Source organism: Ascaphus truei, chromosome 17 (genome assembly GCF_040206685.1).
Source record: "Ascaphus truei isolate aAscTru1 chromosome 17, aAscTru1.hap1, whole genome shotgun sequence".
Taxonomy (NCBI): domain Eukaryota; kingdom Metazoa; phylum Chordata; class Amphibia; order Anura; family Ascaphidae; genus Ascaphus; species Ascaphus truei.
Genome location: NC_134499.1, coordinates 42006523 through 42140664, shown reverse-complemented (window position 1 = coordinate 42140664; position 134142 = coordinate 42006523). Strand labels below are relative to the sequence as shown.

The window sequence follows — 134142 nt, the reverse complement described above, 5'->3', positions numbered from 1 at the left end:
TGTAGTTTTTAATTTAAATCGGTACCCTAGCGGTCTCAATCTTTGTTTGACCTACTTTGGAAATATTTAACTTTGATCATTTGTAGTACAGTATTTAGTTTAAAACTGTTTTAGGACCAGCGTGGCCTGCGGGATTAGCTGCGGTGCATTGCGGGATTAGCTGCGGTGCATTGCGGGATTAGCTGCGGCATATTGCGGGATTAGCTGCGGTACATTGCGGGAATCCCGCTGTGGCACATTGCGGGAATCCCGCTGTGGCACATTGCGGGATTAGCTGTGGCACACTGCGGGATTGGCTGCGGCACACTGCGGGATTAGCTGCGGCACACTGCGGGATTAGCTGCGGCACACTGCGGGATTAGCTGCGGCACACTGCGGGATTAGCTGCGGCACACTGCGGGATTAGCTGCGGCACACTGCGGGATTAGCTGCAACACATTGCGGGATTAGCTGCGGCACACTACGGGATTAGCTGCGGCATATTGCGGGATTAGCTGCGGCATATTGCGGGATTAGCTGCGGCACATCGCGGGATTAGCTGCGGCACATTGCGGGATTGCCTGAGGCACACTGCGGGATTAGCTGCGGCACACTGCGGGATTGCCTGCGGGGCACTGTGGGATTAGCTGCGGCGCACTGCGGGATTAGCTGCGGCACACTGCGGGATTGCCTGCGGCACATTGGTTTGCGGGATTAGCTGCGGCACACTGCGGGATTGCCTGCGGCACATTGGTTTGCGGGATTGCCTGCGGCACATTGGTTTGCGGGATTGCCTGCAACCATGTAATTATTTGCTGAAATAAATACTGACCTAGTTACTAGACAGGAAAATTCCAATCCTTTTTGGGGGTGACTAATGTCACGGTTACAACCCAAGCAAGTTAACAAGTTGCAGCAAGGACGGGAAGGCAAGTGGCATACATCGCTAATAGCAATGCTGCTTTAGTTTGATCTGTAAGCTCACGTTGGGCTCTGAGCTACTTTTCATGTGAGGACTTGTCATCCTTCAGAATTAGGCTGCAGGCTTGGAAAAAGTATTCGGTAAGTAGTCTTGGTTCTGGGTAATGTCTTTACAAGCTAATGGGGCAATTTCTGAAGCCCTAAGTAACATCCGCCATCAAAGAGAGCATGTCCATCAGAAAGACTTTCCCGTCACATTCTGCGTACATTACTAGCGTACATTAGGAATTCGGAGACACCATATGAGTCTCGCACAACAACTGCTGGCATCGTACAAGTTTAACTGCATCATGGCCCTGGGCTGTCATGGCTCTTCTGATCAATAGTTGGAATTGGGAAATATATATAATCCATGTGAATGCTATGAACCTACACACCTCATTATATTGCTCTGTTGCATTTTGTCAAAAACAGTAAGAGACCTGACCATATATGATGCAACACTTCCATTAAATGTGCAAAAATAGTTGTTCTATTGATGTTTTTGTGATAGTTTTATGTTTTTGTTATACATTTAATTGCAAAATCTCTACGTGGCATTCTAACAGGAAGGCTGGCAATAACGATATTTCCTCACTCCGCCCCTCAGTACAGTAAGCACCTGTATTACAGGTACCGAAGCCAGAAATGAAACCCAGCTCATATTCTAAACCCACAAAAGATCAAGACTGGATTTTTAACATGAATGAACAAGATTGGCAAGTGTTTGTGAATTTACATGCATGTCCCCCAAGTTCAAACAACCTTTTATTGTAATACTCAAGATGGTAATAAAATATACACATACCTGCGTAGTGCATATATACACATACCTGCGTAGTGCATATGGTAATAAAATATACACATACCTGCGTAGTGCATATATATGCTTAGTGCATATATATGCGTAGTGCATATATACACATACCTGCGTAGTGCATATGGTAATAAAATATACACATACCTGCGTAGTGCATATATATGCGTAGTGCATATATACACATACCTGCGTAGTGCATATGGTAATAAAATATACACATACCTGCGTAGTGCATATATATGCTTAGTGCATATATATGCGTAGTGCATATATACACATACCTGCGTAGTGCATATATATGCTTAGTGCATATATATGCGTAGTGCATATATACACATACCTGCGTAGTGCATATGGTAATAAAATATACACATACCTGCGTAGTGCATATGGTAATAAAATATACACATACCTGCGTAGTGCATATAAAGTGAATGGGATTGCAACTTAAAATATCATACTTGGGACTGGCCATTAGGAAATGGGAGTGTATGAACAGATATATACTGTAGGGCTGTATTTATTCAGCAGTAAATATGCCATGATGAGCGACCAGCTGGTGCCAGAAGACCTCGTACACCCTCTTCACTTGAACGGCCGTAAGGCGTCTCATGGAATAGCACCGGTTAGTAAATATGGGCCATCATCTGGAGAACAAGAACTACTGAAGCTAAAGCTGCAGGGATGAGCAAGTCATGCAGAACAAGGTGTCCATGACGAGTTAAGTAGCGTTGCCGATGGCAGGTGCTGTCATCTTTAAGTCTAGTGACAGCTGATGGGTATAATTAAACAAGACCGCTTCACTCAATGGAGATTATTCACTAAACCGTGATAGTGCCGGTTGGGGTACTATCCCACAGAAACGCAGCACCACTGCAGTTTAAGGACTAACCCCCAAAGGATTAAACTGAGCCGGTACCTTCTATTTTATTCCACTTTGTGACAGTTTGCGCTTGCTGCGTATTCACACGCCAGATCTTGGCACAGAAACCCGACTTGGCGAGGGAAAGGTGGTAGTTGAAAGTAAATATCTGCGTGTATGTCCCGGAGCAGACGCTAATGAACCTCTCATGTGTAACAGATGTTCAGCACACTGCCAGATTCTGCCAGTGCCCGAGTCTTTCTGTATAAAATTACAGGTGCCATTTTATTCTACTTCTTGCCTGTAACTTGAGAACATTTTATTTGTCCTACAGGACTATGGTAAGCAATGAACATATTGGTTGTGCTATTGAAAGCTTTCTTTGTGTATAGCAATGCAAAAGGTCATGTATTATTCCTGAGGGAACAGGTTAAACCCCTAACCTTAATTATGGCTTCTATATTCCATCTGGTGACAGACTTGGTATGCTGTAATCTGGGAGCTCAGTGCTTGGACGGTTTGAGAGAGTTCTGTTTGGTTGTGTGTGTTTTCTTCTTGGTAAATCATAGATTATTTATAAAGTGCCCTGCCTTTCCCCTGGAGGCCACAGGTCTTGCGTTTGTTTCTTTTCTTTGGAATGAGGCCAGAAATCATTGCAATATGACTCATACCCTAGAGTAGGGCTGGCCAACTCCAGTCCTTAAGAGCTAGCAACAGGTGAGGTTTTCAGGATATTCCTGCTTCAGCACATGTGGCTCAGTCAAAGACTGACTTCCCTGTGCTGAAGCAGGGATATCTTGAAAACCTCACCTGTTGGTAGCTCTTCGGGGCTGGAGTTGGCTGCCCCAGAACTATAAAAATACACTCGCAACTGCTTTTGGTTACTCTCAACGATTTCCTGTGTACTCGATTCCCATTTCATACTCAATGTGTCACTTCAATGTTTTTTCCCCAAAATGTATCCCATGTGTAATCCCAATCTCAGTGGCCATGTGTGAAGATGCAGGAGAGCCATTTAACAACCATTGCAAATTCCATTTCCAGCATTCCAGACATTTGACACTTTCTAAAGGTAAGGCTGAAAAGTACAGAAAGATGCATCGGTTCAGGGGCCTGTTTTTTTGTTGTAAAATATACTCAGCAGAACGACATTACTTCTTATAAAAACCAAGCAGTAACATTGTACACCCCCACCATGGCGTGCAACAGGAGAAAGCAGATTATCTTTAACTGACGCTCAAACTGAGAAAGTATGCAAAATTAGAAAGATTACTATATTTTCCTGTGTCAAGTATCATAGAAACTTGCCCCCTTATTAGAATTGATGATGCCTCATGAATGGGGGGTCTTTGGGGCTCTCAGTTCAACTCTGGGGGACCCTAGAGACAAATTATAGTTTTGGGAGAAAGGTTGCTTCTTAATCCAATTTTAATTATTTCTAGGTAATAAAAGGTCTCTGTACAATACAACATCCAGCTGCCAAAATGTGCGTCCTGCCGATAGAGAAATTACTTTAATCAAAAATGATGGTGTAAAATGTAGTACATTTGCTGATGATGCTTCATGCATTTGATACCCTAGCACCCCACATGCTTAAGAAATGAGTAAGGCTGTAGGTTACAAACAAAGCATTTTTAAGGACTAACGCAAGAAAAATTAATTTAACATATGATTGCCGTTTTGTCCCATTTGGTGGGCAGAACTCACAAGATATCTCCTTGTATTTATTTCAGCTTCCTTTTCCCTCTTATGGGCGGTAATAGTTTTAATAACTATTATATACCACTGAAAATCCTTTCCCTGCATCAGAATATGGGGAATTGTATGTTAAATGTTCCCTCTAAACTTTAGTAACAACAATGGGGAATTCCTAATCCCAGATGGGATTCCTCAGAGAGAATAAGAGCGGGTGATGTATAAGGCCTTGGCCATGTTTAGCGCTTGCTTGCTGAAGCGTGCTGACGCGCGCTCCCGCTCAGCACTGAGCCCCTACAGTCGCAATTAGAGCGGCTTTAGTAGGGGCTCGCCTGCGCTACCGCAAGCGCGCGGAAGCGCAGGTCTTAGGGGAATTTAAAATTCCCCCGCTTGCCGGCGCGACAGGACGGTCACGTGAGCGGTTCGCCCAATGAGGGCAAACCAGCTCCGTGACGTCACTGGCCCGCCCCCGGCCAGTGACGTGCTCGCCCCCGGCCCGCCCTCTGACGGCCCGCTGACAGCGCGTGCGGTAAGCAACCGCAAGGCCAGGGAAAGCACCCGCTTTCCCTGCGCCTCAGCACGCCAGCAGGGAGCCTGGCCGAAGCCTAATGATGGGAGTGCCCTCGTGTTACAAAGTAACTAAAAATGTAAAACAGGGCACCCCCAGATGTAACCCCATAAACATGCATTACCATCAGTGCACTTTGGTCCCAGGAAGTGAGCTATGCTTTTGGTTTCCTAGCAAGTATTGGGGGTCAAGATAGCAATTTTGCAGAAAGAGTTTTGGGGCATGTGAGAGTATTTATTTTTAGTAACTTTTTAATGAATGTTACTGTGATGCTTCAGGAAGCATGACTAATGTATCAGATTGGTGCGCTACATAGGCTAATTCGTTATCCATGGAGCCCCAATAAAATAAGTGAGTACAGCTGGAAAACAAACCCAGTTGCGAGACTGTAGAACCCCCCCGAGACCTCGGCAGCAGGTAGGGCTCATTACACCGTGTGTAATTAATAGTAGCATAGTAACTCGGAGAGAGATGGGGCTGCCATTAAGCTTTCCCCCAGAATAGTTCCGTTCTGCAGTTAATACATAAACACTATGTATATCATTCGGAGTAAGAGAAAATGGCATCTTAATGAGTGAAGTCAAACACTGATTTACAAGCATTGAGTTAGTACTGTAACCGGGTCTGCCAGGGGTCCGGCATTGAACCGGACTGTCCTGTATTTGGACACTACAATAAAAGATTAATGTAATACTGGACATGCATGTGTCCTCTGGACATAGTGACCTGACCGGCTTGGGGGGGGGGAGGGCGTGGTATTTCCCGGAGCGGGGAGAGAGCAGGGCTGTTGCCAGGGGCTGGGCAGCTTCCTCCATTCTGTTATTTATATATTTACGTGGTCAAAATAATCTAAAGCAGGGGGCTCAACTCCAGTCATCCATCCCCACCCCCACCCCCTTTTCTAAACAGGTAAGGATTTCCCAGCTTCAGCATAGAAGGGCTCAGTTAAAGACTGATTGGGCCACCTGTGCAGAAGTAGGGATATCCTGAAAACCTGACCTGTTTGTGGGGTGGGGGAGGTAAGGACTGGCGTGCCCCTGGCCTGTGTGTAGGTGTCTGAAGCTCGTGTAATACTTCCCAGAGGCTCACGTGTAGGAGGGGACTTTTAGGCACACTTGGGTGTGCAGCGGAGCGTTCCTATCGGAGTGGCTGGAAAGTGCATTCTGTAGGGCCCACAGCAAGGAATCTTAATCCTTTCATTGCTAAGGGGCCTGGAACGCAGAGTGTAAAACTAACCGAAAACCGGTCTCTGAGCTGCAAGAATGCAAACCTTTCATGCATGAGCACTGGTCATTATTTGGATTATGACCCCATAAATGGCATGAATGTTGACCACATTATGTCAGGTCAAACAGGTTCAATGAGAATATAATATAGGCACCTTTTTATTTGTCCTTTAATCCACAGGTAAATTGTTCTTGTTTGCAAAGTAATTATAAAGCTGTCATTGGTCAAACAGATAAACAGAAGTAGGTAACTGCTCAATATTCTAGGCTGATATCATGAATTTTATTACATGATCGCCTGGGACTATTGCAGCAGCTTTGCATGTACAATATCATCAATAAAGCATTCTTTATCATTATTTTATGTGCAAAGACATTTTACTGCGGTGAAATGTACCAATGTTTGCCCTGCTGTCCATAGAAGGAAATCTGAGTCAGTGACGCTGTTTCTGGTACGGAAAGTTCCAGGCACAACAAATATCTTCCATGTATTTGACATAACTTTCAGCGCTGGGTGAAAATAATCGAGCTGCATAGCTGTGTCTAACACGTAATACATCGCTGCGGAAGAAATGCGGTCAGATTCAAGTTTTATATTAAAATCATTTAGGTGACCAGCTCTGCACTTCTGTAACCCCGGCTGTGCTGGAAAGCTGTGTAACACGGCAGGCGTAAGCATGGGGGTCCATGTTAAAATGGATAAGAAGTAAAAAGTTACACACTGTGCTCAGTTGCATGTCATTACCCAGAATCCCTGGCTGCAGATAATGGGGAAAGACAGGGTTGCAGACCTGTCTGACACATGAAAATGCACCACAAGTGGGATTTTTATTTGCTATACTGTATTAAAATCAGAAACTTTTAACACCGCCCTACCTGTTGTAATCAAATTGTACTTCTCACAGGGTAAAGGACATCACAGGCTGACACACACAGGTACAGAGCAGCACTTGGTATCATTTTCTGTAAAGGAACACTCCCCTGTACCCTCCATTTTTGCTCAGAAGGCGCCTTGGTTCCCGTCTTATTTATAAAAATAAATAACGTGTTGGAGGAAGTGCTCCTTAAATTATTTTGATTATTGGAACACACCTTTTTTTTTTTACCTTCAAATTCCACTATTTCCAAATTGTGGTGTAGCTGCCTTTAAGCATATCACTGTTTAATTCAGTCCCATGGGAGACTTCACACAGCCATGCTGCGGCCTAGCAGAGACACGTCAGAAAGAGAAGCCTGACCTTTTATTGCTCATAACTGGGATATCAGCATATGAATAAGTACAATATGTCACCACCAACCACTCAATGTTAGAAACACACTGTCATGCATTGTTTCAGGCGCCCCAGCAGTGACAGGGTTAAATGCAAGTCGGTCATTGGGACTTTCTGCTAATCCAGGTGACAAGTAGGGAAAATGCAAGTGTCCCCTCGCTTGTAACAAAAACCAAGAAATAAGTGACATCTCTGCCCCCCCCCCCCCCCTCCCCGAGGCCCAGCTGGGGCTTTATTGAACCCTACGGTAGCTATACAAAGGCTGCCATTGTTATAAGGAAGCTGGTGCAGCAAATATAAATGTGTTGCAAATGAGGCTCGGGCTGGGAGCCAGGGTTTCCTAATAACTTTACACGGAAGATGTCAATAGCTGACTCAAATGTTACACGTTAACCAGTCTAGAAGTGACGCTCACAGCCCCATGTAGGACCAAGAGGAACTAATGGCATGGACGTGCTCAGTTTGTTAAGTCTTGGTGACTAATTCCATTAAAACATCAGTGATCCCCCAATCTTTAAGCTGTACACCTCGCCTTCGCGCGCGGCACCCCCCCCCCCCCCCCCCCCAAAGAAAAGTGTGCCCCATTGTGAATGTGCTGCAAAAGCAAGATGACTAAGGTTTGGAGACAGGGGACTTCAAAAAATAAATATTATAATTTCAACATATATGGAATATATTAATTGGGTTAGTAAAGTCAAATTGCCCTCTTTCTCTGTGATATTCTAATTCTGAACCCGCTATGTTTGTGTGTATGTATATTATTATTAATACCATCCCTGCCTGTCACTCTCCGCTCCCCTTGTAACGCCTCATGTTCCCCAAGCTGGGAAACACTATTGTACATTAAAAACTGAAGAGTTGATTTAGACCCTCCCTTGTACCCCTTTTTCAAAGTGCAGCTCTGACAAAGAGGGGACGTGTATAAATTTATTGTGTTCTCATAGGTGTCAGGAGCACAAGATGACCAGAACTCCCCCTTCCAGTGTAGACAGAATCTTCCAGTGTAGACGGAATCTACCAGTGTAGACGGAATCTTTCACAAAAGTAATTTGAACTACTTACACTTCTGCATTTATAATAACATCCAGATTTATTTTAACCCATCAAATCTATCATTACCATTATTTAACTATGATCCTAAATGAGACGCTAATATTAAGGATGGTTACGCTGTTATTAACTTGTCTCCTTTCAGGAGACTATTCCAGTTGCGGTGCTTATTTTTTGTTACGTGGGTTGGGCTGTTGGAAATGACAGAGGGGAACAAGCTTTGACTTGCGCTGTGCTAATACGTCTGCCAGATGTAAAGATCATGCCGCCTTTGGAGTAACTTGTATAGCTGGAAAAACTATACTTTTCAGTGTTATGAAAATAGGGTTAATGAAATATGTCCCTGCAAATCTGACCTTCCCATCAGCACTGTTTGCTAATAAACAACGTTCATGATACTTAGTCTTAAATCTGAGGATACTCATTACTCCATGTGACCGGAATATGCTGCAATGCTTTGTTATATAAAGCTGTAGATCCTTTTCCAGCAATATTATGTATTTAGGTATTTAATTGAACATATTTTTTCCTGAAACAGGATCTCTCCTGCGTTGTTTTTACCCATGTAAGGCCACGGATTAGCTGGTGCGACCTTCTGCTTTCTTGGCACACTCTAAAAATAAAAAATATCTGCTAGCATCGTCTCGCAAATTAGGGCCACGCGAATCTTGTGCAGTTCAGTGAGATTTTCTTTTGCATTTTCACAAAAGATTACTTTGCTCTGGCGTTTGCAAAACGCAGTGATTTTTCTCACGCATAATGAGATGCCAACGCTTGAGCTAATGTTTTTGATTTTGCGAATGCTGAGCCGCAAAAGTACAAAATTTACCAGTATTCGCGAATTTGCGCAAATGTTTTGAACATCTCTAAGGCCGCGGCCAGGGTGAGGAGACGCGCGCTCACGTGGCATGATGTCAGCGTCTGCCCAAGCAGGAGTGATTGGCTGTCGTGCTCACGCGGGGGCGTGCCACAGACGGGAGTATTGTGATGTCACATCCCCCTCTGCCACCTCCTTACTACTCATTCCAATGCCGTAACCACAAAAAAGGCTGCAAAGAATGTCATTCAAAGTTCTATCATTAGGGGTTCGCTTTACACGTGTCCATTCATATGCATATGACCATTGCTCTGTATATGGTCTTTAGCATCTAAAGTTACTATGCGTAGAATGTCTTGATTATTATAATTTAATACTGTATATGTACTAATTTAGTGATGGCTGCTATAACTGCCATTACACTATATACCGGACAGTTATAGTCTTCATATTGTTAAGTGCTACAAACCACAGACGTTTATTGTATACGAAACCCCAAACAAACCTAAAACACAGAAACGGCTTTGTGGGAGAAAGAACTACACCGAGATTGGCTGTGTCCTAATGTGGGGATTCTCTTATCTCCTTTCTTTACATTCGCAACCTGTTGATATTTGGTGTCTTAATTACTGTGACTGAAACCATGCAAATTAGCTGCATACCTTTCCTACCACTGATCAGAGCATGAAGACGAGCTATTATACGTTGATTGGCTCTTCCTTTGCCATGTGATCAGCCATCGCGCCGGAAAAACTAATTCTACTGTCTCCCCAAGCACAGCTCCGGTACAAGCGCACGTGCACGCACGCACAACAGGATTTAGGACGCGTCCATCAGGAACAACGTATTTAAACACGCCGAGCGCGCATCTACACCCTGCCGCGGCCTAATGCCAATGAATGAGGGCAAAGTCACGATAATGTGCAGCGTTGATTGGCTGCGGGGAGGGACACCTATTTTTATTGGCAGGTTCGCTGGCATTGCAGGCCTTCTTCCAGAGAACAGGATAAACAAATGCAGTTGCTAAATCCAATGATTGAACCAACGTTATCCAAACAACACGAGACATCCCTACTGCGGGGAATTCTCTATTGTTGCAGCCCGTCCTAGGAACAAACTAAAATCAATGGGCTACTGGTACCTTAAATAGAGCCAGCATGATGCAGTATTCCAGCAGTCATTACTGCCAATTATCTCCAGGTCCGGAGACCGATCCAGGCGGTCTTTCCATAGATATTCCTTTACCCATGTTGCGGTTAGGCCAGCAAATTTCAATACAAAAAACAGGACTGGTTTATTATGCTGGATTTAGGGATTGTTATAAAAAGAATGTCTGCCAGCGATAATGACCCAGATTTACTAAAAGACACCTTCCTGCACCGAATGATACCTTTGGCCCATTCCCGTGCATGAGATGGAAGGTGTCTTCCAGCGCTGGAATGTGTATCGTGGTTTATTACCGCTTCGCAACTATGGGTCATTATCTGTTAAGGAAATACACGCGGTGTCGCAATAGAGTCAAATAACTCAACCTTATAACATCGGCTCTGATGTCATTTTACGGCTTTGTGAATTCAAGCGCAGTGCTCTAACTGTGAGAAGCACAACACAAGTAATTACGTGTACAATAGAAACAAACATGGGCCCTACCTGCCGGGCGGGAGGGGAGGGGCGATAACGGCCCTGTGCTTCAGCGTAGATTCGCTGCAGACCGGTGTACTCACTCCGTGTATGCACTGATGTTAATCCCTTAAACAGTATCACAACCTCCAATGGCCTTCTGCATAACGTGCGATAGAACCAGCCGCAGCGCGGGATCCGTGGATCAGCATATTGCACTTTACACAAAAAGGCCCCAGGACTAATCCAATTCATAAAACGTTGGATTAGAACTTCCTGCGCACAACCCGTCGCTTGCGCGGAATAGATGAGATGCAGTTACACGGACGCAATACAACGTGCACGGAAGCAATTAGCTTGTTTGTTTCATAGTCTACCCCAAGCGTGACCAACTCCAGTGCTCAATGGCCACCAACAGGTCAGGTTTTCAGGATATCCCTGCTTCAGCACCCATGACTCAATCAGTGACTTAATTAATGAAACAATGAAGCAGGGATTTAAAGCTGAGACTGAAACAAGAAGTTCTGGCCTCCTAAACGCCGCGCTCCATTTTAAACCCTCTAAGACTTTTTCCCTGCCCCTGAACCCATGGGGCCAGAGGAAGGGAGGGCGGGGGGGCTCGGCGCCGCCCCCCCCCCCCCGCAGCCCGTCCGGCCATCGCACTGCTCATGGCGGCGACGGACCATTCTGGGCCTCTGACTTCCCTTAGCGCTTCTCGCTGTGTGAGTTAGAGTAAGTCAAATGTGTCCCAAGTTTCAAATGACTGCGGAACCAACCAACATTTAACCCATTAAGCCCATCAATGCCATATATGTACGCTTTTAGGAGGAACAGCACCTTATTAAATGTGGTTTTTTTTTACTTTAAAAATGTCGTTTGAATTTCATGCCTTTTCCAATTTTATTATCAATCTATTCCAGATATTTTGCACACAGAATTTTAGTAGTAATAATTACATATAAATTTTTGCTGAGACCTATCGTTCGTAACCTTTGATCGGCAAATACAGACACAGAAAAATGCGCACAAATCCTAGCGTGGTACAAACCCGTTATTAATGTCGCTTTTTCATTATTCTGGTATTTTTTCTTATAATCCATTTACCTTTCATTTTTCTCTTACATGTCAATCCAAAATGTTGTGTTTTCTTTAAAGTTTAACTCACATCCTAATCTTTCACCCGTATGTTTAATCCTGTGAGTGTCAGATAGCTACTGACGCTTTGCTTCGCAGGAACTACAGCTCCCTGGCACTGAAGTGGTTAAAAAAATAATTACCTGGTTATTTTTGCCCCATTACGATTTAAAGTTCTATGTATTATTGTTACATTTATTTTGACTTAATTTAAATGTCACGGTGTTATTGTTAAGGATGCTGTCTTGCTTACTGTCATAATAAATATACAGTATGTGTACATGTATATACATATATAGAAATATATAATGATCATCATCTTGTCAAACCACTGGTCGTGTGTGTGTGTGTGTGTGTGTGTGTGTGTGTGTGTGTGTGTGTGTGTGTGTGTGTGTGTGTGTGTGTGTGTGTGTGTGTGTGTGTGTGTGTGTGTGTGTGTGTGTCTTGGGCCGGGGTATGCTAGAATATTTTAGGGAGTCCTGGTAACTACAGGGAGTTAAGGGGTTAAATCCTTTACAGGCCTTAGTACATGTAGCTAATATGAAGTCACTTATTTCCTCTTGCTTGTCACCTGTGATTGGCCAGTCTCTGCTCTTCCAGAATGTGCTGGAAAGGTTAACCCTTTTGGGGATGACTCGGTAGTCCTTCTCCTTTCCTGCCCAGCTACAGGGGCAGGAGAAAGCTTATAAACATAAGGGACTTGGATCCTTTTCCTCAGATCCCAGTAGGAACCAGAGGTGGGATCTCACCTGTAACCATGTTTATAGCCCAGTAATAGAGGTAAGCAACAGTTTCTTGTTTTCTCAGTGAGGGCCAGTCTCCCTGCAGGCGCTCCCCTGAACCTGCCACAGTGGGACGTGGGTTCCTCACACAGGGGCTCAGTGACGAGACCTGGGACAGCGGCTGGGGAATTGTTGGAGACATTTCCAGTTCTGTTTCCAGCAACAGGGGAAAGGCTTCAAAAAGAGCTACTTTGCCTACCGGCCTCATGGCTGAGAAAGCCTGTGTGTATGTGTCTATCCTGTAACAAGAAGTGATCGTATGACCAAAAACCAGTCCTGTTGCTGCCCTAAGATGCCTGGTTAATAAAGTTGAAAGTTCCTGGCGCCCTCTGTTCTCTTATTTGCTCAACACCCCAGCCCCGAAGTCCAGCACCCTAAGGCTATGGCCTTGGCCATGTTTAGCGCTTGCTTGCTGAAGCGTGCTGACGCGCGCTCCCGCTCAGCACTGAGCACCTACAGCCGCAATTAGAGCGGCTTTAGTAGGGGCTCACCTACGCTTACGCAAGCGTGTGGAAGCGCGGGTCTTAGGGGAATTAAAAATTCCCCCGCTTGCCGGCGCGACAGGCCGGTCACGTGAGCGGTTCGCCCAATGAGGGCGAACCAGCTAAGTGACGTCACTGGCCCGCCCCCGGCCAGTGACGTGCCCGCCCCCTGAGGGCCCGCTGACAGCGCGTGCGGTAAAAAACCGCGAGGCCAGGGAAAGCACCCGCTTTCCCTGCTCAGCACGCCAGCAGGGAGCATGGCCGAGGCCTTAGTCCTCGCTAGCGCTGATCGGCTGAGCGGGTGGCGTTTGCGGAGGAGACTTACATATATAGATATATGTAAGATACATTATATATATATATATGTCCCCGCTCACACGGTGCGCGTGGCGCACATGCACACACGCTCAGCCATGATCGACGCTTAGCAAAACAAAAAATCCCCCCCCCCCCCTCGCGCGTACAAGTCGGACACCCGGCGCTGATGCTTGGAGTGCTCTCCAAGCATGAGCGCGCTCAGCGCCAGCGGGGACTTAGCCTAAGGCTGCGTCCATAGAAGGACAAGCAGCGCTGAGGCGTGCGGACGCTCCGCGCTGAGCCCCTGCATCCTCAATGAGGGTGCCTTGAGTGGGGGCTCATGCGAGCGTCCGCAGGCGTGCTCAGGCTTTGGAGTTTTCAGCCGAGCGCCAAGCTGTTTTTCAGCGCGCTGTCGGCTGAAAACATCCAATCAGCCTTAAGCAGCGTCAACGTCACGGCGCCGTGACGTCGGCGCCGTGACATTGACATCAGTGCGTCGCGGGCGATTGGCCCAGCGACGTCACTGCCCCGCCTCCAACCACCTCCCCCCGGCTCCCTTCGCGCACGCTGGCTCGCCTGCAAGTCCGTGCAATCGCGCTGACTGAAGCAGGCGAGCCTCAGCGTTAGTGCGCCTCCGCTCTCCCCACCCCTCTATGGCCCGGGCCTAAGGCTGCGGCCACGCTGCCGCTTAGCGCGCTCATGCTTGAGAGTGGTGACGTCACCAAACCTCCAAGCATGAGCGCAGGCTGTCCTGCAATTATTTGATAGCGGGGGGAGGGGGGACGGCGGCGTGTAATTGGCTGGATTGGGCGGGTGACCATGCTCAGCAATTGGAAATCACATTTTCAAGTCTCCCAGCGCTGAGCTTTGGAGCGTATGGGCGTGCGGCGCGCGAGTGTAGGCCGTATTGATTGGATGTAATTGAACTGAGTGCGCCAAGCGCGCTCAGTGGCAGCATGGCCGCAGCCTAAGACATAAGGTGACCTAACCACGGAGCATCACCAACACACAGTGAAAACCGTTGGTGTGGCCCCTTTTCTATTGGCCGGGGGTAGAGGGGATATAGATATATAGAAAAAGATGAACAGCCGGCTCTCCAATATAGCACATTAGGTAGGTGCATGTCCCATAATAAGCAGATAACACATACAATACCGTTCGCACCGGAAACTGCAGACAGCAGAAAAATAAATATATATTGTAGAAAAAATGACACAAATCACCACCGTTTCGGACCCACAAACGGGCCTATACACACACACACACACTATATAATAATTGTATTGTTATACAGTAAAGAACGCTGCTCCTAAATAAGTGCCGACTCATTGGGGTCTTGCAAAGATTTAATTCCATTGTTCAAACAAAGGCCCACAATTGTATATTCCATGCACAGTATGTATAAAGTCTTCTCCTTGGCTGGTTTCTGGGTTTCATGTCATTTCAATTCTTTTTCTCGGCTAGACGGAGCTCAGCATGTGGTCTTTTTTGTGTGTAAACCGTGGTAACAAATACACGCTCTCATAAATATTTAGGTTAGAGGATCGTCCAGTTTACATTTAGCCTGATTAGATACCATTACAGGCAGTCCTCGTTTTACAACGCTTCGCTTTACAACGAATGGCTTATCCAGCGCTATGCAATGCATACCTATGTTCATTTTTACAACGCCAAAACGGCTTTTCCAACGCTCTTACGACGCTTTGCAACGTTGTTTATGTGTATATAATATATATATCATATAATATAATATTATATTATACTATATAATATATTATATTATTAAATTACATGATATATTATGTTATATTATATATAATACAGTATATACACTATATAATGTGTGTGTGCTGCATATCTTATTGCCTAAAGTAAAATATTTTGTGTATTTTAGCATTAAAAATGCCTTCAGGAACGGAACCTTTCATTTAAACAGTGTTCCTATGGGAAAACGTGTTTCGCTTTAAGACGTTTCGCTATCCAACGCCATTTTGAGTAACGCATTGTGTTGGATAACCGAGGACTGCCTGTACCTTTCTTTAAGCTGCAGTTCCACGCACTTGAAGTGCTTTTCCGTTAGGGGGTGATTATTTGCAGTACTTTGTAGGAGGGCACAAACAGGGACACAAGTGAACTTCCCCCCCCCCCCCCCACCCCCCTTGTGCTTCTGCATTTTAAAAAATGCATTCAGGCTGAGAGCGAGCGCTGTGACGTCAGGCGCATGAGAAGCAGGAGCGATTTGTGTCCTGTTCAAAAATTGTAGTTGCGCGCACATGGGGGGCGCGGCCGTGACGTCACGGAGCTGGTTCGCCCTCATTGGGCGACCGGCTCACGTGACGCGCCAGCGAGTGGCAGAATCAAAATACATTTGTCTCTCCAAGCAGCTGAGCACTCACGGGCACGTGTGCACGCTGGACAGTCTCATGGCGATCATGTGTTTGATCGCGTGTCACATGAGCGTTCAAGAGCGCTCAGCTTTACCCTGGACGAGGCCTAAGGCTTGGTCCCCACTGGAAATTTGAGATGGACACGGGCGACAGAGTGCTAGGCCACGCCCCCGGCGGTTCAGCCAATGAGGGCCAACCTGCCGGGTGATGTCATGGCTGCGCCCCCGTAAATCCCCCCCTGTATTTCCCCCTGAAGCTCACTGCAGACCGGGGAATTCGGCTGCACGCCTTTCGACTAAAGTCACAAAAAGTAAAGTTTGCCCCATTTTCGGTGCGAAAAAAAAAATCACAACCTTGTCAGCGTCTGCAAGCGGTTCGCCGCAGCGCCAACACGCCGTGTAATTCCGCCTAACCTTCACAGTGCACCAAGTTCATCAGAGGTTAGGTGCTCATTTTCTGGGGGCAAATTGGACTGACCGCGCCGGTGATGTCCCGTCCACTTCGGTTTCCAACATCCAGGGCCTAAGCACGTCCTGTGATCAGTCCATGAAGTGGACGCAGACGTGCCCGAGACCTGGTGACCCTTTGGTTCCTCCAGCACTTAAAAGGATAATATGCTAATTTGCTAAATTGTCTAAAATCACTGGATTCGCTAGCAAAATTCTTTACATTTGCTAGATTTGCATTATGCTGAGACTAACGCACCATGTTTCGCTCACTGTCTGCAGATACGTCGCTGACAGTGTATTAAGAATTACATTTTGAGGGAAAATAATTGCAAAAAGGTCACATTCTGCACAGATTTGCCCAACTCTAGTACTTTTCTATCAAAGTGACTTTTTGGGGGCCTGAAAATATCCAATTCTCACTAATTTGTGTCCTTGGAGGTCAGACCTGGTCACATATCACTTGAAGCTGGAAATAAAAGAGATCACTTTGCAGAATAATCCTCTGCTCCTACCTGCTGCCCAGGCCGTGACGTCACCGGGCTCATTATGCTAATTTATGCTGATCTCATGGATCTCTCTCCACCAATGGGCTGGCTCTGCGCTCCCCACCTGCTAGGAAGAGAATTCCATCATTCTTCACATTCCTGGTGCAGCGAGCAGCGCTCTCCCAGCAGCGGCAGCGGCACAGCCTGGGATCCCCCCCTCCAGCACAGCCTGGGATCCCCCCTACACTGCCCGTGCTCCCCCAGCACAGCCTGGGATCCCCCCCCTCCAGCACAGCCTGGGATCCCCCCCCTCCAGCACAGCCTGGGATCCCCCCCCTCCAGCACAGCCTGGGATCCCCCCCCCTCCAGCACAGCCTGGGATCCCCCCTACACTGCCCGTGCTCCCCCAGCACAGCCTGGGATCCCCCCTACACTGCCCGTGTTCCCCCAGCACAGCCTGGGATCCCCCCCCTCCAGCACAGCCTGGGATCCCCCCCCTCCAGCACAGCCTGGGATCCCCCCCCTCCAGCACAGCCTGGGATCCCCCCCCCTCCAGCACAGCCTGGGATCCCCCCTACACTGCCCGTGCTCCCCCAGCACAGCCTGGGATCCCCCCTACACTGCCCGTGTTCCCCCAGCACAGCCTGGGATCCCCCCCCTCCAGCACAGTCTGGGATCCCCCCTACACTGCCCGTGCTCCCCCAGCACAGCCTGGGATCCCCCCCTCCAGCACAGCCTGGAATCCCCCCTACACTGCCCGTGCTCCCCCAGCACAGCCTGGGATCCCCCCAACACTGCCCGTGACCCCCCCCCCCAGCACAGCCTGGGATCCCCCCAACACTGCCCGTGACCCCCCCCCCCTCCAGCACAGCTGGGATCCCCCCAACACTGCCCGTGCTCCCCCCCCCCCAGCATAGCCTGGGATCCCCCCAACACTGCCCGTGCTCCCCCAGCACAGCCTGGGATCCCCCCTACACTGCCCGTGCTCCCCCCCCCCCCCCAAACACTGCCTGGGATCCCCCACCCAAAACAGCCTGTGCTCCCCCCCCCTCCCCAACACTGCCTGTACTCCCCGCTCCCCCCCGGTCAGACTGCCTGTGCTCCCCCCCTCACCCCGGCTGGATGTCACTTGGATTGGCTCCGTTGCTCTGACTCCTCGGTTCTCCCGGGGATCGCCCCACAGCTGCTGGGTGTAAACTGGTAAGTTGGTGATTGCAAAGTGTGTTCTCTGTGTGGGAATTAATATTAATAATAATAATAATAATGCTTGTGCCACCATCTGGCTGCAGATCTTGTTATTTTACTTCATGCTGCAGAGTTGTGCAATATGATGACACATACTGTATATACATACACACATACACACACACATACACACACACACACACACATACACACACACACACACACACACACATAAAGAACACACTTATTTTCTATACGGAATTAACATAGGATTATTTACTTGCATGTATGATGCCTTATTTATACTTTGGATCCAGCCTACAAGGGGTTTAACATGTGATTATTATTTATTTGAACTCATGATGCCTTCTTTAGAGTTTGAATCCTGAACATTGAGATCTCTCAGATCCCCTCTGTATTGTAAGACTTGTATACAGGATCAGGATAGTGGACGCTTTACCTGGTGTGTGTGTGTGTGTGTGTGTGTGTGTCTGTGTGTGTGTGTGTCTGTGTATATATATGTAGAGGTATCAGTACCGTGTTAGCCGAGCTTCAATAATCAAAAAAATAAATAGATGATACCGTTCTGTGGCTAACGAAATGCTATATATATATATATATATTAGTGTGTTTTCTATCACAGTATGATGTTTTCCCTGACTGATATAGTGCCTATTTATGTTCTATCCCATACTGCGATATTATATTTCTTCTGTCTGTGCGATCATTCTTTTTAATGATTACATAGTAATTACAACTGATTTCTTGTCTAATCCATATCATGTTACTGCATTATATAATTCATATAGTGTTATTCACCTCTGTTGCTGCTCTGTGTGCTCTTGGCTGTATTTCTGTAGTATGCTGGGCATGTCACTGGTACCAGTCTTGTTTCTGTAAGGCCTCGGGCATTGTCAGCGCTTATGCGCTGACCCGTGCTGAGGCGCGCTTACGCTTCCGCAAGCGCGCGGAAGCGTAGGTCTTAGAAAATTTTTACATCGGAGCGCAGGGCCGGTCACGTCAGCGGTTTGCCCAATGAGGGCGAACCAGCTCCGTGACGTCACTGGCCCGCCCCCGGATGGCGCGCGGTCTAAGGCCAGGGAAAGCACCGCTTTCCCTCAGCCTCAGCGCGCCTCCGCCCGGCATCACTTACTATGGACGCGGCCTAACATGTTATCATTTTTTCTATATTACAAAGCTCCTTTTTGAACATGATATAGTTCAGCGGTCTCTTCTGTATGATCGTGTGATCACCGTCTGTACTATATAATGCATGTTCTGCATATTATGATGCCTCTTACAATATAACAGTGTATATATTTGATATTTATAAAAATAGGTATGTGTTACCAGGAAGTAATACATTGAGCGTTACCTCTCGTTTTCATGTATGTCCTGGGCACAGAGTTATAATGACAAATACAGGGCTACAAATACATAGTTACATTAAGTGAACAGGGTTATACATTATATACAAGACATTGCATGCACAGTTAAAGATATAGTTAACTTTCTGTGTAAAATATACTTTCTGTGTAATATACAGCATGTTGATGTGTAATAGTGTGCTCACGTATCTGTAACATCTAGTATTTTAATGAGTGTCTCTTGTCTGATTCACAAAAGGACCATCCCTTGTTCAATACCTGCAGGCAGGGAGAACTTTTTACTAGTGTGTGGAAAGCTCAAAACACAGCTGCACATGCAAAGCAGGGGGGGGGGGGACTGCACATGTGCTGCTGCTGAGTCTCCTATTTGTCTAGACAAGGGGTCATCTGGGCAGGAGGGGGTTACAGCCAGGAATCCAAAGTGAAAGGAGGCCTGAGATTTCACGTGTCACTGGAGAAGCAGCAGCAGCAGCAGCAGGAGGAGGGGAGAGGGAGGGAAGGGAACATGCTGCCCCTGATGTGGGGGAGGGCTGGGATCTTTGGCTCTAAATGAAGGAAGCTGGAAATCTTGTTTGTTGTTGCTCTGCTGCTGTATATCCTGGTAAGTGTCGGGTGCGTGTGGGGGTTATTTGCCAAGACCATGTTTAGGGGAGGAGACCTGGAGGTTTGGATTGGGGACATAACGCTGACCAGAGGCAGATCCAAAAGGTGAGGATGTGAACTTAGTGTGAGGCTTAAACCCCTTCCCCAGGGCCTGGCATGTCCCTTCCATAGTAACATGTTGGGCTACGGGACATGGTACCAAGTCCTGACTTCTTACCCTTTGCAGGTTTGGATTCTCAGTAACAACAGAGGAAACCTCGTGTGAATAATGTGACTCGTATGAATTACTTCCCAAAGTTAGCTAAATGTTTTCGATTTGAGCATTTCTGATGGAAATACAACCTGTTCAGAATATTGTGACTACGCAGACAATCTAAATATTAGCTGCTGTTTTATTTTCAGGCTGGTGTAATATGCAGTGGATAAAACGCCAGTAATGAGATTAAAACAGTAGATCTATTTTACCCTACGCATACATTTTTATTTATTGGTCTGCTAGATAGCGCTGATAGTGTGTACATCGCTGTGCATAGGCCTTTTCAGGCACAACCAGTTCTTCCCTAGGGGGCTTACAATCTAATTTTGGTGCATGAGCCATAAAGAGATAAATTGACTTGCCCAAGGTCACACGGATTCGATCCAGGCTGCCCCACCCTCCCCCAGTTTAACCTTTTGAGTGCCACGAGACATGGCTTCTACGTCATGGGGTCTGAGCGTCTGACACCCGGGGGTGACGTGATGTTGTAGCCACGTAAAATAATGAAAATGCTAGTTTTTTGCTAGGGGAGATCACGTGTTGCGTTCCAGGGGAGCCCAGAACGCAATCTACCCTGATGAGGAACAGAAGAGGGATGACTACGCGGTCATGTGGTCGCGAGCATCGGAGGGTCGTGGCATTCTGCGCCTGTGGCCCTCAAGGCTTGTTATGAGATATGAAGAAATGCTGGTTGCATCTTCAATAGCAATTATTTATTGCAAAGTGTGTGTACGTAGAAATTACAGGCAGTGAGTCTCCAGACAAATGACTGGGTTACATATACAAAGGTATAATGAATTGACATGTACAATGGAGTCCTTGCCACAAAGCTCACAATCTAAGGTTCATTGTTTGTTGTTGTAAATATCCTTTTGGATTCTGCACCCTTTTTGTTGTGCACCAGTAGATATGGTGCCCTGGTCACACTGTGCTGGCACTGGGTATTCCGTGTACGTGAATGGCCAGTGATTTCACATTATTCATGTTTGCTTTTCAAAATATTAAAAGTTAATTTACTTGGTAATCTTGCCAAATAAGTGGTACAAACTAGTGTCGCTTGTTGAAAATCTTGAAGTATTTTGAAACCGGTTGAGTGTAATTTGTGGTTTATTCACTAGTGCAGCAGTCATCACCTTTGAATGCCCCACTCCCTTGCATCGCTGTTATAAGCCCCTATTTTCTTGACTCTGAAACTGACAGGTGAGCATGGACAGATGCTTCTTGGTGAGGTCTCACAGAGTTGCATTGCATACACTTTAAATCTTTTTTGACATCCTTCAGAGATGACACACACATTGAGTGAAAGCGTACATGCATAGAAACCTTTGTCTAACATACTTAATGTCTGATTCATGGGGCTTTTCAACTTTAGGCCAAAAAGTATAGTGCTAAATATTGCAGTTTCATTAAAGCATCACATGGAAATGAAATGTTGCTGTGATACCCTGTGGGGTGTTGTTTTATTGTGTGTGTGTGTGTGTGTGTGTGTGTGTGTGTTTTTCTAAAGTAGCGCCAACAAGGAATGAAGTGTTGCACGTTGAGTCCGCGCACTAAAGAGCTTGCAGCCAAATGATGGTGCCTGATGCACAGGGCGATGCAGTAACTTACCCGTGTTCATAGGATGGGAGCCAGGTTCCCCCATTTCAAGGGCAGTGTATTTATCATTAAGTGGCACGAGCAGGACTGTGTGTTTCTTAGAAATTCCCAATGGCGACAATATTTGCAGTCAGTGTCCTATATCAGTATTTTCTTTTCTTGAAGTGCTGGAGGATTTAGCACTGACGGTTTTTATTTGGATGAAGAGAAAAATATCAAACTGATTTTTTTTAAATTAAAAGAATTTGAATCAACTTGCCTATATACTGTTAATTTATTATCTTGCTGCTATTCGGTACTGAAGTGGTAGATCAATCTCAGTGTCTTCAAAGTGAGTGAAACCAGTTTGAATTCCAAGGTCAACTCACCTTGTGACCTTTGGCAAGTCACTTTTTATCTCCCTGTGCACCAAATTAGATTGTAAGATCTTTTGGTGTAGGAACTCATAGTGCCTGTAAAATTCTATGCATATGCTGTCAGCACAATATAAGAACAAATATTTGTATTTGTCAAATAGTTATGGAAGTGTCTATATACCCAACAACCTCCGCTTCTTTTTATTTGTACCCTCCTACTTTAAGCCGGCATTGATTTTCTAGCAGATTATTTCGGTTCTGGGTAGGAGTTAGGTTGGTATATTACTGTATGTAGGGTAAAAGTTATGCTGAACAAAGTATTTTGTAATTATTCTACTGCCGGTTAAGTAAAGCTGAACAAGTGCCTTCTGTACCTGACTTATGGGGTAAATAGCCTCTATCAATAGTTATTTACATAGTACTTGTGCAGATATGTATTAAAGGTTCAGAGCTATTCCATATAGAGTAGTTTAGTAAAAGGATCTGTCTTAGATGTGCTCATATATCATTGATACGCTTGCTCTTCTTGTGACATGGTTATTCCAATGAATACTATTCTCCTGGCATACATTTTACACTGTTTGTTTTGAATCCTACATAGCACATTTTCCAGAAGCTTCGTCATAGAGAGAGTTGTTACAGTAACAGATTAATAGCCGGCTTTCTGCGTCACATGCGTCTCTGGAATTCCAAATGTGGGAAGTGAAGCAATAATTAGCTGTGGCATCCTCGAGTTTCTCTGTTTATTATTTGGAAACGAGAGGCTGAGGTTTTCCTGCAGTATTTCACCGGCTGCAGACTTTGTGTATACTGGGATGTTTTGACAGTCTAATTTTATAAATGATCCATATCTGGACATTGTTCAAGGCTCCAGTGTGTTATTTATATTTGTCTTTTATGTTTTTATTCCTCACAATGCCACGTGGGTGTGTATATGTGTAGTAAAGCACTACTAAAAAGTAGAAACCAAGGTGCCACAGAAGGGAAGTGTAGTATAGGAACAAAGTAGAAGTCCGGCATACTTGTGGTTTTTTTTCTTTTCTTTTTTTTCCTTCTAAATGTGAATTTAATAGATGGGACCTTTTGTCAAGATGGACATTGTTCAGGAGTTCCAGGATGTTGTTTAGATTTGTGTAAGGATCCCTAGAGATCCAATATACCGGCACAAGACATAATCTCACAGAAGTGGTTTATTGGGTCCAATAAATATATATTGTGTGTGTGTGTGTGTGTGTGTGTGTGTGTGTACACTGTGGCACGGAAATAGAACGTTACTGCCTGGGGGCAAAATGAATGATAACACATGTTGGTAAGAAAAGGCACAACAGGTCTTCAGAAAAACATACAAAAAGTTTAGTTCAAAATGATCAACGGTTCTGTTCACTGTGGGGCCTTTCTCAAGACAAATGCACATAGACAATTCAGAACCTTAGACCCTCTTCCCCTCACCCCCCCCCCCCCCTGGTTTAAATAAAAAGCGTGGGCAGAACAGCTGCCACTCACCCCTACTGTGGTTGCCAAGCAACAAAAGTAAACCACCAGCGTGCATGAGCTGCAGAAGCACCCCCCGACACACACACACACACACATACACACACACATACACACACACACACATACACACACACATACACAGACACATGGGTATGTGAGGAAATCCGGTGCAACCCAACATCATAGTAACAACATTTATAAACTCATTAAAAAAAAGTTTCTGTTACTTAAACGTTGTGGACCGAGCATTCTGGGAAAAGGGACAGGGTTTCTAACACAAGCTGTGTGTGTATATATCAACATGAGCTGCAGTGATATTCTGTAGCAACACAGTTAGCAAACTGAAAAACCATAATATGTAGCATACAATCTTGCAACAAAGGAGCATAATAAGGGCAAACGAACCTTATCAATAGCGTAGTGTCCATATGTACATTGATGATTGCGCGATAACCTAGTCATAACCAAACCTCCTGAAGTGTTCTTCTCAAGGATGTCTTCTCTCTACCCCCTTTGTATCTAAAGCCCTCTCCCGCCTTAAACCTTTTGTCACTGACTGCCCCACACCTCAGGAATGCCCTTCCCCTCAGTACCTGACTAGCACCCTCTCTATCCACCTTTAAGACCCACCTTAAGACACACTTGCTTAAAGAAGCATATGAATAGCACTGTGGATAATACTGGACACATGATATAAAGCTTGGCCCCCTGCAGACACACTTACCAGGACTCCCTCCTACTGTCTCTGTACATTCTCCCTATCTACCAATTAGACTGTAAGCTCCTCGGAGCAGGGACTCCTCTTCCTTAATGTTACTTTTATGTCTGAAGCACTTATTCTCATGACCTGTTATTTATATTATCTGTTATTTATTTGTTTACCACGTGTATTACTACTGTGAAGCGCTATGAACATTAATGGCGCTATATAAATAAAGACATACAATAAGTGCACGTCACCCGTTGCCATTGCCGCTTTCGAAAGTTGTATTTCGATTTCCGGCGACGTCGCGGGCAACCAGGTGTTTGATTGGTTCAGAGGCTGTCACGTGGCGACAGCCTCTGAAAAATCAAATTTGACCGGCTTCAAGAATTCGCGCCGCCACATCACTCCCGCCGCGTCACGCTTACTGTAAGCGCACGCGACGGTGGCAATACATCTGTTTTGCTGCGAAGTCGCGTCGCCGACACTATAAGCGCAGCCTTAGAGATCCACTTAGATACAAAATCTCAGAGCATATCAATCACCATTAGTAAGCATTATCATACATAGTGTATATACTCTCTGGAATATGGACAAGACGGGCGAGGTAAATACAAAATCTAACCATAGTTAAGGAGTATCCGTATACACCTTGAGAGCGGGTGCAGTGACGTATGCACAGGGTACGGAGCTCCTATTCTAAACCTCCTGGTAATACGGTGACGGAATCCTCCTGGGGAAAAACGGGCTTCCCCATCGTAACCAGATACCATGGCAGGGGGTATGCAGAGGGCAGTTTGGGACTATTGATAAATTGTAGCAATGGATCAGACACTAGCCCCCCACCTTGCACACCCAACTTTTGCTAAGCTACAGAGCGCTTTTTTCCTGTCCGCAGTATTGGGGGGGGGGGGGGGGAAGGGGTATATAAGGTTCTCAATTGTCTATGTTCATTTATCATGAGAAAGGTAGGGAGACACACCGGTCTGTTCTAAATACATTTTTTGTATGTTTTTCTAAAGACTTTGAGTGCCTATTTTTACCCCCCCCCCCCCAAAAAAAAATTAATATATATATATATATTATACAGACACAGACACACACGCTTTTTTTTGTCAACTTTTAAGGTAACCCACTTATTTTGTCTGAGATTATCAGAATTGGCCCCTTTTTATGGGCCAGTTGGTGACATGATTAATGGTACCATATATGAAACGTATTGCTACTTATGCACATTTGGCGGGTATATGGCTCATTTGGATATATTATTTCCCACTATTCACCTATTCTACTTTATCTTGGCCAAACAACTCTATGCTTTCTCTCTAAGAAACACTCGCCAGCCTCACCCACGGCACCTATCCTGTTTTTGCCTCTCTCCCTCTGCCACACGCCTCCTCGGTCTCATTCCCTCCCATCTCATCAAACCTTTCACACCTGCCCTGGCTTCTAGACTCTCACCTTCTTCAAGTCCTACCTCTGCTCGAGCAGATTTTGTGCACCATTCAAACCTGCCTATTCTAAAGAATAAGGCTAAGGCCCCGGTAACTCAGCTGTAACGCGCGCCCGCGAGATTGGCGGCGCGTGCAGCCGATTACCTGGTCTGCAGGGAGCTGCAGGAAGAGAGACCGGGGGGGCGTGGCGGGGGAGTGCCGGGGGCGCGGCCATGACGTCACCCGGCAGGTTCGCCCTCATTGGCTGAACCGCGGGGGGGGGGGGGGGCGTGCCGTATCGCTCGACGCGAGTCCTGCTCTCAATTCTATTGAGAGCAGGAGCACCTCGCGCCTCAGCGCTGCGGCCCCCCCTCGCAGCGGGCCCGGCGCCATTGAGGGGAGGGCTCTCGTGCGTGCAGCGTCCGCTGTGGCGGACGCTGTAGTAGGCAGCGGGGTCAAGCCCTAAGTCTTGAGCCTACTTGTCTTTCAAAGTACTTGAAGACATTGTTTTCTCATGCATGCTCCATTTCATTATCTCACACAATCTTAGATCTTCTGCTGTCTTTCTTGGCTAACCTAGTAAGAGCAGTTTCAATGACCTCCAGTCTGCTGAAACTCATTACTCCTGTATCATTCTGGCTGACACCTCTGCTGCTTTTCTCACTGTTGATGTCAATGGCTGAGCATTGTGTGAAGAATAACCATAATACAGGGGAACATTAGTCTCTCTTGCTAGCACTCCTTCCTGTGGTATCTCGCCCCTGAACTGATGGTAACCATCATTTATGGCCATTAGTCAGATTGGGCGCCATACCCTGCATCGCGGTTGGATGACTCCCAGCCTCGGTGGGAGATTAATACAATTCAGATGAAAGTTATTCCAATCCCATATTAATGGCTCTTCAAATTACCAGTGCAATTCCCTTCATTCGCTCTAGGTGTTAGGAGGATATTCGTTTAACTCCATTAGGGCATTGTTGCAAGGAAACCCATTGACTTCAACTAAAAAAAAAATTATTATAGAATAAACTACACTTGGGTTAGTTCGGATTGTGCTCTCCTCCCATTTATACCACTGCTATAATTAACAGGATTATAATCCCCCTACCTTGTATGTATATCTTTATATAGCATCATCCATGTCCATAGCGCGTCACAGCAGTAACACACAATGGGAATAAACGCTTCAGACATTAGAGTAACATTAAGAAAAGGACTCCCTGCCCCGAAGAGCTCACAATCTGTCGTCCTCTGTTTTGCCTACAGGTGTTTCAAATAACATATATATACCCACACGGCAGAAAGTATTAACTAAGAATTAACCCGTTCATTGTACGTAGTATTGAAAGAATCCTGTACTGTTGCCACCATGGGCTGCAAAATTGGGTCAAGAGGAACCGGATCCATATGCCGTTTTTAGGCCCTTTTTTCATAGTTTCCAAACTGCTTTGTGCTGAAGCAGCAGTACTAATCCCCAAGCTCGTAATGTTCATACAAATACAGCACCAGTGAAGTCTGTGTATGCTGGTTTGCCATGTAAGATGATTCAGAGTATCCGTTCTTGTATACGACTTTTCATTGGGGTTCACTGTAATTCCGCGTGGAGATTGATATAACTTGGAAGCCACTCAGCCACATAACGCCTTCTGTGACATTCGTGGCAGTTCTTTCAGAACCTGATTTGTTTATTCACTTTGAACCCGAAGGTCTGAAAGTCCACTTGCAAATACATGTGTATCAATGTATGAATAGTACATAGAGCTCTAGAGAATAATTTAAGGGTCCACAAAGTGTTTATAGCCATATTTCTCCATATAGACTGCTGAAAGATGTCACTGTGAACTGGGTGATCGGTATTTAAGAAGGCCAATGTAGTACTGTATATATTACTTTAGTAGTGAAATGTTGGCAAAAACTATGCAACATAACTTAGAATAATCAGATTGTTTTTTTTCCATTTGGGGTTTACAAATAATTCTTTGTTGCTACCACAGAATAAATGCTAAACTAAAAATCCATTGTTTAATGGAATGAGCATGAATCCATTAAATGTGATTATGTAATGCAAAACAGAGACAATTAAGCAATACACTGCCAGTGACAATGCAAGCACTGCACAACTAACTCCTTGTCTACCAAAGTGGCGTTGCCGACGCTGTTGGCAATTAAGGGGTTAGCAAAAGCTTCAAGTAGGCTTGTTTGGTTGAGAGAATCTGTGCCCAGTGGTGGTTAATCTTGGAACAATACCTGTTTTGGTCCTTCTGTGCTATGACAATGAAGCAGTTAAAGCTCGGTCTTAATCCTGTTCACACAACTTTACAGGTGCAGTTCATGGTCCGTTGCAGAAATGGCGCTGCAATTCTTACATTTGAATGTTATCGATTTTCTTTCATCCCCATGCAGTTCAAAGATTTCTACTTCTATCTCTTTCTTTCCCCGTAATATCACTTTTAGGCTTTGCAATGACAATTGGAAATGTAAAATATGTGTTATGGTTTTAGGAGTTTGATTTTTTTTTGGTTTAGCCAAAAATAATTTTTGCGGTGACTGGACCATTTTTGAAAAGGGCACACAAGCTCACAATGTTCTCCACCGATCATCGCCAGGGCCAGTGCTTCCGACATCGCAAGGAAAGGGGAGTTCTTCTAAAGAGCTCTCGCAGAAACCTCTGCAGTCTCCAATAGGACTCAACGCGTTTCCCCTGAGGAAGTCGTTTGCACGATTAAACATATCATTTTTCTCTTATTAAAACAATATTTTTACAATAATTTAGGAACAATTTGGTATGTATAATTTTTCTTGAATTTTTTTTTTCACCCAAAGACAAATTATGAAGAACGACTCGGCTCTCCAGTATAAATGGTCAAAATGTAAATAGTTGTATTGAAGATACACAACTATTTACATTTTGAACATTTATACTGGAGTGCTGAGTCGTTCGTTATATATGGTCCTTGGGAAGTATTTCTATACATATTTTTTATGACCCGTGCACATCATTATATGGACAAGGTGTCTCTGCTCTATACAGTAATAACTGACCTGACAATCACTGCTGCACTGGCAGCAGTGCTCCGCAGCCACATCAAAGCTGGGAATGGCAGCAGCGGTGATTGACAGGTCAAGTCACGGCCACGCCGCTCAGTGGCGAGATCGGCGAGTAGAAGGCAGAGACGCGTGAAAGCTGAGAGCGGAGCTAGTCAGAGCCCTCCTGTACTCAGCCCGCCCCGGCACTCAATGCACAGTGTGGGAGGGATGTGTGTGTGTGTGTCAGATTACACACACTCACACACTCACACACTCACTGGGGGCACGGGGGTAACCGATACGCAAGCCTAACAAGACGCTGGCTCCTAAGTACTTCATATTTTTGTCCACCCGTGTGTATACAAAGACATTTATTATGATTATTATCTTTTATTTGTATAGCGTCAACATATTCTATGGCACAGTAGTGTGGGAGGGCGGACAAGAACATATACAATTTCTTGAAATATATAGTGTGTGTGTGTGTGTGTGTGTGATGTATATTTGTATATAATCTTCTCTTGTGAACTATTGTCATTTATTTGTCCTTTCTTCTTTGTAGGGTCTTTAAATGGAGACTCCATTGGATGTGTTGTCAAGGGCGGCTTCCTTAGTGCACGCAGACGATGAAAAACGTAAGTAACTTGACATTATTGTTTTTCTACTGTTTTCTAGTTTCTTGCTCATATTGTGTGAGTTTCTGCTTAAATTGACCTTGTTTCGCTGCGTTTCACTTGTCTCTGTCCCCCGCTGCTGGTTGCATGCTTTGCGCTACAAACAATTAGAATAATATTTTCGGGCGGACCACTGAAGACGCCAGTTGGAACATTCAATCCCACTTGTGTCCTTGGCACCAGCTTTAAATCGGCACGGTGCTGAATTATTATATTTCTTTAACATTAATTGGTTCAGGAGGCCGCACGGTTGAACTGTGATGACTGAAACATTTGAGTTTTAAATCTCCCAAACACCCTCATTCTGGCACCGGCTGGCGTCACTGGAAGAAATGAGAGCAGGGATGAGCAGTCAGGAGATGCTACCCCCCCCCCCCCCGCTCTCACCCCTCCCCCCCGCCCCCCTTATCTCTGCCAGACTTGGGTCAGTCAGCACTGCGCCACGACCGGCAACAGCGCAATCTGTCCTGCTTGAAGCTGGACATGGCAGGTTAGTCGGAACCACAATGCAGGAGCCGGGGGGTATTTTTAGGCAACCAGGTGCCCGGAATTTTTCCGCCCCTGACACAACCTCCAGGGGGTGATTGCTGCTAGAAACGGTTCTTCAGTATAGCTCTTGGTTTGGGTACAGGTATTGTGTTTCCCACGGCAGCCATGTCGTTTTCCTGCGAGACAGGACATATTACACGTCTTGTGTTTGGTACGAGCTCTTTTAAACGTTTCCCCTGCGGATACAATATATTGTATCTGTGCCTCGCTGAGACATTTGTGACAGGCTCTTTTACCTATTTATTTTGAGTTATTATGAAGGCTTTTCTTCTTAAAGTTGAAAGCAGCTTAAAACTACTCGGCTTTAAGACGAGAATGTAAATAGAGACATCATTACTTTTTGTTTCAAATGACTGCATCTTAAAAAGAAATAAAAATATATTTTCCTTTTAATATATACAGTCTGATTACCTTTATTGAAAACTAATTACCTACGCTGCCAATCGATTTGGTTCTCCCGTGATCGATCAGCAAAATCGTGCTTCCTCGGGTTCACTAAATGGCTGCCTTTCAGTTTCAAATCAATCCTTCAGTCAGTGTAACTCAGCAGCTACAATGTATTCTTACATTACTACGGTAACCTTATCTTACGCAGAAATGTGGACCCCTCTGTATGTTACATGATCTACTAGGCACAGGGGTCAGGAAAAGAGGTCAGGGCAGTAAACCCTTCCCTAAACCTAGCTTTGCAAACGCTGTCCGGATACACTTTCCTATAACTTCTTATTCTAAAGCCACTTGTGTGGAGTTGTCCAGAAGTCCTCAGGCATGGTCATTAGGCCAGTTTGGTCTTATCTGCCTCAATGTGAGCTGGCAGAGCCGCAGACCCAAACATCATAGAATATATCATCATTTCCGTGAGATGATCGAAGGGGTCGCAGGATTCCCCCGTCTCCCAGGGCAGTTTCCTCGTCCTGATTGGCTGCTGCTGGGTAATGCAGCCAATCAGGACGAGGTATCAGGAGCCACCAGGGTATAGCCAAGCAGAGGAGAAAGCGGCATGTACTGGTGAAAGCTGTCTGTCCTGTGTATTTGTCCTATTGATGTGTGTGTGTGTGCGTGCGCATGTGTGTAGTTGTCTGGTTGGGTGTGTAGTTGTGTGTGTGTGTGGGATTTCTCTGGCTCCTGTGACTCTGTCCTGTGTATTTGTCCTATGGGTGTGTGTGTGTGTGCGTGCGCATGTGTGTAGTTGTCTGGTTGGTGTGCGTAGTTAGTTGTGTGTGTGTGTGTGTGTGGGGGGGATTTCTCTGGCTCCTGTGACTCTCTGTCCTGTGTATTTGTCCTATTAGTGTGTGTGCGTGCGCATGTGTGTAGTTGTCTGGTTGGGTGTGTAGTTGGTTGTGTGTGTGTGTGTGTGTGTGTGTGTGTGGGATTTCTCTGGCTCCTGTGACTCTCTGTCCTGTGTTTTCTGTGACCCGGTCCTGTTGTTGTAGGGGTGCCTCAGCAACTGAGCACTGTGATTAGGGGTGCCCAGAGACACACAAAAGATTGGGAACGACTGACCTCTGGCTCCTGTGAGGGCGCAGGGTCACGGTGATCTGTTGCAGCAAATCCAATGTTGCAGAATATTTTCTGCTGTTTTTAGCTTTATTTGCCCCTGTGCCATTCCAATAACGTCAAAAGAACCTGGCACCCTTGGGTCCCATGCGCTGTTGCGTTAGTCCGTGCGCTGTTGCGTTAGTCCGTGCGCTGATCTGGCGTTCTTCTGATAATGTCCATAGCTCCCAATGAGCCGCAGATGTAATGTGAATGGTGATTGGGGATTCCTCTCACATTCATGGTGTGGATGAATTCTGACCCATGTGACCGCTGAAATGTTGTGCCACAAGATGTCCTGGCAATCAAGGGGTTAACTCTTCAAAAATGTTTTGCCATTTAATATTTATCTCAAATAATAAATATATTTCAAATAATTATTTTATGCAAATGATCTTAACTAAGCAAGTGCTGTATTTGAAAACCAATGTAAAAAAAGGTCCAAGCTAATGATCAAAAATAAGAGTGCTTTGTTGTGTTGAAACAGTTGTATTACGGCTGTGTTGTGTGTGTTTGTGCACGTGTATATATTCACACTTGCACACATGTATCTGTTACACACACTTGACACACACAGCCGCTGATTGGGGGGGGGGCATGGCATTTCACACCGAATTAATAAAAATATACATTTTAAAAAATAGTGCAAAAATGTCCGTCGCTACAAGAGTTGCCCACAGAGTGTAAAGCGCCCACACAGTATATAGCATGTCAGACCCCTCTCACAACACAGGGGTTAATGTCAGACCCCTCTCACAACACAGGGGTTAATGTCAGACCCCTCTCACAACACAGGGGTTAATGTCAGACCCCTCTCACAACACAGGGGTTAATGTCAGACCCCTCTCACAACACAGGGGTTAATGTCAGACCCCTCTCACAACACAGGGGTTAATGTCAGACCCCTCTCACAACACAGGGGTTAATGTCAGACCCCTCTCACAACACAGGGGTTAATGTCAGACCCCTCTCACAACACAGGGGTTAATGTCTTTGCGCTCATATTTATATTTCCCAAGGCCGTTACCAGCGCAGTTAAACAAACCCATGACTGTGGGGTTTTTTGTCCCCTGCACCTATGTCAATAACACCTGAACCTTAACGAGGCCTGTTTACTCTGCTCATTTTTTTGCAATCCTTTGACGTGAGAACATCCATCTTTCTTCGGACTCAATATTCAAACAGTTGCTATGTTGTCGTAGCTGCTGCTTTTAAATCGTTGTGACATGCAAATCGCCTCCCATTATAAACTTTCTGCTTATCACATTAAATATAACCTTTAGTTTTACCCAACGCTGACATTTACAGAATATGCGGTTATTTGTAAATACAGATGGGACTGTTGATCATACATCTTTTATTTGACTTATTGCATTGTTCCAGGTCCGATCCATCAAAGTGTGTGGGTGTGTGTGTGTCTAGTAAGACCTGCTGTATCGCTTGAACATAAGTTTTTTGTGTGGTTAGCTGCATAGGTTAAGGCAGGGTTCTCAACTCCAGTCCTCAAGACCCCCCACCCCCAATAGGTCAGGTTTTAAGGATATCCCTGCGTCGGCACAAGTGGCTCCCTGCTTCAGCACAGGTTTGAGCCACCCATGCTGAAGCAGGGATATCCTTAAAACCTGACCCGTTGGTGACTGGAGTTACAGTACGAACCTCTGGGTTAAGGGACTTCCGTAGGACTTGCTTAGAAGTGGCTCCATCAGGTACAGTAACTACTATGGTAATCAAGATAATTATCCATCGCACACACACACACACACACACACACACACACACACACACACACACACACACACACACACACACACACACACACACACACACACACACACACACACACACACACACACACACACACACACACACACACACACACACACACACGTGGCTAAAAAAGACTCTGACTTGTCATGGTGTCTTTTTTCAGAGAAAAATAGTAGCATCAGTTTATATTAGCCCATTGAGTTCTGCGCATGGAATGGCGACTCCCCAATAGTATTATGCAGAAAATATACAAAATGTATTAAAAAAGATGAATGTTTCGGTCCAACCTCGTACCTTAAGAGCACTGCCATTCATTTCCCTGATGTCTACACGTTTTCCTGGCTGGAGGACTTGATATGCCCCCGGGGCAGTACATCTACCTATATCCGTATCGGGGGTGCTCTTTTCTCTGGACACCGATGCCAAATATCATTACATTCCGGGCATTATTGAAATCCCTGCTCTCTGATTGGTTAAAATTCCGGGCATTATCCAATCTGTAATGGCCCAGAATATTTGGCAGCTTGCCAAGTTTTTCAGTCAATCAGCTTTGAGTTTTCATTCACAAAGTGAAATTTGTTCTTAGACAGGGGAGGTGATTATACAGAAGGCAGCAGCCAGGCACTGACTCCTCCCCCCACCCTACAGCCAGGCACTGACTCCTCCCCCACCCTACAGCCAGGCACTGACTCCTCCCCCTCCCTGCCTGTAGCCAGGCACTGACTCCTCCCCCTCCCTGCCTGCAGCCAGGCACTGACTCCTCCCCCTCCCTGCCTGCAGCCAGGCACTGACTCCTCCCCCTCCCTGCCTGTAGCCAGACACTGACTCCTCCCCCTCCCTGCCTGTAGCCAGGCACTGACTCCTCCCCCTCCCACCCTACAGCCAGGCACTGACTCCTCCCCCTCCCTGCCTGTAGCCAGGCACTGACTCCTCCCCCTCCCTGCCTGCAGCCAGGCACTGACTCCTCCCCCTCCCTGCCTGCAGCCAGGCACTGACTCCTCCCCCTCCCTGCCTGTAGCCAGGCACTGACTCCTCCCCCTCCCACCCTGCAGCCAGGCACTGACTCCTCCCCCTCCCACCCTACAGCCAGGCACTGACTCCTCCCCCTCCCACCCTACAGCCAGGCACTGACTCCTCCCCCTCCCTGCCTGCAGCCAGGCACTGACTCCTCCCCCTCCCTGCCTGCAGCCAGGCACTGACTCCTCCCCCTCCCTGCCTGCAGCCAGGCACTGACTCCTCCCCCTCCCTGCCTGTAGCCAGACACTGACTCCTCCCCCTCCCTGCCTGTAGCCAGGCACTGACTCCTCCCCCTCCCACCCTACAGCCAGGCACTGACTCCTCCCCCTCCCTGCCTGTAGCCAGGCACTGACTCCTCCCCCTCCCTGCCTGCAGCCAGGCACTGACTCCTCCCCCTCCCTGCCTGCAGCCAGGCACTGACTCCTCCCCCTCCCTGCCTGTAGCCAGGCACTGACTCCTCCCCCTCCCACCCTGCAGCCAGGCACTGACTCCTCCCCCTCCCTGCCTGCAGCCAGGCACTGACTCCTCCCCCTCCCTGCCTGTAGCCAGACACTGACTCCTCCCCCTCCCTGCCTGTAGCCAGGCACTGACTCCTCCCCCTCCCACCCTACAGCCAGGCACTGACTCCTCCCCCTCCCTGCCTGTAGCCAGGCACTGACTCCTCCCCCTCCCTGCCTGCAGCCAGGCACTGACTCCTCCCCCTCCCTGCCTGCAGCCAGGCACTGACTCCTCCCCCTCCCTGCCTGTAGCCAGGCACTGACTCCTCCCCCTCCCACCCTGCAGCCAGGCACTGACTCCTCCCCCTCCCACCCTACAGCCAGGCACTGACTCCTCCCCCTCCCACCCTGCAGCCAGGCACTGACTCCTCCCCCTCCCTGCCTGTAGCCAGGCACTGACTCCTCCCCCTCCCACCCTACAGCCAGGCACTGACTCCTCCCCCTCCCTGCCTGTAGCCAGGCACTGACTCCTCCCCCTCCCTGCCTGCAGCCAGGCACTGACTCCTCCCCCTCCCTGCCTGCAGCCAGGCACTGACTCCTCCCCCTCCCTGCCTGTAGCCAGGCACTGACTCCTCCCCCTCCCACCCTGCAGCCAGGCACTGACTCCTCCCCCTCCCACCCTGCAGCCAGGCACTGACTCCTCCCCCTCCCTGCCTGTAGCCAGACACTGACTCCTCCCCCTCCCTGCCTGTAGCCAGGCACTGACTCCTCCCCCTCCCACCCTACAGCCAGGCACTGACTCCTCCCCCTCCCTGCCTGCAGCCAGGCACTGACTCCTCCCCCTCCCTGCCTGCAGCCAGGCACTGACTCCTCTCCCTGCCTGCAGCCAGGCACTGACTCCTCCCCCTCCCACCCTGCAGCCAGGCACTGACTCCTCCCCCTCCCACCCTACAGCCAGGCACTGACTCCTCCCCCTCCCTGCCTGTAGCCAGGCACTGACTCCTCCCCCTCCCTGCCTGCAGCCAGGCACTGACTCCTCCCCCTCCCTGCCTGCAGCCAGGCACTGACTCCTCCCCCTCCCTGCCTGCAGCCAGGCACTGACTCCTCCCCCTCCCTGCCTGTAGCCAGGCACTGACTCCTCCCCCTCCCACCCTGCAGCCAGGCACTGACTCCTCCCCCTCCCACCCTACAGCCAGGCACTGACTCCTCCCCCTCCCACCCTACAGCCAGGCACTGACTCCTCCCCCTGCCTGCAGCCAGGCACTGACTCCTCCCCCTCCCACCCTGCAGCCAGGCACTGACTCCTCCCCCTCCCTGCCTGTAGCCAGACACTGACTCCTCCCCCTCCCTGCCTGTAGCCAGGCACTGACTCCTCCCCCTCCCACCCTACAGCCAGGCACTGACTCCTCCCCCTCCCTGCCTGTAGCCAGGCACTGACTCCTCCCCCTCCCTGCCTGCAGCCAGGCACTGACTCCTCCCCCTCCCTGCCTGCAGCCAGGCACTGACTCCTCTCCCTGCCTGCAGCCAGGCACTGACTCCTCCCCCTCCCACCCTGCAGCCAGGCACTGACTCCTCCCCCTCCCACCCTACAGCCAGGCACTGACTCCTCCCCCTCCCTGCCTGTAGCCAGGCACTGACTCCTCCCCCTCCCTGCCTGCAGCCAGGCACTGACTCCTCCCCCTCCCTGCCTGTAGCCAGGCACTGACTCCTCCCCCTCCCTGCCTGTAGCCAGGCACTGACTCCTCCCCCTCCCACCCTACAGCCAGGCACTGACTCCTCCCCCTCCCTGCCTGTAGCCAGGCACTGACTCCTCCCCCTCCCTGCCTGCAGCCAGGCACTGACTCCTCCCCCTCCCTGCCTGCAGCCAGGCACTGACTCCTCTCCCTGCCTGCAGCCAGGCACTGACTCCTCCCCCTCCCACCCTGCAGCCAGGCACCGACTCCTCCCCCCCCCCCCACCCTGCAGCCAGGCACTGAATCCTCCCCCCACCCTACAGCCAGGCACTGACTCCTCCCCCTCCCTGCCTACAGCCAGGCACTGACTCCTCCCCCTCCCACCCTGCAGCCAGGCACTGACTCCTCCCCCCACCCTGCAGCCAGGCACTGACTCCTCCCCCTCCCACCCTGCAGCCAGGCACTGACTCCTCCCCCCACCCTACAGCCAGGCACTGACTCCTCCCCCACCCTGCCTGCAGCCAGGCACTGACTCCTCCCCCACCCTGCCTGCAGCCAGGCACTGACTCCTCCCCCTCCCTGCCTGCAGCCAGGCACTGACTCCTCCCCCACCCTGCCTGCAGCCAGGCACTGACTCCTCCCCCACCCTGCCTGCAGCCAGGCACTGACTCCTCCCTCTCCCTGCCTGCAGCCAGGCACTGACTCCTCCCCCTCCCTGCCTGCAGCCAGGCACTGACTCCTCCCCCTCCCTGCAGCCAGGCACTGACTCCTCCCCACCCTGCCTGCAGCCAGGCACTGACTCCTCCCCCACCCTGCCTGCAGCCAGGCACTGACTCCTCCCTCTCCCTGCGTGCAGCCAGGCACTGACTCCTCCCCCTCCCTGCCTGCAGCCAGGCACTGACTCCTCCCCCTCCCTGTCTGCAGCCAGGCACTGACTCCTCCCTCTCCCTGCCTGCAGCCAGGCACTGACTCCTCCCCCTCCCTGCCTACAGAGAGCTCCGCACAGGAGAGTGAGGGGAAAGGTGTGTGTTGTGTGGGTGTAGAGGGGACCAGCAGAGTGTTTTATTAGTGTGTGTGTGTTCTGTTGGTGTGTGTTGTGTGGGTGTAGAGGGGACAGTAGAGTCTTGTTGGTGTGTGTCTGCTGTGTGTTTTGTTGGTGTAGAGGGGGAGCTGAAGTGTGTGTGTCTTCAGTGTGTGTTTTGTGGGTGGAGGAGGGGTGCAGAGTGTTTTGTTGGTTTGTGTGTCTGCAGTGTGTGGGTTTACAGGGGGCTGCATTGTGTGTAGGGAGGGGGCTGCTGGTTTGTGTTTTGTGGATGTAGAGGTGGCAGAGTCTGTTTTGTTGATTTGTGTGTATCTCTGCAGTGTGTTTTGTAGGTGCAGAGGGGGGGGGGGTGCAGTGTGTGTTTTGTGGGTGGAGGAGGGGTGCAGAGTGTTTTATGTGTGTTAAATGGGGGGCTACAGAGTGTAGAGGGATGCTGCTGGTGTGTGTTTTTTGGAAGTAGAAGGGGCAGCAGTTGGTTTTGTTGGTGTGTGTGTCTGCAGTGGGTGTAAGGGGGGCTGCAGTATGTGTGCTTGTGGGGGGGGGGTGCTGTGTATATGTACAATTTCCTTTTAATAAACTTGCAGTAAAAGCATAAGAATGTAGACAATCATGCTGATAAAAATCAATATGACTGCAAAAAACTATATTTTTAATGAAAAATTAAAAAACAAAACAAAAAACAAGCCTACATTTAGCCTATAATAGTAATAATCCCCTCCGAACAGGGCATTACTGGCCAATAATGCCCTGGCTGGGTTAAAGTCCCTCTGCTTCGCCTCTTCTTATTGACCAGTAATGCCCTGTTCTTCGGGGATTATTACTTACGTATCTGATTGTTGACAGGAGATATTTGTTATGTATGAAGATTAGAAATGTTGCATTGTATGTTTTTAATGTTTTTTTGTTCTAGAACAAACGTTGAGTCTTGGCGCCCTGTCTTTGATTCAGCGTTGGTGTTTCTCGCGCTGGGAGATAACGGCTGCGGCCCCCGGTGTCGGCACTCGCGCCGCCGGAGTACCTGGCAGCAGATGAAACCCTGTTTATTTGACCCCTCGCTCTCCTTGTGCTGTGACCCCCTGTGTCAGAGGCCCCCGTGTTTGTACGTGGGAATGCAGCGTGTTTATTCTGTTTAAGGCCCTGATACCCACGGAACCTGTTTGTGGTTTCTTTTGTTTGCTTCCTGATCTCAGTTCTGTATTTCCCTTAAAAATAACAATGAAATGATGTAATTACAAACCTTGTACTTCTGATAAAGACCAGGGTACTTTTAGAGCACAGCCACGACTTTTCCAGCCACGACTTTTCCAGCCACGACTTTTCCAGCCACGACTTTTCCAGCCACGACTTTTCCAGCCACGACTTTTCCAGCCACGACTTTTCCAGCCACGACTTTTCCAGCCACGACTTTCACAGCCTTTCTAGTCTTTTTAGCATCATGGAGAGGTGCAATCCCATGTAGCTAGTCAAAAAAAAAAAAAAAAAACCCTTGGTAAACAATTTGCAATCTAATTGGCTTCCTTTAAAACTAAACTACCCATGGTAAAAACAAAGATTTGCTTTTGTGTTTCTCTGGAAATTAACAGCTAATTTCGATCTTGGGGCTTCTGAATGTGAACGTGTTCTTTGCCAGAGAATCGATAAGAGGAGGGGGGAAAGAGGGGGGCTTTGTCTGTGCAATCTCTTGTTGAACACACACGGACATCAGACGAAAGGGAGCAGGCTGGGGAAATCTAACCGCTCCCAGGTTTCAGCTCATCGCGATTATCAACTAACTTAAAAAAATAAGTTAGAAATACTTTTAGGTATCAGGTTTGGGTAAAATAAGGCATCAACCCCCCCAATGCAGCCCTTTAAATGTATCACTGCCATTAGTACACTTTGGTGTTAGGAGGGATTGTCCCATTATACACACAGCTTTTGAGGCTGGACAAGCAGTTCTGAACATTACCCTCTTGCTGGTGGTAACAGTGTCGGAGACCTTCTAATTTCTGGGCAATGGGATCACTTCAGCGGTTACTTGGGCCTTACTCGCCCTCCGTTACCCCAATTAAAGAGGAAGTCATTCTCCCATTCCAGGGGCAGCTCTGAGTGCTGTGGATGGTTTTCACAATCGTTCTCTAATGTCTTCTGGTGATGTGAATTGTTGTCAATCCTCAGAAATCGAGGCAAATGTATTTTTGTGTTGTCCATTGTCTTGAGTAGTAACTATGAAGCCATCATTATTCCAGCAGATAAGCAGAAGTAGCTGATATGGTTTGTCACGTATGGCACACATGTGAGCACGTGATCTGCATACGGGACAAGGGTTAATACACAGCTCGCAAGAGATCAAACTTTTCACCTTCACAAAGGTCCCTTAAATTAACAATATCTCCCCTTAGTCCACCTGTCACAAACAGGGCAGGTGTGAGCGCGTGACTGGATATGCAACCAGGGTTAATTACCCACGGCTACTCGAGCCAACTCGCCTTTCTCTTCTGCAAGGTACTTTCAGTGAGTTAATATTAACCCCTTACTCTATTGCAATCATATCTATCCTCTTCCACCACCCAAGAAGAATGCAAAATATGTCATTAATATATATCTGCCAATGTCTCGGGTCCCTGTTTAATTATAGAAAAAAAACTATGCACTTAACACACATCTGTTGTAGCAAAATGTGTCCAAACATGTACACTACACTATACAGAGCATGCAACAGTTCATTCAGAGCCCCAAAGCATCACTTATTAAATATTTTACTATATGAGGGACCTAAAGCAGGGGTGGGGAACCTTTTTTCTGCCAAGGGCCATTTTGATATTTATAAAATCATTCGAGGGCCATCCAAAATTATCAACTTAAAAATTAGCCTGCTATATTTGGTCAAACATTTAATAAACTCACCACTAATGTGATGGCTGGAACTGCTTCTCTTTGGGTGACTGACTGACTCTTGGGTGGTGGGTGACTATGACTGACTGCGGGTTGGTGTCTGTGCGCGCACACACACACACACACACACACACACACACACACACACGTACACAGAAATCGGGCAGGGGGGAGGGAAATCAGACTCTCAGACCCACTCTCTCTCTCTCTCAGACCCTCTCTCTCTCTCTCTCTCTCTCTCTCTCTCTCTCTCTCTCGCACACTCTCAGACTCTCACTCTCTCGCACACTCTCAGACTCTCACTCTCTCCCTCAGACTCTCAGACCCACTCTCTATCTCAGACTCTCAGACCCACTCTCTCTCTCAGACTCTCACTCTCTCTCAGACTCACTCTCTCTCTCTCAAACACTCTCTCTCTCAGACACACTCTCTCTCTCTGACACACTCTCTCTCAGACCCACTCTCTCTCTCAGACTCTCAGACCCACTCTTTCTCTCAGACTCTCTCTTTCTCTCTCTCAGACTCTCACTCTCTCTCTCTCAGACTCTCACTCTCTCTCTGACTCTCTCTCAGACTCTCACTCTCTCTCTCAGACTCTCTGATCCACTCTCTCTCTCTCAGACTCTCAGACCCACTATCTCTCTCTCAGACTCTCAGACCCACACTCTCTCTCTCAGACTCTCAGACCCACTCTCTCTCTCTCAGACACACACACACCTGAGTGGGGGGAGGTTCGGGGAAATAACACACACACAATCACCCACACACCCTCACCCCCACACACACACACACACACACTCACCCACAAAATCACCCACCCACACACACAATCACCCACACAATCACCCACACACACCCACCCACACACACAATCCCCCACAAAATCACCCAACCACACACACAATCACCCACACACACTCACCCACAAAATCACCCACACACACACACACTCACCCACAAAATCACCCACACACACACACACTCGCTCACCCACACACACACACACACACACTCACCCACAAAATCACCCACACGTACACACAATCACACACACACACAATCACCTACACCCACAATCACCCACCCACACACAATATCACACACTCACCCACACACACACACCCACAAAATCACACACTCACCCACCCACTCACCCACAATCACCCACCCACACACACAATCAACCACCCTCACACACTCACCCACACACAATCACCCACACACAATCACCCACACACACACAATCACCCACCCACACACACCCACAATCACACACTCACCCACACACACTCACCCAGAAAATTACACACTCACCCACCCAATATCACCCACACACAATCACCCACAATCACACACACACACAATCACACACAATCAGCTGCAAGAAGTGACAACTTGAGATGCATGCGATCACACAGTCATTTTATGGGGGCTCTGCAAAAGTTAATCATACAACTTGTATTGAAGTCAAGGAGACCAATGATGCTGGGATTAGGCTGCGTCCACGCTAGCGCTGAGCGGGCGGCGCTTGGTGAGGTGACTTGCATATATATATATATATATATATAAGTCCCCGCTCACGCGATGCACGCGTATGCGGTGGGCACACACGCTCACCGGCGCTTGAGTAAACAATTTTTTAAAAAACTTTCTAGGTTCCCCTGCAGCGTCCCCGCCTAAAATTTGTTTAAGCGCCTATGAGCATGTGTGCCCGCGCCTACGCATCGCTTGAGCGGGGGCTCGTATATATATATATATATATATATATGTATATATATGTATATATATATATATATGTATGTCACCTCGCCAAGAGCCGCACGCTCAGCGCTAGCGAGGACGCAGCCTGTGTTTGGAGGAGGACCGTGTAAGTGCGCGGGGCGGGGTCCGTGGACGTGCGCATAGGGGGGAATCAGAGCGGGAGGGATCGGAGGAGGACCGTGTAAGTACGCAGGGGGGGGTGGATTCTGAGCAGGGGGGGGATTCTGAGCAGGGGGGGATTCTGAGCAGGGGGTGGGGGTATTCTGAGCGGGGGGGGGATTCTGAGCAGGGGGGGATCGGAGGAGGACCGTGTAAGTGCGCGGGGGTGGGGGATTCTGAGCAAAGGGGGATCGGAGCATGTGCCCACCTCCACAACTGCTGCCCGGTGTGGAGATTCAAGTTTCTTCCTCCGCAGACTCGCTCTTCTGTGGACGTGCTCCGTAGGGGGGGGGGGGTGGTCTTGGCAAAAAAAAAACGGCCGCCTGACTCACGGGGGCCGGAGCAAAACAGTGGGCCGGACGTTCCCCACCCCGACCTAAAGGGACACTTTGTATTCAACACACCTACGTACCCGGGTATCAAATATAACGGTGTTATAGCAAGCGACATAACGCAGCACGGCTGCAAATCGTCTCTCAAATACAAAGCTGCAAAAAAAGACCATGTGCTATCACCACAAACATATACAGCATGAACACTAAATATAATGTCCAAAAATTATCTTTCCTTTCCCCTATTTTGTTTGTTTTTAAGCATTGTTTGTCTTTCTTCTGTGGTACACTGTCTTTATATTTACAGTTACACTTCTGTTTCAGAATTCGGGCCGAATCATTGCTTTATACTTTTTCTACTGGTGTGTGTGTGTGTGTGTGTGTGTGTGTGTGTGTGTGTGTGTGTGTGTGTGTGTGTGTGTGTGTGTCGCACACATACAGACCCACATGTAATTTTACCATTCGTGATTGAAGCTCCTCCCTGCAAGCAGTGAACTTTCAGGCTTTAGAAATTGCATTTGTGTTGAAGAAAATCCAGCCTGACGTTTTGAACACGTCACTTTCCTGTAGCTCTTGTAAACTTATTTGATGTTGGATCAGGAGATAAATATATAGCAGGTAAACGTCTTGCTGTATTTATTTTCCGGCTCATGTCTGTGCTGGTGGAGACGCGGCCCTAATTACTTGCACAATGTAGAAGCGATGCTGTCGTCAGTCTGTGTGATGTAACGCAGAGATTGCGAAATGAGCTCGCAAAAGGCCAGAGCAATGACTGGAAGGGAGACGGCAGCTAGAGGTTTAAATTATTAAACGCTTGTGAACCCATCGACAATATACATAACTTTCCCCGCGGGCAGGGTTTGACAGGGGAAAGTAGCGCAGCGGTCCCCAGCGTCATGGATTTAAAATGCAGCCGCTGTGTCTGCCTGTTCTCTGCAGTTGTGAGAGCTTCCATTTTTTTATTGCCCCCCAGGATTTCCAGGGAAGGTTAGAGAAGACGGGCTACATCTGTATGTGAGTTTCCCCTGAAAGCCCTTGCTGCCTGGGATAGAGAAGCATGGCGGATACAATTAGATTAAGCTTTAATTACAGTCTAGTAATGTCACTGTTTTTACTTGCTAGGGACAGATCATAAACGATAAGGACAGACCAGCAAGGAATTCTGGGACTGGAAATGATAACCTGTAGTGTTCCAAATCTCTATTCCATCAGGAAGACTCGAATTCTTTCAGCCAGTGGATCTTGTAATATCTGTGGAAACAAATTGCAGTGTTCAGCTGAGTAAGGTGGCATTTCTGAGAATATTCATAAGGGGTAGGCTAGTGGTTTCTCACTTAGTGGGAGGAACTGGCTTCTAAAAATCCTTGTCTGCTACCCGTACCCTTTTTGCAAGTCGCTGATCTCCTATTGGATAGTAAGCTCTGTCTTCGTTCCAGGTACAGGTGTTTAAAAAAAATTCAATTTATAGAACTGGATACACGGTCTGTGCTATACATCTAAATATTTGATATTGATATGTATAATTTAATATAATGTATTCAGTGTACATCATGTCAAAGATGTTTCAACTCTTTAATATTGTATTCGTAAGTATTTTACATCATTCTATTCTGCGCATTACAGCATTGGACATTAGATATCTCCTTTTTGGCGCCAGAACATGGAAAAAAAAACCTCCATCCCAACAATGGAAGAATGGTGGGAAAGCGTTGAATTTATTAAAATAATGGAAAAGCTGGCCTATTCTCTTAAATATCAAAATACCCCAAAATCTGGTCTCGGTTTCGCAAATATTATAGAGGGGTTTAGCAATTTATCTTTTGAAGGGCTATTTGGCCACAAATACCTTGGTCCTTCCTACACCGAATAATGTAAAGTATTAATGTTGGGTGGATAAAGATTAATAGGGATTGGTACATTATTGGTCAGTCTGCCAGTACTTCTGTAAAAGTATATAGACTTCTTGGCCTCTTTACCTTTTTTTTGTTTTGTTTTACTTTGACATCTTGATAAAACGATACGGAGATTTGATGCTGTAACTGAATTGCAGAAGTGAGTATAAGATGTGGGATGAATGTGGTCTTCAATGTTTGAATTGCTTTGTAATATTGCATAAAGAAGTGAATTTACAATAACATTTGAATACAGCTAAAAATAAATCGTTTGCTACAGATAAGTATACGGGGCGGCTGCTTGCACGTTATTTATACATTCATATGTTTCACTACTTTCATAGCGAATTATTACATTTATAATCTCCATTAGGATTGTACTGCCAATATGGGACTGCAGAAATAATAAGAATATATCATGTATATTCTGTCATGCCTGTAAAATAACAAAGCACAGTATAGCTGGGGGGTGAGATTTTCTGGGGTCGGGGGCGCGGCTGTTGGAGGCCCCGTGCTTCCCCGAAGGCATTAAAAATAAATGCCGGGGATCGCACGAGGCCTCTGTAACTTTTCACTTGCCCGGAGTTCCTGCGACGTGTCTCTATGGCAACCGGTGTCACGACGGCGCGGGTCACGTGATGTCACATGACCCCACGACATCATTTGACACCAGAGTCATGCAGGTGGGACGCGAGGCCGGAGGAGACAAGCGCATGAGAAACTTTGCGCACCCATGCAGTATAGAAATGGGGAGGCTGGATTATGTTTGCATACAGAGGTCATATACATCACATTTAGTGTACAATAAAAGTAAAACTAGAATGACCTATTTAAAGAAAAGTAAAAGAAACAAACGTGTTGCATTACAGGGTATTGTATCAGCGCATTGGAATCGTGCTCATATTTCGGGTTCTTTCCTCTTGTTCCCTAGCTCTGATCACTCTTTTCTTATAGTTTACATTTCTTGTAGTTATATTGTTCCCAAAGAGACCTGGGATCCCCTTCCAGCCCGTGTGTAACGTATAATCTTTTTTTGTAAAGTCAGTTATGCAATATGAGTAGGCTGGCGTAATGAGTAATAAAATGCCAGGCAGGAAATGCGATATTTTGCCTGCAGCCTTGTATATGTGGCATATAATGTTCCTTGCTGGAGACACTGCCTTCATTACTCATGTAATGTGTAGGTATCCAATACTCTGCTAATGTAATGTTCGGCGTTGATTTTGCAATCCTCACATGGCAGACGGCTTGGAGTGACCAAGCTATTAAGACGTTGTCTTTCAAGTGGGAAAGCTTTGTGACCTTGGGCCAGTCACTTTAACTCCTTGTGTCAGTAGATCAGTGTTTTTCAACCTGGGTTCCCCCGTGGATCCCTAAGCGGTTCCCTGCAATGTTCAGGTCATTTGAAAATGGTACCAAATACAGAAGAATTTACAATGCATCTGATCTCAGACGCGCTATTAGAGAGGGTTGGGGTTCCTTACAATGCATTGGATCTCAGACGCGCTATTAGAGAGGGTTGGGGTTCCTTACAATGCATCTGATCATAGACTTGCTATTAGAGAGGGTTGGGGTTCTGCAGAATTTCACAATATAATAGGGTTTCTTAACCAGCACAAAGTTTGAAAAACACTGCTTTATATGGTCAGCTTTTATTCATTGTGCGTGTAAATGCTGTGGCCCATATTCCTTTTTGAGGTGAAGCCTTTTTCCCTTTGCTAGGGAAGGTTACAGCTCCATTATTTTGTTTTAAAGATTACTTTACTTTAAAGCATGGAATAGAGGTCAATGTGCAGCTGTCGCACTGTGCTCCCCACAAACAAGGCGGGACCCCGGGACTGAGGGGGGAATGAATAGAAACGTCACCCCCCTGCATTTTGGAGATACCCTCCTATATCGGTTAGGCTTTTGAGTATAAAAATAACCAAGGCTACACTAACTTTCACCTGAAGTCATGATTCTGATGTGTATTGATTTTAATCATATTGATGACACCAATAAACAATGTATTTAGTATTCTTCTATATCTGCTACCACGGATACTGAATTTTGAAGTAAAACATGGGTACATTGAGAAATGAATAATAATGAAATGTATGCAGATGTCTGGGAGATAAATGTATATACAGTATATCTCTCTCTCTCTGGCACAAGGCGTAGTATGTTTGTCCCACAATCTTGCCAGTATCTTCTCCTCCATGGGTGGTGGGATCCTGGCTGTGATATAGGCCTGTTCCGGGTGCCTGGTGGGCGAACCCGATGTCTGGAGTGTTGTTCACCCCCCTCCCTCACAGATGAGCAATCGGCCCACCGAGGGCAGGCCTTTCTGTGCCCAAATTCTATCCCCTCCAGTCTCCCCCCTTTCCTTCCACACTCGGAGTCGTCCACCACCACCCGCAGCCACATGTACGATACTCCGTGACCCCGGGGCAGCCGGAGAAATTCCCAGCCACATGCTGCAGCCCACCACCCAGGATATTGGCTGGGACGAAAATCCCCCGTGCATATTATCACATTTTGGGGCTGTTCTTGCCAACTCGGGACTGTTGGCAACTATGTAATTTCATCTGTAAAGAACTTGCGTGCTGATCCCCGTAACGGGTATCACAACTTGCCACAAATCTGCGCTTCTACGGGTGCAACGCACAGGCTTTAACTCTGAACTGCAGCTTCATTAAGACTTTGTTTTGGCTTAAACACAAATAGTCATCAGGGAATTTTTCAGACTGAAAAAACAGGATCAAAAACATGTGCAAAAGTAACCAGGAAGTGAATACTGAATGTCCGTGTGTTTCGTAAGAAGAGACGTTTTGTGGCAGACATACGCGCGCTGTTACCCTCCTGCTTTCGTCTGCCGCACATGCAGTTGCTTGGAAATGGGTCTCCTCCCTGCCCCTGAGGCTGTGTGCTTGCTGTTGGCTCTGGCACTACATACAAAACCTGACAAAGTCCTGTCCGGGTTGATGAATGGGTGTCAGTCTCCCTAGACATCCTGCTCCCAGCCACAGTTTCTTTGTCTGTCCACCGGGTGTGCTGCTGTTTGTCTGCTCTGGGTTTCCTCTTGGTGCTCCGGGCCTCTGTCTCTGCCAGTCCTTATAGTCTCCTGGGCTTCCTTGCCTTTGCTTCGTCTTGTGTCCCCTGGACTTCTCTGCCACAGTCTGTTCCCTGCTCCTGTACTTGTCCTTGTGAATAAAGGTCGTTGACTGCAATTAGGCTTGTTCCCTGTCTGTACCTTGCCCTGTCCCTGTTCCTGTGGCTTCCCTGCTGCCAACCTCTGCCTGTGACCACGATTCTTGCCGCCTGCCCTGGACCCTTGCCTGTGAACCTGATGCCTCCTCGCTTGCCCCCTGCTGTTCTGGCCACAGGTCCTACATGCACCAGAAGTCTTTACAATGGGGTTCTTTACCTGGTTTAGTATAGAATGTCAAAAATGATCATCTTCAACCCATTATTTTGTAATTGATGGAAACCTTGGGGGGGGGGGGGGGTGGAGAAACAATCTGTATTTATGTTGTACTTAATACAGACATAAAATATCTAAAAGAGATGATGATGATACTGTTTACTGTTTAGCTGTTGCATTGGTTAATGTTTAAAGAAGAAATCTGCTTTACTCCACGTCAACAAAAGAAATGTCTCGTTTTGCATTGCAATCCCACCCATGTCAAATTGTGGAGGTTTTGGTTTCTTAAAATTTGCCTATGGGAGGTTAAAATGGACACTCTTTAAGACAACATGTTAATGGCAAATGCCTGTGAATGAAAACATAAAGGGAAAAAAAAGTAAGGTTTTGTGGGAGGGAGAGCCAGGCTTTTTTACAACTCTGTTCCACAAAGGATCAAATGAACAGAATACCCTCCAACAAGATGAAAATAGGTACACTACTAGGCCCCACACCCTTCCTATATACCCCTCATAAGACCAACTGCCCCTTAAATAAACCCCCCACAGCCAATATCCCACCCCACTTTTTACATTTTTTTTTTTTACATACCCCCATATCCTGCTGTATTTTAATTTGCAGCCTCCGTGCCACACACTGGAGTCCCAGCCGGAGGCAGCTGCTGAGGAGGCACTGGCATAAGGACGCAGAGCAGTCATGGCGCACAGCAGCTCTCTTGGAGAAGAACGCGGCGGATTCCTTCTGCTGTGCGCATTCTCTGCTGCGACCATGTGCCAAAGTCCTTAGGTGACGGGCTGTCTGCGAGGCCTCCCTCCTCGGCCAGCCTATTTGGCTCTGGGTCGCAGTAACGTAGCGAGGATAGAAACTGGTACCGGCCAAATATGTACAGTTGGAGAGTCCGTAACCGTGGTACTGTATGTTGCGTTTGGTGACTATTTTATTTTTAATCAAATGGATGTAAATGGTTTTCAGTACGTTTTTGAATGTCTGGTCATTTTCGTGTGTGTGTGTGTGTGTGTGTGTGTGTGTGTGTGTGTGTGTGTGTGTGTGTGTGTATCCGTTGTATGGTAATTTGATTCACCCCCTCTGCCTGTCACATAACTAAATAGAAAGATAATGAGGACGGGCAGTGGAAAAATGAAGCGGAGATCAGGGTAGTAAAAACCACCATGAAATGTTATTACATTAATAAATATTGAATAGGAAGCTTTTACAATGAATAATGAATATGTATGTATGCTTTCTGATTTTATTTTTTTCGTTACAACAAGTTTTTAATCTATTAAACATATCACTGTCTCAATTGCTTCCCAAGTGGAAATGGGCCCTTTTTAATATTTATTACAACTGTGGTATTTGCTAGCCCATTGTAGATTGCAAATACAGCAGTCTATATTGATCCGTACGATTTGAATGACTGCCCTGCCTTTTGTTAGCAGTTAGCAGACGCTTGTATTTGGGGATTTCTTGCACCTCTCTTGGGTGTGATATGGCTGTAAATCTTTCTGACAGTTCGATATACAATAATTGCGTGGCAATGGAAACACGATGCGTCCCCTTACATCTGACTCCTGTAACATGCGTATTCTCTCTTTAAATATTTAGAAACATTGCTGCCCGTTTTGCAGTGGGAATGCCTAAATATGGCGACCTCCAGCATGAGAGCTTTATACTGCATAACGTAATTTACAATGCATCAATGTAACAGCAAAGTGATTTGCTTCTGGTGCTTGGTAAATCCACGGAAACCAAGTATTGCAGCAGGTTTGCTATACGTGGCAGGTTCCTCTGGTACCGATAGAGTTAATAAACAGAAAGTTAGGGAGGCTTTTCCCAGAGAATGTATAGCATGCACTCGTAAAGATTCAGCAACACCATGAGGGCATAAACACTATAGAGAAAAGCAATCCCTATCATTGGCACTAAACGCCCTATTATCAGATATGGGCTGGGAGTAACGTTTAATAACGAGACAGTTATGTTTCTAGTGATAGCCGCGCAGTGATTAGAACGTATAACAAAGATACAAAGCGGCTAAAATAAAACATCGGGGAGAAAAAGGAGGATCAACTGTTTCATGTATCAGATCCTACATAAAGTCGCCGATAGTAGCAAGCTGCCAGCACTGCTACAGTAACCTGCAGGCATGAATAGACCAATATAGTTTGGTGAAGGAATGGTGCTCAAAAGTGCTTTGGTCCGTGTACATTAAATGGAAGGGAGCACATACTGGGTAATGACTATTCAGATTATCACAGTACTAAGCCTATAAGGGGGCTCTAGGATGACCCTGAAGGTTGGGGTGGGTTGCCCAGAGACACCCTCCCCATACCTCATTGGGTTGGCCCCAGGTAATGTACTCACGATACTTTTATCCCCCAGTGGCTCCCTTCCAAGGCGTGCTGCTGTATCCAGGTAAAGAGTCCAAATGCAAAGAGTGTGCAGCGCACAGCAATGAGTGAGGAAGCAGGTCTGGCAAACGAAATCTTTTATTGAGAAGCCATAAAATAGAGGGCTGCAACCCTTCTACGCGTTTCGTGCTAGTGCACTTTATCAAGAAGTACACTAGCACGAAACGCGTAGAAGGGTTGCAGCCCTCTATTTTATGGCTTCTCAATAAAGGATTTCGTTTGCCAGACCTGCTTCCTCACTCACTGCTGTGCGCTGCACACTCTTTGCATTTGAATAGACCAATAGTCTACAAAGGTAGAGGCGGCTGCAATCTATTTGTTTTTGATACTACACAAAGATAATGAAGTTAGAAGTAGAGTGGCTACTTTGATATTCTGTTAGCAGCTCCTTAGTCACAATACTTGGGATGTAGCGGAGGGAGCTGCAGTCCTGTACTATTTATAAGATCCATTGCAGCATTAATACAGAAACCTCATTTCTGCAAGCTTTCTATTACTATAGAGCTGCTACCTTACCCCGCTCAATCAGCATGTGTTAGGGGTAAGTTTCTCTGAGAACACAAATAAGGAGGAGCTGGTTTTCCAAGTGTCTTGTACTTGTTTAGCACCATAAGTGACCTCTGTGGATACTTCTAGTTTTCCCCTATCATATAAGGGCGAGCCAATCCTTAGGATCTTGCAGGGCAAGCTGCGGACCCCTAATGGTTAAGAGATTGGCTGCAGAAAAGATGCACCTAATAACTGCACATTCTCTAATGGTATAGAATTGCTGGCTTACCCTGCTGTATCGGCATTTAGAGTTTCCCCCTCCATATAGGAGCTAGCGTTCTAGATAAGTGATGTTATGTTAGTTAATCCCATAAGGAACTTCTATGGATCGTAGTAGTACTGTCCCTTTTCAGACCATCACCCATATGCCATCATTTTCGCCTTCCTCAGTAATAATTGACTAAAATTCAACAAACTTGACTGTGTTAAGAACAAAATGCCATAGTGGCATCCATCAGGAGGAGAGCGCGCCAGGTGTATACAAAAACCATTGCGGGATGCGCTCTCCCTTCTGATGTCATCAGTGGACGCCGATGTACGCTTCACGTTGGTTTACACTTTCTCACGGCTACAGTTGGTGCAATTGGTGTACAGTAGTCGCTCGATTTTAACTATAAATGGAAAGAAGAAGCGCACCCCCACCGTGCGCCCAAATTCTAATGTGAATGATCTCTAGGATCGAGCTGGAACGAGCACTGGGACATAGTAATAGTGCTCCCGTTGCACCACCATCCCAGAGACCATTTACATTACAGTTTGGTCGCACTCTGGGGACGCCTCCTTCCATTTATAGCTTTGTATTCGATGTGCGTTTCATCCAGCGAAGAAGCAGCTCACCCCGCGCACAAGTCTGGCCATCCAGTTTGTCTTAATGGATGTCTGATCCATTAGGATTCAAGTCCATAATCGCTTTTTTGTAACTATATTGTGTTTTTGGTACTTTGTCCCTGACTGGACAGAGGCCCGTGTGACTGGACGGAGGCCCGTGTGACTGGACGGAGGCCCGTGTGACTGGACGGAGGCCCGTGTGACTGGACGGAGGCCCGTGTGACTGGACGGAGGCCCGTGTGACTAGACGGAGGCCCGTGTGACTAGACAGAGGCCCGTGGAGAGATTAATCTGACCCGTGTTCTATATTATTTTGTATTGTTATCACTGTTCTAACAGTTAAACTACATTGTATCTTCATTTTCACTCTCCTAGAAGTGCATTTAATGTGGCCTTTTCCCATTTCGCTGCTCACACGTTATTAAGTTGCCATATTTAGGCGACACAGATTGTTTCCTTTTTTTTCTTTTTCACTTGATTTTCCACACGGTATATCGCACTTTTATGTTCATTGTATACACATTATTCTATTCTCATTATTATAGCCTAGAGGGCTATTGATCACCCCCGTATTGTGTGAATGTAACCAGGTAATGTACACTACACAGTATATACAGTGTCTACCAGTTAGTTTGATGTACTCTAATGAACTATATATTTCCCAATACTACTTAATACTACTTAAAGTGTATTTGTGTTGATACATTTTCACTATAAGGCTGATTACACACCAGTATACCTGCTACATATTACTCTGAGATGATGTGACGGAATGATGCAATTTATATTGAGTTAAATTATTTACCTGGGAGAATGAGAAGTATTCACAGTGTTAATAGAGTAATATAAATAATGTTGATCTCAGAGGAAAGGGTTGTATTATTTCCACATTAAACTGATAGTCATTGATTCAATTTGAAGTTTAAAAAAGTAACAAGTTAAGGAAAAAATATATAAACAGATGTAAAGTAATGGGGAGCTTTAATGAACTCCAAGAGCAGAATTTGTACATCAGAGAGGATACAGGAATAAGAACATACGTCATTGCCGCCATGGCAATCATTGACCTGCCTCACCACCGGTGTACCCACCTGGTTTCTCATTGCGCAACATGTTATAAAACACGGTGTCTAAATATTGCTTCTGCCGAATGCACACCGCTGTCTAGATCACCTCTGCGGTCTGTCAGTTTACACAGTTTCTAATGTCAAATATAGTTATATAATAGAATGTGTTTTACGTTAGAAAGGTGTGCAGGCTTTATTTATTTATTTAGTTATAACATGTTTTACCAGGAAATGGTACATTGAGTTACCTCTCATTTTCAGGTATGTCCTGGTTATGATAATACATGGTTACACATTATATTTACAGACATGTCATGGACCGTTAGGGGACAATATATGTTATGGGAGTATTTAACAGACAAAAGTTACAGGCAAGATTCAACTTTGTCTTGAAAGAACATAAACTGGAGGCAGTTTTGAGAGTCTCTGGGAGGTTGTTCCAGTTGTGTGGTGCATGGCAACACTAGAGGCCTTTGAAGGAGCCCATCGGTTTAGGAGGTAGCCAGGTTGGTCTTATTGATCTTTCAAATTGGCTATGGACCAATCTGTCACGGATGATTTCACATCGCCTTTTTGTGACTGAGGGGTACTTTTTTAGGACATCCCTCATGTTATCGTCCGCCAGCAAGATCTGCCAATGTTTGTTTTCAGTATGTCTGTAGTTCTGTCCCATTGACTATTACATGTGCCAAAGAAACAAATTATCTTTTTGTCGCCTGGTACCGAAATTGTATCAGTCAGAAGTTGGTTTCTTGGTATGTTTTGCTCTTTTATTGGCGTTTGCGATAGTTTTTTTGGCTATACCCTTCTTCTGTAAATCTCTTTCATCATCAGATGGGCCTGTCTCTCAAATTACTCTTCTGTAGAGCAGATTCCCCTGGTCAGTGCACTAAGGTGCTGACTATTGGCTCTCAAGACGTTATTAGTAGCCATCTGTTTCGGATGCAGAGTGGTCAGAACATTGCCTTCCGGGCCTTGAGATCTTAAGGTCAGAAAATGTGATTTCCTCTTTATTTACATCAAGGATGAGTTTTAGGTTGTGGATGTTTGTGTCAATTATGAATTCTGTAAATAAACTCTTGCTGCCTTTCCACAGTAGGACGGCGTCATCTATAAATCTTACCCATATTGGGATTTGTGAGGTATATTTGTTATTGTCACCCGAGAACCATTCTATCTTCTTGCCACTCCAAATATAGATTTGCGCATATGGGGACACATTGCAGTCCCTTGTACCTGATAGTAAATCTTTCTATTAAAGAGGAAATAGCTCCTTGTCAGTATGAAGTGAAGGAGTTTGATGACAGATTGTGTGCAGAGAACAGTCTACCTGTAGTGTCTAGAAAAAAATTAAATGGTTTGGATTCCAATGTTATGAATGATGCTTGTGTACAAGCCTTCAATATCTATACATTCTACCATATATACTACCACTATATATACAACCATATATACTACCACTATACATACTACCATATATACTACTACTATACATACTACCATATATACTACCACTATACATACTACCATATATACTACCACTATATATACTACCACTATACATACTACCATATATACTACTACTATACATACTACCATATATATTACCACTATACATACTACCATATATACTACCACTATACATACTACCATATATACTACCACTATACATACTACCACTATACATACTACCACGCTCTCATTGTCCGTTTTTTACTCCATCCGGTTTTTTTGTAGCTAGTCCTTGCTGTCTCTCAAAAGGGAAAAGAGGTGACAAAGGGCCTCAAAAGCTGATCAACCCAGGTGCTGGCTCTCTCAGATTGCGTAAGCCCGATACTATTGGGCGGACAAGTGGAGGGAATTTGTTTTTGTTCACTTTAGGCAAGCTGTAAAACATTGCGATTTTTGGCGTTTAGTAGAGGAACATATTTGCCAATCCTCCTTTTAGGATTGGAAGTAACTTCTGATTATACCGTATATAGTTGGATCATGTTGCATTATCTCCTAAAATTATCAATCTGAGATTAGTCTGAGATTTTCTTTGGCATAATCCTTGTGCTCCAACAAAATGAGGGAATTTCAGTCAAATATTTCCATCTAAAATTATTTAAACGGAAATCTCCATGGTTCTAATAACAAGAAAAACGTAAGTAATCACTATGTATTTGGTAAATTACATCGTGTGTGTGTGTGTGTGTGTGTGTGTGTGTGTGTGTGTGTGTGTGTGTGTGTGTGTGTGTGTGTGTGTGTGTGTGTGTGTGTGTGTGTGTCACTCTGATATTGCAGCCTACCTTCCCGGGAGACCTGGGGAAGGACTGTGAGTCTGCAGAAGCTCTTTGGAAGCAGAGATGTCAGACACTGCTCTGCAGTCGCTCCCACAATGTCTGGCAAAATGGGGCAAAACTTGGGGAAGCCAATCAGTGATTTCACAGCTCTCCTCCTGAATATGTTTTTCAAAAATGTTCACTTGTCCTGTGAACTGGCGAGTGGTTTCGTTGTTTTTTTCAAGGTCTGTCTGTGCATCTTATACTATATTAGTGAAAGCACTGTATGCCTGCCTGCCTGCCTGCCTGGATGTCCGGTGTCCCCAGGGGAAATCTCATTGGTCCCTTGGCCCGCCCCCGCACACCTCTCATTGGCCTGAGGCGGAGTGACGGGCCAAAGGACACACAGGGACACACACACACACACACACAGGGACACACACACACACACACACACGGACACACACACACACACACAGGGACACACACACACACACAGTAGGGGGGGTATACATTAGCAGCATGTATAACCCGGGGGGTGGGGCTGCTAATGACCCGCCGGTCCCGGAGCCTCCTCCTATTCCTCCCCGAACATCAGCCTCCACACCCGCGCGCACCTCCTCCTCTCCCCGTGTCTCCCTGTTTCCCGCGCTTTCACCCCCCCCCCCCCCCCCGGCGCCGCTACAGTCAGCGGGGGAGCGAGTGCCCGGGACACACGCGGGGGAGCGGCCACAACACGCTGCCTCCCGCCTCAGATCCACGTGGGAGCGGCCGGACGGGTGAGTGAGCGGCCCTCACCCCCCTTCAAACTGTTTTTGGGGGTGCTTAAAGACCATTGCATGACTCAAATGATTGAGAAACCAACCAGGAGAGGGGCAATACTGGATTTGGTCATATGAAACAGTGTAGAAGTAATAACAAATATTCAAGTCCGGGAACATTTGTGAAACCATGATCATAACATGGTCTCATTTGAAATAAAATAAATAATTAAAACCCATATTGCATGGGTTAAACAAAGATTTTACGTTTTAGAAAGGCAGATTTTAATAAACTGAGGACTAATCTACAAAAAATAAATTGGGATGATGATTTTGCACAGAAAAATGTGTAAGATAAATGGTCAGTCTTTAAAACATTGTTAAAAAAGCACACTTATCAGTGTATATACCCTTGGGTAATAAATATAAAAGACACATGTCTAAACCAATGTGGCTAAACAGGTAGGGGAGGAAATGGAAAAGAAGAGGCAGGCATTTAGATTCTTGAAGTCAGAAGGGACGGAGGCATCGTATCAGAATTATAAGGAATGTAACAAAAGTTGCAAAAGGGCAATTAAATTCGCAGAAATTGAAAATGAAAAAATGGTTGCAATAGAAAGTAAGACCAACCCCAAAAAGCTATTTAAGTACCTTTTAATAACAAAAACCTTAGAAAATTAAATCTAGGACCCTTTCAGTGTGAGATGGGAAGGCAAATAATTGGAGATAAGGAAAAAGCAGAGGTATTAAACAGATTCAGGGAAGAATCAATTGCAATAATAGTGCCGCAGGAGGAAGCCACGACATCTATATTAACTGAGGAAGAAGTTCATAGGCGGCTTGATAACATTAAGTAAATAAGGCCCCTTGCCCCGATGGCAAACATCCAAGAGTGCTTAAGGAGTTAAGTTCAGTAATAGCCAAACAATTACATTTAATATTCATGGACTCCATTTCCACAGGCTCAGTACCACAAGATTGGCGTAAAGCAGATGTGGTGCCTATATTTAAAAAGGGAGCTAGATAATAACCGGGGAATTATAGACCTGTAAGCCTGACATCAATAGTGGGGAAACTACTTGAAGGTTTAGTACCGGGTAATATTCAGGAATACCTAATGGAAAACAAAAATATATACCAATGGTCAGCATGGATTTCTGAAGGATAGATCTTGCCAAACTAACCTTATTAGTTTCTTTGAGGAGGTAAGTAGGAATTTAGACCAGGGTAATGCAGTTGATGTAGTTTACTTATATTTTGCAAAGGTTTTTGATACGGTTTCACACAAGCGGTTGGTGTACAAAATAAAGCAAATTGGACTTTGTAAAAATATTTGCACCTGGATTGAAAACTGTTTGAAGGATAAAGAACAGAGGGTTGTCATAAATGGAACTTTTTCAGGTTGGGCTAAAGTTTTGAGTGGAGTACCTCAGGGATCGGTACTGGGACCTCTGCTTTTTAATTTGTTTATTAATGACCTTGAGGTTGGCATAGAGAGGAGGCGGGCAGGGATGCAAGGTCGAGGATTAAAGGCTGGGGTCGGCAATAGGGACAGAATACCATACCATGCCCGGGCCAGAGCTGGGAGTAACTGACCGCTATTTAAGCCCTGGAACAGGTGCAGCCAATTACCAAGTTCAAGAGAGGGTCGCCAGGAACCAAGATGGCTGCAACAGCCATGTAAGGGCAAGTTCCAGGAAAAATCTGGACCAGAACCCTTACACCCTTCCCTTTGAAAAATCTGCTAAACCAAGGCAAGCACTCGCTCATCACGGAAGTGAGCTACCTCATGAGAAGGGTTGTGTATAGGTAGTGTGGTACTTGTAATAATACTGGCCCTATTGAATGTTCAAAATTAGAAAAAAGTTTTTTTTGTTTTTGGCTACAGAATTAAGATTTGCCAGATATATAATTAATCTGTGTTCTTTGCTGTCTCAGGATACTTGAACCATTTCCCCCCCGACCCCCCCCCCCCCCCTTGATTAAAAAAAAATTCCTATTGAAAACATCTCAAGAACAAAACCCCCTTAAATCCCCTTAAAAAAATTGACATCCTAAAAGCAACCTAATAAATTACTAGAGTCCAACAACCATACCTGGAAACTAACTCTTTCTTAAATGGCTCATCCTTCCTCTGACAAAGGTGAAGTATGGACAGTAATTGAAAATATATTTTAATTCGACATTTGCATGGTAAATAAATACTTGGGTTGTAATTATGATGCCATCATTGGTTTAACAGTTAATAAATAAGTAGCTGATATATGCTTGAATCCAATGTCCCCCGCAAGCCCCGATACTTAAAGGGGGTTGGCTTCCTGTCCTTGGGTCCAATTTCACTGGTAAATATTTTTTAACCTGATAAGTTGAACTTGGCTCTTAAACTTCTCTGCTAACCCAGGTAACCTGTGTATCATATCATTCTATAGGATAAAAAACAACTAAATGATAGATGTAGCTATGGTGCAGTACAGAAGTGAGCAAACTTTTTATGCCGAGCCCCCCTTTTCATCCATAAAATTTCTCTGGCTCCCCCCTGCCTGATGTAATCAAAATCACATGAACAAAAAAAACCCTTTATTAAACGGTATACAATGTAAATACAAATATGTTTATATACTTACATATTTCAACAGCTCGCGCTTGCAAAATTAGGCTGCGTCCACGCTGCAGCTGAGAGCGGTGACATCACCAACGTTCCCAGCATGAGCACAGGGTGTCCTGCATAAGGTTAAGGCCCCGGTCTCTCCACTGTAACGCGCGCCCGCGCTTTTGGCGGCACGTTCAGCCGATTCCCCGGTCTGCAGCTCACTGCAGGAGGAGAGACCGGGGGGGCGTGGCGGGGGAGTGACGGGGGCGCGGCCATGACATCACCCGTCAGGTTCGCCCTCATTGGCTGAACCGCCGGGGGGCGTGCCTAATCGCTCGACGCGTGTTCCTGCTCTCAATTCTATTGAGAGCAGGAGTAGCTCTCGCGCGAGTGCTGCGGCCCCCCCTCGCAGCGGGCCCGGCGCCATTGCGGGGAGGGCTCTCGTGCGCGCAGCGTCCGCCACAGCGGACGCTGTAGTAGACAGCGGGGGCAAGGCCTAAGGCCTCGGCCAGGCTCCCTGCTTGCTCGCTGAGGCTCAGGGAAAGCGGGTGCTTTCCCTGGCCTCGCGGTTGCTTACCGCATGCGCTGTCAGCGAGCCGTCGGGGGGCGGGCCGGGGGCGGGCACGTCACTGGCCGGGGGCGGGCCAGTGACATCACAGAGCTGGTTCATCCTCATTGGGCGAACCGCTCACGTGACCGGCCTGTCGCGCCAGCAAGCGGGGGAATTTTAAATTCCCCTAAGACCTGCGCTTCCGCGCGCTTGCGGAAGCATAGGTGAGCCCCTACTAAAGCCGCTCTAATTGCGACTGTAGGGGCTCAGTGCTGAGCGGGAGCGCGCGTTAGCGCGCTTCCGCCAGCAAGCAGGGAACATGGCTGAGGCCTAATTTTGCAAGCACGGGAGGGGGGGGGGGGGGGCGGCGTTATGGTTCGAGGCTATTTTTGTGTATGTGTGCATTGACTGCTGCTGAGCATGCTTCAAAGTCAATTTTGTTTGTCTCCCCAAGCACCAAGCTTGGGAGAGCGTACGTGCACAAAGGCAATACTTTTGGGGGGGGGGGGGGGGGGCGCATTCATCCACCTCTTTGCTACCTCCCTTCCCTCTCCCCCCACCCCCCCTTTTTTTTTCTCCCTTCCCCTCCCTGCTCTTTGTCTTGCTATCCCCAGTGTCATCCACACTCCTACCTACATTATTATTTATTTATATTTCCATTCTCAATGTTATGTTTTTACATTATTTCTGTACATTCATAGTATGAGTGATATAGTGGCAGCCGACCCTTTCACTTCCAGAGGATCGCAGCGAAGCAGGTTGCCAGCGGAGGAGAGCAGGAACACAGCGCTATTGCAGGGCAGACACCGGAAGGAGGGGCGTTTGACATCACAGTGCTGGGGCGTGCTCCTCCCCGTACCTCCGAAGCCCCCGCACACACCATCACTTGGCCGCCACCCGCACTATCCTGTTCGGCCACCCGCGCACATTTTTGGCTGCCGGCCCGCGCACATCTTCTTTGCTGCCCGCGCACAGCCTTTTCGCCCTCCCACGCACAGCGTCTGCCAGTCCGCGCACCCAGCTTTTTCCGCATGCCTCTTGCCCCCCCCCCCCAGTTTGCACACCACTGCATTCAATCACAACACACCCACACTCAATCACAACACACCCACACTCAATCACAACACACACAATCACAACCAACACACACAATCACAACCAACACAGACACAACACACACACAATCATAATCATAAGTAACACACATTTACCTGGGGGAGGGGGCATGCTCCGATCCCCCATGCTGCTGAAAACTGGGGCGGGAAACAGACGGCAGGAGAAGGAGGGCGTGTCTGTGTGCTCAGAGAAGCCCCGCCCCCTCTGCAAGCCCCACCCCCTCTGCAAGACACAGAGCAGAGAAGCAGCCTCAGCACGAATCTTCTTGGCCGCCTGTGCAAAGCTCAGCCCGCCCCCAGGTTTCCCCGCACGCAGCCCGCGCCACCCCAAAATAATCATGCGCCTCCCAGTTTGTGCACCGCTGGTGATTTATCATTGTCACAGTTTGTCACACTGTTGCTTAACCCTAGCCTTGTGTAGTCAATGAAATATTGCAACATAGTCATTTTTAACCTAGCATCTTTTTTTGTAATGTTTAACTTTTACCTTAAAGGCGCTGCAACTTAAAATTCAAGAAACAGAGCTGGAAGGATAGAGATTTTCCAGGCCAAACTAGATTACCAAATACAGCTGAACCACCCTACTTCTACTGTACACAACTCCATCCAGCAGCACAGAGATGCTTTCCATGCAGACATCAAAGCGTCTAGTAATGTCACTAAGTGAGAGCGATTCAGCAGCCATATTCATTTCGGTTTTGGGCTCATTTGTTAGGAATAAACTACGTTATTGTAAAAAAATAAATAGTTATCTGGGGGAAAAATTTGGGGTGAATACAAACTTCCTGCTGTACAGTATAGTGAGAAATAAACCTGCTATATCCCCCTGTGTGCCGTTATCTTCTTCTTGCCTTTATTACATGCTGTATTGCATCAGGAATGTGTCCTGTATTCTGTGAGTAAGGAGACTGTAATCTGGCTGATCTGCAGTGCAGGTGACAGAGGCGCGGTGCTGGCAATAAGTGTGAACACTTCCTGAGCCGCGGCTGTGGATTTTGTGAGGGGCATTGTCCCATTGTATGCTTTCTAAATGACACACAAATCATTTGCATAGGAATCTTATTTAATTTTAATAGCTTCAATAATCCTTTAGTCTCCAATAAGCTATTATCATATTTCCATGTTTCCAGTAACAGAATAAACGGTGCTAAAGATAATGCATCTTTTTATTGCTATTTGGTTCTAATGATTATAACCCAACTATTGTCTATTTAGAGTCGGCCTACAAATGCCGTGCCACTTACCAGTCTGTTTCCTTCTTCTTTAAACTGCCCTTTGTTCCTTCATCCTGCTCCTTGTTTTATTGGCCTTTGTTCAATGAAGCGAGAGGTGGATTACTGTTCCGCTAATATTAGTGCGACCTCTATTCTCTTGGATTCTGCGATGCTCTGTGTGTTACTTAACTTCTCACTATATTGAGAAGAGGCTATATATAACTATATTATAAGAGGTTATACAGTAGTTTCTTTCAATTTGGAGTTACTAAGCAGTTAAACATTGTGTGTTGTTTGGATCCTTTTAACAGTTTGGCTCTTGGTCCAAAATTGCCAAATCTTAAAACGCTTTTTTAGAAGACCATATGTTACTTGCTGTTACAACGTTGAAGAAAGTGTTTAATACTATTGTTGGTGATTACATAGTGTGACAATGTATGTTAATACAATGTAACAAATGTAATCCGCTTCCTTCGAAAAAAGAAACCCACATTTTTGGGGTTTTTTTTGTGTAAAACTAAAGTTTTTATAGTTGCTTCGGCCCGGTATATTTTTTATTCTTGTGGCAATCGGTTTACTTTCCACTTTTTCTCTTGGGATAATGATGCAATTAGTGTTATACAAAGAAAGTGTGTTTATTAATGTGCCTGTATATAGCAGCGGTTAGAAGTGGTCTCATCGTGGAAAAGATTAGGTATAGATTATAAAAACTCTCCAAAGTATTTGGCTACATTGGAGACATTAATAAAACATTTTACAACACTTGTTTCATTGTTTTCAAAGTGCGCATCACCACCATGACACTTCCTAAACATGCCAGGACCCCAAGTTACTCCCAACCAGGAACTCCCACTTTAAAGGTGCAATCCCGCAGCTGCATTTCTTAGGGGGCTCTGAATGGGAAAGTGTTTATCAATCAAGTGTTTTCTTTGTCCTTATACCCCCTGTCCGTCTCAGAAGCAATAAAGGTACAGGGAAATGGGAAGAAAATAAATAAAAAAATACTTGGGTGTCGGTTCTGGGTAAAATAAAAAAGGGTATCAGTTAACCCAGATGACACCCCTGGAATTGGTTCATTTTGGCCCTAGGAGGGATTGCCCCACAGAGTATTAATTAGAGCTGTAACCTCATATAACATTTACTAACAGTACTGTGTGGGGCATTTAGTTCCCCATAGAAACACATTGAGTCATCTCTTATTTATTCACAAAGCTGGGTGTATAAACGCTCCTGCATCAGCTGAGGGAGAACCAATTCTAGTCCATCATTCTTTATTCTACATGGTGCTGAAACAGTGTCATTTGCTTTCACATTTGCAGTCCAGTTTGAATTCCAAGTGAATTAATGGCAGTGACATGTTTGTGTTAAATCTCAGATTTTTATGTGACCTGGCTTTTTAGAAACCACTTGAATTGAATCCTTGGTCAAGGAGGGAGAATGTATAATTGTGATTTATGAGTAGATTTTAAAAGGGTAGTACTGTACTTGTATTTAAAAAAAATATATATTTATTATTATTTATTATTATTATTATTACTAAGACTAATACCATTAAATCCTCCACTGACATTAGTTTATTGTGGGATTGTATCTTAAGTATGTGTGTGTGTGTGTGTGTGTGTGTGTGTGTGTGTATATATTTGTGTGTGCGTGTAATATATATACATACACACACACGTTTTGATGCCTCTAACAGTGTATATTATCTTTTATTTGTATGGCGCATACATATTGTTCAGCGCAGTACAATGTCGGAGAGAGGACAATAACATTGTATGATAAGAGTACATATATGTTGAGACAATAGAAAGCAGTTCCCTGGCCCAAGAAGCTTACTATCTAGTAGGTGGATCTGCACATACTGGTTCTGATTCTATGAGCGACACATAATATTGAAGGCACATCACTAAGCATGGTTCCCTGATCAATCTGTTGCTATGTTTGTCCTCCTTTTGCAGAAAGGGAAGATTTCATATAGAAGACAGAACGAAAAACTAATAGTCTCCAGCAATGACGCAGAGCACTGTGTATGAGTAATAGGATGTGCAATCTCTGAAGTGCTTATGGCCGAAGTTCTCTGCTTTTGGCCATGGTGCACTATCCCAGGTTACTTCCTGGACGTGTTCGGCGCTCTCTCTCTGTAAACATTTGCATATAATTGTATTTCCTTGGAATTCACTGTCTGCTACCTGAATACAGTGGTGAAATATGTCAAGAATTTCCGTCATACCAATAGTGTCCAGTAGGTGGTGCACTGAAAACCGGAACGATCTATGCCTAGAACATTGGCTCTGTGTCGCTTGGTAGAATGTCACTCTGCTGATTTTTATTTGTAAGAGAAGTATGCCATCTAATTAGTATTGTAAAAACATAGACTTTATCAGCAGATAAGAACCACTTGGCAAACCTAAACTCTGACAACTTTCTAGCTGCTGGAAAACCTCGGACACCATGTGCTGGTTACATAGTTACATGTGGTAGTTACATAGTTACATGTGGTAGTTACATAGTTACATGTGGTAGTTACATAGTTACATGTGGTAGTTACATAGTTGCATGTGATCCATGGCTTTCCTTATAATTAAATGCAAAGTAAGCTATATTGAGTAAAAAAAGTGCCGCCCTCCCACCATACAGCAAATAAAAATCCTACTTCACAGGTCCATGTTAAAATGGACGAGAAGGAAAAGTGAGTACTGTACTCATTTGCATGTCATTACCCAGAATCCCTGGCGGCATTGTAAGCACTGTATAACAGGAGATATGGGGATGTTTCGGAGACATGTGAATGTGCTCACACGTGGTATTTTTATTATTAGGAATGATTACATTTTTATGTCTTCCCCAAGCATTTTTTAATTCCCTGCATTAGCCCGTACCATCTCTGCTGGTGGCTAGTCCACAAATCCACCACCTTTTTCCATCAAGAAGCACTTCCTCGTGTTTTCGCTGGACCTGCCATTCCCCAGCTTCGGAGCGTGGCATCTATTTCTATCATCACTCTTTCTCTATAGTTACGCTTCCTTCCTCTACTTTGTTGAACCCCTTTATGTATTTGAAAGTTCCTATCATATCCCCCAAACTGCCCATATGGAAGTTCTTCCCCCAAGCTGCCCATATGGAAGTTCTTCCCCAAGCTTCCCATATGGAAGATCTTCCCCCAAGCTTCCCATATGGAAGTTCTTCCCCCAAGCTTCCCATATGGAAGTTCTTCCCCCAAGCTTCCCATATGGAAGTTCTTCCCCCAAGCTTCCCATATGGAAGTTCTTCCCCCAAGCTTCCCATATGGAAGTTCTTCCCCCAAGCTTCCCATATGGAAGTTCTTCCCCCAAGCTTCCCATATGGAAGTTCTTCCCCCAAGCTGCCCATATGGAAGTTCTTCCCCCAAGCTGCCCATATGGAAGTTCTTCCCCCAAGCTGCCCATATGGAAGTTCTTCCCCCAAGCTGCCCATATGGAAGTTCTTCCCCCAAGCTTCCCATATGGAAGTTCTTCCCCCAAGCTGCCCATATGGAAGTTCTTCCCCCAAGCTTCCCATATGGAAGTTCTTCCCCCAAGCTTCCCATATGGAAGTTCTTCCCCCAAGCTGCCCATATGGAAGTTCTTCCCCCAAGCTGCCCATATGGAAGTTCTTCCCCCAAGCTGCCCATATGGAAGTTCTTCCCCCAAGCTGCCCATATGGAAGTTCTTCCCCCAAGCTTCCCATATGGAAGTTCTTCCCCCAAGCTGCCCATATGGAAGTTCTTCCCCCAAGCTGCCCATATGGAAGTTCTTCCCCCAAGCTGCCCATATGGAAGTTCTTCCCCCAAGCTGCCCATATGGAAGTTCTTCCCCCAAGCTGCCCATATGGAAGTTCTTCCCCCAAGCTTCCCATATGGAAGTTCTTCCCCCAAGCTTCCCATATGGAAGTTCTTCCCCCAAGCTTCCCATATGGAAGTTCTTCAGTCTTTCCGGGTCCGTTGTATGCTGGAGATCATTTTGTGGATTCTTTACACTATCTCATTTATTGATGTTATTCCATAACTAGGGTCTCCAGAACTGAATACAACACTGCAGCTCGGGTCTTACCGCTGATCTATGAATGGCGCCTCCTCTCTCGCTGCCGCACATTCCTCTCCCTTGGCAGCTTTCCCACTGCTTCTGCTCGCCTACTTTTTAAGTCGGCTGAAATAATGGCTCCCAGGTCCCAGGCCTCGGCAGCGGATGACATTATTCAGCCACTAACCCTGTATCCGGAAGTTTGGATTTGTGACCCAAGTGCGTGTATTTGCACACTTGCCATTGAATGGTAGTTTCCACACTTCTGACCATTCCCCTAACCCAGGGGTGCTCAAGCCCCTCCAACAGGTCAGGTTTTCATTATATCCCAGGTCAGTGCAAGTGGCTCAGTCGAAGACTGTAAATGTACTAAAGAACTGGCTGATTTTTAAAAGCTTCACTATCCTTTTATCTATGAAGAGGTCTTGTTGGTTCATTAAATGGTATCCTAATGGTTTACTCCTCTACACTTTGCTGGGCCAATATGGCTACCAGAACGTCTGAATCGCCCGTATAAGTGACACATTTTGGTTATATTACAATGTATATTCTACTTTGATGGGTGGTTTTGTACCTCTAAAGGAAATAAAATAACCACCATATCTCTCTGGTCCTGCAGGCCAATCATGGCTTGTATCTTTCTATTGGATAGCCGTCTGAATTCCCCTTCAAAACCAGAAGTAATACTGACCCAAGGAGCTGAGAATAACGTGGTTCTGCTTCGCAGGACTCCCAATTTCCCATCCATTATAAAAGGTGGGATAGGTGGGTGGGTGCTGGGATAGGTGGGTGGGTGCTGTAAGATTACCTAGAAGAAAATGTTTTAAACTTGAACATTTAACTGCAATCCTGCCATATGAAATGAACGTTCACAAGTTAAGCACCAGGTGGCGCTGTATTACTAAAAGTGGCCATCCTCCTCCTCCTCCTCATTCAGACGACACATGCACAAAAATCTACTTTGTTTTGCTTTAAAAATGTCAAACCAATATCACAAGCTAGTATGAATTAGTCTGGAAAGGATACTTTAATGGCTATTGCAGGTGTTGCAAATTACAAAATGTAATATTGGTCCCAGAAATTGCAAGGCCCATGATGTTTTATTAATGGTATTTGCTTTTCCAGATCCAAGCCACGCAGATTGGTGATGTACTCAGCACTGTTCTGTAGGTTTGCCACTGACGCGATTTCCTTTTAAAAGTGGTGCAGAGCTCACCGAACCACTCGCACGTCTTATGGGACTTTGTCTGGGAAGAGCTAATACATTCCAATGCAGTAATGTATGTGGCATACAAGAATACTTTTTATGGAGCCATTTGATCACTGCAGAAATGTGCTGTGACATTACCGACAGCCACTCTCTGTTTTATTGAGGCTCAAAATCTGAACATACGCGACCTTTCTCTTCAGTTCTGCTGTGGTTTGAATGACTTGTATCAATAGGGCATTTTAACGAGGCAATCCCAGCAGCTTAAAAAAACAACTTTGTTTTAATATATGCAGCATTTGATCACCTTTTATTGAAAATTAATTACCTAAGCTGCCGAAACGATTTTATTCTCCCTTGATGGATCAGCAAAATCCTTTTTCTCAGGGTTCACTAAATGGCTACCTTTCAATTAAAAAAAAAAGCCTTCAGTCGGTGTAACTCAGCAGCTACAATGTATTCTTATATTACTAAGGTACTGTTATCTATTGTTACAGTTTACCACTCAAACTGCTTGGAATATTGTCAACAAATTATCACAACCAGAAAAGTGTTGCAAATATCTTGCACTGCTGGGGAGGTGTGCTAAAGCCTGCTATAGAAATCAAAGGATGCTCAGTATATTAATGCTCATTAAAAATGGCCTGGACAAAAGAGAGGGACCTCGCTCTAAGGTTATCAGTAAAGTATTGTGTATATATTTGTCTGTTGTCTGTTGTGCACAATAGGGATTTCTTTCTGGGAGTCGCTCCTCTCAGCAGCACTTGCACTTGCTGGTCTCATTAAAAATGGCACTGAGTTGAATTTTTAAATAAAAAAAAGTTGGTAATTATTATCTAATACTACAGAACTGATTTATTAAAAATAAAAACACTTGCGTTATTGCGTGTATTGCTCCTTTAACTCCATCTTTTCAAGAGATTTTCCTTGGACATGACACTTTGCTATGTTAATCTCTTTGGGATCTGTATAAAATATCTGCCCTCCCCTGCCCCTCTGAATAATCCCACTCCAATCCCACACTATACCTCTGCCCCTCTGAATAATCCCACTCCAATCCCTCACTATACCCCTGCCCCTCTGAATAATCCCACTCCAATCCCTCACTATACCTCTGCCCCTCTGAATAATCCCACTCCAATCCCACACTATACCTCTGCCCCTCTGAATAATCCCACTCCAATCCCACACTATACCTCTGCCCCTCTGAATAATCCCACTCCAATCCCTCACTATACCCCTGCCCCTCTGAATAATCCCACTCCAATCCCTCACTATACCTCTGCCCCTCTGAATAATCCCACTCCAATCCCACACTATACCTCTGCCCCTCTGAATAATCCCACTCCAATCCCACACTATACCTCTGCCCCTCTGAATAATCCCACTCCAATCCCTCACTATACCTCTGCTCACCTCTTGGTATCAAGGTTGTTTCCTTTCTGCTTACTCAGCGGTACTGCTCTTATAAAGCCCATAGAACTATCATAGCATTAGGATTGATACTTCTTTGGGTAATACTTGGCTAGTACTTCTTGTGACTCGTAAACGGTAAAATTATCCATTTGAAAATCTGCTGCATCTGTTAATTGGTTAAATTCTCACTGCTAGTGAGAACAGTAAAGATTTGCATATTCCCTTTTGTGTAAGTGCTACTATTTCAAACATGATTCTTCGACTGGAATTCAAAAAACTACTTGGCGTATCTTGAATTTTTAGCAACATTGTGTGAATTCTAAATTCCCCAGTGTATGTTCATTGTTTTGTGCTAGAAGTGTACGGTATTTAACCTGTTTAAGAAAGGCCTCCTGGTGAACAGAAAAACGAGTGTCGGTTTTACAGATCAGACCTGCTTTTCTGGAAAAACAAAACTGTTTTCTTAAGAATATTTTACTTGCTTATGTACTTTCGTTGCACTTTGAATGTAATGTTTTTTGCAGCCCTGCTAATTAAATGTATTATCTGTGCAAGAATACACTGCACTAGTAGGGGGAGTATCTTTGAAGTCGGTGAACTTGAGTCAGATCCAAATACAAGTTATTTTTGACCTTGAGCAATTAACTTACAAACATCCAGGCACCAAAAAATATATCATTTGTAAACTCTTTGAAGTAGAGACATATTATTTTATTGGCTTACAGCTCTTTTTTTAAAATAAATATCTAGATTGTAAGCGCTCACGAGCAGGGCCATCATTATCTCTTTGTATTTTTTTGCACTTGTTTGGCCATATTTTTATGCAACTCCTGTTTATGTAATGATCTGTACCCCCCATTGTACTGCGTTGTGGGAAAAGTTGGCTCTTTACAAATTATGATAAATATTTGTACGCCAGAACATAGCATTCAATGTGTGTGTGTGTGTGTGTGTGTGTGTGTGTGTGTGTGTGTGTGTGTGTGTGCACATTACCCCCCCCCCCCTCACTATATTTGGTTATTGGATATTTACTGCATGTGTTTTTATCACATAATGCTCAGAAGGTTAGGGGACATATTACCTTTCTCACTGTGATCCCTGTGATTTATATCTTGTCTGTGATGACTCAACTGCATCTGTATAAACATCTGCAATCTTCCAGTACTAGGTCCTACTCACAACAAAGCCAACCACATCCTGGGAAATGAGCAAGCAAACAAGAATCCCAGCATCCATGGGCAGGCTCCGCTTTGCACTGTGATACAGCAGTCAGGGCACCCTGGGCAGGCTCCGCTTTGCACTGCGATACAGCAGTCAGGGCACCCTGGGCTTGCTCTGCTTTGCACTGTGATACAGCAGTCAGGGCACCCTGGGCAGGCTCCGATTTGCACTGCGATACAGCAGTCAGGGCACCCTGGGCAGGCTCCGCTTTACACTGCGATACAGCAGTCAGGGCACCCTGGGCAGGCTCTGCTTTGCACTGCGATACAGCAGTCAGGGCACCCTGGGCAGGCTCTGCTTTGCACTGTGATACAGCAGTCAGAGCACCCTGGGCAGGCTCTGCTTTGCACTGCGATACAGCAGTCAGGGCACCCTGGGCAGGCTCCGCTTTGCACTGCGATACAGCAGTCAGAGCACCCTGGGCAGGCTCCGCTTTGCACTGCGATACAGCAGTCAGGGCACCCTGGGCAGGCACCGCTTTGCGATACAGCAGTTAGGGCACCCTGGGCAGGCTCCGCTTTGCACTGTGATACAGCAGTCAGAGCACCCTGGGCAGGCTCTGCTTTGCACTGCGATACAGCAGTCAGGGCACCCTGGGCAGGCTCTGCTTTGCACTGTGATACAGCAGTCAGAGCACCCTGGGCAGGCTCCGCTTTGCACTGTGATACAGCAGTCAGGGCACCCTGGGCAGGCTCCGCTTTGCACTGTGATACAGCAGTCAGGGCACCCTGGGCAGGCTCCGCTTTGCACTGCGATACAGCAGTCAGGGCACCCTGGGCTTGCTCTGCTTTGCACTGTGATACAGCAGTCAGGGCACCCTGGGCAGGCTCCGATTTGCACTGCGATACAGCAGTCAGGGCACCCTGGGCAGGCTCTGCTTTGCACTGCGATACAGCAGTCAGGGCACCCTGGGCAGGCTCTGCTTTGCACTGTGATACAGCAGTCAGAGCACCCTGGGCAGGCTCTGCTTTGCACTGCGATACAGCAGTCAGGGCACCCTGGGCAGGCTCCGCTTTGCACTGCGATACAGCAGTCAGAGCACCCTGGGCAGGCTCCGCTTTGCACTGCGATACAGCAGTCAGGGCACCCTGGGCAGGCACCGCTTTGCGATACAGCAGTTAGGGCACCCTGGGCAGGCTCCGCTTTGCACTGCGATACAGCAGTCAGGGCACCCTGGGCAGGCTCCGCTTTGCACTGTGATACAGCAGTCAGAGCACCCTGGGCAGGCTCTGCTTTGCACTGCGATACAGCAGTCAGGGCACCCTGGGCAGGCTCCGCTTTGCACTGCGATACAGCAGTCAGGGCACCCTGGGCTTGCTCTGCTTTGCACTGTGATACAGCAGTCAGGGCACCCTGGGCAGGCTCCGCTTTGCACTGCGATACAGCAGTCAGGGCACCCTGGGCAGGCTCCGCTTTACACTGCGATACAGCAGTCAGGGCACCCTGGGCAGGCTCTGCTTTGCACTGCGATACAGCAGTCAGGGCACCCTGGGCAGGCTCTGCTTTGCACTGTGATACAGCAGTCAGAGCACCCTGGGCAGGCTCTGCTTTGCACTGCGATACAGCAGTCAGGGCACCCTGGGCAGGCTCCGCTTTGCACTGCGATACAGTAGTCAGAGCACCCTGGGCAGGCTCCGCTTTGCACTGCGATACAGCAGTCAGGGCACCCTGGGCAGGCACCGCTTTGCGATACAGCAGTTAGGGCACCCTGGGCAGGCTCCGCTTTGCACTGTGATACAGCAGTCAGAGCACCCTGGGCAGGCTCTGCTTTGCACTGCGATACAGCAGTCAGGGCACCCTGGGCAGGCTCTGCTTTGCACTGTGATACAGCAGTCAGAGCACCCTGGGCAGGCTCTGCTTTGCACTGCGATACAGCAGTCAGGGCACCCTGGGCAGGCTCTGCTTTGCACTGCGATACAGCAGTCAGGGCACCCTGGGCAGGCTCCGCTTTGCACTGCGATACAGCACTGGAATAAGGGGGAATGTTGGAACAAAAGGTAGTGGCTGCTCATAGTGGGATGGAGCACGGTGCACAGCCGATCCCATTAAGGTGGGTGTCTATATATACCTCTAGAAATTAAGCGCAAAATAAAACCACCTCATGGTGTAGTACATTTAATACAAAGTATTGGCTACAATGAGGGATTAAAAACACTCACAATGTGTCAAAATAAAAACCGCGTATCTGGAGGTGGAGCGGGGTGAGCCCAATAGTCCATGCAAAGGATTCCTGCGCAGTCTGATCGGTGTCCAGGAGACGGGGGGAGGTTGGAGTTGACGCTAATTTTGCTTCTAGAATTTAAGCTAGCCGTCAACCTCAGCCATCGGTCGCTGTTGCAGAAGGTTGTGGTGATTTGCTGGCGGTGCTTGAAGACTCGCGGAGGTTCCCGAGACTGCGCCCGCGTAGTACGCTTGTTTTCTAGGCGGCGTGATTTTAGGACAGCGGAGGTTGTTTTTCCCCAAAGCAGTTGCACGCCTTCGCGCTCCCTGCGAGCCAGAACCACATCTGATCTCTTCAGGACTTTGTTCAACGGACACGATTTGCTGTTTTTTTTGCTGTTTTTGCTCCCGTTGACTCTGGTTTAGAGTTAATTTCTCTGCTCTGTACCGTACACTCATCCTGTCCCAGTCGCATTCACGGGTCCTATAATTGTGCTCTCTAGGCTTCTGCTGTCACTATGACGATTACAATGTTATATGTAGTAATCCTGGTATTTTTTTGTGTGCGTGTGTATTAGCCGAACTTTAATAATCAAAAACTAATAGACAATACCGTTCTGTGGCTAACGAAATGCTTTTATTTGTGCGAGCTTTCGAGATACACTGAATAAAGCAGGCAAGGATAAACTTAACATTCGTACAGTATATGCACTGTTTTTATCTGTGATTGCAACCTAATGTATTCACACACACACACACACACACACACACACACACACACACACACACACACACACACACACACACACACACACACACACACACACACACACACACCTACACACACACACACACACACACACAACACACACCTACACCTACACACCTATACACACACACACACACAAATCACACAAATCACACTCACACACCACACCACACCACACACACCCCACACACACCACACACACACCACACACACACCACACACACACACCACACACACACACACCACACACACACACACACACACCACACACACACACACCACACACACACACACCACACACACACACACCACACACACACACACACACACCACACACACACACACCACACACACACACACCACACACACACACACCACACACACACACACCACACACACACACACCACACACACACACACCACACACACACACACCACACACACACACACCACACACACACACACCACACACACACACACCACACACACACACACCACACACACACACACCACACACACACACACCACACACACACACACCACACACACACACACACACCACACACACACACACACCACACACACACACACACCACACACACACACACACCACACACACACACACCACACACACACACACACCACACACACACACACACCACACACACACACACACCACACACACACCACACACCACACACACACCACACACACACACACACACCACACACCACACACACACCACACACCACACACACCACACACACCACACACACACACACCACACACACACACACACCACACACACACACACACCACACACACACACACACCACACACACACACACACACCACACACACACACACACACACACCACACACACACACACCACACACACACACACACCACACACACACACACCACACACACACCACACACACACACACCACACACACACACACCACACACACACCACACACACCACACACCACACACACACACCACACACTCTGCAAAACATGACTAATCCTAAAAGATAACTGATGCAGTTTCCATTCCTGATAGTAGTAATAATAAAGGTATTATTTATATGTTGCTTTTCTCCCAGTGGGCTCACTGCTTCCTTTCCTGGAACATGTTTGTATGTCAAGGATTGATGTGTCAGTGCGCATGCTCAGTGCTCCCCGCCTGCTGTCAGTGCGCATGCTCAGTGCTCCCCGCCTGCCGTCAGTGCGCATGCTCAGTGCTCCCCGCCTGCAGTCAGTGCGCATGCTCGGTGCTCCCCGCCTGCTGTCATACCAAACTCCGCCTGCTGTCAGTGCGCATGCTCAGTGCGCCCCGCCCGCGTGTCAGTGCAGTTTCCTCGCAGCGGGGCTGTGAGAACTGCTTCTTCTCCTCAGCATTTACCCGCTCCGTCCTCCTGTTATTCCTCTGATCTAAAAACACTTCGAACCAAACGGAAACTACAACCGGACCCGGGGCGCACGCGGCGTTTCCGGCGTGAGCCGTTCCAGCGCCTGCCCGAGCCACTCCGGGATTTCCAGTGCCTGCCCGCCCGATCCGCTCCGGGATTTCCAGCGCGCGCCGCTCCGGGATTTCCAGCGCGCGCCGCTCCGGGATTTCCAGCGCGCGCCGCTCCGGGATTTCCAGCGCGCGCCGCTCCGGGATTTCCAACGCGCGCCGCTCCGGGATTTCCAGCGCGCGCCGCTCCGGGATTTCCAGCGCGCGCCGCTCCGGGATTTCCAGCGCGCGCCGCTCCGGGATTTCCTGCTCTTCTCATGCACATTTGGACTGTTGCTGCCGGTGCTGCTGAGCTTGGGAAGTCGCCGGAGCCTGACCCCTCACCCTGACCCCGGACCCCCGTCTCTCCTCGTTTCTGGGTGCGGTAAGGAAGCGGGTCTTTCCTGCCGCCCCGATAAATGCTTTGTATGAAGATGGACCTGTTGAACTACCAGTACCTGGACAAGATGAATAACGGCATCGGCATTCTGTGCTATGAAGGTAACTATGCGCAGACTGCGTCCCCTCTCTGCTCCCTGCCTGCGCCCCCTCTCTGCTGCCCCCTGCCTGCGCCCTCCCTGCCCCCCTGCCTGCGCCCCCTCTCTGCTGCCCCCTGCCTGCGCCCTGCCTGCGCCCTCCCTGCCCCCCTGCCTGTGCCCCCTCTCTGCTCCCTGCCTGCGCCCCCTCTCTGCTGCCCCCTGCCTGCGCCCCCCCTGCCTGCGCCCCCCCTACCCCCCTGCCTGCGCCCCCCCTACCCCCCTGCCTGCGCCTCCTCTCTGCTCCCTGCCTGCGCCTCCTCTCTGCTCCCTGCCTGCGCCCCCTCTCTGCTCCCTGCCTGCGCCTCCTGCCTTCGCCCCCCTGCCTTCGTCCCCCCTGCCTGCGCGCCCCCCCTGCCTGCGCCCCCTGTCCCCCCCTGCCTGCGCCCCCTGTCCCCCCCTGCCTGCGTCCCTGCCCCCCCTGCCTGCGCCCCCTGTCCCCCCCTGCCTGCGCCCCCTGTCCCCCCACTGCCTGCGCCCCCCTGTCCCCCCACTGCCTGCGCCCTCTCCTGTCCCCCCCTGCCTGCGCCGCCCCCCTGTCCCTGCCTGCGTCCCTGCCCCCTGCCTGCGTCGCCCTTCCCCCCCCCCGCCGCCGTCGCCCTTCCCCCCCGCCTTTGCCCCCCTCCCCCCCGCCTTTGCCCCCCTCCCCCCGCCTTTGCCCCCCTCCCCCCGCCTTTGCCCCCCTCCCCCCCGCCTTCGCCCCCCTCCCCCCCGCCTTCGCCCCCCTCCCCCCCGCCTTCGCCCCCCTCCCCCCCGCCTTCGCCCCCCTCCCCCCCGCCTTCGCCCCCCTCCCCCCGCCTTCGCCCCCCTCCCCCCGCCTTCGCCCCGCCTTCGCCCCCCTCCCCCCGCCTTCGCCCCCCTCCCCCCGCCTTCGCCCCACCCCCCCGCCCGCCTTTGCCCCCCTCCCCCCCGCCTTTGCCCCCCTTAACCCTCCCCGTGCCCCTGCCTGCTCCCTGCCTGTGCCCGGGGGGCCGGTGTGTGTAATGTTGACTTTCCCAGACGCAGTGAGTAACAATGTGTAATGTGAGTACTGTACGCAGGGAAGGTTTCCAGCTGCCAGCATGTGTATAGAGAAATATATTGTTATATATTGTTGTTTTGCCTTTTTGTGTACAAGGCTTCTACATTAGCGTCCGTCCGTCCGTCTGTTCGTCGTTATATTGGTGTGTTGGTGTTTTTGCACGAGTCTGACAATGTCCTTGAAAACACAGAACAGTGAAAACAGTATTATTTCACTCGGATTTGAGTTTACAGGGTACTAGATACAGTGGAATACAGAGGAATACAAACTGGCCCTTTGTTTGATTTCTAATTTCCTGTCCAACTCTGAGAAAGCCGTGCGTTACACTGAAGGATGCTCCCCCTGACACGCACTCACACTTTCACGCACTCACACTTTCACGCACTCACACTTTCACGCACTCACACTTTCACGCACTCACACTTTCACGCACTCACACTTTCACGCACTCACACTTTCACGCACTCACACTTTCACGCACTCACACTTTCACGCACTCACTCATATTCTCTCTTCGCCCTCTCCTCTCTCTCTCTTCGCCCTCTCTCTCCTCTCTCTCTCTCTCTCTTCGCTCTCTCTCTCTCTCTCTCTCACTCACACACACACACACACACACACACACACACACACACACACACACACACACACACACACATTCCTTGTGAAAATTACTACACAATGCTAAAGTTTGTTTTTTTCCAGTGAATTTGCTGATCCAAACAATTTTTCTAGTCTGGTAGATTTTTATTTTTTGATTTAGCGGTTCAATTCCCCTTTTACCTGCCCTGGTGACACAGTTCTTTGGGAATTTATCTCAAAGTTTTCTGTTTAAAAATATTTTTGTGATTTTACATAGAAATGGGTCACAAAAAATGCTTCAGGGTTGTTTGTGTCCATGGCTGGATACCCTTACCAGGAAAACCAGCCTTTAATTCCGAAACCCCCGATACAGTGTTTGAAGGTTTAAAATGGCTAATTGCTTTCACTTAATGGAACTCCAGAATGTTTCCAGGTGGGATTGTTTCTAGTTTCTTCCTGGGGTTTGCTAATAGTTACGTGCAGTTAGGAAGGAGGATAATGGCCTGGTGCAGTTAGGAAGGAGGATAACGGCCTGGTGCAGTTAGGAAGGAGGATAACGGCCTGGTGCAGATAGGAAGGTGGATAACGGCCTGGTGCAGTTAGGAAGGTGGATAATGGCCTGGTGCAGTTAGGAAGGTGGATAATGGCCTGGTGCAGTTAGGAAGGTGGATAATGGCCTGGTGCAGTTAGGAAGGTGGATAATGGCCTGGTGCAGTTAGGAAGGAGGATAATGGCCTGGTGCAGTTAGGAAGGAGGAGAATGGCCTGGTGCAGATAGGAAGGAGGATAATGGCCTGGTGCAGTTAGGAAGGAGGATAATGGCCTGGTGCAGTTAGGAAGGAGGATAATGGCCTGGTGCAGTTAGGAAGGTGGATAATGGCCTGGTGCAGTTAGGAAGGAGGATAATGGCCTGGTGCAGTTAGGAAGGAGGATAATGCAATTCTGCACTGGAAATCTTTTTCTGCCCTCCAGTTTGTTCACTGTGAACAAAGTAGCAGTGTGAGTTTCTGAATATTGCCACTTTTTGTGACCTACAAACCCTAAACTTCCACTTTTTTTTTTTTTGTTCAAGAGGTGCCGGGTCATTGCTGCTGTATTAGTCTCAAGAACTTTTGCCAGTTATTTAATGGTGTTAAACTTGACCAATGTAGCCCAAACGTTCGGCTCATAACATTAATACAGGAATATGCAATGAGGCTTGTCTGGGCCAAAGTTTGCAAACCATTAACTGCCAGTGAGGAGTTGAACATTCCTTAAGCATAGCTTTCAATTCTGAAAATCAATGACATTATTCTTCACTGCTGGACTCCAATATTGTTTTCCAGATGCACCTAATAAGAAGGATAATAATAATAATAATACACGTCATTGCTTAAAAACACTGTTATTACTTGTTTAACTTTCCTCCCAACTTCCTGTAATGTTTAACTTGCTCATGCTATCTTCTTAAGCAAGTTCCACAAATGTAAAGCGTGTGGTGATTTGGGATTCTGCTTACCTAATGCATTTGTCTGTGTGCTATTGGCAGGAAATAATATCCCTTCTCCCTGGATTCTGCATAATCTAAAGCCGGAGTTTGAGCATTTTCTTAAAAACTGTTACTTTAACACATGACTTGCGCACTCATGTTTAGGAAATTAAATATGGGTCTGAGTCAGTCCCAGCTGGGGATCAGTCCACTACTACAGTCTTTGTTTATCTTAAACATCTGGTGTCTTTATTACCGATTTTATGGAGGTTCATATTGATTTAACACTTAAATAAACCTAGATATGTATAAAAATGCATATTGTTTCCAGAATGGACAATGTGCTGCTAACATCTGCCCGGCTATTTGATGTGCTTTAAAAAGCTTAAACTCTCAACAATTTATCACTAAATTAATAAAAATGTTGTATGGAATTTTTTTTGTCTGTGCAATAGGCTTCTCTAAATTTGACAGACTAACCACCTTTGACGCCGTTCAAATAAGCCTAAAGGAAAAAAATATTTTCTCATTTTCTAAATTGTTTTATTTATTGGCCTGTAAATACACTTTTTTTTTTTTATGGAACTCCAAAATGTCTGTCATGTCTTACTCGATGGGACTGCAGCAGTTTTGCAATTGCAGCTGTATTAAGTCTGTTTAGGAATGAGTAATGTATAGATTCCATGTTATCCATGTTCTGGACAAGAAGGAAAAAGCGATGCTGTAAATGCTCATTTGCATGTCATTTCCCATAATCCCTGGCTGCAGAGGATGCATTGTATGCTAAAAGAGAATGGGGAAAAGCAGGGTTTTAGACCGGTCTGAGACATGTATTTGTATGTGTGTATACACACATACACACGCGCGTACATACAGTACAACATACGCCTGGGCCATGAAACAGAATATCCGGTTCCAGCCGCCAGCTCCCCGTGCTCGGTGTTCAATGACAGACACTTGATCCGGGGGTGTATTCTGAAGCTGAACATCTGTAACTTGTTTTTCTGTGGAAGTTCATTTTGTTGCAGTAGTTTGTTTTACTCCTGGGCATACAGTTCGGGGACGGCAGATTGTGAGCCAATTTAACAACACATTTGTAATAGAAGACTCCTGGAGCTGGGTCACTCAGCCTAGCAGCCTTTGTTCTCACTAATTATAGCTTCTGATTGCAGGAACGTCTGTGATCCCAGTGGGAAATTGTTTCACTTAATATTGATCTTATGGAGAATGTAAAGACTACGGCTGGGGCCATGGTGCCGCAGACCATGCGGATGCGTCCGCACGCTGAGCGATCAGACTGCCTTAAGGCAGTGATGGCGTGCGTGCGAGAGGGGGTGCGCGTTGCACAAGAAATCAGTTTAAACTGATTTCTTGGCGCGACAGGGCGGTCACGTGAGCGGTTCGCTAAATGCAGACGAACCCGTAACGCCCCCACTGCCCGCCCACCATGGCCAGGGAAAGCATCCGCTTCACGCGGGTTACTTCACAGGCTCCGCGTGAACGAAGTTACCATGGCCCCAGCCTTAGGCTATTCCAAAAATAATCATCATTATTATTTACAAATCATCTTTTCTTTGCCTTTTCACTAATTACATACTTCATACTTAGGATTGATGTCAGTATGTTTTTGACTTGTATGTTTTCAAACCAGCTTAATTACATAGCTCTGATCACTAGAACTTTAATATTTCGGATTGTCCTTTGTCTCTGATAGGGACATTTTCTGATATTTGGCATTCTTCAGTTAATGTTTCGGGCCTACATTTGCAAACCTCTTACATTTATTAAATGACCATGAAAAATGTGAGAGAATGCAATACATACAAAGTCTCAGATCCCAAAAAGGGTGCCAAGATTTAGCACAACTTTATTCCCACCCATGGGTGGCACGCTAAAGCTTTGCCAACGTGCTTCCAATGTATGGTCGCTTTCATGTAGAGATGTGAGCGCTTTAAAATCGGTTTGCAACGTTTTTCGGGAAATATAACCAATTCACACATCTTGTTTTCCCCCCTTTAAAATTCCGCGAAAGTTGCAACATTTCACCTTTTTTTACACTTTAAAAAAAACAAACAACAATGAAGTCACATGACCACTGTGATGTAACCATTGGTCATGTGATCTGCCTGTTAAGGTACCAGCACATACTGTACATTGCTGTGTAAATGTGCACAGTGGAATTAGAAGTTTGAACTGCATGGATTTTACATTGTGAGACCTTTCAGTTTCCGCTCTTTCCTTGTTTTTTTAAAATTTTTTTGTTTTTTTTTATAGTGCCTCACATTGGAAGGCAATCCATGTTTTATGGGTCCATCTCGAATCAAAAGTGGGTTAAATTCCTGGCCACAACTGCAGCCGTGGAAAACAAGGAGCAGATGTAATAAATTGCAAGAAGTACTCTCCTGACTTATTTATTAGACACAAAATGTTCTCAACAAGATTTATCAGAGAGAGAGGGAGGTCTTTCTTATTCATCACACTACAATACTATGGAAATGGTCTTGTGATGCAGTTTTCATCCCAAGTGCAATTTTCCTAAATATTAAACTCTGAAACAAAATGTTGTACTGTACATCGTAAACGTAATACATAAATAAGAAGGACATGTTTGCCATAGTAAATAAAATCTGCCAGTGGCGCAACGCTTACTGACTTGCAACCTTTACTGTGTGTGTGTGTGTGTGTGTGTGTGTCTGAGAAATATTGTTGTGAAATAATTATTGTGGAGCCTCTTAACCCTTTGCTAAGTGCTGGAGGGTCTTTGGTATGCAATCACGTGACCGGTCCTCGGGAGTGATCACGGCCTCACTAATGACAGAAGGGGAGGAGTCTGTGCTCCCCAGGGGCGCCAACCGCGATCGCCCAATGAAAACCAAGCAAATAGAATGAAATGGCTACTACATCCTGGGGTGCCACACCCCATAACACAGGGGTTCTCAACTCCACCCCCCTTCCAACAGGTCAGGTTTTCGGGATATCCTTGCTTCAGCACAGGTGGCTCAGTTTTTGATTGAGTCACCTGTGCTGAAGCAGGGATATCCTTAATCTGACCTGTTTTGGGGGTAGGGGGGGTTAGGACTGCAGTGGAGAACTATGGAATTTGTAGTTTATGATTTTAGTTCAATCCTTTGGCCAAAACATGTTGCATGACATGGTTGCGGTGCCTATGGGGTTACAATTTAGAATTATGTGCTATATGAGAGCTAAAAAAAAAAAAACTGAATTGCCCTAAGAAAAGTGCACGAACAAATATATACACTTCCCAAGGTTATTGCTGCTGCAAAGGTCCTCCCCATCTTCCCCTGGGGAGGAAACCGCTCACTGATTACTGAGCGTACCTGTGTGTACTGTGACCTGCTGACTAAATAGGGCAGGATGAGTGAACGTAAACTCAGGATGGGACACACGCATCCCATGCTAGTGACTTTATCATTGTTTTGTTGCCACTTTTCTCTTGCGGAGGAAATACAGAGGACACGGTATAACATTGATAGTGTTGGTACCTGCTGAACGGGTCACCTTGCTGTGGCGACAGACTTAACCTGTTACGTCCAAAAACATTAACCTAAATGACCATTACTTTTTAGAAGAAAAAACTTGGAAATTAATCAAATAATGAATCCCAGTGGATGTGCTTTGGGGTTTGTTTTATTGTTGTTTATTTGAGGTCCCTTTCCCATTAGCTCTTCATATCAAACTATTAAATCAACATTAAAATGATCGATGAGGTCAATATTTAGGGCTTTTACCAGTCCAACGTGTGGCTGAGTGGCACTGGGTCTTTTATCTTTACCCTCACTCACATTGCCCATGTACCCGTCTCAGTGCGCTATACCATATTCTAGCGTTCCCGCTTAGCAAGGAGAAAGATACGATTGTCACTTCGTGCTGTGAGCATGTGATCCTGATGCCCAAATTTGTGCTGCTCTGCATTTTGCAACAGAGAGGGTTGTGGGTGTGAAGGAGAAGCTTTGTGGGTAGAATAACTTGTTCATTTTGAATTATTGAACCATTTTGCAACACACAAGTCAACCTTGTTACATTGCCAAATCCATTGAAATCGTAGAAAAGATTTAATTAACTGTTAAAACAATGCACTTCATTGTACCAACTGCTATGAGTTGGTGAGTAAAAGCTGAGCAAAACAGTGTGTATTGTGCTTGATTTAAATTTAGAAATGGGAAAAAGGTCACCCAGAAGTACAGAAGGAGCTCTTTTCTTCTGGCTTCATGCAAGTAATTGCCTTTAAATCATGATGAAGACAGTTGTATCTCTGTTTATTTTTTTATTTTGTTTTAATCTTGAACAGCGTAGGCTCCCCAGTTTGACATATGTTAGTCAGACAGAATGTGCCAGACAATTTAACCACGCTGTTTATTCTGCCCATACTGCAGAAAAGACATTTGCCTGTAATTCTTCCCTGACCATAGTGCAGAGAGAATGTTGTTCTTTTGGCTTCAAGGAGCATTGGGAGTTGCAAGGAAAACAGAGTTATTCGACATAGAGGAAACAATGTCTCTTCCAACACTGTGGGGGTTATTTATCAAACACTGATAGTGCCGCTCAGGGCACTATCACACAGAAACTCCAAATGAAATAAAGTCCCATCGAAGTCCAGCATTTGTGTGTGATCATTCCCCCGATGGACAAGATCACAGTTTGAGTAACTCCCTGGGTACTGACCCAGCTTATAAACTTATACAGAAACGTCTCGTTGCTGTTGGACCAGTACTCACACAGCAACTTTGTCCCCCATGTAATGAATCAAGTGTCACTTTCCAAATGAACAAGTCTTTTTCATGCAGCTGGTTGTGACAGATCCAATGCGATTATTCTTCCTCTGATTATAGAGGTAAATAAGAATTTTAATCAGTTAGTGTTAGGACCTGCAATATTTGGTCAAGCCTTGATGTGGCTCGCAGGCTTAAAATGCTTTGGCCAAAGGGTTTAACTAAATGATCCTTTTTCAAGGGATAAAGAGATATATAGGTATTTCACTGTGTGCCTTTTGACATATTTATTTATAAAATATTTTACCAGGAAGTAATACATTGAGAGTTACCTCTCATTTTCAAGTATGTCCTGGGCACAGAGTTAAGACAAATAATACATGGTTACATAAATGAACAGGGTATACATTATATACAAGACATTGCATGCACAGTTAAAAAAAAAAATGTATTATGGGTGTATGAAACAGTTACAGACCAGATTAAAATGTGAGACAGCCTTAGATTTGAAAGAACTTAAACTGCTGGTGGATGTGAGAGTCTCTGGTAGGTTGTTCCAGTTTTGGGGTGCACGGTAGGAGAAAGAGGAACGTCCGGATACTTTGTTGAGCCTTGGGACCATGAACAGTCTTTTGGAGTCTGATCTCAGGTGATAAGTACTGCATGTGGTAGGGGTGAGGAGCTTGTTCAGATAGCTGGGTAGCTTGCCCATAAAGCATTTAAAGGCAAGACAGGAAAGGTGAACTTTGCGCCTAGACTCTAGTGTTGACCAATCTAGTTCTTTGAGCATTTCGCAGTGATGTGTGTTGTAGTTGCATTGGAGAACAAAACGACAAATTGAATTGTAGAGGGTGTCATGTTTGCTAAGGTGGGTTTGAGGTGCCGAGCCATATACTATGTCTCCATAGTCAATAATTGGCATTAGCATCTGCTGTGCGATACGCTTTCTGACCAGGAGACTTAGGGAGGATTTGTTCCTGTAAAGTACCCCTAGTTTGGCATAGGTCTTGGTTGTCAGGGTATCAATGTGCATCCCGAATGTTAAGTGGGAGTCGAACCATAAGCCCAGGTATTTAAAACTAGTGACAGGGGTTAGGGTGGTGTTAGCGTTGGTTCTAATCTGGAGCTCAGTCGCTGGACGCTTTAAAAATTTAGTCTTGGTCCCAAATGCCATTGTTAGTCTTGTCAGTGTTTAAAAACAGTTTGTTTTGGGAAATCCAGTTTTCGAGTCTCAAAAAGTCAGACTGAAGTATGTGTTGAAGGTCAGAGAGGCTATGGCTGTGTGCATATAGGATGGTGTATTGAGGCTTCCTTACAAGCTGTGGGAAGATCATTAATGAACACTGAGAAAAGTAGGGGCCCCAGAACAGAGCCTTGCGGGACACCACAGGTGATATCCAGGGGGTTGGAGTAAGTGCCTGAGATGGACACATGTTGGGATATACCTGATAGGTAGGGCTGAAACCAGTTTAAAGCATGCTTCCCTATTCCAGAGCTCTGGAGTTTGTTAAGCAGGATAGCATGATCAACTGTATCAAAAGCCTTTGCAATATCTAGGAATACTGCACCAGTGAGTTGTCCCCGTTCCATTCCACACTGGATTTCATTGCAAACTTTTAGCAGGGTAGTTACGGTGGAGTGTTTGGGACGAAAGCCAGATTAGAATTGGCTCGGGAAATTTGTCTTGGTATAGTAATCGCTTAATTGGGAGTGGACACATTTGAGACAGTTTTTGTCCCCACTTTTGAAGAAAGGAACAACTCTGGCAGTTTTCCAGGTCTTAGGGATATGGCCTGCAGACAGGATAGTGTTGACTATGGAAGCAATTGGTTTGGCAATGGCTGGGGCACCAAGTCGTAGGAACCTTGATTGTAGTAAGTTGGGTCTGCATTGGCTGCTTAGTTTTAGTTTGAGGAGCGCTTGTGTAATCTCTTCAGATACTGGGCCAAATTGAAAATTGTGGGCAGTGTTGGGAGGGGGTGAAACTGTAGGGGTACTCCCAGGATGAGATTCAGGTTTGTGGTTTGGGCTGCGTTTCGCTAATAAGTTAGTGGCACACCCCACAAAGTAATCATTGAGTGCATTTGCAATGTCAGTGGGGTTTGTCAGTAATATCCCCCTTAGTGATATTACTTGGTTGTTGATGGTTAGAAGGCTGGAATATATTGTTGATAACCTTCCAGAAGTTAGCTGGGTTTGATGTATTTTGGTGGAGATTGTCAGAGTAATAATGTGCTTTTGCGTGCCTTGTTTGCCTTGTGCACATGTTCCGCAGGCATCTGTAGTGATTGAGATCCTTGGTAGTGCCAGTTACTTTGTAGCTTTTCCACAAGGCATCCCTGAACTGGTAGAGTGCTATAAGGTCAGGTGTAACCCATGGAAGGTGGGCCCCCCGTATCCTTATTCTGCGTAGTGGAGCATGGGTATCGCAGAGTTTTAAGAACTCGGATTGGAAATAGTCGAGCGCAGAATCGGGGTCGGGAATTAAATAGATTCTGTGCCATGGGCAGTTGGTAAGGTCATCCAGAAACTGTTGTGGGTTAAAGTTTTTAAATGTTCTAGTGAGGAGAACTTTAGGGCTTGAATGGGGCGGTTTAATTTTCCTTACACAGTACACTATTGCATGGTCACTGAAAATATCAGGAAGGATGCCAGAGGATTGGATTCTGCTGGGGTTTGAGAAAAGAATCCAGTCTATCAAGGACTGGTTATGCAATTTCAGGTTTATCCGTGTGGATTGGGAAAGGAGTTGTGATAGGTTAAGTGACTTGAGTTGTATCTGGATTTTGTGGTTTTTAGGGTCAAGCCAATTGAAGTTGAAATCCCCAAGAACTAGCAGATATATTAGATATTATATATATTATTTTTTCTCTATTCTATTCACTATTTCTTAGAGGTGTGTGTGTGTGAGATAGAGATATTGGCCAACTTTGTATAATACTTATGTATTTAGTAACTCAATGTATTACTTCCTGGTAAAACATTTTTATAAATAATAAAATACTTGTGACATTACAGGCTGGATCGCGGCATGGAACTCAGTGTTTAATATCCCTTCTGCATTGTTTCCTACCAATATTGACTTGGTAACGTGTTTTACCCAATGGGTTCTGCTGCCTACATTTTATATCAAAGCTTTGTTTGAAGATCTAAACCATTGTTATCCCATTAACAATTATGTATTGTTGCCCGTGGTCATATAGCTATTGCTTATGTTGCATATATGAACTCAACTTCATATTGCCTACTTTATATTTTGTAAAACTGTAACTGCTTCCTGAATATTGTTTTATTTACCTTAAATGTATTATATTATTAGAACGTGTAGCAGAGATGTCAAACCGCAAGCGCCCAAATCCGTCAGGCAACAAAAATTGCGTATTCATGAAAATATACTAAATACATAAATGTGATTTATTTTCCTGACTATGGGAAAGTTGATGCTAAAAAATAGCTGAGACTGAATAAATATGCACGTGAACCCGAGAGCATCTCGGGCAGTCCCGGGAATGGAGGCACGTTACTGTTACCAGTCTCCGTGGCATATAAAGCTTTGTGTTTGTAGCTCCAGTCAGAAAGGAACGCCTGTGTAATGCACTTAGACCTAAAGGGGGTGGTGGAGAGGATACGTCTCGGATTACCAAATTTACAGCAATTTCCCCCTTCCTGATTCAAATTTTAAAGTAATGTTAATCAGAGGAACATTTCCTGATATGGGTTGCTTTGCAGGAAATTTGAGCAGGATTTGTAACTTCCAGCCCGTTAACTACAAACAGGATAGGATGTGAGATCATGTTCTGTATTGTTTATGCATACATACAACTCTTTTCTGTGTTGAAAGCCAGTTCTCCACTGGGAAATACAAATGTCTTCTCTATGGAAATCAAAAACACTGAGTTATTAGACACAGATATTATGTTATTAATAATCAAGAATACAATTTCATTGCTATGCAGTCGATAATAATCCCACTTGTGAGCACATGTCTCAGACCGGTCTGAAACTGCCTTTCCCCATTATCTCTTTTCATACATTGGTTTCACTGTAGAAAGGGATTGCTATACAGAAATCATTGTGTATTTTAATGGCAAGCAGGTACCCTAATTCTTTATACTGTAAATAGGGCTGCCATGTGTCCGGTATTTAACCGGACTGTCCTATATTTGGACACTGTTCAGTAAAAAATTAGCGGGATTGGGGGGAGAAAATTAGTTATGGGTGGAGAGAAAATGAGAGAGGAGTGAGTGGATGAGGGTGGGGGTGAGAGGATAAGGGTAGGGGAAAGAGAGAGTGACTGCAGGTATGTTATTTATAAATGATTGTTACGTATTTTCTAAATTTCTCACCAGGTTTGCACCATTTCATATTCTATTTCATAAAAAATAATTCTGGGGAGGGCGCTCCGTCCTTAGAATTTTTTTTATTATTTTTTTTTTACAAATTAGTGCACACCTGGAGGGAAAGTTAGAAAAAAAATACATAATGGTTGTCAGATCATTTCTAAATAACATACCTCCCAACAACTTTTCCCGAGCGTGTCGCACCTTTCACCATGGTGCCAGCATTTTTAGAGAAGCCGCCTGACACCCCTAACTGGATATTATTCCCCATGGCAGGGAATAGGAGTTCTGTTGATGTAAATGCGACTTCACAGCCTATTGAATAAGGGCGTATGGTGGAGATTCACTAACCTCCGATCCGAGTCGCCAAACTGATAACGTGGGATATCTGCCATTTGGGTCAATAACTGTTAACGCATGATCACAGTGCGATAACCCGTATCGGAAGTCCGTGATTGTCCTATATAGTGAGGGACAGCTGCTCTACACACACTGCTTTAGCATACACAATATTTTGTAATGTTTGAACAAACTATTTACAATAATTTTTTTATATGGTTTTAAAATCTTTTTTTTTTTTTTTTAATGTATATTTTTGACCACTTTTAAAATAACTGCAATTTAGTCCCATACAAGTAAGACATAGGGCTATGTTCCTAAATCTTTGTTTTATTATTTCTAATAGTATTTGGGGAACCCCTTTTTTAAAGCGCTCTTATTTTCAGTTTCTTTTGCATCTGCTTTTTGCAGGGATGTGCCTTTTTAAATGGGTCAGTTGTGAAAAAAGACGTGAATAGCAGTGTATGCCCTTGAATGATCTCTGAAGAGTCCTACAGATGTCATCTTGTAATGACATCTGCTATGATTTTCTGTTGTCTAACCCTCACCCTGTAGCCGACTATCTCATGGCATCTTTGAAAGCTGCTGCATTCCCTCTGTGGTCCGTTTAAATCACAAGGAACCATCTGGGAGCGTCCTGTCAGACACATTCCTCCTGCTGAAAGCACTGGGTCTAGTGTCATCCTCCCTTCCTGCGTCACACCTTTTTGTGTTTATAGCGGTTTCATTCCAACAAGAGCAGAAATCGGATATTACGACAATAAAATAATTGGTTCCTTGACAGCCCAAATCAGATCAACTCTTATATTGTCGTTTTGATTTGGCATTCTAAAGCTTAGGAGGTGAAATATAATGGCAAGTTATCCTTTTTATGTAATGAATATTTTATTGGTAGTAACAGTGAAGAAACAATACAAGAACTTTTGAAATTACAATAAAACAAAATATATTCGGTTGTCAGAGATTATATGTTGGCCACAAGGCTTCTCCCCTTCTCCACCTCCATCTACCCCCTGGTTCTGCAGAAACCTGCGCTCTATTCACTTACCTGACTTTGAGTCCACTTTACGCTCCTCCCTCTCCTCTCTCAGCTCTGCTACAGACCCTGACAACCTGGTCAGGAACTACAACTCTGCCTTATCTTCCTCTCTTGATCTACATGCCCCGCTTTCTCTCTGTCGCCCTCGCCCTTCTAACCCTAGACCCTGGCTAAATTCCCACACGCGCATGCTGCGTTCCTCCACTTTTCCTCTGAACGCCTCTGGAGGAAATCTCATACTCTCGCAGACTTCCTTCACTACAAATTTATGCTATCCTGTTTCTACTCTGCCCTCTCGCAAGCTTAAACAAGCCTACTTTTCTTCACTAATCAACATGCACAAGTCTAACCCACGCCGACTGTTCTCTGTCTTTGATACTCTACTCAAACCACCCTCAGCTGCCTCTCCTTTCTCCATCTCCGCTCAGGACTTTGCTGACTATTTTAAGGAAAATTTGGAATCCATACGTCAGAACATCCCCTCTTTCTTCCTCCCATCCTACACCTCTTCCTAACTCTCCTCCTGCCTTCCTTGACTCTTTTCCCACGGTCTCAGAGGAGGATGTGTTGCTGTTGATCGCCTCTTCTCCCTCTACCACTTGCTCTCTTGACCCCATTCCCTCCCATCTCCTAAAACCTCTTGCTCCTACTATAGTCCCTATGCTCACACACATTTTTAACTCTTCCCTCTGCTCTGGAACCTTTCCATCCTCCTTCAAACATGCAACAGTCATACCATTGCTTAAAAAAAGCAAGCTTGACCCTACCTGTCTTTCTAACTATCGACCTGTCTCCCTCCTGCCTTTTGCCTCTAAACTCCTTGAACGTCTTGTATTCTCTCGCTTGCTCCATTTTCTCAACACCTATTCTCTCCTAGACCCTCTACAATCTGGCTTCCGCACTGCTCACTCCACGGAAACAGCCCTCACTAAAATAACTGATGACCTCCATGCTGCCAAAGACAGAGGTCATTACACTCTGCTCATATTACTCGACCTCTCTGCAGCATTTGACACCGTGGACCACCCTCTTCTCCTTCATATTCTGCATACTCTTGGTATTCGGAACACAGCTCTATCCTGGATCTCATCCTACCTCTCCCATCGTAATTTCAGTGTCTCTTTTGCTAACACCTCCTCCTCCTCTATTGATCTCTCTGTGGGGGTACCCCAGGGCTCTGTCCTGTGACCTCTTCTCTTTTCTCTGTACACATTCTCTCTAGGTGACCTAATAACATCTTTTGGGTTTAATTATCACCTCTATGCTGACGACACACAAATATACTTTTCAACACCCGACCTTACACCTGCTGTACAAACCAAAGTTTCTGAATGTCTCTCTGCTATATCATCCTGGATGGCCCTCCGTCGCCTTAAACTCAACATGGCTAAAACAGAGCTCCTCATACTTCCTCCCAAACCTGGCCCTACTACCTCCTTCCACATTACTGTTGGAACTACGATCATTCACCCAGTAGCCCAAGCGCGCTGCCTAGGGGTCACACTCGACTCCTCTCTCACATTCGCCCCTCACATTCAAAACATTTCTAAAACCTGTTGCTTTTTCCTCCGCAATATAACAAAGATACGCCCTTTCCTCTGTTGCTCGACTGCTAAAACTCTGACTCAGGCCCTCATTCTCTCCAGTCTTGATTACTGTAACCTCCTGCTGTCCGGCCTTCCTGCCTCTCACCTGTCTCCCCTACAATCTATCCTAAATGCTGCTGCCAGAATCACTCTACTCTTTCCTAGATCTGTCTCAGCATCTCCCCTCCTGAAATCCCTCTCCTGGCTTCCAATCAAATCCCGCATCTCAGCCCTAATTTCTCGGTATGCACCATCCAGACTCTTGCGTTCTTCTCAACGATTCCTTCTTTCTACCCCCTTTGTATCTAAAGCCCTCTCCCGCCTTAAACCTTTTTCACTGACTGCCCCACACCTCTGGAATGCCCTTCCCCTCCGTACCCGACTAGCACCCTCTCTATCCACCTTTAAGACCCACCTTAAGACACACTTGCTTAAAGAAGCATATGAATAGCACTGAACACATGATACATAAGCTTGGCCCCCTGCAGACGCACTTACCAGAACTCCCTCCTCCTGTCTCTGTACGTTCTCCCTACCTACCAATTAGATTGTAAGCTCCTCGGGGCAGGGACTCCTCTTCCTTAATGTTACTTTTATGTCTAAAGCACTTATTCCCATGACCTGTTATTTATATTATCTGTTATTTATTTGATTACCACGTGTATTACTACTGTGATGCGCTATGTACATTAATGGCGCTATATAAATAAAGACATACAATACAATTCAAGGAGATGTTCAGTAGCATTGTCAGTGCCGATGAAGCAGTAGGTAAACTCTTCTTGTGACCTTGGGAAAGTCACTTAATCTCCGTGTGCCCCAGGCACGAACATTACATAAGAAAAACAGCGCAAATCTCGTAGTGTAGAATTGTAAAAATATATTGTTAATACAATTCAGCAGGTAAGTATTGCACGTACATCAGGGAAAAAAGTATATGAGCAAAACATGTTGGGGACATTTTACCACAAACGGCATCTTCCACTGGTCATCCGATCACGTGGGCTGTGCAGAGCAGAATGTCCAGGATCCTTATCCCCGGAGACGCCAACTCCTGAAGGTAGTCTCCTCTGTGCTAGTACCACTGAGCTTCCCGCGCCGTGTATGATGCTGTGAGGGAGTCCCTGCACTGACTGGAATCCCCAGTCACACGTGGTGCCACTTTATCGAGGGCGCCGCTGATGTCACAGACCTCCCGTAGCTTGTATTGCGACCGGAGCGCGCTGCGAGGGAGGGGGGAGAGCCAGGAAAGCCGTCGCCGGGCCGCAGTGTGCGCGGGCGGCTCGGCGGGACCCCGGGGACTGCCAGAGCGCGCTGCGAGGGAGGGGGGAGAGCCAGGAAAGCCGTCGCCGGGCCTCAGTGTGCGCGGGCGGCTCGGCGGGACCCCGGGGACTGCTGGAGCACGCTGCGAGGGAGGGGGGAGAGCCAGGAAAGCCGTCGCCGGGCCGCAGTGTGCGCGGGCGGCTCGGCGGGACTCCGGGGACTGCCGGAGCGCGCTGCGAGGGAGGGGGGAGAGCCAGGAAAGCCGTCTCCGGGCCGCAGTGTGCGCGGGCGGCTCGGCGGGACCCCGGGGACTGCTCAGCGGCACCCTGGTTGAGAAACACTTTCCCCAAGTATTAATCCTATTTGTTGGCAGAAAAGTATTTGGAGAAGGGAAGGGGAAAAAAAGATGGGAGGAATAAATAAGGAATATATTTTATAAAGTGCCTGTATGTTCAGCACATAACAGCGCATCACATAGAGCTGGGACATTAGTCATAATGACTTATACAATCAATGTGAACTGAAGGTCACACAATGCAACGACTATGAATGAACTGTAAAGTGCCTACAAACCTTAAAAATCCCTCACATCATGTCTTCTACAGGCTATTCCACCTTCATATTTATACTTTTTTATCTTAAGCTTGTTCTAAAATAGGCCCTATATTCATAATATTGGGTACGGTTTAAGTTTAATATGTTCAAACAGTTAAGCACTACTGATATCTGCTTTTTATTTTACTCCATACCCAATAAAGATAGAATTTTATGTACACTCATAACCCAATACAGTATCTCTGTTTTCCATGTTTTCCCCCATACGATATAATGATCTGTCCGCCTCACCGCCCTCACCATTATACCCGTCTACTTGTATGGGTCGTAGATACCTACTGTGGCTACCTTAGTAGCACTACAAGTGGCACATATGGTTCAAAGGTTGTTCCTCTCTCTCCCAACTGCGGACATTCTTTTTGCATAATTGGGGATGCTGACGGGTGTGGGCGGTGAGTTTCACACTTGTCGTTATCAGGTGAAAGTGTTCAGCACAGAATCCGGAGGCTAATTTTAGAAATGGCAGTAGGCTTGTATATTGCCAAGTGGAGAAGGGATTAGGATATTTAAAAATACCTCCCCCACCCCCCTCAAAAAAAAATGAGAGCCGCAAGGAAGGCTGCTTTTAATATGACTTGAACCCGGGGGTCCCTCGGAATCGCTCTCCGGTGCTGCGACCTACAGGGCCCCCTTTTTCTTCTAACTTGACAGCTTTCTATAAAGACAACATGGCCGTCGGGCCAGCCTCGGCTCTGACGGCCAATAGAAAGCTGCAACATCATTGTGACACCACTGCTATAGCTGTAGGGTTTTTTGTGTCCAACACCGGCACAAAGACTACCAATATTTTGGGGCTCGGGGGGGAGACATCCCGGTTCAAGAACATTTAAAAAAAGGAAATGAATATTAACGGGGACTGCTGCTTTAATCCCAGTAGCAGAGAATGTATATCTTCCATTCCATCGTTAACCAATCCCTTAAAGATTAAATAAACCTGCCATGACCACCAGCTTTTGGCCACACACAGACCCTCGGCCGCTGACACCTCCGCCGCCTGCTTCTACAATAAGGTACGTTTTGGCGGTTAGAGTAGGGGGTTAACTTTTTAGGGGTCTTGGGTTCAGGTTTTTAGGGTAGGCTGTAGAGCTTGTATTATGGGTTTTAGGGTAAGGGTTAAAGTTATGGGGCTTAGCGGTGAAGCGGCCGAGTGTCCCGGCAGCGAGGTGAGTGGCAGCAAAGCGCTGCTGCCCATTTGGTGGGGAAACGTGTGCAGATTCCTATGGAATTGACCCCTTTTCTGCTCCTCTAGTGGGGTAAAATGAAAGAACGGTTTGGTATTTGCTGACAGGTACAGTCTGTGAGACCTGCTCTGTGGTTCTCCTGCATTGTAGTGACAGCAGCCCGCACATAGTTATGGAAACTCTATGCGCTCCATTTTGTTCTATGAAACCCTGGCCATGTTTTCCAGGGCTCAGTATCTCAAACAGTATCTCGTTTTCCAAACACTTTCTCTAGAAGAAAAGCACTATTGCACTTCTGTCATACTTGTAATAATAGTTTTTCTTGGTAGTATTACGGGTGGATTTAATGCAAACTATTACATTCCACACATTTCAGGTGCCAAGTTTCAGTTCTGTATAACAATAATCCTAATATTACACATGCTTTTAGCAATTACAGGAGGCTGCTTCACACACTGTATGCTGCCTGCAGTAAAAACTAGTCTTTGTGGATATGTGTCCTAACACTAAACATAAACCCGTTTTTTCTGCTTTTGCACAGAATGCATGTCCTTGTATACTTCTTGTTTAATTAGTTTTATTTTCAACTATTTTATCAAGGCTAACATTCGCTTTTAAAACCATGCAGATTCCATCTTTATGATAGCTGTTCTTTGGTAGAGGCATTCAAAGTGCAAATATACAAAATAACATCCTGGGTAAATGATGTAGCTGCCTTTTGGCATCAAAGGCACAAATTAAACGGAGTGTAAAAAATACTAGTAATTATTTTAGCTAAAGAGCTCTTCTAACTCTTGATCTAGGAAATCTCTCTTATAGTAACCTAACCTCATCCCATATTTACTTTTGAAGTGAAGGCAGGAAAGGCAGGCTTTGGGCTTTGATCATTCTCTCTTAATGACGAGCTGTCCTTTTGATCTGCGTGACTTTCTGATGTCTAACATTTCACACAAAGTCGCTTACATACAGTAGGTAACAGAGGGGTTGGAAAGGGTCAAGATCCTGAAAAACCATGATATGACCTCTACAAAGAGTAGAAGAAGCGCACTGGTGATCTCTTAGCTGTATTTTCACATATTTCAAACCAAAAATGTTGTTAGATCTTAATCGAAGTCTTAATAATAGATGAATATAACCTGATCAAACAATTGACACAAAAACATGAAACTTTTTCAACATTTATCCACAAATGATTCAACACACTATCCATGTGTGAGAAAGTATGTAATCCTTTAGATTCAGTACCTGGTGGAGCCCCCTTGAGCAGCAACCCAAATGTTTCTTGTAGCTGCTGGTCAGTCTCTCAGTTCAGTTTTGAGGAATTTTGGCCCATTCCTCCTTGCAGAACTGCTTCAACTCAGTGACATTTGAGGGCTTTCTTGCATGGCAGTTCGCTTCATGTTCAGCAACAACATTTCCATAGGGTTAAGGTCTGGACTTTGTGTAAGCCATTCTAAAACATGGAATTTCTTCTTCAGCCATTCTTGTGTATCTCTGCTTGTAAGTTTAAGATTATTGTCCTGCTGCATGACCCACTTTCGTTTCAGCTCACGGATGGGTGGGCTGACATTCTCCTCTAGAATCTTCTGATACATTGCAGAATTCATGGTCCTGTCAATGATGGCAAGCCGTCCAGGTCCTGAGGCACCAAAGCAGCCCCAAACCATCACACTCCCACCACCATGCTTGATGGTTGGGATGAGGTTCTTCTGTTGGGATTTTAGTTTTTTCACCCAATTTAACGTTTCTCATGGAGGCCAAAAATGTCTACCTCTGACTCGTTTTTCCAGAGAACATTGTTCCAGAAGTCTTGTGGATCTGTGTACTCTTTGGCAAACTTCAGATGGACAGCAATATTCTTTTTTAGAGAGCAGTGGTTTCTGTCTGGCTATCCTTCCATGAACACCATTCATGTTCAGCCATTTTCTGATAGCTGACCATGAACACTCACACTAGCCAAGACGAGAGTGGCCTGCGGATCCTTGGATGTTACTCTGGGGTTCTTTGACTTCCTGGATGATTTGCTGGTTTGTCCTCAGAGGGATTTTGGTAGGACTACTGCTGCTGGGTAGAGTGACTGTGTGGTTTTGTCCCTAGCACTACTATCACTACCACTATCTGTCTGACACTGGATTGGTGGAGCCCCAAATCTTTAGAAATTGTTTTATAACCCTTCTCGACTGATGCGCGCTAATACTACTTTTCTAAGGTCCTCGAAGATTTCTTTTGATCAAGGCATAATATTTCCACAAACCTGTATGGTGAAGACCAAACTCACAAAGTTTCTGATCTTTATATAAGGTGGGGCCTCCAAAAATCACACCTGAAGATCTACCTAATTATTTAAACACCTGATTCTAATTATCACCTTTAATTTAGCTGATAAAACCAGGGTTTCACTTACTTTTGCACTTACCCTTAAGTACTCATTGTTTGTCTAATTTATACATAATTTTGTTTCAAAATAAATGGAATTGGTTAATATAAACCCTCTTGGATATTTAGGAAAAGACTGGTTTTGATTCAAGAAGGTTATCATGGAAAAACTATGGAATTTGTGTAATTATCATTGGGGTTCACAAACTTTGTGTGTGTAACAGTATGAAGGAATTGGGGCACACATATATTTAGTATAAAACAGACTACTGGAGAGGGAGCTGCTATCAGAGAACGTATAAGGTTCTGTACCAACATAAGAAAGGGATAGACACACCAAAAATATGTCAAATGTCTTTTGTTGACCCAACATTTTGGAACCCAAGGCTCCAGAGGGTCGCCAAGACATCGGGTCCATGAAAAACATGTTTTGGCATATTTATGGTGTGCCTATCCCTTTGTTATATATATATATATATATATATATATATATATATATATATATGTATATATGTTTTCCATATATATATATATATATATATATATAGTTTTTTTTTTCTCAAACGTTTTTAACTTTCCCTCATCCATTTCATGGTGCTATTTGTGATGAAGTTGGGGCAGAGGATCACGTTTGCCAGACTGAGTGATGGCAAATTGCTGCAGGGATGGATCTGTCAGCATACAGCTGTCTGCAATTATAGTCAAAAGAGTAAAAATGTTCCTGAAATGGTAATACTTTAGCACAACTCTGTAGAAATTGAATATTATGCTTAGAAGAGGACTGGAAATCTCCAGCATTACAAACGTTATATCCAACCAATAAAGTGAAAGCATTTAGCCATGTAACACACTATTGTTTTGTGCAGTTCTATTCTAATTGAAGGTGTATTTAGACCCGTGCGCATAACAGGGGTTGCACCTTCTATTGAAGGCTAACCCGGAGATACATTTTTTTGCATTCATAATCTTTATATATTTATTTCTCTTACCTGCGGCGGTGGCATCTCCCGGCATCCTCCCCTGCAAATCCCGTCAAGTGGCGCCGCGTTGCCATGACAACGGGACGCCACATTGTCGTGACGTCGTGGAGTGTCATCATGGCAATGGGCATCCCGGTGTCATGGCTGGAATTGCAGGGGGAGATACATCCGCCACCTGGAGAGTTACCAGGTATACCCGGAGATTTGCGGCCAAAATCCGTAGTCTCCGACCCGGAGTGGTGGCAACTCTGGCGCCTAATAACAGGGTTTTTGAATAACACCGCTTTGTAATTCTGGGCCACATCCCTTCTACGTTTAAGAGCTCAATTGTGGCTCTGGGCTAAAACAATGTTGAAATGAATACAATGTGGCAGTGATCAGGACTTGTTAACGCAGTGTATAATGAAATGCAGCACATAAAAGAACCTGGGATTTCTTGTGAAAACTATTTCAAATATAAGTAATAAATTAAAGCAAGGGTTTTCCACTCTGGCCCTTCAGTCCCACCAACAGGTCAGGTTTTAAGGATATCCCTGTTTCAGCACAGGTGGCTCAGTCTACGACTGTACCTGTGCTGAAGCCGGGATATCCCGAAAACATGATCTGTTGTGGGGTCTTGAGGACTAAATGTGAGGACCCTGAATTAGAGCACAGTATAGGGCGATAAGTGAAATATTGTAATGTTAATGTCAACTTCACTCTGTGCCCAGAACAGACATGAAGACGAGTGGTGACTCCTCAAAGTGTTTTTCTTCCTGTTTAAATTTTTTATAAATATAAGAAACATATATAGGGGAATTAGTTTGTGGGGGAAATGTAGCTCAGTTTGTGAATTGTATGTATACAATGAGTGCTTTTTTTTGCTTGTAGCGGTGTAATATCTAGCAAATTTTGATTTGACACACACTCCCCAATTCAGAAAAGCAATTTCTAATACATTTCCTAAAAACAAAAGCAGTCTGATCTTTGCTTATGTCAGAGTTAGATGTGTTTAAGGAAGTCCTATTAGATTAAGTCTCAATGCTGTTTTCATTTATTTGGAGGAGTTTCAATTTGGGATTGATTGTTAGTCTTGTTTGCGTCAATGATCAATATATACCCATTCTGGGCACATCAGGGCAAGAGAGACCAGGCCGATATAGACTGTAAAACACACTGTAAAACTTAGGGTACAAGGCAGCGATGGAGACGTCTGTCTACTTGTCTGATATATTGAAGTTATTCGTGTTCCGGTTTTAAACTCTTTAAATATATCACTGCCCTTGGTTTAACCTTTCTTCTGCCCAAATGACCCTATGCCCTAATGGTGCCGCACAAAGTACCTCATTGTCAGAAGGCTCCTTTACCATGCCCCGACTGGGTTACCTGCTCCCTCGGAGCGCTCTTATTTCTGTTTTCATCATTGGCCATATGAGCGCTACCCAAATGATCAGATGGCCGCCAAACGCGGAAGTCCGGTGGTCGGGTGTTGTACTGGAAGTTGGGCGCTATCTGGCTTCCAGCAGTGAGAAGAATATTATTGTTCCACGCCAGACCAAAATAACTTTAACACATGAAGAACTTATTTGCATGTACATGCCCAGAATCCTTTGCCATGTTGAACACGGTGTGGTTTTCAGGCATCTGTAACGGGTCCTAACGTGTGCATGAGGACGCAGTACGAATAGGCTTTGCAAACTGCACCAAATGCCTCTCAGAAAGCTCGGTGATCTCCGCTCTGATTGGACCCTGCATGTTTTCAGCACTTTCCACAAATGTATGTGTTGCTGACGAAGTGCTAGTTACAAGCTGTCAGGAGTTAAAGTATGTGCCCTGCGCAGGATGTAGCTATTCAGGGTGACTTTGGTACAGTTCTGTTGGATGTACTGCTGTGTTACTGGAGGTCACGTCGCCTTATCTACTGTGTAGTATGTCTGTATTTGATCCTGTTACCCAACAACTGTAATAAAAGATGTCTCACTGCGCATGTTAAACTACAAAGGAACAGCATTGTTATGTCCGATGTCCGCTGTCTAGGAACACTAATATCTCATGATGCATTGTTCAGAAGTGTGTTGTTTTACGGTGCAATCCCAACTTTTACGGTGCAATCCCAACTTAAACATAGTGCATTCATTTATATTTAACATCGGGTTTTCCACTTATTGCTTTTTCTTTCTTTATCACATTTCATGTCTTTTTTTTTTTTAATTCTTTGGAAGCGTTCTTTTTAATGTCTAGTGAATTCTTCGCACTGATTTAAAAAAATAAAATAAAAAATTCCTGGAGTTTTGGCGTGCTTACAACATCCTTTCTTCACTTGGGTATGAACAGAGGCAGTGGGTATTATACAGATTGTAATATTTCTTGTGCTTTTTGAAGGTGACCTTCAGATCTATACATTGTAGAGCCTGTGGAAGTTTCATATTACAAGTTAAACGAATGATAATGCTCTGAAAGACATTTTATTGACGCAGTTGTTCCTGAGCGTGTAATGTTCTATTTCATAATGAGGATCTCTGTCAAATTCCCACAGCTCAGCCCGGCGAAGACCAATCCTGCAGTAAAAGGCTGCGTTTTATTTACAAATCTGAGCGGTGGTTTCCCTCCCATGATTTAATGAAACGGGGATGGCGTAGTACAATAAACACTTTTTTTGTTCTATACGCAAAGCAGTTTTTTGAGGCATTCAAAACCTCAATGCAATCAACCATTTCAAAGGCACAGGGGACCTGCAATCCACAGACTAAGGGGGTAACCCAAACTTGCCATGTTTTTTGGGTGTAAATTAGATGTGATGACATTCTAAAAACTATTACTGATATCCGTAACTAAATATTTCTTATCAGTAAGCAGTAATTGTAGGTATCTAACCATCTGTCAAATAATCTGTTTATTGTGAGTTTGTAGAGCACTTGTTTTTTTTAACCTTTCTTTTTTTGGTCAAGGAACCCTGTAACTATATTGTGAAATTCTGCAGAACCCCAACCCTCTCTAATAGCGCGTCTGAGATCAGATGCATTGTAAGGAACCCCAACCCTCTCTAATAGCGCGTCTGAGATCAGATGCATTGTAAGGAACCCTGACCCTCTCTAATAGCGCGTCTGAGATCAGAATTTCTGTGTTAAATACTTCTCATGTATTATTAGCTATACATAGTAAGGCTGGTGTTTTCTCAGTAATATTACACATGCTAGTTCATTTGGCTCAAACCTCAGGTCATTTATCAAAGGTACAAATATAGATACTGTATCTATATATCAGCAAGAAATGCAAGGAAACAATGGCATTATGTTGTTTGATGCATCTTCTTTTTTTTTTTTTTCTTTTTTTTTTTAATACCTGTATTGCATTAGAGATTTGTATGTATAATAACCTAAAGGGGGCACTTTTTTGAACAAGGGAAATAAATCCCTTATCCTTTTGGAGTAAGCCTCCATCTAAAACATGTTGCCTGTAGTAAGGTGGCAGTAAGTTGCTTTCATATCCGTTAGCAGCGCCGTTTATCTATAATTTGGGGGAACAAGTTGGCGCACGCCAGTCCCACATGAAAAGTGTTTCCAAGGAGAATTGCGAAGGGAGATTCATTAATTGGTGTCTTCTTTGTGGCACATGGGGTCATGTCCATGTTGTTGAGGTGCTGTCTCAATGATGCCAGAGGGTGATACCAGGACATTATGGTGTAGCCATACTTTTAATAGGCGGTTCCATGACATCGGAGTGTGGGGTTGCACTTGGAAGACATTGATTTTGCAAGGAACAGAGCAGCAGCTGGTAAAGTTTTGGGGGAAGGCCTGTCACAGACTTACTCAATGGGGAACACGGTTTAAGGCCATATTGTCCTATGGAGTTTCTGCGCCCCTAAATACAATCCCCTTCCACCTTTTTTTTTGTTTCCTATTGCCAATTATACTTCACTGGATGTAGCTCCCACCACTTTCCCGTACGGCGTGCGTGGGTGAAAAGTATGCAAATGCAATATTTCAGAAACTTACCTCTGTTAAACAGTTACAGAAATACCAAATGACAATTCTCTTTTTCGAGGATTAAAAATGTCCCCTAAATGGCAACTCTTTTGATGGCATCGCCAAAAAATTGTTTGTATATGTTGGAAAAAGGAAAAAGCAAACGTGTTGCCTTTGTGCAAACTTCTCAATATATCTGCTTATACAGGTAGTCCTTGTTATGCCATTCGTTGTAAAGTGCAACGTTGGATATCTAACGCTGTACAATGCAAACTCAAGGACTGTTTTTCGACGGCGGAATGCGTTATCCAACTCTCACCGCCACTGATTAACATGGGACTCACTTTACAACGGTTTCACTATCCAACGCTACTTCTAGAACGGGTCCCGTTGGGTAACCAAGGACTGCCTGTATTTCTGAATATTCCCGTAACACTAGGACATTGCACATCTCCTCCAATATGAAATGATTGTTAGGGTTGTTGCACATGCGTGTGTAAGGGTATATCGATAGCATGGTTTACAGGAAAAGGCACACATTACCTGGGTGGAAACACTGGTTCTGAGGCCCATCTTCCATCCTAGTTTTTCCACTGCACAAGAATCCAACCTCACTTGAACACTATACTCGTGTAACTTTCATGATGAAGGTTTGCTGGTTTTCATGTTACACAGCTTTATTCTTCCTTAATAGCCCTGGATTCTGAAATGGAAAGTTACAGTTTGCTCTCAGGGCCAGGTCTTTTTAAATTCAGCCCTGACTAGCGATTATATTCTGGGTCACTTCACATTCGCTGGTTAAATAACTTGCTGTCTTTATTGGCAAAGTACTTGTTTTTACTGGTGGACTTTCAAAAGTTTCTCTTGGCTCTTTTTCCCTCAACAAAATAGAACTTGTCACACGTGTGAAGTTAACTGTTCAATATATAGTGTGTATCTATATATCCCTATATGCTTTACAGTAGAAGTTTTTCCGTCACCTTTTTCAACCACCATAACTTATCAATCAATTATATATATATATATATATATATATATATATATATTATTATTATTATTATTATTATTATTATTATTATTATTATTCAAAAATGAATAGACGATACCGTTCTGTGGCTAACGAAATGCTTTTATTTGTGCGAGCTTTCGAGATCTGATCTCTTTTTCCGGCGATGTTACATTGAATAAAGCAGGCAAGGGGTTTACTCAAAAACAGTGCATCTTGGAATGTGACTAAAGCCCATCCCTCCCCCTGTGTAGTGTGCGATTTATGACTAGAGGTGTTAAATAGTCCCTGAATGTGAGGGATGTAAGAATGTGTAAATATAAATAAAGAGCCCACAGTGTATACAGCGCTTTACAAAAGGTGTGTGTGTGGAGTGAGAGTGTATATCAATGGTGTGGGTAGGTGTGGAAATGTGAGAGGGTGTTCCATTGCTTCAAGTGTGTGTTGATACGATGTGGTCCCTATTGGTTAATGAGGATGGAATTACATACGTTTTTGTATGTGTAAGAGAGAGCTGTGTGTTCATACTTATTGCGCAGTATGTATAGACATGGCCTTTAGCACTCATGGGAAGAGAGTTCTTTCGTGTCAGTAATGACTCCTAAAACTTCGGTCTTGGTTTAGGCCACCGCTAAATGTCCTGAACAGTTGCATACATTTGTATTCATACAACCGTCTCTCTTCGGTGTTCTAAGATTACCTTTGAGTATGGCCGGCTCGGCTAACATGGTACTGAGACCTCTACATACGTGTGTGTGTGTGTGTGTGTGTATACATACATACACACACTGTTATTAAAGCAATCTCTATCCTGGCTGCCAGCAGACTTTCTCTCCCATGTATCAGAGGCGTGTACAACCTTTTATTCTTGGTTTTTCATACGTGACATGATCTTCACCAACACCATGTGTGCAATAAATCATTTTTTGAACTACTTGAATGGAAATTTCCCAGTGCAAAACTTTAATAACTTGCCTTCTTTCACATTCTGACTTCATACAGCATGGTGATATGTTGTAGCTTGTCTCATATTCCACATAACTAATCACTGTTGTTTTTTTCCTTGTCTACACACTGTGCAATGTTCTGAACGCTTATCTCCACAAATCCTGTGAAATGACAGTATGCTTGTTCTTGCCTAGTAAAGGGCTTGAGGCTACCACACTGGAATGTGGTCCAATCTACCTAGGTCAAGAGCTGCTGTATATATCCTTCCACAGTGTTACAGGGGTTGGGTTAGGGTGTCTAGTATAGTTCTTCTTAAAGGTGTAAGCTCAGGTAGCCAGCCAAAAAACCTTTTGTAAACAATTTAACAATCTAATTGGCTTTCTTAAACTAACTTAACTGTACTAAATGCAAAGATGTGGCATGCTTTTGTTTTTCTGAATAGGGCAAACTCTGTTAATCAAGTTTTTTCTTTAACCCCAAGTTCACTGTCTTTATCTCCAACAAAGATGGGAGGAGGGGGAGATATGGCTTGTCCCAGAGGAGCAGCGAGAGGAAATGAAACCCCTCCCAAGTGTCGGCTCACCATGTTTACAAACTAACTTAAATAATATAAAAATACCCGTGGGTGTCAGATTTTGGTAATACAGACATTAATCACCCAGATGTAACCATGTCTCTGCCATTAGTACACTTTGATCCTAGGAACGATTGGCCCTCTACTAGTATTGTGTTATACAGTATACTATTTGTTCTCTGAATGTGCCCATATCTTTCATCTACAGGGGAAGCAGCGTTACGAAGTGAACCCCGAATGCAGCCGCTGCCAATATCCCCTGCTCTGACCAATCATCGGACAGGCCCCCCTCCTATCAGCCCTAACAAGAGGAGGTTCAGCATGGACCAAGGAGGTGATGAACTAGACTGTGAAAATGCCCACGTCTCTAAATTGAGTCGAATGTTTCCTCCACACTTGTAAGTTTCCTACTTTATCCAATTCCTGGTAGACCTAATGCATATTGTAACCTGGATGTTCTCTGCCTGCTTTCAGAATCTTGTGTTAATAGAAACTTTTTTGGGGGTTGTAACATTTTATTTCCACTCTGTTAATGTACTTGGTGGTCCGGTAATTAATTATTTGCATGCTCCGCTATCAGTGTGAAGTTTCTGGCTTTAATCCTCGAGACCAAACGTTGAGCAAGTTATAGGATATATCTATCTATATATATATATACAGATATATATATATATCTCATATATATATATATATATATATATATATATATATATATATATATGTATGTATGTATGTATGTATGAAAAAAAGAGAAGAAAAAAGCGCCCGATCTTCGTGTGATAACGTTTAAACATTTAATAAAACATGTGAAAAGACGATTCAAAACTCACAAGAGTAAGATAAAAAACAGCATTGTACGAGTTATACTCATGTACAGGAGCAGCCTCGAGGTGCTGCCGCGTCTCCGCTCTTCCGCTGGGGATACTTCAGAAGTCGTCACTCCCTCTCAGTGGTGTAACAAGTTACAAGGTCCTCCGACAACCACAATCCTAATGCGCAGATTTCCTCTAAAGAAAGAGTCCCAGTATACTGGAGCGATGTATAGCTTGCAGTATACCTGAGCGATGTATAGCTTGCAGTATACCGGAGCGATGTATAGCTTGCAGTATACCGGAGCGATGTATAGCTTGCAGTATACCGGAGCGATGTATAGCTTGCAGTATACCGGAGCGATGTATAGCTTGCAGTATACCGGAGCGATGTATAGCTTGCAGTATACCGGAGCGATGTATAGCTTGCAGTATACCGGAGCGATGTATAGCTTGCAGTATACCGGAGCGATGTATAGCTTGCAGTATACCGGAGCGATGTATAGCTTGCAGTATACCGGAGCGATGTATAGCTTGCAGTATACCGGAGCGATGTATAGCTTGCAGTATACCGGAGCGATGTATAGCTTGCAGTATACCGGAGCGATGTATAGCTTGCAGTATACCGGAGCGATGTATAGCTTGCAGTATACCGGAGCGATGTATAGCTTGCAGTATACCGGAGCGATGTATAGCTTGCAGTATACCGGAGCGATGTATAGCTTGCAGTATACCGGAGCGATGTATAGCTTGCAGTATACCGGAGCGATGTATAGCTTGCAGTATACCGGAGCGATGTATAGCTTGCAGTATACCGGAGCGATGTATAGCTTGCAGTATACCGGAGCGATGTATAGCTTGCAGTATACCGGAGCGATGTATAGCTTGCAGTATACCGGAGCGATGTATAGCTTGCAGTATACCGGAGCGATGTATAGCTTGCAGTATACCGGAGCGATGTATAGCTTGCAGTATACCGGAGCGATGTATAGCTTGCAGTACACCGGTGCGATGTATAGCTTGCTCTACTAATAAAATCCAATGAGCACTATAATCTTGTTCAATAGTACCATCCCTACGCATTTCCTCAGACTTTACCTGACTTCTTCAGAAGAGTTGAACAAGCTATACATCGCTCCGGTATACTGCAAGCTATACATCGCTCCGGTATACTGCAAGCTATACATCGCTCCGGTATACTGCAAGCTATACATCGCTCCGGTATACTGCAAGCTATACATCGCTCCGGTATACTGCAAGCTATACATCGCTCCGGTATACTGCAAGCTATACATCGCTCCGGTATACTGGGACTCTTTCTTTAGAGGAAATCTGCGCATTAGGATTGTGGTTGTCGGAGGACCTTGTAACTTGTTACACCACTGAGAGGGAGTGACGACATCTGAAGTATCCCCAGCGGAAGAGCGCAGACGCGCGGCACCTCGAGGCTGCTCCTGTACATGAGTATAACTCGTACAATGCTGTTTTTTATCTTACTCTTGTGAGTTTTGAATCGTCTTTTCACATGTTTTATTAAATGTTTAAACGTTATCACACGAAGATCGGGCGCTTTTTTCTTCTCTTTTTTTCTTAGGTTCGTCAAGGGAGGTTGTTGCTAAGAAGAAAGCTGCCAGCGTCTTTGTTTTATTGACATTTAACACAGGTCACTTATTTTTCTTTTAGATTCACTCGCATAGCATATATATACATTTGGACAATAGCATACACATATATATTTTTTTCATTTGTTATTTTTATATTTTTATATTATAATATTTTTTTTATTCAGTATATTTTTTTTTATATATGTTCTATTGTATTTGCTAAAGCCAGCATTGTATTTACACCATTGATCATTGTATGGGCACTTGATTTCTGTTCACTAATACCTTATTAGCTAGGTTAGTGACATTTATATTGATTTACCATACAATTATATTTCCTACTCAGTATTTCTGGATATATCCTTGCATCTAGGCACGATCTTTTTCCCATATATATATCTATATATATCTATCCCGCATTAACGTACACAATGGGTCCCGAATGTATTTCAAGTGAAGCACTACCTTCATCTCACTTATCGATGCATGTTCTGTCCTGCAATCGTCATATACATGCATAACTGATGTAAATAACGCATTTGTAACAGGCTCTATAGTCTCCCCGCTTGTGCACAGCTTCGGTACAGGTAGGGAGCCGGTATTGCTGTTCAGGACGTGCTGACTGGCGCATGCGTGAGCTGCCCTTTGCCTATTGGGCGATATGTCCTTACTCGCGAGTGTACTTAAAGTGAGTGCCCTTAAACCGGGGTATATTTTATATATATATATATATATATATATATATATATATATATATATATATATATATATATATATATATATATATATATATATTACACGCCGTAACGTCTGCTGTATATTCAACTCATTGAATTTCTAACAGCACTGCAAAAGTGTGTGTATGTATGTACATACATAAACATACATACGCACGTGTACACACACATGTATATATATATATATATATACACACACACACACACACACACACACACACACACACACATCCCCCATCCTGCACCTGTCCACCATGGGGGTCGGCACAGAAAGCACAGCAGGTCCTGAATAACTCCTTTAACAGCAATGCTGTCAATCACCCTTCTACTTGCTGAAATTGAGCCCCACAATGCTTTTCCTATCACTATGCAGGGTATTGTGGGGAGTGACTTCAACTAGCAGTATGGTGACTGATGGCTCTGTTTCCAAATAGGTGCTTCAGCTGCTGACTTTCAGCTCCATGTGTCGCCTGCAGGTTTTCACTCATCCTGGGTGAGTGAAGCAGGGAGTGCGTGTTAACAAACTTCTTCTTTGCATGGCACCAACATATTCCGAAACGCAGTACAATGTGGAAATAGGGCAATAGCATATGTTCAGACAAGCAGGCAAAGTGTGTGTGTGTGTGTGTGTGTGTGTGTGTGTGTAATTTTTTTTTTTTTATGTATCATTATTCTTTTCTGTAATATCAGTTACCCGGCTGAGGTTCCCCATTTGATGTTACGTTGGGTTTCTCTTAATGAATACCATTTTCTACAGCCCGATGAGTGCATACATTGTGTCTCACACTGCCCTATTTCTCATCAATGGTGGAACACTCTGAAATCTGAATGCCTCACATTTTCCAAGGGCCACGAGACTGACGCAGCTGCTCAGAGACACATGGGAGACCCTGCAGTTGTTGGAGGGCGTTCTTCCCAATATGTGTTCACTCACAAGACCGTCTCCTTTTATATTTTTTATAGAACTGTAAAGATTATCCATGGAGTCAAGTGATATAAAATACACCACAAATGTCAAGTTGTCGGTAGATCTGGATGTAATCTTGCCTGTGCATGCTTTACTTGCTGGCATGAAGCTGAATGTCAGAATGCCTCTCATTCCATTGTATAGGAAGTGATCTAAAGGCCTCACAAGAAAGAGGTCGTTTGATAACCGAGAGCGGTTCCAAGCAGCACTGAGCATTCCGCGCATTCCTTCCGCTTTCTGGCCTGCTCACATCAGCCATAAGACAGGGAGTGCGTATTTACCGTCAGATCAATCACGCTAGTGTTAGTCACCGCCTGGGCCTGCAGACGGCAGCATGGGAATGTGTTACAGATTGGGCAACCAATACTGAAGGTTAGCAGAACAATAAGGGCTCACAACCTAGAGGTGACTATTTGTATTGTGTGGTTTACGCAACTGTTGACATTCTTCCACCATGTGTCTGCAAATGAGAAACAAGCTTGTGTAGGGGCGTGTTTGGTATAGCTTATGTGTCCAAAGAAGAACAAAATTATTGTTAAAGGTGCAGTCCCTCTGGACTAAAATAAACCAATGCAGCCATCCCTCAAAACCCTGTGTACATGTAACCTCCTATACTGTTAGCCCCATAGCATGTGCTTTCTTTATTGTTAATCATGAATTTCTTAATCTAGCTTCTCAAGTTACTTTTTAGACTGCACTGTGCTCCAAGGAGCGCTCCATTTTAACCTCCGGGACACTTAATATTTCAAACGCTTCTGTCTTTTGAACAGAAAAATCAGCATTGAAGAGGGCACTAAGGGATTCGTTATAAGTTATATATATATATATATATACACACACACACACAAATAAATGGCTATTAGCACGTACTGCTGCTTTTAAAACTTGGTGATTGATTCCTCCCCCCTCCCAAACAAGGTAATAGAAGATATGTTTGAACATGTTTGCGCTCTGTAAGCTTGCGAGCTACTTCACTCGCGCTCTTTAGTTTTGTCGCTGTGCTCAGCTGCACCTTGTACAATGAGTTTCAAAGTGAATCTCTCCTGAGATCAGTGGGTGTTTAGAGTTGATCCTATGTACAAGGAAGGTGACAGAGTTGGAAAACGAGTTATTGAAGTGTATAAAAACAAGTCTTTGTTCACAGAAGGTTGTGAGCACCTGTGCAAATTCCTGTCGTGGTACGTTGAAATGTGGTAGTTCTAGCTGGTGCAGCCGGGTCTGCGTCGCGCTCCTCACTACACAGAGATACATAGTAACAGGAATGTTGATGTGTCGCACACTAATGCACCTGCTAATCCCTATGGGGTAACCTGACGAAGGGACTGTGACCCTGAAACGTCTGAATATAAAGCGCTGCTTCTACATGCGCGCGAGTAGCATGTGTATTACGTGCAAGACGGACCGTGCCGGGTCGAGACTTTATTGCGCCCCAGGCAGACACAAAATTTGGCTCTCCCACTGCCCGCCGCAGGTCAGATCACCATCGCTGCAGGTCACCTCGCCGCCTTCTCTAAATGTTCTCCGTCTTCCCAGTCGCAGGGCACCTTGTGCGTCGGTAGTCACCGGCGCTGTGTGTGCGAGTGAGAGCGCGTTTGCAGACAGGAGACACAGCTTGGTGTGCTGGTGGCTAAGCTGAGTGTTGTGCGCGCACACGCACCTCATGCTCTCTTCCATACATGAGGCGCCCTGTCACATGGTAGTGTTACCGGCACACAGTACGAACAGCCTACTTGGCCAGCATGCTCCCAAACGTGAGGCACCCGCCACTTGGAAGTGTCGGTGTGGCGCGCAGTACCTACACTACTATGCGCCGGGCACCTTTACGACTTCTGACTGAGACCCCTCTGGCCTCTGTTGTTTTGGCGCCCTTTTTGGTTGGCGCCCCGGGTAAGTGCCTGGCCAGCCTGCCATTAATCTGGCACTGGAGACGGATCAACATTTCTGTTACTATACGAGAGATCAAATGAGTATGTCGTTACCCAGAATCCCTGGCTGCAGTGGGAGCATTGTCTGGTAAGAGACAATGGGGAAAGGATGCAGACCTGTCTGAGATGTGACTGTGCTCACACGTGGGATTTATATTGGCTCTTACTCTCTAAAACTAGTCTTGCATAATGGAGTTACCAACGTATTTACAATGTATTTGCGTACCTCCACCCTGCTATAAATGACGTATTACTGTTTAGTGACGTTTCTTTCTGGTATTAGAACCATTTTATACTGAATATGAAAACACCAGTTGAATAAGAGGACTGCTACTTTCAAATGATTTGTATGAATCTGGCATTTAAAATACGTTTCTCTAAAGAAGACTACAAAGTTTGACCGTTATTATAGATTAGGTTTAACGGTGATTAAATCCATGTGTTTCAGAAAATCAATAGAGGGTTTATGCAGAGAGATTTACAAAACGGTTCTGCTCACAAGGTCTTTTAGAGTCGAACCATCTGTAATTACAGCTTGATAAACTGACGAAATCAAGATAAATATGGAGAAATGATGCACTCTTTAAATATATAGCAGCCGCTGTAACTGCATTGTACCGTCTCAAAGAATAGTTTGGCAAAGTCTTACTTAGGAAAACAAATAATTCTCGTTTAAATGTACTTGTCGCCAATTTCCCTTTTCCCAGCAAAACTACATTTAGCCACGAGAAAACGTTGTACTATTTATATGGTTGTATGTGTCGTTAGACAATTCTAAAAGCATATGAAATCTTTAACACTGGGGGAAGGTTGACGTGCTCACATTAAGAGTTAGCAATTTTAGGTTGTGATAACTTATAATAAAGTATTTTAGAGATGTGATAATTTGTATAGAGCTTTCAAAACCTTAATGGGTACTGTAGCATCATAGTAGTAGGGAAATATGTGTATGTATACACACACACACACTAAAATATGAAGGGGAGTCCCTGCCCCGAAGAGCTTATCATCTAACTGGTGTATTGGAAGACATACATTTAAAAAGGGAAGCAAATATTTGGAAATCTATTGTCTACCGGGTGTCCAGGCTTTGGAGTCGGATATGGCGGCTGTTTATCAGTTATATTTAACTAGATGATCATGCACAGGTTGCAGTAATCAAAATGACTAATAATAAATAATCTCCCTCTACTCTCTCCCCCTCTCTTCTCCATCCCCCTCTCTTCTCTCTCTCCCCCGCATCTCTCACCCATGCCTTCCCTCCATCCCCACTCCCTTTCTCTCTTCATCCCTCCCTCTCCCCATCTCATCTCTCTCCCTCCCATTAGATTCCTTTAATACCTTATGATGTCCCCAAGTCTCTCCACCTCTCTCCTTCTCCAGCATTCTTGCTTTCTCCTCGATGTAGTAATATTTGCATTTTATTACAGAGTATGTAAATTAGCCCTAGTAATGATCGCTGCACCTCACATCAGCTGTCGTACAGGTTCACTATATTTTGGCTTCTTACCAGCCACTCATATTGCAGCCGGTCATTCTGTCCCATCATATATTCCTGTCCCAAGGTCACGTTATCAGATACACGCTATTCATCTTTTTTGTGGATTATATTTCAGTTATTTCTACTGGATCAATTGTGACATTTCAATGTGGGGATAGATGACATGTAAAACTCCCTTTACCATCTACAAACTCCTGACATATTACACCAGCACATACATAACGTGTGTGTGTGTGTGTGTGTGTGTGTGTGTGTGTGTGTGTGTGTGTGTGTGTGTGTGTGTGTGTGTGTGTGTGTGTGTGTGTGTGTGTGTGTGTGTGTGTGTGTGTGTGTGTGTGTGTGTGTGTGTACACAATGTTGCATAGCCCTCAGCAGCAGAAACGGTTAATAAGGCCCTAAGACTTTGTTAATATTTCATTTCAAGTCTGAGCTTCTCTGAGCTGATCAAGTCTGAGCACGCCGGCTCCTTCAGTATCAGAGAAGCCAGCAGCACAATACTTTGCAATGAGTTTGCCATTCCTTCCAGCAATAAGACGAATAGGAGGCTTGTGTATACACATTTCCATTTTTAAGTTATCTGTTTCACTTACACACGAGGGCTTTTGGTGCAGAAATGATAAATAAATCCGCCAGTTATTTGACATTGAAGGCTCGCAGCGATGTGACAGCGCTAAGACACGCAATCCAATATCCTTATTACATTTCTTTCCCTCCTTTTTTGTATTTTTGTTTTTTATTAGGAACACGATATTTTTTTCCACACACGATCTGCTTCCTTTTTGGCGCTTGTGACACCAGATTACCACGAACGAAATGTCGTTGCTTGAAATACAGGTCTGCAGCCAGAGCTGCAGTTGTGCGCTTTTCTTGTCTGTCAGATGGGAGCCATTTTCTGGTTTTCACAGTTGGGCTGCAAACAAAGGCCCCCTTATCCTCCTCGCAGAGAGCAGAGAGCCAGAGCGCTTAAGAGCTGACATCAGCCTTTTCCCAGCAGGCTCTATTTCAAAATTAAGAGTCCTCGTGCAAAGCTGGGAATCTATTCAACAGCCTCTTCTCATGGCATTTGCTTTTCCAAGTGTGTGCCAAGGGCACCGATGGCAAATAAACCCCCAAAAGTGCTGTTTCTTCTCTCTGGGCTCTAAGTTTAACAGACTCATTTTAAAGTAAACATCACACAATTGTATTAGATTTGAGTATTCGAGTATTGGGTTGTACTTTTTTTATTTGAAGTAACGATTGATACTATAAGACAAGCGCTCGAGCGTTCTCTCTCTTCCTCAGCAAAGCTTGTCTTCTAGTACCAATTGCTAGTCCAAATAAGATACCACCTAATACTGAAGCACTCACTTACTCTGCACTATGGTAACTGGACTATCACAGCTATCTCTATTTAATATTAGATTTGAGAAATGCAATCAAAAAATATATTGGTTTATATCTTGTTAGCCATTTACTTTTAGATAAAACATGACCAAGTGTAGGTGCTGCTGTGTTTGATTGTTCTAATCCTTTTTATAAGACAATAAATTGTAAGCTCTTTAGGTCAGGATTTACACTTATTGTGTAACCTATTAGCACTATATAAAATGCTAATCTTCTATTGCACTGTGTGTGAACTTAAATGTACATAGTACCCTGTCTTAACCACAGCGCTCTACTGTTGTTAATCAAAAGCATCTATACAGTCATGTCTTTAGTGGAAATGTAGAAGGTATTTTTGACACTCTGGTCTCTGACATTGTCAATGAACAATGTGTTGATTGGTTTATTAGCACAGGCTTGGCTCACGCATAATCCTATTAATATATAAGGCCTCGGCCATATTAAGTGCTTGCTGGCAGAAGCGCGCTCCCGCTCAGTACTGAGCCCCTACAGCCGCAATTAGAGCGGCTTTAGTTGGGGCTCACCTGCGCTTACGCGCGCTTGCGGAAGCGAAGGTTTTAGGGGAATTTAAAATTCCCCCGCTTGCCGGCGAGAGAGGCCGGTCACGTGAGCGGTTCGCCCAATGAGGGCGAACCAGCTCAGTGACGTCACTGGCCCGCCCCCTGAAGGCCCGCTGACGGCGCGTGCGGTAAGCAACCGCGAGGCCAGGGAAAGCACCCACTTTGACACAGGGAGTAGCTTTGTGACTCTCTGGAGGGGAGAATCTGGGTCCAGGCCCAGTCTCTGCTCTTTGTGACTTTGGGTAAGTCTCATTAACTCTCTGTGCTTCAGGTCCCATCATTAGATTGCAAGTTCTTTGGAACAGGGATTTGTTGAGCCCACAATATTCTATATCCAGCGTTGCGTACGTTTTCAGCACTATAAAAAAAATATTCTTAAAAAATATATATATGTGAAATTATTCTATTTAGGTGCATTAATAAACAATCATCAGATGTATGTAATGGAAAAATATAATTTATTTTATTTATATAAAAATTTACCAGGAGGTAGGTAATACATCGAGTTACCTCTCATTGTCAAGTATGTCCTGGGCACCGAGTTATGGTAACAATACATAGTTACATTAAATGAACAGGGTTATACCGTATTAAGCCGAATATAGTGCAAGGGTTTTGTCCGGAAACTGCCCTTCCAAAACCTGCACCCGCACTATATTCGCAGCCTAGCATTAACGCTGGGGAACAAATCCAAGATGGTCGCCGGGCGCACCCGATAGTCCCGACACGGCGCCGAACAGAGCATGGCACTGACCGGAGGGGGAGATGAGTCTGAACAGCGGCAGGGAGTCGCCTGACTGGAATCCGGTCACAGCGCTGTGGGAGGCTGACAGCCGCGGGGCTACAGCAGAGGGCCCACAGGTAAGGAGAGGCGGCCATTTAGTCCTGGCGCCCTCTGCCTCCCCCCCCCCCCCTGCTCATCAGCGGTTCAGCTGATATTTGCCTGTTATTCTATTTCCTACAACTGAATTTCCAATCTGTTTTTTTCTCTATTGCGATATTTTGTTGGCAAAACTATTGGGTTCGCATTATGTGCGAGGTCGCACGATATTCGGGCAAATATGGACTTTATATTTGAAGACATTTCATGGACAATTGGAGATATGTTATAGGCGTATGTAACAGTTACAGACCAGATTAAAATGTGAGACAGCTTTAGTTTTGAAAGAACTTAGACTGGTGGCGGCTGTGAGAGTCTCCGGTAGATTGTTCCAGTTTTGGGGGGCACGATAAGTGGAGGAGCGGCCGGATACTTGGGACCATGAACAGTCTTTTGGAGTCAGATCTCAGATAAGTGCTGCGTGTAGTAGGGGTGAGGAGGTTGTTCATGTAGATGGGTAGCTTGCCTAGAAAGTATTTGAAGGCAAGACAGGAAAGATGAGCATTTCGCAGTGATGTGTGTTGTAGTTGCATTGGAGAACAAAACGGCATATTGAATTGTAGAGGGTATCAAGTTTGCCAAGGTGGGTTTGAGGAACCGAGCCGTATACTATGTCCCCATAGTCGATAATTGGCATTAGCATCTGCTGTGCGATACGCTTTCTGACCAGCAGACTTAGGGAGGATTTGTTTCTGTAAAGTACACCTAGTTTGGCATAGGTTTTAGATGTCAGGGTATCAATGTGCATCCCAAATGTTAAATGGGAGTCAAACCATATGCCCAAGTATTTAAAACTAGTAACAGGAGTTACAGATGGTGTTAGCGTTGGTTCTGATCTGGAGCTCAGTCATTGGAAGCTTTAAAAATGTAGCCTTGGTCCCAAATACCATTGTTAGTCTTGTCAGTGTTTAAAATCAGTTTGTTTTGGGAAATCCAATTTTCAAGTCTCAAAGTCAGATTGAAGTATGTGTTCAAGGTCGGAGAGGCTATGGCTGTGTGTTTATAGGATTCTGTCATTTGAATACAAGTGTATTGAGGCTCCCTTACAAGCTGTAGGAAGGTCATTGATGAACACTGAGAAGAGTAGGGGCCCCAGAACAGAGCCTTGCGGGACACCACAGGTGATATCCAGGGGGTTGGAGTTAGACCCTGAGATGGACACATGTTGGGATCTTCCTGATAGGTAGGACTGAAACCAGTTTAAAGCATGTTTCCCTATTCCACAGCTCTGGAGTTTGTTAAGCAGGATAGCATGATCAACAGTAGCAAAATCCAGGAATACTGCACCAGTGAGTTGTCCCCGTTCTATTCCACACTGGATTTCATTGCAATCTTTTAGCAGGGTAGTTACGTTGGAATATAAAACCAAGTGTTACCCACTACAGGTGCTTAGATCAAATACTTTCTTATCATAAGAAAAATATCCTGTGATATTTATAAGTGAATATAGGCTTAAATCGTGAAACTATTATACAATATTTGTGATGAAAGAAAAAATATAATAATTTGCAGCTCAAACCCTTTCTGGATTGTTTTTCTCAATCCCACATAAACAGTTGTCCGGATGTTTGGGGAGCGCAGGTGTATGCAAAATAGAAAAAACATACAAAATATAGTGCAATATGTTTAAACAGTTATATGGTCTGTTGATCTCTGAATCCTGTGAAGTGTACTCACAAATTCCTCATTCTTTACAAGCGTATCCAAAAAAGTGGTAATGTTGAAACTTTCAATAGTCTGCCTCAGATGTTTCTTTTAACCCCTTGGGTCTGGTCACCTTCACTAATAAAGTAAAACGCCCAACGTAGTGTGTACTTGTATAAAAATGATGGTATCTATAGATAACGATAAGAATGCACTCATGGTGTCAAAAGTAAACTCGCATTTGAATAATAACTGGAGCATGACCGGTCAGGGTATCTTTACGTTCTCTCTGCCTCCCTCTGCTCAGCTCGTTCTCACGTCCCGCACTTCTGGATTGAATCTCCCGGCTAGATCTGAAGCGGGGGGACAGGTAGGTAGCCCAGCGTTCTGCATCCTACTTCAACAGATCAGGTACCACTCGACGCGTTTACCGGAACCTCCGGTTTCCTCATGAGTGGTGCTAACACATCCCAGCTGCTGTTAAACACCTGGTCTCCTCATCTAATAGGCTATAACCAGCTAGAATTGTGTATTGAATGCAAATTGATGCAAAATGGTCTCTCACAGAGAGTAGCCAGTGGCCAAGTAGCTAGAATGTATACATATACCAAGTTTATACAAATAGATATAACATGTCACAATTGTCAAGATAACATTATCAAAAGCCTTTGCAAAATCTAGGAATACTGCACCAGTGAGTTGTCCCCGTTCCATTCCACACTGGATTTCATTGCAAACTTTTAGCAGGGTAGTTACGGTGGAGTGTTTGGGGCGAAAACCCGATTGGAATTGGCTAGGGAAATTTGTCTTGGTGTAGAAATCGCTTAATTGGGAGTGGACACATTTTTCCATAACTTTGGATAGGATTGGGAGAAGTGAGATTGGCCTGTAGTTTGAGACAGTGTTTTTGTCCCCACTTTTGAAGATTGGGATAATTCTGGCAGTTTTCCAGGTCTTAGGGATATGGCCTGCAGACAGGATAGAGTTGACTATGGACGCAATTGGTTTGGCCAAAACGGGTCGGGCGGCGCGACCATTGAGCCTGGGGAAGGGTGGAGGAGGTTGTGGGTCCGCAGGAGGGGGGCTTTGGGTCCGGGAGGAGAGGGATTGGGGCCATCTACTTTGCAAACACCACTTCCCTCCCAAGCCGCCTTCGTCCCGTAGCTCCCCTCCTTCCATCCCCATTGGCTGACGTGTCACAGCATGCAGTCAGCCCTGTCGTAAGGAGGCAGAGGGGACCAGCACACTCGAGGTAAGGAGCTGGAGGCCCGCGCACGCCGCCGACCGCAGCGGGGCCTAAGGCCTCGGGCCACGCTGATCCGCGCTCCTTCTCTGCCTCGCCTGCTCAAACAGGAGCCTTTTTGTGTCCTGGCAGGCGAGGCAGTGAGCGCGCTTTGGGGTGAGGCGGAACGGAGGCATGGCGAGGCTAGTCCCTCGCTCCCATTGAATGTGAGCGGTCACGTGACCGCTCTCCAAAATATCTGAGCCTCCGCACGCATGCGGAAGCGGCTGCTAATGCCGCGCTGGTGACAGATGCAGGGGGTAAGTGCATCTGCTCAGCGCGGCTCAGCGTACTATGTCCCAGGCTTTACACTTTCCCGTTTGTGATGATTTGCTGCCAGTATTCCCAGCAGTTTGAGCTGCAAACTGTAACAATAGATCATGTTACCTTAGTAATATCAGGATACATTGTAGCTGCTGAGTTAGTGACTAAAGGATTCATTTGAAACTGAAAGGCGGCCATTTAGTAAACCCTGGGAAGCAGAATTTTTGCTTATCGATCACGGAAGAACGAATCGATCGGCAGCTTAGGTAATTGGTTTTCAATAAAGGTAATCAAAGGCTGCGTATATTATTATTTTTAGAAGCTTGGATTGCCTCTTTAAGGTTAGGGTTTACCTCTGGGTTTCTTTAACTGGTAAAAAAAAATGGCTGAGAAGCCGTTCAATGGCTGAGTACTTCATTACTTTCATGCAATTATAATATACGCTGCTTATGGGGAATACTACTCTGATTTATAGGGAAATGATTTGTATAGTTGATCTTTTTGGCAAGCTTGTGTATTTTACTGTGTGCTGTACCCTAATAAGATATACCATAAAAGCAAACCTTGTAAGAAGTCTGATATTTAATCACCGCCTTGTTTGCCATCTATTCACTCAATGGATTAATAGAAAATGGGTATTATTCTAAGATTACTCATCTACGATCAATCCATGTGACCATAGCATCTGGAAGCCAAGGTTTGAACATTATGGGATCATTCAACCCTTACCTTGCAGGAAATTCAATATTGCTTAGGGGAGGGGGGGGGGGGGGGGAAGAGACATCCCTCTCCCCCCCCCCTTTCTTGCATTCAGGCTTAATGAAAGAGACCTATAAATTGAAGTATTTTCATTTAGCTGTTTTCCCAGATGTTTCCTGAAGCTTGTCAGATGTAACATTTACTAGAAAGTTTCACTCTTGGGAAGAGATGTTATGGACACTGTTGCTACAGACAATGATTGCGAGGATGGGATTTGGAATGAACTTTAACTAGTTCTGTCGTTTCAATACATTTGCTTTCCTGCACGCACTGTTATGAAAGGCAGTGTGTGTGTATAGCAGGATGGTGTACTCCAGTCCTCAAAGGCCACCAACAGGTCAGGTTTTCAGGATATTTCTGCTTCAGCACAGGTGGCTCAATCCGTAGCTCAGTCTTTGACAGTACCTATGCTGAAGCAGGGATATCCTGAGAACCTGACCTGTTGGTGGACTGGAGTTGGCCACCGCTAGTGTACATAGGGTGCTGTATAAAAGAGTCTGCGAAGAAGAGCATTTTCATTCTGCGTCTTGGTGTCAAAGTACTTTGCACCTATTTTGCGTATGCCATTCGGGGAAAGGCAATTGTAGGACGCAAATATTAGGACGTGCGTCAAATTCTGCATTAGTCTCTTTTTTTGTCTTCTCTCTCTCCTTTTTTCTTCTTGTAGCACAAACTACTACAACAGGCATTTTGCTTCAAATGCGAGAAACATAAAAAAATACTTTTTACATTCGGTACAGTATGAAACTTGACGTCTCATGCACTTTGATAGGACAGTGTCTTCCGGAGCTGTTGGGTATCTTATGGCTTAGCACTGCTTAGTAAACAGGAGCACACCGTGCTTGATTGCCTGCCGGTTCTCTTAACTTGGCAACTTTTATTAACCACATAAACAAAACTTGAACTGTATGTTTTGAAACTCAGTTCTTACCCAGCGGCAAAACTTAAGCAATAGTACAACTTGGTAATACCGAATAGTTGCAATGACAATCTGGTTTGCATGTACAGTCAAAAAGAAAATCCTATTGTATCCGTGGCTACATGACTATATGTAACCCTTTCACGGCTAGATGCCTCTGGAATGTGTTGCAAGCCCGCCGGCAATGTAAGGGTTAAATAATTTCTACACTATAGCAATGGAACCACCTTAAACCATGTGATTTTTATCCTTGGTTCAGACTTTCCCCAAAGCTTATAATTATTTGTTAGAAACGATCACAAAAAGAACACAAAACCAAGTGTACTTGCTGGCATTGCCATAAAATAGTTAACAAACACCACACCGCATTGCATACTGGATTACATCTATAATTACACCTTCTTTGCAGTCACTGGTGGATTTAACACAAGACGTCTTATCAAAGGCAATGCGATAATGTTCAGATCCACAAACCCTTTGAGGACTAGGTGAGCCTGTGGCTGATTGCTTGACAGACACCTCTGCCCCATAGTGTTTGAAGCACATGGCCTCCTCCTGTAATGCAGTGTGGAAGAGGACTTTTAGTTTGACACGGGATAGCCAGCCCAGCTTTATGTACAGGAGGAGAGCTTGCCAAGTTTGTGAGGCCCAAGGCTCTTGTGGGAGGACGCTGGGCTCTCCATGCTCTTTGGCAATGATTAAAGTGAGGTTAGTATAAAAAAAACTTTCATTTCATTCCCTTATCCGAGCTTTTCTTTTTTTTTTTTTAACCACATGACCATTCCATATTTTCAGCTGCAGTTAATTTAAACCCTGAGACAGCAAATACAGGAGGGGTATTATCTGTGAGCTCAGCGGGGCAGGAGAAAGCAAGGTGCCCACGGGTACTGTCAAGTGGGGGAGTTTCTGTGGAACCCCAATTCCAGTAGTCAAGGTCTCGGATGTTTCAGAGACCAAGTTACCGTGAAGGTGCCGAAAATCATGCAGGTCTAGCAGCGGCTCTTAGACTTGCTTACAAAGTACTTTGTTGCTAGGCGTGTCTGTAATGGAGTATTCTTTTTAAGTATACTAGTGTAGCACAATTACAGTAGGAACCGAGAGACACGGCACATTTGTAGCCTATTGTTGAACAAGTTTAACGACTTATTTTGCTTGCGTGTGTATTTATACATGTTGTCAACCTCCAAGTACTGAAATCGGGGAGATTTGAGGGTCCTTTCCTGAAAAATAACATTTTAATAGAAAAGTTTGGAGAGAAAAAAATGTTTTCATTGAATTTTTTAAAATATATATGAATCAGAAAGATGAACAGAAAGTGTGTGTGTGTGTGTGTGTGTGTGTGTGTGTGTGTGTGTGTGTGTCAAGAGATGGGCACTCCAACCAAACACTAATATAATAGGGGGATGCATAGTAAGTCTGGCGACCAAATGGGAAAATGTATAATACGAAATAAGTCCAAGCGCTCTCTCTCGTGCTCGCACTCTCTCTCTCGCTCGCACTCTCTCTCTCGCACTCTCTCTCTCTTATAGTGTAATTATGGGTTATACGTTCAGTCTGAAACTAGGGCTCTGGCACCTGGAAGGGTGAAGAGGGACGGAGCACCCCAAGGGATCTGCGTGAGAGCCCGTGTCCCACTTATCCAAATATACTGGATTTTGTAATAAAGTAAAAGCACTCGGTCAGATAACACCACTTGTAATGGTTCATTTTTAATGATGTGCTGTTCGTAGATGGGTGTTTAGACCTAAATTTGCAAAGCTATTAAAAGCATCATTGCAGAATATGTACCGTATATAATGATTTTGTTTGGGTCCTTATACTTGACATAGGGAATTCATGCAGCAGTGATGCCAAAGTTGCAGAAATCCGTATTTTAGAAAACTAAAACAAGCTTTGGGTTTGGTGGAAGGGAGACTTTTGACAATCAGGATTATGAGATATTTCCGTGTGTTGTGAGGACGAATGCAGACATACAAATAAAGCCCTTCTAATAACGTGTTTGTGTTTCACAATGATTTAGAGGCTATATACAAATCTCTGCATTTTTTTATTTATTGATGCATTCTATGAATATAAAAATAAAGAAAAGTTTCCCCTTAGGTGGGAAGCAGGCGGTCTCCGCAACTCAACTGTTACTTTCCGCTCCGGGGACCCCCGTGCTCCCCGAGATACACCCCCGAAAGTGCTGCCGGTAACTCATGGCGCTGTAAAGCTGCTACATGCTGTGGCCAATAGGAAGCCAACTTCTTATTGGCCCATGTGACGCGGAAGCTTTAAAGCTCCATATTGTTAACCCTGGAGGAGACCGTCCTGGGGGCACCTTCAGGGGGAAGCAGGGGGTCCGCAGAGCTGAAATGAACGAGTTCCGGCTCCGGTGACCCCCTGCCCACCAATGCTTTAAACAAAAAAGAAAAGACTGGAACGAACTGCTCCTTTAATGCTGACATTCTTTAGGATTGTCTCCATTTTGTATGTCTGATTCAGCAGAGCGTTATCAATGTATGGAAGGATGGGAATGAATACACACACATACTACATACATGTAATTGCCGTATTGCATTTCACAATCGTTAGGTTTTCTTTTTTTAAACCGTTGCTTTAAACTCGGCAGCTTCAGGAGTTGCCCAAATCCAGCCTTTCCTGACCTGAAATAACTGGCTGGACGACCAGACGGTCAGTAGAAATGGAAATATCTGACCTAAACATTGGGATGGCGGTCACGTGTCGGCATGGCGGTCACGTGTCGGCATGGCGGTCACGTGTCGGCATGGCGGTCACGTGTCGTACTGCTCTCAGGCATGTAAGCTGCTGTATGAAACATCTGTGCAAACGTTCACTACCAGATGAGTTTAAGATTGAAACCCAATTTGGTTCGTCCGCATACAGATGTAGAAAGACTTGGTCTCCGGTGTCGCTGCCAACCTTGGTCGCGCAGCCGCGAGAATCACAGCACCGGAGGATTAAAGCTGAGTGGGGGGGGGAGAGGGGGAAGGGAGACGTGAGGCGTCGCATTCAGAAGCATGCACCCCGCGTTAAGCACTTTCCCGGCGCCGCGTTACATTCGGAAGCATGCACCCCGCGGTAAGCACTTTCCCGGCGCTGTGTTACATTTGGAAGCATGCACCCTGCGGTAAGCACTTTCCCGGCGCTGCGTCACATTCGGAAGCATGCACCCCGCGGTGAGCACTTTCCCGGCGCTGCGTCACATTCGGAAGCATGCACCCCGCGGTGAGCACTTTCCCGGCGCCGCGTTACATTCGGAAGCATGCACCCCGCGGTAAGCACTTTCCCGGCGCTGCGTCACATTCGGAAGCATGCACCCCGCGGTGAGCACTTTCCCGGCGCCGCGTCACATTCAGAAGCATGCACCCCGCGGTAAGCACTTTCCCGGCGCTGCGTCACATTCGGAAGCATGCACCCCGCGGTGAGCACTTTCCCGGCGCCGCGTCACATTCGGAAGCATGCACCCCGCGGTAAGCACTTTCCCGGCGCTGCGTCACATTCGGAAGCATGCACCCCGCGGTAAGCACTTTCCCGGCGCTGCGTCACATTCGGAAGCATGCACCCCGCGGTGAGCACTTTCCCGGCGCTGCGTCACATTCGGAAGCATGCACCCCGCGGTAAGCACTTTCCCGGCGCTGCGTCACATTCGGAAGCATGCACCCCGCGGTAAGCACTTTCCCGGCGCTGCGTTACATTCGGAAGCATGCACCCTGCGGTGAGCACTTTCCGGACGCCACGTCACATTTCGGAAGCATGCACCCCGCGGTAAGCACTTTCCCAGCGCGTCACATTCGGAAGCATGCACCCCGCGGTAAGCACTTTCCCAGCGCGTCACATTCGGAAGCATGCACCCCGCGGTGAGCACTTTCCCGGCGCTGCGTTACATTTGGAAGCATGCACCCCGCGGTGAGCACTTTCCCGACGCCGCGTCACATTCGGAAGCATGCACCCCGCGGTAAGCACTTTCCCGACGCTGTGTTACATTTGGAAGCATGCACCCTGCGGTAAGCACTTTCCCGGCGCTGCGTCACATTCGGAAGCATGCACCCCGCGGTAAGCACTTTCCCGGCGCTGCGTCACATTCGGAAGCATGCACCCCGCGGTGAGCACTTTCCCGGCACTGCGTTACATTCGGAAGCATGCACCCCGCGGTAAGCACTTTCCCAGCGCTGCGTCACATTCGGAAGCAGGCACCCCGCGGTAAGCACTTTCCTGGGGCGTCACATTCGGAAGCATGCACCCCGCGGTAAGCACTTTCCTGGCGCGTCACATTCGGAAGCATGCACCCTGCGGTAAGCACTTTCCCAACGCCGCGTTACATTCGGAAGTATGCACCCCACGGTAAGCACTTTCCCGGCGCCACGTCACATTCGGAAGCATGCACCCCGCGGTAAGCACTTTCCCGGCACTGCGTTACATTCGGAAGCATGCACCCCACGGTAAGCACTTTCCCGGCGCCGCAGACTTTTGCTTCTTTGTCCGCGGTGCTGAGGACTAAGTCTTACTTTTCTGTATATACAGATATATAATTGTTTTCTTCCCATAGCACTTTGTTCCGGTTTAAATGGTCGCTGTGAATATTCTCAGAACTGGGCCCTCATCAGAGGACATTCTTACATGCGGGTTTCTAAATGTCTCATAAACATGATATATACAGTATATTCTGTGATACCTGTTCTTGTGCTCTTCAGAGAAGTGTGTGTGTGTGTGTGTGTGTGTGTGTGTGTGTGTGTGTGTGTGTGTGTGTGTGTGTGTGTGTGTGTGTGTGTGTGTGTGTGTGTGTGTGTGTGTGTGTGTGTGTGTGTGTGTGTGTGTGTGTGTGTGTCATATCATATACAGCTAATTGATATAATTATTTTTTAAAGGAGCCTGCTCTGATCATACAAATTGGGAAACAGATTGTGTGATTCAGGTTGTAGTTGAATTGAATTCATGTTGTTTTAATACAATTGCAATGGACGTTGTCTCCTGACCATATTCTCATCCATTTGGTGGAATGACCAGTGTTCGATCCATGTGAGCTTGGAGCAGAATGGGACATTCACATGTGGCCGTCCTGTCGCGTTTGAGGCCATTGGGATCTTTTTGAGCATTTGTGGCAGTCAAAGCCCGTTAGTCCTTTTTAGGTTAATTGCTACCATGGTCTAAAGACGTTTTTATCAATTAAGAAAAAGCTTTCTAATTTGGAATTAAAATGGAACACTCTTATCTGGAAGTCAGGATGTATTGTGGTTTTGGTATGACATCCATTCAAACACGTGATGCTTTGTAAGCAGTGCAGCCTTGGTTATGATTCATTATAGGGGGAGAGATGGAAACAATGTTTGTTTTAAGCACAGGGAAATGGGGATAATGAACAAGCGTTTGGTAAAATGCATCCTTTCCAAGATAAACGCGCCTGACCAGTGATTGTTTACATTACACTACTCTTTCTTCTTTCCTCTCTGGCCAGTCTGATGTCCTCAAGTTCAAGTCTAGTTTTTTTTCCTTTTTATGCCATTGTTTGTTTAAACCGTTTTGGTAAAATGAACCACTTTTGCTGAACAAGTTGTTTAATAAGTTTAGGAGCCTATGTGCATATGATGCAGAATCCCAACTGACAAGTTTCATTCGCTGATGTGAATTTTAGTTGCAATTGTGAATGATTGAACTATCCCAGTGATCTTCTCTGTGATGTTTAGAACTGATTTCTGTAAGCTCCTATCACAGGTATGCAGATCAAAACCAGAGACTGACTTCTTTCTTGGCAAATGTCAAATGTGTCCAAACTGTACATTTCTATCTGTGATTTTGTTTTTATGGATTTATGTTCATTGTTTGGCTCATACTGTAGCAACTAAGAGGCACATGCACCAATATGCATCTTCTGCAGAAACAATACATTTCACTTGTGTATTCACGTCTAAATTATAAGAATGCTATTTCTTGACTACAAACGGCAGAAAGGCGTCAACACTTGCCTTACTAGTTTGAATCCCATTGTAAATTCTCCTTGTGTCACTAGGTCTCCGGCCCAAAATTAGATAGCTAGCTCTTCAGGGAAGGAGCTCATTGTGCCTGAAGGAATTCTGTGTACATATCGGCTCTTTGTGAGGGTAGAAGATACTACATATACTGTGTCTGTCTGTGTGTGTGTCTGTGTGTGTGTGTGAGTGTCTCTTCAAAGTTAAGTTGACTTCGTAAGTAAATCTTGGTTTGATGAAAGGGGAAATCACTTGTATCCATTCAACAAAAGTGCATATATTGAAAGTGATTTGGGAGAGTGAAGAGGATTTACGAAGAACTGTTATGTTCGTAATCATGCTTATTATGCAGACAAATATGAGTAATACAGCCACCCAGCTAAACTGTGGCTATGTGGCAATGACCATCGAAAGCTACACGGCACAAAGCATGTTGGCCATGATGTGTAACAGTAGGTGTTTAGTACTTGAGAATACCTGGTTTAGGTACTCAACATAAAGATCAATTTATAATGTAAGCAGCGGAGGAGGGCAAGTGACTTTGTATATACGCACGCACACACGGAAAGCTAATAATTAAACTTGCTTAAAGATTATAAACTAAACAGTATATGTTATTGTGAACAGTTTATTCCTTGTGTTTTGGCGTTGGGACGTGATATCACGCCCACAATTTTCCATAACAATAACAAATACAATACTTGGCGGTTTTGCTCGGATTGTTACTCGTTGGGTGCTAACACGTAATTAAACAAATTCAGCACAAACTGTAACGTTCTGCTAATCCTGGCTGAATTCTAAAACCGTTAAAACAAATCTTCATAGTTACCACGTACCATATTTATTATCAATTATCAATGGTCATTTGGTACATCTGCCCATTAATAATATACAAAAGACAACTTTTACGCAACTCACATTGGGTAAATAGAGACACGTTAGTAGTAAATCTAAATCCTGTATCTATATCTTTATTTATAGATCGCCCATACTGTACCCGACGCCTCACAAAAAATATTTGACTCTCTGCCACACTTTCATTTATCCTTTTTTTTTTTTTTTCCCCTATGTTCGGTTTATTTAGAACCAAGGCTGTTAATGGGGACTACCGAAAAGAGCTCAGAGACAGAAGTCGAAGCCCAATTGAACGAGCTGCAGCACCAACCATGAGTCTACATGCAAGTCATTTGTACGCCTCAATTCCCACCCTTACCATGGATCAACCTCTAGCACTCACCAAAAACAGCATGGATGTGTGCAGAACAATGGGCATTCCACCTACGCTGACTCCAGTGGAACGGCAACAGGTAACTTGCTATACACCCTACTACACTGTATATCGTTGTTAAAAATACATCTGTTTTGTTATTATTTATATTTGATTTATATGGTGCAAATAAAATACATTCCATAAGTGAATTCTGATCCGATACATACTTTAGATGTTTTAGCATGGAGTTTTCCAATTGTTATGAAGTGATAAAATATATCCCTGAGATTAATATCATGTTATATCAATACTTCATAATACCGGCTTTCAGCCAAGGATGCTTATAACAAATAACTTCCCTAAATCCTGTACTAAAGAGATCAGCTCACAGTTTCCACTTGAAGATAGATCGGCATCGGTGCATGTCTCAGTACAGGCAGTAGGCTGAACTGTTATTTTGTATGAAAAGCTTAAGAAGCTGGGCAGAAAGAACTCAATGTTTTAGGGATTACTACTCCATGTTTAGCCTGCAACTTTAAGCAGGAACAACAAGCGTGGTATTTTTAGGATCTAATCCCATTCCTGAAAAACTACTTGTGCATTCACCTATAAGGGGAAAAAAATTAGGCTTATAAGGTGCAATATTTGGGGAGAAGGTGTGGGGGGTACCCTTGGAAAATGAACATGCTGCAGTGTACAATCACTGTGTATGAATTTTCTCCTCCAGCATCTATCTTAAATTGGCCCAATGTGCAGTCACGCCTGATCCCAATTGTTTAAGTGTAGGAACTGAGCAGTTACAATGGTCACTGGGGGTCAACATTCATTATTCTGTAGAGACATTTTTCATAATAACTTTTAAGTTCAAAAAGCTTTGAGTCTAGTCATATTCAATAACACACAGTGGCTCCCAGAACTCAAAAAATGGAATAAACAGAAAATCTGCTAATACAATTTTAATATGCAAAATAGACCCTAACAATAAATTGTACACAATGGTAGAAGTGATAAAAATGATAACGTTGAGCTGAAACCAGCTGTTGGTGTAGCTGACACCATCACCCTCGTTGCATCCAAGCGTGAGCAGATTACCTTACTGTGTGCAGCTATTGTTGATTACTGATCATTTTGCTAACTTGCTTTGAATTTATATTCTATATATGGTAGCCTGACTGCTGCTATTTACTCATATATTTAGGCTTGGGATTAGTCACGTAGCCAGTTTGCTGCTTGTGTTTATTGTTTATCTGGGTGTGTTTGGAGCTTAGGGTAAGGGAGAGGGAAGTACCTGTGGTGGTGTAGATCATAGGGAACGGGCCAGAAGAAGGGGTTCTCCCCGAAACGTTGCCAACCTCTACTTACCTTTTTATGTTGTATTTTCCCCCCTTTTTCCCTCCTCCCTATTTTTTACTTTCCCTCCCCTTGTTTTCTCCATCCCTTTACCTCCATTTACCTTTTCCCCATAGTTTGTGTTATACACCAACAGCTGGTTTCAGCTTCACTTTATCATTTTTATCACTTCTAACATTTGTACAATTTATTGTTAGGGTTTATTTTGCATATTAACATTGTATTAGCAGATTTTCTGTCTGTTCCAATTTTTGAGTGCTGGGAACCACCGTGGTTATTTGGAAGGGTTGGGGGCCCTCCTTGCTCTCGCTGCACCACGTCCATTTATGTATATTTCTTACGTTTATAGTGTTGCTGTCTACTCCTTGTATCCGATGGTCATATTCAGTATTGCATTGCATTGCATCATATGCCTTATTTCAGTGCAGGATAGCACTAAGCTATTCAACAGCACCCCTGCCATTTCTAATGGTGTCCCCACAATTTCACACACGCGTAATATTTTTGGGAACAATAACCAGTACAATCCCACAGCTCTCCTGCTCCATAATACAAATCTGCTGGAGGATTTTATCTAAACGAATCTCACCCTTTGCTGCAGTCTCCTGTTTAGTATTATCTGCCATTCTGTACATCTGACCAAAATGGGCAGTAGACAACTATTTAGCCACCACCATTATGTAAACAGAGAGACCAGGTGAATTTAAGTTAATAGGAAGTCAAAATCCTGACTGTTATTGCCAAGTTCCCTGTTATTTATCTTTGGTCTGCTTTCGGTTTGTTTAGAATCTGCGCTGGTAATAGGGATTACTGACAGATGTCAATAACCTAAGTCGCGCCGATTCACATCTCAGAAAAAATATTTACCTGGAATTATTTTTAGAAAACAAATTCCTACTGGCAATTGAATTGCCAATTAGTTAGGGGGGGGGGAGGGGTGTGAGGGTCACTTGTCTTAACTCCAGCCATGGTTGGTCAGTAAAAATAACGTTAAAACAAACAATACAAAAATATGAAATCTTCAAATGTTAGCAGATTTGGGATCAATCACAAATTAATAAGTACTTCTACATTTGTATTTTTTGAAGAACCGTCCATCAGTAATCACATGTGCACCTGCAAGTAACCGGAACTGTAACCTCTCTCACTGCCCTGTGACACACAGCGCGTGTGTTTCCACCATGCCAGCCAATTTCAGAAGACCATCTAACAGTAAGTTATCCTTTCATCGAGATGCAAAGGCTTCGCCTGTTCTCTTTGCTGAGGGGATGTTAGTGAGGAAGCAACAGGATTTAATTGACATTTTCATTAAGCAAGAGTGATGGAATTGTCTCTGGAAATATTTCCTCTTAAACAAGATCTGGCATAAAATACCTTAAGGGTCAGGGTAAATGCCAGTTGCCGTGCCCAAAGCAAGTGCCAAATGGCTCTCATTACCCAATAATGCTAAGTGCAATGTGTGTGTTTATAGCAGTCTGGCAGAGTGTCTTTAAGTGTATTACGCAAAGCACAAGCTTTGAGACCGCCAAGCGCAGAATACTGTGTGTTTCACTTGGTTAGGAAAAAAGGACAATTCATTGACTTACTCCGGTGGTGGGATTATTCGTAAGATTACTTTGACTGTCTAAATTATTATAATTCAGTGAGTTGTAAATATCAGTTATATGAATAATAGCATTATTTATTTATCCTCCTATTCGCAAAATGTATTATCTAGTCTACCTTTTTCCCCAACTGCGGTTATGGTTTGTAAAACATAGAAGTACAGTTTCTCTTTGAAGATAGAACTTTCCTCACGCACGTTTTTTCCGTTCAGCCGATACATTGTGTCATTCTAAACTTGCATTGAAGCGTTTTTCTTTTGTGTAAGTTTCTGAATGTTAATCCTAGTGTATTTAGGATAAAGACGTGCGCTGTAATACCAATTCCATGTACTCTGTTTTACTCAAATAAAATATATCAGCAGAGTAACGTGAGGGCATAAATATTACTCAGGATGTGAATTGGAAATGCAATAATCGGCGTCGAAATGGCTCGTTATCTAAACACTTTGTTTTCCTCTCCCCATTTAGCTACGACGGCCTGTGACCCGGTGGTGGAGGAACACTTTCGCCGGAGCCTCGGCAAGAATTATAAGGAGCCGGAACCAGTCGCAAACTCCGTGTCCATCACGGGCTCTGTGGATGATCACTTTGCCAAGGCACTGGGAGATACCTGGCTCCAGATTAAAGCTGCCAAGGATGGAGTGTCCAGCAGTCCAGAGTCTGCCTCACGAAGGGGCCAATCATCTCCTTCCTCTCACATGGTCAACCATAATCACTCCCCATCTGTACTTTCATAGACTGACCATTGGAAGCCTTCATTAGAGATGAGGCGCGCACGCATGATTTGACTGAACTTTGAAACATGCTTAAAGATTAGTGTCAGGGGAGGGATGTCAGTGTCTCTTGTTTTTTTTTACTTGTATACTTGCTTGGCATTTGTTAATGGATGCCTTTAAAAACCTTATAGCAGGAACTATTTGTTTTTATTGTATTTTAGCATCTTAACTTCCTGCCTCATTTACCAAAGAAACCTCTAATGCGAATCTGCTTCCCCTTTTTGACAAAACAGGAACAAAAAACACATTAATTTAGCACAAAAAAAGCCATGGCACCAGTTGGTTGACCCAAATGCTTCTTGCTTCCCAGCTTCTCGATAGTAGAATTTGTGTGGTTTCTTTCCATTGCTTTTCTTTCTGTTGAGTAATGTATGTATATACTTGAAAAGAACGGTCATGTCTGATTTGCACTATTGGGGGAGGATAAAAGTTACTTGGCAACTTTTTTGTAAGATGCTAATATTCAGAGGGCAAACTGCTAAATACATTGGGATTAAGGATGATATTTCTGTCCATTAGAAAAGGCAAAAACTAGCATTGGAAGGGAAAGTACAGGCGGTTAGATGTTTCGCTCTCACTTTCTCACAAATGCTTCTTTTCTTACAAGTGGACTCAGAACTCGGGCATTTACCTGTAACAGATCTAAACACTGCAGTGTGTTGGCATAGAGGTTGGATGGGATAATAGTGCTTAAAGTTCATGTTTTATGAAAAAAAATAGCTGGTATCTATTAATTTAGAGACAATAAGGAACATAATACTTATTAGCCTCTCTTCAGAATTAGTTTATTTTTGTCAGTAACAGCCTTTGATATACTTACTGCTGGTACAGTCGTACTCTGATATTTGTATGTGTGTTCAGCAGCCAGAGCCTCAGGACAGGCGTCATAAATCAGTTTATTAATCTATGAAAATGCATGGTACAGGATGCTATAGCTTTCATTTTATTAAGCAGTTACTTTAGTCGCCGTGTGTGCTTAAAACACTCACTTCTTTATAGTTTGACAACGTAATAGCAGCAGACTGACAAGGAAACTTTCTCTGTTATCAAGTCTGACTAATCTATTGTTTGATATTGTGAAATATAATAATTGTTTTTACGTTAAAGCTTACTCATAAACCTGCTCCAAGGTATTATACATTCCTGCTATAGAAAAACATATCACAGGTGTAACTGAATTTATTATATTTTGCTACATGCAAAAAGATCCAACTTAAAAAGTAAATGCAATTAGTACTGGTTAACATGCTTGGCTTTTTAAATTTGGTCCTTTAGTTATATGTAACACCCATACATTCCAACATTCCAGTAAAAAAACAATAAAAAATTGGATATATATATTTATTACTGGTTTATCTTAAAGCAGTGCAGGAACTTTTTAATTGGAGGACTCTCTTAAACATTTGTGGACTGTGTATCAATATTTATGGTCCACTGCTACTTGCAGTATTAACGCAAGCTACTCCATTTGAAGGGTGCAGAGGTAGAGCACACAGATTAAGAACAGAGGATTTCCTCGTTATATAGTTGGTATACATTCTAAATGTATAACGAGTAAGCGAGACAGTAAAAGACCCTCGTTTCACACATTTCACTATTATCTTACTGGGTAGTCGAGGCGTACCTGCTTTGGCATTCAGTACCCTACACCTCTGTAGGAGAACCTTTTAAATGAACACTTTTTTTTAATATAGGTAACTTTAAGACCATCGTTACGCTGTGCGTAAAGAATGTACAGAGAAATTTGTAGGTATTTTTTTTTTTGAAGAACAATTAAGTTGTTAATGATATGTAGCTATTTAATTTTCCCTTTCCTTTATTGTAATCATTCAGTTTTTTTGTTTTTTTTTGAGAAAAAAAAGTTGATCTTTTTTGTTGTAGATGTGTCGGTAATACAGTTAAGTGCAGGAACACAGTTATTCTATGAAAACACTGCATTAGCATTAATAGCCACTAGTTTGTTCTTGCTACAGGCTACTGAGCATTGCAACAGTAATATACTAATGTTACTCTATGCTGAGGATAGGCTCTGTGGAAAATGTGACTCCCTGTTGAAAACAATTTCATATACTTTGTATATACAAAGGAGGTGGTGTTTATTTGTATTTTACTAATAGCATTTTTACGTGGCCTGGTTTACCTATCTGAGATAGGCGAGCTGTTCTAGGCAACACAACATTTAGGTGGCAAAACCAACACTTATAAAAACAAAACACTCCTTTTACAAAGCATTTGTTCAAATGTGGTCTTTTGATTACCCAATGCATTGCGTAAAACTGCCGATTCTATGTACTGTTCACACACATTGTTTCAGTTGGTGTTAACTGTTAATTATAATGTGTAATGTAATCGGTTAACCCCATGAGTGTCAGATACTGTAACACAATACTCTGGGGCACTAGAGGAGTTAATACAAAGGTGGGCAACTCCAGTCTTCAAGGGCCACCAACAGGCCAGGTTTTCAGGATATCCTTGCTTTAGCACAGGTGGCTCAGTCTTCGACTGAACCACCTGTGCTGAAGCAGGGATATCTTGAAAACCTGACCTGTTGGTGGCCCTTGAGGACTGGAGTTGCCATCCCCTGAGTTTATAGGCGGTGTAGCAGATGGGAGAATATAAAATCAGCAATGTTTAAAGGTGTTAACAAAGCTGACTTGTATTCTGTCATTCTGTACTGTGCTGAATCATTTCCTAAGCAGTGAGAGGGAGGGCATCTGAGGGGGCGGGGAGGGGGGATTATAAGGGGGACTATGTTATTTAATGATTTAAAACATATTGGGTGCAAAACTGGAGTAATTTTTCCATTGGAAATAAATATTGTCGACATTCAGACCCTTCTTCCTTTAATTAGTAATAATACACATTAAATAACACGAGTTTCGTCAAAGCTTCTTTTCTTTCTTTTGCTGAGGAACAAGGGAAATGGCAAAGTTACATTTCCGCCTGAGATCAATTTGTACTTGAAACCAGCATTAAAAAAAAACAAAAAAAAAAAAACGGTTTTCTCCACAGAGGAACAGTGTGCAGTACATGTTTAAATATCGCCATGTTTGTAAATCTGTACTATAGCATATTTTGTGGCCTTGTTTTGCCTGGGGGGAGAAAAAAAAAAGTTTGGCAGGCCAGCTCTTTTTTTTTTTTTTGTACTTAAAAGTAGCCTTAAAGAACAATAAAGTGCTCTTAAACCACACGCTTGTGTTGAATGTTCATTTTCTGTTACTACTGTGGGAAGAATCTCCAGCTAAACGGCAGTTAACGAGGGAGGGAGGGAGTGTCTGGTGTGATACTTTTTATTGGACAAACAAGTAGTTACGTTGGGGCCCGTCCCTAGGCAGTAATTGGGTAACGGCGGCTGCGGGGCATGAAAGCATGTCGCTGTGATTTAAAGGGTGAAGTGCTGGGTGCGACTTTGTAAAGAAGTTTCAGAGGCAATTCAGCCCGTTTTTTTTTTTTTAAATATAGGATTGACGCGGGGGTTGTCCGGAGCTGAACCCCATTAATTTCAGCTCTGGGGACCCCTTGTTTCCAGGGGTACTTATCTCTGTAATGAGTGCCGGTAGCCACTCCCGGGTTCACTTCATGGCTGCTTTTGAAAGCTCCTGGGCCAATAGGAAGCCGTGATGTCATCTGATCCGGCTCCCTATTGGCCCACGTGATACGGGAGCTTTAAACTGCAGGGGATACTTGCCTCAGAAGGGGGTGCCAGTTTCTCTGAAAGCAGGGGGGACCCCAGAGTTGAAATAAATGGGGTTCAGCTCCAGAGACCCCTTGCTTCAATCCTGTATGAAAAACAAAAAACTGCTTGGCTTCCTCCTTGGAGAATGGTTGCAGCAGCTGGTTTTTAGTCCATAACAGTAAGTCACTGATGAGGAGGCTGCTTACCAAATTCAAAGGAGACCAAACTAAAGAATTACTTTGGAGAATGAAAGATGTAGGTGTATATAGTCACCTGGATGGTCTTCCGCACACTGCCAGCAATCGTTTAGGGGGGAGGGTCACCAAGGTTGCAAACTGGGGTCCAAATCTTTATTTGCTGCATGTGTTAATACTAAATATTACTCCAAATAACCTATGTTGCACAATCCACTGTGATAAGGTTTTTTTAAATTTATGTGCACAAAAGGTGAATAGAACGAATATAGTCACCAATAAATAAAACCTAAGGCACATAAATGGTGGTAAAGGCCACCGCTATTTATTAAAATTAATGGATAAAAACATTTGTAGTACACGTAGAAAATCGGGGGATCTGACCTCCAACCCCAAATTGATTGTAGAAGAATTTAAACAATATTATGAGGAGCTGCACAATGGTGAGAAGGTTGCCCGTGGAGCCAAAACAGAGCAAGCTCTGAAGGAATTCTTAAAGGACTCGGGTTTCCTTGGGTTGAGTGGGGAGGAAAGGGTGCAGTTACAAAGTCACTTCACTATTGAAGAGGTGTTGGAGGTTATTAAAAATCTGAAACCTTCCAAAGCCCCAGGCCCTGATGGATTTTCTAATCTTTATTACAAGAAATTCACCAAATTATTAGCCCCTCACCTATTGCGAATGTACAATGCAGGTGCCTCATTCCCGAGTCAGATGCTAGAGGCCTCCATTTCCTTAATTTTTAAAGAAGGTAAAGACCCAACAAATTGTAAAAGTTATAGGCCAATATCACTGGAATAAATTTCGATGTATGAATTTATCAAACTACTAGCAAATAGACTTTGACATATCCTACCTTGGCTGATCCACCCTGACCAGTTAAGATTTATAAAAAACAGGCAAGCAGCGGACAACACCAGATGAATAATTGATTTTGAATTGGCTACCAATAAAAAGACCCTGAGCATGGTGTTAAGTCTAGATGCGGGAAAAAAGGCCTTTGATAGAATGGACTGGTCATATCTAAGGGTCACACTGAGCATTTGGCTTTGGTGGTAAAAAAATTATGGGCAATAATGGCACTATATTCTAATCCAGCCGCAAGGGTGACTCATCAGGGCTTTCCTTCTAACACCTTCCAAATTAAGAGCGGTACTAGACATGGGGGTCCACTTTCACCCCTGTTGTTCGCCGTATGCATGGAACTGCTAGCTTCCCAAATTAGAAAGAACCCAGATATTTTGGGTATTCAAATTAAGGACCAAGTGCATAAGTTAGCCTTGGACGCAGATGTCATATTGGTATTATCCAAGCCGCTCATGTCCCTGCACAATCTAGTTAGTCTGCTTGGTAAATTCAATAGAATTTCTGGCTTCAAAATAAACCAAGCTACATCAGAAGCTCTAAATGTAAATCTACCCGCAGACCTAGAATAGCTGCTCTCTATAAACTTTAACTGGCAACCAGTAGCCATTAAGTACTTGGGAATTTATATCACTAATAGTTATAAAACTGTACAGAGCGAACTACCCTTGTATTCTGCAAAAACTAAAAGGAGATTTAGGGTGTTGGTCCTCATACGGTATTTCCTGGTGTGGGCGGATATACTGTGCTAAGATGAACCTGCTACCCTGACGTCTCTACTTGTTCCAGGCTCTCCCGGTACTGGTGGTACTGAGGGATATTTGCTTGGTGCAGAAGTTAATATCTAAATTTATATGGAAAGGCAAAACCCCAAGAGTTAACAGTAACATTCTAAAGAGACCAATTCTGGTAGGAGGGCTGGCGGTACCTTGCCTGTTAGCGTACTACAGGGTGGCCCAATTATGCCAAATTATACAGTGGCACACGAACCCCTCTCAGAAACGGGTAGATTTGGAAAGAGAGATGTGCTCTCCTTTGACATTGC

General features: G+C 45.1%; 1 protein-coding gene across 4 annotated transcripts; it reads left to right on the top strand.

The window, feature by feature from the left end:
• Positions 1-17934: 17934 nt before the first annotated feature.
• VGLL4 (vestigial like family member 4) lies at positions 17935-131553 on the top strand. 4 transcript variants are annotated; one of them, XM_075574941.1, is made up of 6 exons: positions 17935-18084; positions 29488-29560; positions 102434-102623; positions 124510-124732; positions 127074-127197; positions 128058-131553. In XM_075574941.1, exons 2-6 carry the CDS (start codon positions 29497-29499, stop codon positions 128324-128326), a joined length of 870 nt encoding a protein of 289 aa, XP_075431056.1. In that variant the 5' UTR covers positions 17935-18084; positions 29488-29496; the 3' UTR covers positions 128327-131553. The 4 variants fall into 4 exon arrangements, with proteins under 4 accessions (XP_075431056.1, XP_075431057.1, XP_075431058.1 ...); XM_075574942.1 differs by lacking the exon at positions 17935-18084 and adding an exon at positions 19958-20058; XM_075574943.1 differs by lacking the exon at positions 17935-18084 and adding an exon at positions 20120-20165.
• Positions 131554-134142: the final 2589 nt, after the last annotated feature.

Bases quoted from the DNA above. Each gene is read 5' to 3' on its own strand.
- VGLL4 (XM_075574940.1), top strand. From the start codon at position 74,121: ATGCTTTGTATGAAGATGGACCTGTTGAACTACCAGTACCTGGACAAG. The intron at 74,203-102,433 runs GTAACTATGCGC...TTTCATCTACAG, and splicing joins CGGCATTCTGTGCTATGAAG to GGGAAGCAGCGTTACGAAGT. The intron at 124,733-127,073 runs GTAACTTGCTAT...TATTTTTTGAAG, and splicing joins CTCCAGTGGAACGGCAACAG to AACCGTCCATCAGTAATCAC.